General features: G+C 43.6%; 1 protein-coding gene across 2 annotated transcripts; it reads right to left on the reverse strand.

Moving 5' to 3' along the window:
• Positions 1-251: 251 nt before the first annotated feature.
• SLC23A2 (solute carrier family 23 member 2) lies at positions 252-105,191 on the reverse strand. 2 transcript variants are annotated; one of them, XM_081148712.1, is made up of 17 exons: positions 105,073-105,191; positions 84,601-84,728; positions 58,152-58,370; positions 49,964-50,062; positions 45,569-45,685; positions 43,304-43,461; positions 29,564-29,652; positions 28,513-28,583; positions 27,429-27,610; positions 21,528-21,648; positions 20,859-21,015; positions 17,046-17,193; positions 15,827-15,932; positions 9,459-9,588; positions 8,654-8,791; positions 6,471-6,566; positions 252-4,674 (listed from the first exon to the last, which is right to left on the reverse strand). In XM_081148712.1, exons 3-17 carry the CDS (start codon positions 58,257-58,259, stop codon positions 4,442-4,444), a joined length of 1,953 nt encoding a protein of 650 aa, XP_081004838.1. In that variant the 5' UTR covers positions 58,260-58,370; positions 84,601-84,728; positions 105,073-105,191; the 3' UTR covers positions 252-4,441. The 2 variants fall into 2 exon arrangements, 1 of the variants encoding a protein (XP_081004838.1); XR_013999622.1 differs by lacking the exons at positions 29,564-29,652; positions 105,073-105,191 and having other exon boundaries at positions 84,601-84,688.
• Between the last annotated feature and the right edge of the window lie 35,790 nt (positions 105,192-140,981).

Genomic DNA, 140,981 nt, shown 5'->3' on the forward strand with positions numbered 1-140,981 from the left:
CTACTATTATTCACAACATCTGGTCCAAATATTACATATTTTTAAAATACTTAAACGTTTAATGAGGCCATGTTAGAAAAACAATATGAAAATTCTTTTTAAAAACTCCGTAAAAGAATTACACATCTCAAAAACAACCCCACCCTAAATACCCTCGGTATGCAAAATAAAAAAACAAACAAAATCCCGAAAAGGTACATAGCCAAAGTCAGTCACAAAAACTCAAGGAAAATATAGGCATCCCCACCGTGTTAAGAACAGTCAGAAATTTATTAACGAGTCAACAAAGGTTGTTACAAACAAAGGAAAAAGGGTAAGATTGGACTGTCAGTAAGATGGCCACGCCGGTGAGGGTGTCCTAAATGCCAGAAAACACGCACGGCAATTCTAAGGACGCTGCGAGTTACTTATGCAGAGTGATGACGAGGCCCAGTCAGGAATAACCTGGGAGGACAGGAATGTGTGAGGCTGCTGAAAGGGATCCCCAGCCCGAATGTGCTTTCTGGGTCCATGGGCGGAACCTGAACGCTGGCAAAACTAGGCAGTCTTCTTGCACTGCTCGGGTTGTGACCGCAGGTGGGGTAGAGGGGGGAGATGTCCTGTTCTGTGTCCAGGTCATAGGGGGACAGAGCACAACACATGCAGTAGGTGAAAATCCAGGCTCTTCTCCAAAGCCAAGGGGTGGCTCCCTGGAGAAATGGGCCTGCCAATGCTCAGGCACATCTGCCCAGCCACAGTGTCCAGGAGGCGTGGCTGGGTGCACATACCGGGCAGCCAGTGACAGCCATGCCAGGCCTGGTGTCTGCAGCCCAGTGCACACCCCAAGCACAGCGGCCTGCAGGATGCTGCCTCTCCTCGTGCCAGACAGGTTCTGGAATGAGGTTTCCACCACAGCTCCTTTCTCACCTTCTATCTGTCCTGGCCGTTCTTGGTGGCATCAATATTAAGGAAGATTACAGTCGCCAACTTCAAGTCTAAATTGCTAGTACCAGTATTTCAGCAGGGACATGAATTAAAGTAATAACAACTTAGCTCGTGGTCATAAAATATACGCATGGGTAAATAAAGTATACACACATACTAGAGATTCATCAATGGAGAAATTCTATCATCACATGACATTGTCATGAAAAGTATATCATTCCCTCCCTGGAAAACTGAGACTATTATCCTGGGCAGAAATGTTATTTTACTATACGGAAATACTGCAATATTCATGCATAAACCAAGTTCTCATCATGAAAGTCAGTATTCTACAGTATAAAGCAAATCCTGTGTGTGAATTTGTTACCATGAAAATGGGAAACCATCAGGACCCATGATGCTTCATTCCAGCTGACCTGATTAAGCCACTTCTCTTGCTTTGATAAATCACAACAAACTCACTGAAAGTTAACATTTGACACCCTCCTAAGAAAGATTTGATACCAATGAGTTGGAGTTTAATTCCCAAATGAGAATGAAAATTGCTTACAAAGACTAAAGCTACTTCTCATTATTCTGTGTTAGATACTTTACCAGACCAGTGGTAGGGTCCCCGTTACCCACCCCCACTGGGATACGGCAACATCTACTGTCCTTATAAATACTTTCTACTTACTTTCCACATCAGAATGGCTCACGTACATGTGAAGATGGTGGGTAGGTGTTCACTATGGAAATTGGAGACTGAATGCCCTGCCCAAGGACACTTACATATAAAATATTTTAAAACATTCTATTGGCCAAAAGCCTGGTGGGTGTGCACCCCAGCAATGCAAGCCAACAGTGTAAGTGGGAAGTTCACAGGGACAGGTCATGCATGGCCACTGCACCCCCCCAAACTTTCCCTGCAGTTGATGCTCAAACCCAAGCAGCAGATGAATACATTTTTTTCAATTAGACTCATTCTGTCACACATCTGCTAGCAGAAGGATCACTTCCTAAAATGGTTGGTGTGCGCTGCATGTGCAAAATTAGTCATCCTAAGGTTCCAATCACTCAGGCAAAGGTGAATTTCACAGGCTGTGCAGACTCACTGGGGCCTCTGGTCAGGCTGACCTCTTTCCTCCCCACCTGCTGTCCCTACTCTCCACTCCCTCCCTTGGACAGAGACTCCAAGTTGGCCCCAGTGGAACAAGAAGGGTAAAACCCCTCTTTCCAACAGGTGGTGTGGGTATAGGGCTTCCCTCCACATATGAATGCTTACAGATTTGAAACCTCCCAGTAAAAGCTGACCCAAAGAGGGGTTTCATAAGGGAGTGAGTGGGTTTCTGGACATGCCTGGTCAAGATAAGTTAAAGGGAACTTTTTGTTTCTGAATTACTGATGGTTCAGATGCTTTTATTTGGGTATTTGGTCCTGCTTACCTACAGAGCTAGAATACTGCAAATCTTTGGGAGGTGTAATGGTTTTGCCCATTTTTCAAAGCTGAGAAATTTAGATGTTGAGCTAAAATACAACTAGAAGGAACTGAGAGTGACTCAGTGTCAGAGGGCTGCCAGCCTCGAGAGCTTACCAAGTCAAAGGGATGGAAATGGCTAACGGGGGTGCTTCAAAAGAAACTAAGCATCAAATACACGTCAAAAGAAAGGAACATACAAAATTAAATGTAATTTACAATCTAAGTTCTTTACTTAATCTGCAATAAGGTCTTGGCAAAACAATGAAGTGGCTCTGAAGAGTTCTTGCCAGAACAAGCCTTGAAACCCCCCACCTTCCCAGTAGTCAAGGAGGCTGTCATGACACAATAATGCCAAAGACAACCCAGTTTGGTTTTCTTGGGGGCAGGAAATGCACCCTGTGGACACAAGGCTGTTGGGGACCAGACCACGTCCTGCTGTTGCAGACAGCAGCACCCACTGCCATCTTGAGTCTCAACCAGGTCAATGAACACTTAGGAAGAGAAGCATCACCTCATGAAGTGAGCTCACTACTTTGTCTCAGACTTTTCTGGCTGTTCAACAGAAGTCTCCCCCTCCCTCTCCCCCTTCCCAAAAGAACTTAGTGTTATTTATTTAGAACTCAACAGGGGGGACCTGCCAGCTGCCTTTCTCACCATCACCTTCTGCAGTAACTTAAGAACGGCAGCATCTGGCCAGGGGATCTTATCTTTCTCTTTGCCAAACCAACACCCAGTGGACAGGCAACATGGCAACCCACAGAAAGTCCCCTCAAGCCTTAACTGCCAGAAAGACTTGCAACAGGACCCTGCAATACGGCAGCTGTTCATCACCTGCCCTGGCTTCCCTTCTTCACAAAACAAATTCACGTACAACATAACCATGGTTTCTGAGCTCTGATCCAGTAGTTTTGATAAATAGATTAGGTATTACAGTATTTACACTTTCATGGTATCAAGCAATACAAAACACAACCACAATAATGGTTACTGGCCTTGACAAGCCATGCCAACAGCTTTCCCTGATGGTGTCCACAGCTTTATAAATGCTGGTTCTTTCTTTAATGGGAGGGGGTGGGTGAGGCACAATAAGGATGCAAGGTAAGGGGGTCACGTGGAAAAACACTGATTTCAAAAATCTGCTATAGTCAATAACATTAAATAGAAATAAAATCTTGTATTTATAGACACGTGACAATAACTGACATCCACATGACAGCAGAGCCAAGACTCCCATAAACATCTGGTTGGTGCCCCTTTGTGGCACTCTCTAACTGTCATGCCACCAGGAGTGAGAAACGTCAGAGAGTGTGTCTCGGCTACTAGTGCAGAGAGGCCAGTGTGAAATGCACTGGCCCAGCCTGGGCCCGGGTGGCACCGAGAGAGCCACTAAAAATCAGATACTGACTTCATGGTACTTTCCTTTCCCCTCATTTCCATCCTAATACTATGTGTGCAGACCTTACCTGAGCACAGATCAGGGCGTAGGGTAACCATGTCACTGTTTTCAACCAGGTCACCAGCCTCCTCCTACAGGAGTATCAGGGAACACAGAATCACAATTGACCAGTTGTGACAATGCGAGGATACTGGTGCCCCTTGACCACAGGGGGTCTCCTGTGGTTCAGGCCGAGGTCAAAAAAACAAAACAAAACAAAACCCAAACCAAGCAGGTCCAGGGGCTCCCAGGACAGAAAGCCCCTGCACCCCGAGGCGGCCTGTAAGAAAGCTAGCATGGGGTGGAGGGAGGGGGACTGAACACCAGGAGTCGCCGTGGATTTCAAACATCTCCCACAGGAGGGCAGGAACTTCAAGTTCAGCGACCACAGCCAGCAGTGGACGTTCTCAAGGGTAAGGGGTCGGGACTTAAATAAGGAGAAAGGCAAGACACCATATTAGACACGATCACCACTCACAACAAGAAACACTACTTGCAATCTGTCTTAGCTCTGGGGTGCAGCATGTAAATGCAGATATACAAACATATATGTTACTGCTTGGTACTCAGCAAGAAACTACAGGTCATGCCTCACTGCGGCTGGGCCACAGGGCAAGCTACAGCTATACCGTGGCCTGCGAGTCCGCATCCGAGCTCCGGCTGTTCGAGCTCTTCCCGAGGCCTTTCCACGTGTAGCCCACGAAGGTCGGGCTGATGGGTAAGTAGCTGAAGCATCGGTACTTTTTAATAACGTTCATGCCAAATGGCAAGTCATAGGATTCCATGCCATCAAGCGACTTGCTCCCTTTGCCTACGCCCTTCTTCCACTTCCGGATTCCTCTTTCCTCTGGGGTACCTACGGGGCACACACATCGAGACAAAGCAACGGAGTGTTTAGTTTAACAGCTCTGCCAACAACTGAGAGTCCAACCTGCTGTCCCATGGCTCGAACCTGCTGGATGACAGCAAAGCACACTTGATGGCACTCAGCTACCCAGGTGCCCGAACCGGAAGTCTAAGAGTCGCTAATCCATCCATGTTCCTCTAGCTCTACCTTCAAATGACCTCCCAATGCCTTTGCCTCCCACACCCCATCCTTCCATGTGATGCATACGCTTACTGCAATTTTTACTGCTGAGGTCTGGCTTGGGCCATGTCATTGCTTTCCAGGGTCATTTTATCCAGTCTTCCATCTCACCACCCCCTCCCCCAAATCTGTTCTCAAACACTGTGCAAAAAACAACAAAACCTCTCTCTAAAATGCCAATCTGATCTTGCAAAATGGGACCCAGAATTATTTGCTGTACCACATACAACGTCTTCATCAACAGGTTGTGTCAACCCCCCAAACCATACATGCCGAGTTTTATACCGCTCTACTCTATTTTAGTGTGTATGTGTGTGCGTACGCACGCACACACGCGCACTGCACTCTTCTACTCCCCACTTGTTGTACTCCTGCGAGGATGAATTTGCACTGGTTAACACTCTGGGCCACTCTGTACCCTGACAGGTGAGCAAGGGAAGAAAGATCTCTCAGCAAGGCCTGCACTTTTTTCACAGATGTTTCCAGCGCCTGCCCACAGCTACAATAGGATATATAACAATATACCCTGTGCCCAAGCCTGGGTGATAAGCTCGCGTTTATGGTGCAGTATTTAGGACCCTCATTTTCTTACACTAAGCTACGGCTCCATCCCTTTGGTGTTTCAGTAACAAAGCTGACTTTAACTTCCATCTCTCTGACTCCTATGCCTCTCCCTCAATTAGTTCTGACTTAGGAGAGAAAGAGGGTGTTAGTTATTGAACCTCATAAATCTAACACCCTCCAACTATTCATATATGTGATTCCTCCTGCCAGAGTGTTCATCCCCATTTCCCCAGCAAGCTCTTTGTTGAGGCTTTTAAGAGGAGAAAAGCTCAGTCAGACCCTTAAGCTCAAGATTAAGCATCACCCTTCCTGGATGGCAGGTGAACCTACCGGTGTGTCTGTGGCATTCTGCGACAGTACACAGCAGCCCGCTGTAGGAAGGTGAGAAGGCCATAAGGCGAGGCCCACGTCACATTCTAGTCCATCACCCAACACTTGGCATCAACCAGCTGATATACACGGCTTATGGGTGTTGAAGGAATGCTGCCTCCCTACCTGTGCCATCGCTGATCCTGGCAGCAGCCTGTGCCCACTGTACTTGCTGACATTTGGTCTTAGTTGGCTGGCGCCTGCCTTAGGAAGGACTCATTTAAAGGACAGGCTCCCTAAGCAGGAGAAGTGCCAGAGGCTGTTACCAGCTGGCTCCAAGGGGGTGTGAACAAGTCAATGAAACCAAACTGCAGGGCGCTGGGCGAGGCTGCGCAGGGAGGGCAGGCAGGCTGGAGTGTGCACAAGGCAGCCCACTGCCATTTCACCACATGAACGGAATTTACCCACTTTCTCTGAAAAGTAGCTCAGCAAGTAGGAAAACAACACAATATTAAGTGTATTAGCAAAAAACTAATTCATAAAAGAAGGCTAGAAGTGTCATTTTAACCACTTTAGAAAAGAGTTTTGACCAGTGATGGCTTTGAACTGACTCACTCCTCCTGCTTCCTGTATTTATTTGGCAAAAAAGCAATTCACATAAGTAATAAGCACGTTTGATATATACCACATACCTGGGATGGTGTTATCCAAAATAAAAGCCACACAGCCGCCTACAAACATAGCAGTTGTGAGAAGAACGTTCAGCACTTGATCAACTCCTGCTATCCCTAGAAACAGAGCACAGCGATGGGGTCAGTGCGGCTGGGACACGCCCGCGCTTGCCTCGGAAAGGAGCACTGGTGGGCACTAGCGGCCAGTGAGCGCGGTGCACGGAAGTGGGCACGCCTGTTGTTCATGTGTGACAATGTTCCAAACTACTCTGAATACCTTCAACAATAATCAAAGGGAAATTCTTAGCATCTAATAGTGTAATGTCACCCTATAATGAAATACGAAGCCATTGGAGATGCTGCTTGCAGATTTAAAAAAAAAAAATCGATATAAAAGAGGCTGTGTAATGCTGGAAAATCACAGTGAATAAAAAAGGCAATGGAACTATTTGTGGTTTTCACAATTCTGAGTCACTAATTTGTGCTTAGCTTTTAAATAGAAACAACTGGATTTATAAAAATGTCCTCATGTAGCTGTGATATATAAAAATGTCAAAAGCAGCAACACTCTCCTTGAGATTAGAAGTTCACATACTTTCCCCATTTAAAACATATGAACTCATGTGTGTATACCCAAATAATTGAAAACAGTTACTCAAACCAACACAGTAAATCCTCATTACTGCCAAGTTCTGTATCTGTAAATTTGCCTACAGACTAAAATTTATACCTGTGATGCACTCAGTCATCACAGACACACACAGGGCAGTGAAAACCCCCCATTGCCCAACACGCATGTTCTGGGCTGAGGTCAAACAAGGTGGCACTCTGCCTTCTGCTTCAGCTCATGCTATAAGCACATGTCCTGTTAGCAGTCTATGCAGTACCACTTTTCTCACGTTTCTGTGTTTTTGTTGGTGATTTTGCTGGTTAAAATGGCCCCTGAGCGTTGTGCTGAAGTGCTACCTAGCGTTCCTAACTGCAAGGAGGCCGTGATGTGTCTCATGGAGAAAGTACATGTCAGATGCACTCTATTCAGACACCATTTATGGTGCTGTTGGTGTCCTCCCCCTAGGAACAATGGGTCAGGATTTGCTAAGTCCGTGCTCAGGGAACATAACCACCAAGAATGAGAACTGACTGTATGGAACATAAACTGTAATTGAAAAATAAAATAAAGACTATACTGCATACCAACTTTCATAATAGCACTAGTCACAACAGTCAAAAGGTGGAAACAGCCCATATGTCCTTCATTGAATAAATGGATAAACAAATTATGGTATAAACATACAATGGGGTTATTATTTAGCCATAAGAAGGAATGAAATACTTATACATGCTATAACATAATCAATCTCGAAAACATTATGCTGAGCGAGAACAGACAGACACAAGAAGTCACACATCACATGATTCCATTTATACAAAATATACAGAATAGGAAAATCACAGAAACAGAAAGCAGGTTGCTGGCTGCGGGGGCTGGAAGAAGAGAGGCAACAGGGATTAACTTCTTAATGGTCAAGGACTTTTATTTTTGGGTGATGAGATTGTTTTAAAAACTCGATGTGAAGTGGTGGCTATATAACATAGTGAACATACTAAAATGAAAGTAAACTGTTCACACTAAAATGGTCGATTTTATGTTACATGAATTTCACTTCAAAAAACACATATATATATACATACATATAAAATAGTCCCCAATTCTATAAAATGCTGGCAGCAATAGCTTTTTAAGATGGCTCCCCTTTACTCCTCTTCATGACATTGAGGAATTAAATTGAAAAGAAAGGGCCTAAAAGGGTAATCTTGAATTCAAAGTAGCTATAATCCCTGTAGAAAAACAAGTATTTCAAAGTCTGTAGAGTTCAAGAAATTATACACTTTAATAGAGCCTTAGTCTGAGAAATCAAAAGGTTTTACATAGAGGCATTCTCCCAAAGGAGCGGGTCCTGGTGGGAAAAGGGAGTGGGGAAGGGGGACATACATGTTAGTTACATGCACAGCCAGCTCCTGTGGGAAGTGCAAGGGCTTCCAGATAAACTGCAGCAAAGTGCGATTCAAATGAAACACACAGATGAGCATTCACCAAGACAATCCTGAAGTTCCAAAGTCCTCTCTGACTGGTGGTGAGCTGTTTGTAAACCGGAGGCTCTGGTTCCCACTCCCCCCCGAGATTCAAGGCCCATTTTCCCTACCTGTGACCAGAGGGTTCTGTCTGAGGTAACTTGGAAGAACGAGCCCAAAGAAGATTGAAAATCCAAGCACAAAGAGGTTCCGGGAAGAGTTTAAATCGATGAACTGCAGGTTAGAGAGTCCAACGGCTGTGATCATTCCTGGAGAGAGAAAACATCAGACAGCAAGCTCCAGTAACTCACATGGATGACAGATGACTCACAGCTGTCTGGGGGGGGGGGGGGGGGCGGAGCTCAGAATGTGACCACCTGGTTGCTGGGCTTATTCAGGGGTGTAAGTATCACAGTTGTAAGGCCGTAGGCTGTAAGGCTTTCTTTAGACCAAGAAGAAAACTAAGGACATTGGTTTCCCCTTGAAACCTTTATGCAAACATTCCTATTAAATTGAGAAGTCCACCCAAATATCTGGTTCTTGATTACAACAACTAATTGGCACAGACACCAAACAGAGATCCATTATAAAAATGGTCTGTTTTAAACAGCCCATTCAGAGGGTAAGAGAGGTTGAGTTAAATCACCAATTAAACAAAAATTAAAGAGATTATGTCATCTTATGTTTCCTGGACCAAATATGCTACCTCTGGTTGTACCTTCAACATAAATTCAACTCAAAGAGTGATGTAGGTTTTTATGTTTTAAGGGTCTCTCCTTTTGTATTATAAAATAGAAATTTATTGTTACCTCCAATCTTACTGAGGAGATTTAACATAATTCCTATGAAACCATAATTCCTATGAAAAGGTAGCAAATAGGAAGAAAGGAAAGGCGCATGAGAGGGGAAGCCCGCCTCGAGGAAATGGAATTTTACCGAAGAGAGTACAGAAGAGGGCGCCAAGCACAGGGTCTGGAAGGGAGGCGAAGAGGGCGCTGAACTTCCCGATCATGCCCAAGGCGAGCATGAGGGCGGCCCCGTATTGTATCACCCGGCGACTGCCGACCTGCAGGACACAGAGGCAGAGACAGGTGTTCAGTTCAACGTGAATTCCCTGGGCCCCTTGGAGTAAATATGACAAAGCTCTCATTCAAAATCTAGATTACTTTTTAAATATTTAGTTAAGAGAAATGAGTCTCATTTCATAATAACTGATCTCAGTGTACAATCACTATAAATTACTATAAACCACCTAGAGTAAAAAGATTCCCAACACCTTCCCTCATTCCCATTGGACCCCTTCTCCTTCCCTTGCCTGGGGGGGAAGAGGGGCAAGCACTTAGTTTTTGCTTCTCTGGCCCTGGATGCTGTCCCCTTAGCGTGGACCTGCTCCCGCACTCAGGTCCTGGGGGTCTAATGCCCGCCGTCACTGGCTGAGACGAGCTCTGTGTCTCAAACGCAAAATGTAAGAGCTACCTTTTGCTTCTGCTGCTCTTTTGGGTTCTTCACTCGCCAAGCTAACCCACCCCAAAGCACTTCAGCCTCAACAACCCTATCCTCCCTGTACCCTGAGTTAGACAAAACCCCCAAATGTTTCTGGAACCTCCTCCCCTCACGGTGTCTTTCCCATTAGAGGTGGCACAGCCTAAAGGGCAAAGTGCAGAATTCTCGAGCCCGCTGCCTGGCTGTCACGTGACTCCACCTGCAGCCATGCGACCCGGGCAAGCTACTTCACCTCTCTGGGTGGCAGAATCCTCATCTCTCTAAACCTGTGGTCTTGCTTTAAGGATTAAATGAGATAACATGTAAAATAGTTTGAATAGCACCTGGCATGCATCAGGCTATTTGACAGCCTCCCACCTGGGCCTGCTGCCTCTGGCCTTTCCTCCGTCCTCTGTCCGGAGGTAGAGGGATCTTTCTAACACACTGATTTGGGAGGTCAGTCCTCTGCGTAAGTCCTCTAGTGTTCATGAATTAAAACACACTTCTCAGGCTCTTCCCAAGGGAGTCAAGCCCACCAGCAAGCTCCCTGTCCTGTCCCTCCAGCCAGGTCCAGCCCCAGTCATGCTGGGGGCTTACTGCCTGCCCCTCAGGGTACCAGGCAGACCCAGGCCTGTTTCTCTGGAATACCCTTCCCCACATCCCCCTGCTGGCTAGTTCCCAGACACATCCTTTAAAACACTACCCAAGTGTGACCTCTTCTGTAAAGCCTTCCTTGATTCCAAGGCTTGGATCCCCCCTCCCCCTGCCACACTCTGGGCTTCTGCAGCACCACTTCTTATCATTTCAATGTGGTCTCACCTTTATCTGTTAAATCTGATCTCTGCCTTCTAAAAGCTTCCATCTAGCCCACTGCACCCAGGTAGCAGAGGTGGAGCTGGCACTGGGTCCAAGAATCCTGCGTTCTGGCTCCTATTCTGTGCTGCCTCTCCCAAGAAAACACCCTGACACATAAGAGGTTCCAGAATATCTGGGGGAATGTTCATTGGCTTTAAGTATGACTTACAGTGAGGAGAAGATGGCTATTTACACTTAAGTTAATTAAAGTGAAATGAAACTTAAGATCCAGTCCCTCAGTTGCACTCATCACATTTCAAGTGCTCCGCAGGCACCTGTGACTGGTGGCCCCACCTGGGACCGCACAGGTGCAGAACACTGGCCCCACTGCTGGACAGTACTGGGCTAGAGCGTTCAACAGCTTCTCCAGGGACCCAAGGATCAATTGATTAAGAGTCAGAGTCGAATCTCACTATGCAGATTGCTGTCCAGCTAGGATCAGTCACGGCTGAGACTAGAGCCCAGCCTCCACTGTTTCAATCTACGGCTCCTCCCACACAGCACCAAGGGCAGGGAAGCAGAGAACAGAGAAAAAGGCCAAGAAACTGGCGAATCCAGTAAAAATGACCTATGCTTAGCTGTACTACATGATAAAGAACCCTTTCATTTATAAATGGCTCATTTTTCAGCAAACATTTTAAGGGCCTACTATGTGACTAGCACTTGTTAGACCGGGGGGTGGGGGACAGATACAAAGATGAGTAAGTCACAGGCTTATGATGAAAGTCTTATACTGTTGCGACTGTTACTCTGTGTGGGAGCCCAGTGGAAAGAAAAACGGAAGAGTTGGAAAAGGGTCTCTGGAGATGGTCTTGAGGGATGAGTAAGAGTTCACTGGAGGAAGAGCATTCAGGCAGAAGAAACCACCTGTGCAAAGACCACCTCCCAGCAGGATCAGGCAGCCCTGCAGGTGTGCAGGGGAAGGGCCAGGCTGGCCCCAGGGATGCCTGAAACAATAAATCCTACATGAAAACCATGCATGGAAGGCTGATCTGCCTTAGATGCTGACAAAAAAAAAAATCAAACAAGAACAAAAAACAAAGAGGCAATGGAGCCATTCTTTTGTTCAATGCATATTAACTGAGTGCCTATTGTATACTAATGTTCCAAACACACCTCTAAAATCCCTGCCTGGCCCTGGCTGGTGTGACTCAGTTGGTTGGGTGTCATGCCCTACACGGAAAGGGTGCAGGTTGCTGGTTGATTCCTGGTCAGGGTTGTGGGCTCAATCCCCAGTAGGAGGCAGCCAATCGATGCTTCGCTTTCACATCAATGTTTCTCTCACTCTCTCCCTCTCTAAAATTCAATTAAAAAAATCTTAAAATAAAATAAAATCCCTGCTTCCCAATGCTGACACAGAGCCTTTTTTCCCTCCTGACCTCCTTCCTGAACTTCAGCTCTGCCTATGGGGCCACTATTTCTGACTTTCCAAAGGCTTTCCACAGTGTGGAATGCAGCAAAGGAGACATGACCTTCCTCTGGACACCACCAAGAATACTGTAGCTGGGGACATGGGGGGTTACTCTGTTTCCAGAAATAAACTTTAAGCTAAATACTGAGGAACAGAATGAAGAAATAATACACAGTCGCTACAGCTGAGCTACCAAATTATTAATATCAAGTTGGTTGAGGCATTGAGGAAATGAGTCTATTCTTGTTCTAATTAGCCTGGGAGCTTAAACTTTTGAACTTTCCAGTCTTGCATCAATGCCTGGATGTGCATCTGGACATATACCAGACCTCCAGATATCCCTCTGATGACCCCCTGAAGGACTCTTGTATCCAGACCACCTGACATCCATTATCCTGACCATCAGGTGTGACCACACCTCCTGGGATCATCCTGGACCAATCCTAGAGCTAAGAGTGCAGGACTGATAATTCTCAAGAATACAGTTTTTACTGTAAGAACTCTTAACTGTTCTTTCTTTTTCAGAACACTTCTGGGTTTCTGCTTAGCTGCGTCCCCTATCTACAAACTCTGAGACCCTTGAATAAATCCTTACCATTTATTTCTAGCCAAAGTCTCCAGCTCTTTTTGAGTTCACTTGACAATATCATATAAAGGCGAGATCTATAGCTTACTGTGTACCCACCACATGCGGGACTCTGCTAAGTGCTTCACATCAAGTTATTAATTCTGGTGCCTTGCATGCTATCTTGGTGACACGGGCATGGAGACTCAGAGAGATGATGTAACATTGGGAGAAAGTGATGGAGCCAGGGCTGGAACCCAAAGCAGCCACCTCCTGCCATGTCTGCCCCTCTCTGTGGGACAGACATTGGCACAGAGTCAGCAGAGGAGTGTGCATTCTGACCCCTCAGGACTTCAGAACACAACGGGGGAAGCAGCCTCAACTCCTGATCAAGCAGGTTAGTGTCCATGGACATGGAATTCCATAACTGGATAAATAGCTACTATAAGAGTTGCCAGGAAATGGAGGCAGACTCTTTGGAAGAGCCATGGATCACCCTCTTTCTGTATGGAATTCTGATACAGGGGCCCAGACCAGAGCCATTAGACAGAACTTTCTGCACTGATGGGAATATTCAGTATCTATGCTTTCCTATGGCAGCCACTATGCACAAATGACCACTGAGCCCCTGAAATGTGGCTAGTGTGGCCAAGGAACTAAATTTTAACTAATTTAAACTTAAAATAGCCACACGTGGCTACTGACTACTACACTGGAGAGTACAGATCTGGCTCTAGAATTGTTGGGTTTCAGACCTCAGTTCTACTCAAGAAAGTGACCGTCCCAAGTTCTTCAGCTGGACAAGAGTCAGAACACAGCCCAGAACCTGGGCCTCCTTTCTTCTGGACAGGATCTCCCATCAGCTGCATGGCTCAGGCCACAGAGAAATTTCTGCTGCAAGTCCCACTTCCCCACGAAAGCAGCTGTGCAGATGGCTGGACTGTACCATCTACACAAGGCAATGCAAACCGACTCCAGGGCTGACGATGCCCTTGGATGGGTGTAGCCTTTGCCTGAGGAAAGTGGTTCAAAGGGATTCAGGAGGATAATAAACAGGTCACTGAAAAGAGCCGGCAGGTCGCCTTTCAGAATAAGCTGGCTCCATTCAAACTGTAATAAAGATAATTACTCTACAGACCACCTCAGTCCTGTTTTAGGAGGGGACTTCAGTGAGCGGCACCACTTACTCCCTACAGTGACCCTGCTCCTGGGGTCTTTCAGAGGGGTTCAGAAAGGGAGCTCGCCTACTACGCTGTCTTCCCCTAAGAGTCCCTCCATCCACAACAATTTTGCATTGATGTTATTTCAGATTAGTTCTATGTCTACAGGTTCATGCAGCATACTAGCTAAAGGGCGAGTGGTTTATGCCCATTCTGTGTCCATGTGAGACATTCTGTGTGCGAAGTATCCAGTTCTCACCCCTGGCAGCAGCAGGACTCAGGGGTGGCACTGGAGGAAGTTCCCATCAGGCAGCCCTCACATGCCCTGCACCAGGAGCACCAGGCAGCAGGTGGAGCCATCTGCACACGTGAGACTGAGTTCTGTGATGGATCTGTCAACTTACAGGAAAACCAACTAATGTGTTGGGCATACACTGTGAATCCCCTGCTCCCTCTCACCTGAATTTACAGTCAAGATTAACCAAACTCAGTATCTGGCTTCCTTTTATTTGGCTATAGAATCTTGGAGAGCTGGGGGGGAAGATTTCTAATTTCACAGAGGTAAAAAAGTTCTACAAGGCCCCAGCCTTTTTTTTTTATGGTCAAATTGGCAAAAATATATATTTTTGGTGTGACACAGAATTTTAGTAACTAGTTATGTGTGCCATGAGATGAAAAGGTTGAAAATCGCTGCCCTAGACAATTGGGTATAAAGTTCATTTGCTAGTAATAAATTTGAAAGGCCTAGGAGCAAGCGCCTTCTTACAGAAGCTGGACTGTGAGTGGGGCAGCCCCAGGGACACATGCCTATGTTTGAAGTTGGGTGGGGAGGAGAGGCGAGTGGGGAGGGGTCAAGACCCTGTTCAACCTGAGTGACCTGTGTGGCTTGTCTCATCCACTCACTCCACAACCAATTTCATCTAAAAGAGGAGGGTTCTGCTGCTATGGTTTGAAACCATGTTAATTCTTTACTGGAAGATCAATTTTTTTCTGTAATGAGTGGTATCATCTCTCATCTAGAACTCATGCCATCTCCTAACTGGTCTCCCGTTTCCACCTCCCCCCCCCCCCCCCCCCCCCCCCGCCTTCTATGGTCTAGTCTCATCAGAGCAGCCAAAATGATCCTTAAAAACCAAAACCAAAACCAGATCGAATGAATAGTCTCTTCCTTGGGCGCCCCGTCCACTGGGTCTCTGGCAGCCGACAGAGCCGGTCACCTGGCCCTCAGTTACCTAGAGGACTTTATCTGCTCTCATCTACCTCTGTCCCCTCCTGCCCTCCTGCCTGAATGTCTACCCCCCAGGGACCTGCACAGCTCCCTCTCTCCCTTGCCTACCTTAGGCCTTGACTCTAGGCCATCTTCTCAGTGAGGCTTAGCCCCCTTTAACCACCCCCTTTAACACTCACCCTCACTGCTCATCCCCTCCCCCTGCCCCATGTTTCTGTCATACTTAGTATGCCTACTGCTTATTATTTGCTCTCCCCTGCTAGAATGTAAACTCCACAACGAGGGGATGCGTTTCTTTTTTATTCACTGATGTAGCCCAAGTGCCTGAAACAGCAGCCTGGCACAGGGTCTGGGTGCTTAATAAAAATTTGTAGAATGCATGAAGGAATGATAGCACCTGAGTGCCTGCCGACCGAGGCCAGCCAAGGGAGGAGAGACCTCCACAAGCATTCCAAAAACCCATCAACAACAACAACAAAAGGAAATGTGGGGAGAAGATCTCAGAATTGGAGGTCTTCCTTGTGTAACTCAGGTGGTCAGACCAATCAATGAAATGGATCAACGCTTAGTGGCCCAACCATTTAATTAGAAAAATGTTTGTACCTTAGTAATTCCCAAAACTCCAATGTTGGGACTGGATGAAGTAGAGCCATTCCCAGTACCAAACATGCCATCGAGAACACAGGAGAGACCCTCCACGAAAATCCCCCTAAAATGTAAAGGAATGGGGCAAAAAGAAACATTCATTCAATGGGGGAACACTCTAAATGGCTGTGACCCAAAGGCCCAGTCCACAGACATGCAGCCTCCATACACCCTGGGAGGCATGAACAAGACAGAGTCTCAGGCCCCACTCCAGATCTCCATGCTCATTCCACCTTGAGAAGCACCTCTGTGAACCATATATTAGACACAGGTGTTTAAACAGTATTCCAAATTAAAAGATTTTAGCCAGAAAACAGCCGTTTGTTGGGATCTAAGACAAACATAGGCCATCCCTTGATTTGACTGCTTTGCTATTAATATATAGTTTCATCAGGAAGGACACGCTTTATAATTCTGTAAACATTAACACTTTTTAAAAGAATCAACATACAAGTAATTTAACCATATGCAACAAACAGCTCAACGGGAGAAAGGCATAAAACCAGGACTTTAACCCCTAACAGAACCAACGCAAGAAATGCTAAGACACCAGCCCATTGGATCTCATCATATGCAATCCCTCTTGGAGGGCAGCAGGTGGGTGGGAATCGGGTGGTGGGGTGATCTGGGCAATTTTATCTTCTCTGCAGCCTCCATAGGGTCCAATTCACTCCTGGCATCCAGAAACTAAAGACCAGGTGTGCTGAGAACCTAAACCCCACAGTTCATAAACCTCTAGATTCTGCAGACTTCATTTATTCCTGCTCCTATCTATCTACACAAATTGTAAATATGAACAGATGACACAGCATCTACCCCTTAGAACAGCTGGGGAAACAAGAATAAGGGGCACATACACCCATGACCCCAAACCCAGCAAAACAATGGTGGTGGCTGGCCCATTTGGTGAATTTAAGGTCTTGAGTGGCCTTAGAGAATGTCTTATGCAATTGTCACTGTGAGGAAGAAAGGGTGACAATTCTGCTTGGTATCACAAATGAGGAAAATGAGGGGAAAATGAGGGCAGTGACTTATCCAAAGATAAACAGCCAACGGAGAGGCCTGATCTTGCTGCCTCCACACTGAAACTCCTGGGTTCTTCTCCAAGATTGTCCACACCAAAGTAAAGAGACGAGGTGGTGGGCCCAATGAACTACTCCTTTTCTCAGGAACGTACCTGTTTATTGCATGGATGGGAGGCGGTGGGGCACAGGACAGCCTTGCGCAGGCGTAGTAGTCCCCGATAGACTCGATAATACTGGCGACAACAGCACTGAGCATGCCAATGACACCAGCCGCAGAGATGGTGGGCAGTCCCCACTGAACTGTGGAGGGAAGACAAATGCAAAATCCTCACTTTCTTAGAGGGGTGGGCAAAAGTTATCACACCGAGTCATTCAGAATGTCCAAGGACAAGATCCGCTCAGATTCTCGAGGAAACTTTTTTAACTGACATTACCAGTGGCTAGATGTCTGGGAAGTTCCTGAGTCAGACAAAGATGACTGTAACAAAATTGGTCTGCTCTATGTCCGTATGAAAAGTCACTGTTTGGCAGAAAGAGGTAGATGCTTCTCTTCCTGATTGAAAGCCAGTTTCTAAATTACAATTTAAACAGCCTGCTGTGTTGGGATAAAAATTTCTGTGAGGGTTTTTTTAAAATATATTTTTATTGATTTCAGAGAGCGGAAAAGGGAGAAAAACATCAACGATGAGAGAGTCATTGATCGGCTGCCTCCTGCACACCCCTGACTGGGGATCGAGCCCGCAACCCGGGCATGTGCCCTGACCAGGAATCAAACCTCCATCTCCTGGATCCTAGGTCGATGCTCAACAGCTAAGCCAAGCCTCGCCAGGCTGTATGAGGATTTTTAACCCTGCTGTGCAAACTGTGGTACAAACTAATGGTACTCTTGCTCTGGGGATGGCATCAAATGAATGAAAATCAGCAAAAAGTCACCAGCTAAATTTAAATCCCAACAACAAAGGATGACACAGATACAGATAACCCTTCTCTAGTGTTATAGCAACATTTTTATATTTTTTATTTAGTAAACCATGTTATGGAAAATTAAATAGTTTCCTTTAGGAGAAGTCCCCAGGTAGCTTAAATTTGAGTATCTGGATTTAATTAATTCTTCATTAGATGTACCTTAAAAGGAAAATAAATCTCTTTCAAAGCCATAGATCTCATTTAATAAAAATAGCATGAGGACCTTTCACCGGTAGAGTGAACAGGTTTCTTTGAAAAAGTACCTAGGCCTTCTTCCCTTGAACTATTAGTTATAATACAATCAGCAAGAAAACAGCAATGAGAAGAGATGGACAGATAAAATGGTCTCCTGGGCAGGGACCACCAAGGTAGTTTGGGGAACAGACACTACATGATCTAGATACAATGGCTAGATATCAAAAGAAGGCAACCCAAACTGGGTCACAACGAGTGGAAGTTAGGAAGTCAGGAAGGGGACAGTCCCTGTCCAGGGAGGGTCTGGAGAGCAAGAGATGAGTGGAGAGGGGTTCTAGCGTCAGCAGGTGGGCAAAGCAGGCGCACAGGAATGGGCTGGTGCTCAGCAGAGGGCGCCTGTGGCGTGGGACAGGCAGGTTTAGGAAGGGCTCCACACGCCACCTAGAGGCGCTTGGCCTCTGTCTCATAGGTAATGGGGAGCAACCTGGGATTTGGGAAGAAAAAAATGACACATGAAGTAAGATGTGCAGGATATGCCTGGAGTGTGGACGAGGGCAGAACTGCTCCCACCTGGGCTACTTTAATCCATGGGAGCAGACAGAGGACGCAGAGGCCCATGGTCAGGGTGTCAAGATGCGCGCCCACCGGCAACCGCTCAGCATGTTCTATGTCCACCCGCAACGGGCTTGGTCAACATCTCCGGGAGGGTTTGGAATAAAATTTTATCATGCAGATAATTTATCAAGCAACATTCTGTATTTTTAAAATAATCTTTTATATGGTTACCTTGTTGCTGATGTCATGTTGTGGTTTCATTTTAGTGTCTTGATTTAGGGGAGAAATTTTTACTTCATTTTGCCATTTACTATTTTTTCAGAAATTGCCTTTTACTTTCTTAGACTCTACTCTTACTGTTTTCTAATTTTTCCCGCCATGTGCTTGAAGTCCTTCATTTTGATTTATAAAATCCTTATTCCATCTACTTCAACATTTTAAATTTGTTACCTTCTAAATTTTAGACCCCTTTTTTTTCAGATTATATATGTTTAAAACCTTGTTGGCTTCCAGCCTTCTATATTTACTGTTATTTTATCTCACCTTTTAACTAGAACCTTTAATTTATGTTGTTACTTTACAGCAGAGTTTCTCAGCCTCAGCACTTGATATTTTGGGCCCCAAATCTGTATTTTTTTAAAAAATATATATCTTTATTGATTTCAGAGAGAGGAAAGGAGAGGGAGAGAGAGAGATAGAAACATCAATGATGAGAGAGTCATTGATCGGCTGCCTCCTGCATGCCCCCGACTGAGGATCGAGCCCGCAACCTGGGCATGTGCCCTGACCGGGAATCGAACCCCAATCATCTGGATCCTAGGTCGATGCTCAACCGCTGGGCCATGCCCGGCCGGGCCCAAGTCTATATTTTAATAGCCAGTTCAGGTAATTCTTAGCATGCTAAGACAGAAAACATAAAGACAGACATATTTGAAAACCAGACTCCAAATTAAGCAAAATCATCAGAGAGTACTTAAGACTACATGCTTCTGGCTTTCTGGGGTAGCTTTTCCCAGAAGAACTTTGGCAGCAGAGCAGCTCCAGCAATCAGGGGATGGCGTGACCAGGAGCCAGACAGCTGTCTCTCAGCACATGCATAGCCGCTTCTCCGGAGGAGCCCACCTGCACCTGTTCGTGTTCATCTCAGGAGCCGCCTGCGCAGGCGGGGACCACCCAGCATGTGCTGTGGGGGCCTCCTCCCACCTGCCCTCCCAGGCCTCCTCCTGACTGCCTCAACAACTGGCTTTTAATCTCACTTTATCTCAGGTTATATGTTTATGAACTCTGTTTAAAAAAAAAGAGAGGTATACATACATACTTAGACCATATGAGCTGAGTGCTATTTTAGAAAGACTACACTTTTTCAAGTGTGTGTAAATGTGTCAAGAACAGAAAGGACAACTGCCAATGTCGCCGTCATTTAACATGCTTACAACAGTTGTCTCTGACCCAATCCTAATATTCTTGGCCTTTCCTGCTTTCTCTCCTTGTCATTATAAAATATGAAAATGTGACTGCTATGAACAGGGGAATAAATTAGCACAACCTGACTAAGCTCAGGCTTCTCTAATTAAACCCCAAATGTCAGAACGGAGTCTTCACGACAGAACAAACCAGCATTAATAACTACTGGGAGGGGTCTTTCTGGTACACCTGAATCCAAATGATACCTCATCTGGGGACTGCCCTCCCCCACACCTTGCCAAGAGTTACCCAACTTAAATCTTAACTTGAGATCCATCTTCCACCCATTTGTGATTATCAGTTTACCTCTGAACAGCTGTGCCCAAATTTAAAAAGATTACGGCTCCCCATTAAAAGATTATACAAATTCCATCATGCTTGAGCAGTTTGCTTGCTGATCTTCAGGCCCTCCCACTCAAGTCTGCTCCTTTCAGATGCTTGGGTCCTGTGTGCGTAGCTCTATACTTGTGTTTCTAAGAGCTGCTCTTAAATCCTAGCCACCAGACCTCAGACCTGGCAAGAGACCTCTGGTCTAGGATTTCACCCTCGTGGAACCAAAAGAACCAACTGTTTAACCTGAGAAGGGAGCTGGTTAGTCTCTGTGTATTAATATGGCCCTCAAGGGAAAGGACCTCCCTTCTTTCGGGATTGAATCCTCTAGTGACCAGAATGGTAAGACTTTCAGGACAAGAAGGCTTTCCCCACTGCAGAGCCTTCTGCCAACTTCCAATGCCTCTAAGTTGCCTTCATGAGCTCCTGACGCCCCTGACCAACAGAATACTTACATGGGTATGGGACTTTAAACCACGGGGCTACGAGAAGAACCCCCTGCCTGGCATCCGTTCGAGCATAGAAGCCATACTTAGTGCTGTCAGGAGGGAAGACATCTGTCACTGTGAAGATGAAGCAGAGCAGCCAGGACACAAGGATGGCCAGGATGATCTGAGAGGGTCAAAAAAAAAAGGCTCTGTCAGGCCATGGAGGTGGTGGCTGCTGGCAAAACACATGCCTTCCTACAGTCTAAGTGTCACACCCCAGAACCCACTATTGTTAGTATTCCCCTCAAAAACCCATAACAGACCTGCTGAAAGCCTATTCCTTGAATGGAATCACGTTTAGAGAGAACAGTTTTAAGCAGGACAAGTTACTTTAACCCAGAGTCTGGCTAATAAAATAAGGGTGACGGACAATGTCCCTGCAGAGGCAATGCAGAACCAGACCTCCCTCAGCCCCAGGAAGAGCCAATGTCCTCCTAAGGGATTTCAGAATCGGAAGCTTCTACCACTTTCAAACCTGAAATCCGTGACAATTTGGATGGTCATCAGTACCCAATGTCACCACACAAACACAGTGCCCCCAAGCAGACCTGCTTAAAACCCTCCTTTCACATACACATTTTACATAATGAACCAAGGGTGACACTGTCAAGAGGGGGAAGAAAGGTAATTACTTACAGGGAACATTTTGAAAAGCTGTAACTTGTACGCAGTCCATCCTTTCTTGGATTTGTAAATTGGGAGAGGAAATTTAACATTTCTGGCATATTGAGAAAACAGTAATACTAGGAAAATTGTCCTGAGGAGAGAAAAAAATAAACTAGTTTAAAAGCTGTATGTCTGTGTTTTAAAATATTATTCAAAGCTTCAACGGCAATGTGATCGCATGTTCAACTCATTTCTCTAGAAAACGGCTAGTCCTCTTACCTGTTACTTGGGAAATCATATCTTTTGTAAATGCCAGTTTTGAACAGATGTAAGAACTCTTTTTGTTAGCATTTCTTGATGCAGAATGAAAGTTATCATGTAAATGCTTTGGCTAAATTTCCCTTAACAGAATAAGAAAACCCAAAGAATGTACACACTAATGGAAATGCTTATGCTGTGTAAGAGAAAAAGACAGGTTGACAGATACGACATAGAGCAAAGTGTAAATACAACCACAAATTAACTAACAAATAAGCAACTACCGCATGAGCGTGCATGTACACACACGCGCGCACATACATGCAAACAGTGAAGATGGGGTCCAAAATGCTCATAGGAATTGGCTTCAGGTGGCAATATGATATGCAACTTTTTTCTACTTTTCTGTATTTTCTGACTTACTTATAAAGAGCATAATTTACTTTTAAAAAGCTAAAAGCTTCAATATTTAAGAAAGCTATATACAGTAGATTGCAACAGTAGTAATAATATTCCTGAGAGGTCTGTATCAGACATTAAGAGAAGGTCTTCCCACCTGTCATCTCAGCCTTCGGCAGTGGCTTCTGTGATGCTCCACTTTAGAGAGACAAAGCCAAAAGCCTGAGATCATGTCGCTAGAGTTTTCAGGGTGGGTGGGGGCCAGGGGTCTAGCTCTATAGCCTGGACTCTGAACCACTTCGCAACATGAATCATATGGGCTGCCTGGGCTGGCTCAGAAGTCCCTTTACCCTGAGCCCCAAGCTCCTGACCCAGCTGTACTGAGGCCTACAGGAGGCAACGGTGTCAGGTGACTTTTGCAACAGGGCCCGACACATCCTCATCAGTCCAGTGCCCGAGCGTGGCAGGTGTGGGATGGATTCCCATCACTGAAACAATAAAGGCTCACAATGATGTGTTTCATCACCCATCGGGACTCGCTCTTTCACTTATAATCTGAGGTAGAGTTGGCAGAACAGTGGGAACAAAGCTGCTTAATTGTTCCCGGGCACAGTTCCAATCGTTGGAATTATCAGCTCCATTGACAGCTAGTCAAGTGCAGTTTCACTGTAACAGTCCTAATGAAGTGTGGACTGCAGCCGACTGGAGCACAGGCCTGTGCTGCTCCACTGTCTCCCTGCCTACACTGGTGCCTCCCTGGCCCAGTGATGGGGGTCTCTGCCCTAACACAGGTCACCAGGCCAGTACAAGTTTAAGGCTAAAAACATGCATAGTGCTCAAGTTATTCCAGTTTCTCTGGGGTGGTGAAGTTTAACAACAACAAAAACAGTATAGCAATGACACTAAAACTGGTTTATTTTAAACTCAGATCAATATGAAATTTTCAAGTTTTAAAAAATGCTACTGATTTATTTCACAGTGAACACTCTGAGATCCAAAAAGGTCCCACATCTGCTATTATTATCACTACTGCAGGTGACAACCCACCCGACAATTACACCTGCACTGTGGTGTTCACTCTTCAAAGCACATTTTAAAAAGGGTGAGGAACATACAGAATTCAGGGAAGGACACCCAGATCTCAGCCCAAACCTGGCAGCGCAAAGTGAGTGGACTGGCAGGTGTGTGCTCGCTCCATTTTCTTCCCACCCTAAAACCCAGCTGCTTCTAACTTATGTTCATCCTCAAATACACCCATGGGGCAGGTGGGGCAGGCGGTCCCTCAGCAGAGGCAGGAGGTGCGGGATGTGCCCATGTTCACACACCTTGGCTGAGCAGAAAAGAGACAAGGATCTGAGCCCCAGGTCCTCAGGCCAGGGTTCTGTCCACAACAGCCAGCTCTTTGCACTTCACTTTTACACTCAGTTTGCTTGCTGACTTTTCTTTTACCTTATAAATATCATTCAAGAAATGCACACTAAAATGCAGGGAAATTATACAAGGCAGATAAGCAAAAAGGAAGACAAAATCTTTAAGATCATGCCACCACTGATGACAACCACGTAGCATTCTGTTCTATTAACTGTGAATGGCTTCCATTTCCAGGGTATTTATGGGTAATCCTGGGGTTAGAGAAGGAGATAGGGCTGCCTGTAGTCATCCTCACCCTCGAAGCACAAACAGGTCATCATCTGACCCAAAGTGGAATCACCCTTTACACGCCGCTTCCCAACCAGTTTGTAGCCCTATTAATGCCATGACCTCGACAGAGATCTGCACCAGCACCTTAGTGGCTGCTCAGCATCCCATCTCACAGATGCAGCACATCTCGTATAACAGTTGCCATACAATGTGACAATGGGAGCAATAGAAACTGTGACGGATTGCCTGTCCCTGGCACCTGCCTGAGTACCTCCTAATGACAAGTTCCTAGGGCTAGAATGGATCTTCCCAATAGTAAATAACTTATTTAAAAGCTTCTGATACAAACTGCTGAACATGTACAGAAAGGTTGGGAGGATATAGAGTGCCACCCAGGGACCAAGAACATGCATTTGCTACTCTTTGCAACACAGGGTCTTATCATACTTTAAAATCTCTACCAATTTCATCAATTTAAAAAAACTTATCAGCATTCATTTTAACATTCATTCTTTATATATGAATTATTTAGTTCAGCATTGTTTGCAACAGCAAATACGTTACATAACATTCATGAGTATCAACTGGGGAATGGGTTAATAAATTATAGGCTCTTTCATACTATTTAACACTGTGCAGTTCTACAAAGAATGAAATAGATCTAAACAGTCTTAGAAAGGTGGGTCCAACAAAAAATGTTGGGGTGAAAATCAAATTATAAAATAATATAATGGCAAACTGTGTAAGTCCATATGCTTGTGTTTATGCATAAACAACAAAAATATGAAAGGATAAATATTAACTTTTTACTAGTTAATCATGAGCAAATTTTTTGAGGATGGGAATTACCTTGCCTTAGGTTTCCTTGTTTAATTACTGTTAAATTTCAAATGGCTAGAATTTAAATGTTTGGGGGGACACAGATGAGACTTCTCTTGAGTATTTGGTGATGGTACAGGAGGGCTTGTTACACTATTCTCCACTTTTTAATAGGTTTAAAATTATCCCTAACAAAAGTAAACAAAAAGTTTTCTCAAGAAAAAAACAGTTGCCATCAAGGACCTACGCATGGAGTTAGAAATGTCACGATATTTATCCTCCCCTATGAAATGTGTGTCTAAATGCTACTTCTATTGCAGTGACTAAGGGATCCACATTGTACAACCTACTGCCCCCACTGCCTACGGAATCCCTGTGAATAGGCACTTTGATAAGAGCGTAGGGAGGGCAACCCTTTTAAAACACTAATGAGCTATTTGTATTTCCTCTTATTGTTAAATGGCTGCTCATACATCTTTCATCCATTGCTCCACTGGGGCTCTAATTAGTGAAATACTATGAATTGGAGACATTAGCCTTTCTTGTATAATTTGTTGTAAATCTTTTCCCAGATTCATTTATAATTCAATTTCAATGGTGGTTTGATATGAGTTTTAAATGAATCAGAAGTAAAACCCATCAATCGTTCTCTTTTCAATATCTGCTTAAAGATCTTCCCTATCTTTCCTGATTAAATGTTTATGTAGGTGTTCTCCTAGTACTTTTATAGTTTTATTTTCTCTACTTAAGTCTTAATTTAGCTGGAATATGATTTGATATAAACTAAGAATCTAATTTTCTTCCAAATAATTATCTAATTTTTCTATACAATTCTTCCATTTCCCACTGGTTTAAAATATGACTGTATCATATACTATATGTGAATTTTTTCTTGGTTCTATTTCTATGCCCCCCATTCTGCTCTACCAGCATTACAGGTGTTTGCTGACGCCATGGACCAGATGATCTAGGGGGAAAGCACTTGGAGAGGAGGCGGCCCAGGACCAAGTCTGAGGAGCCCCAACGGTTAGGAGGAGTCAATTTTGGTTATGGATGCTTCTCTGGAAAACCACCCATTTCACTTTAATAGGGGCAGGAAGCATAGACTGAACTCATCCCCCGGATCTGCGGTCTTACCCCTTTATCTGTGTGCACATGGCCTTCTCATTCGATTAGTCTTGCCAGGGGGTCGGTCTCTATACTCTCCAGAGAGCACCTTTTAGATTTATCACTTCTATTTCCCTCATATTCCTTGTATCCTATTAATTCTTTCCCCCTGCCTCCACTGGCTCGTTTTTTTATCCTATTTTTCTAGTTTCTAGAGATAGCTCTTCATGTACTTGCCCTTTAAGGTTATGCATTTTCTCAAGAACAACTCTGACTACTCTGCCAAGTGTGATCAGTGCTGTTCCCATTGGCATTTTCTAAATTATAAGCAATTCTGGAGTTTCAATAAATAAGTTATAAATAACTGACTAGAAGTTATTGAAAACTCTCGTTTTCTGTTTTTTGGATTCTGAGCCAGTTGGGGGTTTTGTTCACCCTTCTGTTACTGATTTCTAAATTAACTGTATGATGGTAAATACAATTTCTCCTTTTGGGAACTTACTGTACTTCACTGGATGAACACTCTTACATGCCTTCTACACACCACACCTGGTGTGTGTATTGCCCAACCTTCAGCCAAATTAGAAAATTAAGAACAATCCTGGATATTTTCACATAACTTAATTTTGTAATAATATATGGGTTATGATTATGCCAGGATCCACTTCATTGGTACATCATGTTCAACACAAAGAGGCAGGATTAAGTTCTCCTCAGGCTATTTGGGTTTTGAAAACCATCCCAGCCACTTATGAGCTGTGTGGTCCTGGGCAGCTAACTTTGCATCTTTGTGCCTCGGCTTCATTAGTGGGGACAACACTGATACCTACCTTGATTTATAATATGTGCAAGTGTTATGTATGGCACTGATGCATAGGCTCAATAAGTGCTGCCTGTTATAAAATAATTACAGAATATTTCACAAAGCAACACAAAAACAATTGGAAATCCTCTTGTGTTATTAATTTTGTTAGAAATTTTACTGGTTGGTAAAATTCCAGTCTAGGAATCATTTCCCTATTATATGATCAACTCTTATATATGCTCTACAGACACACAAGAGAAAGTGAGTTCTATTTGAGGTATAATTTGGTAGTTCTAATTAATAATCAATCTTACACTATTATCAAAGTCTTGGATGTCTTTACTGACATTATTTAAAGGGGTAAGTGACATCTTTAATGGGCTTGAAGCTCTGTGCAAAAGCACCGGCAATTAACTAGCAGGACTCTGGCCTCCCCACTGGTGTGCAGACCTCTGCTTGGCCTGGGAGCCATGTCTCCTTCAATGCCAACAGACCTTCCTGCTCCATCTGTCTCCTGCTACTCTGGACATATTTTTGAGTCTCATCTAAAGGATTCAGCTTCTGGGTATTTCAATTCATTCACAGGAGACTTGGCATGACTTCAAAAGTCAAGAGCTAATGGGACCATCCAAAGTTTGAAGTCTTACAACCCTTCCTCTACACATCACTGCCAACTCTGTCTTTGGTGTACCTTGACACAAGGCACTTCCCAACCCAACTCTAAACACCCATCAGTAATTCCCTGGCACAAAGTGAATGAAGTTTAAACTGTCAGAATATTCTGACTTAAAACAAAACAGAACCTATGTCCTAAAGTCAGAATGTTCCAAGAGGCTGACCCTTGGTGGTAGGAAGAGCGGAGATTTTTACCGGGGACCACTGAGTGATCTCAGAACACTTACAGCATGGCGATGCCCCAGTGCTTCCCCGCTCTCTCTCCTGCCGCCTGGAAACCAGAGAGGCCAATGAGGGCCACCGTGGGAGTAATGGTCAGGGGCCCGATGTATTTCAGCAGAGCACCGGGCAGGCCTAGGAAGCCAATGACCACTTCTATCAGTGAGGACATGATGATGGCCCCCTGGATCTGAAATAAGAGAGGGCACAGATAAAAGAGTAAGCTGCTTATACATCACATACTCCAATGTCACAACCACAAGCAATAATTCTGCGCGGCATCATTATTATATAACTGGCATAACATGGCTGGAAAATTCCTGGGTATGACTAAGGCCTAGCAAACGCAAGTATGACCTGATGTAAGAATAGTATTATAGGAACAGGCACCTGATGAAAAGAGGAACTGCCTTTTCCACTGACAAATGTGACAGATGTAATTTATAATTCCCAAGGAATATTGCAGTATAAAGCTTCTTGACTTTAAAGAGGTAAGTCCCTGCAGGACACTTAAAAGTCAGTGTTATTGACAAAAGTTCTAAAGGAATGTTTCTATTGTACAGAATGGTTGGGCTGATTCTGAACTAATGGTGAATGATCTTATGGGTTTTAAAAGATCTGGATAAACTGTCAGCCATTCTTCATGTCTAAGGATTCCCACGACCTGTTCTGTTCAAGTGCACTGTATAGACAATTATCTTTAATTATTTCCACAAATATAGGCAAACACTGAGGCTGGAACGAATAGTTCTGCTGCCTGCTGACAAGCTTCTGTAGCACCTTCCAAAGGAGCCACATCCCTCGGCTGGTTCTGCTGGGGGTGCAAGTGGGCAGGTTTGTGGGTGCACCAGAGGAGAGGAGGAGGGAAATGAAGGGTGATAAACAATATCATCTGGTTGCACAAAGCATTTCTGCATGCTTTATTTTACGGTGATGTCATCTAAATTTAATGGCATATTTAAGGACAGAAATAACCATGTCAGTAGCTGAAAAGGGGGTTGTAGTGCAAGCAACTGTAATTTCTTGGGCTCAACCAACACTGAAGCTGAGGAGAAACACAAAGCAGCCATAAGCAAACAACGCCCCTCTTACCTCGCGGATGCGGGGATACCAGATGTGCTCTGTGTGTAGCAGTTCTGTTGTTCCGTTGGCAATTGAAACATCTTAAAAACAAAAACAAAGACAAAATTTTTCTTGGAGCGACACTGATGTTTCACAGGACATTCATTTCACTCTTTTTAAGAATTTCTTCCCTGTTTTTAAGTACATGTGTATAAATACCCATCCCTAAAATTCAATAGTACGGCTTACCATACTGAAAAGTGGATTCCCCAGCACTAACTTAACCAAATTTAATCACTGACTGAGAGCTCCCAGCCTGTCAGAAGCTGACTGCACATGGCTAGTGCCAGCCTCACACGAAGACCAGCCCTTGCAGCAGCTAACTGAAATGCCCAATAGCAAGGTTGCCTAAGGTTTTAAAAACCTAGATAAAACAGAGGGCTTTCTCCAGTTCCCAAATCAAATCAGTGGTCACAAAGTAACTCCTAGGAGCAAGGAAGGAAATGAAAGCTGGAAAACTTTGCTCCTAGAACCTAAAAATGGAACAGTATTTTGAGAGTACCACAGGTCTGGTTTTCTCAAATCCCCTATCTTATCTTTTCCTGACTTTATCGGGTTACTTAAGGATCTTTGCAATCACTAAGGGGAGCAGGGGGATGAAAGTCATTTGCAGAAAACCAAAGCAGCCAGATCCTTAAAAGCAGAGATGTTTCAGAGAAGGGATACTGATGCAGCAAAGACAGTGATTACTGGTGGTTCATAAAATCCACTGAAAGAAAGAGGCAGAAAAATAGCACAAATACGTTTCTCTTCATTCCCAAACTTATCGATTTCATTAGCATAGAGAAGTGAGGTCCCTTCTGGTCCTCACTTGCTCTGGGGTTAGGGATGAATGAGTGGATAGAGAGAGAGACAGAAACACGATCCATAGATTGGAGCATTCTAAGCTGTTTGTTGGTTTGTGTGTTCTGTGCCTGATTCCAGAAAGGATTTAATGCTGCCAAGGGCAGCATGTCCAGGCCTCCCTTTATCACCTGCATTAAAGGACCCCAATGACATATGTGGAAATAACTGCAATTACCTGTGGTGTTACATTTCCATTTATCTAAAGACAGGATGGCTCGAGCAGGGGCCAGAAATGCAAAAGCACTGGCCTGAAACAGGGGTAACCTAAAAGAAACGAGACCAAAACCATGATCACGGCATCAGGAACTACCGAGGTAGTTCACTATTTGACAGCTTAACAGTCTTTTCCATACACAAACAGCACATGAGTAAATGCAGGCACACCTGGAAGAAAGAACCCCGGTCTGCAAAGATCGCCTCTGCCATGCAGCCAGGGCCACTGGCTTCTCCTTCGCTGCCCTTCCCCCAGACAGCCTCAAGATGGGCCCTGGGGAGCCCTGTACCCCAACATGGGCCTGCCATTGCCACCTATCCCCTTGGGGGTGGGGATGTTGCACATTTGGGTGTCTCCCTTTCCTGCTGAGCTTGTGAGGTCCTCATTAAACATGAGTACATGTCTTCTGTTTCACCACTCTCTTCCTCCCCTTCAAGTTCTTATCGGACATCATAGAAAAAAAAATTATCTTCCTCTGCTGTTCCACTTTATAAGTCAAATCTGCCCTAAATCATAAAGGATAAACATTAAAATCATGTTGGTGATTTAGATCTACTGAGGAAAAGCAAAGCTGTTACAAATCAACAGTAGGTATAATATTCTGCTCAATCATAAAGACTCAAATATTCTAAACCTTATTTTTAAAGGACCCAGAAAACTTGCAGACTCTCTGTAAAATCTCCTGCCCACATCCTAAATGCAGAGATACTCAGATGTCATCATTCAGTTATATTTTAGATTCTTCACATTAACTTTACGAACACTTGAGCTACTCAAATTCAAAAGATGTTGCCATGTTTTACTGGAAATCTATAGTATTTCAGCTACAGTTTGACTAAGGTGGCTTTACGGGCTAACATGAAGCCTTGATCACTACTTTTAACATACTTTCAGGATAAAATACACAACTGGCTCCTGTTCGCAGAGCAGGGAACTCCAACATGCCCAGATCCTTTTTAAATACCTCGAAGCAGCCTTGTATGAGTGTCCTGGCCAGCGGGACGGGAACCCAGCATGCCCTCCCTGAGCCGACAGCATGTCCTGCCCTGACTGAAACAGGAACTGGACTGAGAAACAGAGTGGCTCTGGCTGGAGGACAAGCAGTTGCTTTACAAGGGCAGAGTCGGCACACACCATTCTGAGCCAGATAAGGGTCAAGATTCTCTAGTTTTCCTGGCAGTTTCAATCATGCAATGAAGTCAACTGGGATCAGGCAGGCTGATGGCTTTAAGACACAGTGGCAGGCTGCACCGCACGGTATAGACCAGATGCGCTGCTGGCAGCCAGTCACATGGGCATGCCCTCCACCAACCATCTGTTTGTAATTACCTGTCCAGAGAGGCCCAGAGTATAGTACCATCAAAAGTGGAAGTGGCCCTGGTGGGTGTGGCTAGGTTGGGCATCGTACCATGCACTGAAAGGCTGCGGGTTCGATTCCCAGTCAGGGCACATGCCTGGGTTGTGGGCTCGATCCCCAGTGAGGGTCATGCAGGAGGCAGCTGGTGAATGTTTCTCTCTCAAGTCAATGTTTTTCTCTCTTCCTCTCTCCCTCTCTCTCCCTTCTCTCTAAATAAAAATCAATAAAACATCTTAAAAAAAAAGTGAAAGTGAAGGTCACCTGATGTGGGAACATAGTATATCAAAGGGGAAAACACTGTTTGATTTAGACAAATTCCTTAAGCACAATTTTTCAGAAATGTAAAGAAAGGATAAGGGAGGTCAGCATCTAGTTGGAAATGGATGCAATCTCAAATGGTCCTAACAGCATGTGTTTTGCTGTGGTTTCAGATTTCAAGCAATGAATCCTAGGACAATGTAATGTGGGTTGCACTTAGAAAGCTCATCCTTAGGAACACTGCAATCGACACTGCTTGGGTGACAATAGTAATGTGGGACAGTTAAGACTAGGTGTGGGTTCCACTCCTAGGGACATGAACTATACCTCAGTCTGCACTTGACCACTGATTGGGTACCTTTCAGGGGAAGCATCTTATGGTTTCACCCCAACCAGAGGCCCTGAGAACTCACCCACTTTCAAACAACCAGGATGCTGGATCCCTTTGAAAGTGGGTAATAGAAAATTTCCACCTGTGCCGCCCCAGACAAAGCCTCCTGAGGTGATGTGGAAAAGGCTGCACACGCCGGCTTATGTACAGAAAGGACGTGCTTCCTGTTCTGCCACACACACTGCCTGGCACCAACAGGACTGTCTCAAAGACAAGTGGCCGCTTTACAGGAAGCAGCATTCGGTACCCCAGCAGTGGCCTCCATAACTGGCAGCATAACTCAGTGGCTTGACTGAATTAGTCTTAGGGAAAGTTGCAATAGGGGCATGGGACTCCATTAAACAAGAGCTTCCCTAAATCACAAGCAATAAAGCCAATTTTCCAACAGAAAGACTGAACATGCTCAAGCACTTGCTGGTTTCATCTGCAGCGTAATGCCGGTCAACCCTAGGGGCTCTCCTCTCTGCACCTCACTCACACAAGCATCCAAAACTCCCCAGGTAGCCAAGACTGCCTGCTCTTTTATTTTGCACTGATGACTGGAAAGGAAACAAATTAAACCATGCCCTTCTTTACACCCAGGGCTGGCAAATGGGCCCAAGAGCCAAATCTGGCAAATTACCTGTTTTTATGAGTCAAGTTTTACTGGGACACAGCCACCCTCATCTATTTCCGAGGTGTTGACAGCTGCTTTAGAGCTTCAATGAGAGAGTCAGGCAGTCACAACAGAGATCATAAGGGCCTAAAATATTTACTGCTTGTCTCTTTACAGAAAAAACTGGCCTACTCTGTCTACAGGAAAGTATATCTTAAATATGTGAAGTGGTGGATTTTTGCAGACGAAAGTTTTAAAGTTAACAGTGTCACTAGATGTTAGGAGGAAAAATTCTGAGCAGACAGGCACCTTTGTCTGTCGTGATACATCCCCATAGCGGGCTCTAGCCCCAGGACAGCAAAGGAACCTAGCCAGCCACAGACAATCCTTACTTTGTTCAAAACCCTGCTGGAGGTCCCCCATTTCCTCCTCAGTACCCAGGTGACCCCAGCATGTCCCCTGGCCTCGCCTCTCACCAGCCCCTTCACACACCTGCACTCCAGGCAAACTGGCCCAGGTTCTTGCCTCTGAGCTTTTGCTCACCCCTTCTCTTTGTTATAACTCATTTGTAATGTTCCATTTCTACTCATCATTCAAGGCACAGGTTCCAGGATCTCCTTCTTGGGATTTGTGATGTCCTTGGGACTCTCAGGCCAGGATTTCTACAAGTCACCCCCCACCCCCAAGTCACCATGAAGCTGCTTCCTGATTCCCTGGGGATCACTGGTTAAAAATGGATATTTCTGATCTTACCATTTGCAACAACACAGATGCACCTAGAGGGTATTATGCTAAGTGAAAGAAGTCGGACAAAGACAAATACCATATGAGTTCACTTATATGTGGAATCTAAAATACAAAACAAACAAAACAGAAACAAGCTCATAGAGCTAACTGTTGGCTGACAGATGGAAGGGGGTTGGGGGAATGGGGGAAAAAGGTGAAGGGATTAACAAGTACACATTGGTAGTTACAAAATAGTGAAGGGGATGTAAAGTGCAGCACAGGGAACAGATTCAATAATATTTTAATAACTACGTGTGGTGCTAGGTGGATACTAGACTTATTGGGACATCATAAGTTATATAAATGTCGTCACTATGCTGTATACACAAAACTAATATAATACTGTCAACTGCAATTTTTAAATTTTTAAAATGGAGATTTCTGAATTCCACTTAGTCCCAGTTAACAGGAATCACAGGAGGGTCCTCACATCTGGATTTTCAACAATGACTTCTGGGTGAGGCTGAGGCACTGAAAGAGAGACAACCCCTATGTCAAATGAATGGATTTATTCTGGTCACTTGAGAACCATTTCTTGGGTGTCTGCTTAACACAGGCATAATTATAAGCAGGCACAATGATAGAAAACACTACCCTTGGCCCCTTAAGGAGAGGAGTTTCTGTAGTGTGGAGGAGATACTAATTGTGGCCACACGTGAAGGGCAGTGATGTGGTGAGGCATGGTGTGTGGGAGTCTGTGGAAGAATCACTGAGGCATAAGGACAAGAAGGAGGTCATCACACGTGCAGGGGGTTATGAGCAGTCCAGGCAGAGAGGGGCAGGTGCAAAACAAAAGGCACACACAGACCCTGAATCCTGGAGAACTGCAGAGGCCTTACTATGGGTGGGAGCGCAGGGATTGGTGTGGTGATGGTCAGAGGGGACCAGGTGGCAAAAGCCCTGCTTTCCTCTTGTGGGCCAGGGAGAAACTACTGAAGGCCCCTGCTCTGAAAGGTCCACTTTGGGAGAACTGGGAAAGCTAATCTTTCACCCCAAAGCTGCTCTCAGAAGGCATTCCAACAGGCTGTGGCTGGCACTATTTGTGATCTTTGTTTTGCAGACTCATCCTATGATGTCGTCTCAGATGACCTGCCAGCCCCCAGCCCAGGACAGGTCTCTACATGCACCTTGGCCTCTATCCGCTCCCTTCACAACACTAAAGCAATCTGCTTTGACAAGCTCCCTGTGTGCTACTGCCCAGCTCCCTGTGGGCTGGAATCACAGGAACTGGGACTGTTTCAGCCATCGCTATATCCCCAGCACCAACTATCGCTTAATAAATAATAAATTGAAGGTGTTATTTACAAATATTATTGTTTGAAAGGAATTTTATTAGACTAAAAACAAGAGGCTAAATCTTTCTGCATGTTGATTTTAACTGCAAATTTGGGAGAGAACTTTTAGATTAAAAGCACTAAGCAGAGAGAGTGTAAAATGAGCATAAATTTTCAAGAGAAGAGCAGGTAACTACCCCAGTCCTCTGAAGACTGCAATTGTAAAACAATCTCTAAGAAACATAAAGAGGTTTGGCTCTGAGGAGCTGTAGTTTCATTTGTTAATCTGCCATCAGGAGTGTGTCCTAAGTGCCTTTAAAGGAAAGCAAAACACAACTTGTCAAAGAACACTCTTCTCTTGATTGACAACATTTTCCTATCATTTACTGTAAGTATATACCAATCTGTCAGCAGAACTGTTGGAAAGTAGCTTGCAGACATGGTGCACTTCACCCAAATCCTTTAGCTGGCATCCCCTAAGAATAGGTGTGTTCTCCTACATCACTGCCTCCCTCCCATCACCCCACAAAAATGTGAAACTAATTTAATAATGAAATCTAATATCCAGACCATTAATTTTTCTGATTGTTTATAGAAATACTTATATCTGCCCCACTCCCTCAATCTAATCAGAGTCCCTATATTGTGTTTGGTGTCAAGTGTCATGTTTAGAGCCAGGCTAAGCAATTTTGGCAAGGAGGCTGCTGGAGTGCTGTGCACGCCTCATAGCCTCACGTCAGGAGGCCTGTCACATCAGGTTGTTCCCACTAAGTGGAATGCTTGGTTAGGGTAGTCACTGCTGGAACTCTCCATTTTAAAAGTACGTTTTCCATTTTGCAATTAATAATCTGCAGAGTCATTCTTAGTCTGTGAAATTATTATATCCCCACTAGTTTATTAACATTCTTACACAGTGGGCCTAAAAATTATGAGTTTCCAATTTTATCATTTCATACATATTTATTAGTGTCCTTTTGAAAAAACAGCTTTTCTTTTTGTCCAATTTTATCTCCTTTTTTTTTTTTTTTATCACTGTAGATAAATGGATTCCTTTTTTATATTCAGTTCTATAACTCACTTCCATGACTATTCTTTTCCATAATTAAATTGTCCTGAACCTGCCCAAAGCAGCCTATTCAAGCAAGTTCCCATTCTTTTTGACATAACACCCCCCCATACTCCTCACTTTTTGAGCAGTTCCTTGCTTTCGGGCAAGGATGTTCCAGGTTCAACTTGTACTTTTCTCAGCCCTGGCGTCAAGCACCTCTCCAAGGAGCCCAGGTTAATTTTAGTGGAAAATGCTATTTAGAAACCAAGATCTGAGCACTAGATGGCTCACTGTTATTAGGTATCATTTAGTGAACAGAGATACATATTTTTTAAATCATGGAGTAAAAATAATACCTCCACTTCAATACAATTGAAAGATTACCTTCTTTTCATATATATCTCTCCTTCTACAATGAGCATCCTAATTTCCAACACGATCAATGTACTTATTCATTTGTTCTATCCTATAACATCATATAGCACAGTTCCAGAACTATACCAACATCACTAGTAACAAGACTACTAAGTACAAAATTTCCCCTTTTTTGTCCTTAGAAAATATCCCATTCAGGGTGTGCAAAGTACTGTTCTAAAGTCTGTGAGTTAAGTCTTTTCTCCTGTGTGGTTAGCAATATGACATATAGTTAAGTTCACTTGTTTCTGTTCAATTCAATTTCAGAGTTTGCTTTTCTTCATCCTTCTAGATTTCTTGTTTTGAATATGTTGAACATTTATACAGTTTAAAAATCAAACCACATAAAGAGATATACCAGGAAACACTCTCTCCCATCCCTAGCCCCTCCAAACCATTCTTAGGATAATTAAGCATTTTTGTCTATTCCTCACTTATCATTGCTATTTCTTCTTTCTTACCAAATATATAAATACAAACACATTTTTGCAACTTGCTTTTTCAACATACCCTGAAACAGTTCGGAGATATTTTCTCATTTTTCTTAGGGCTGCACAGGACTCCACTGTGTGCTATACCATAGCAGCCGGTCTCTTACAGATGAATATTTAGGCTGTTAAATATTTTGCCATTACAAATTACACAGCAATAAATAACTTTTTGTATATTTTGCATATGTGGGCATGTATTTTCAGAGTAAATTTCTAGAAGTGGGGTTATTAGATCAAATGGTAAATGCATATGCAGTCTAGAGACTGTAAAATTCCTCTCCATTGGGGCTGAACCATTTTCGCTCCTGACAGCAATGTGTAAGAAAGTCTACTGCCCCACAGCCTTGGCAAAAGAGCAGCTTGTCATGGTTTTTATTTTTTGCCTATCTGACAAAGGTGAGAAATGGTGTCTTACGTTAGCTTTCACCTGTGTTTCTCTTATCAGTCAATTTGGTGAGGATCCTGTCATAGGGTGAAGAAGGGCCACTGTGTAATGGTTTTTGTGAACTGTCCATGTCTTTTTGCTCTTCTTTCTATATGACTTTTGGTATTTTTAAACACTGATTTTTAAAAGTTCTTTCTATAATAAAGATATTAGACCTTATCTGTGATATGATACAAATACTTTCTCCAGTTTATCATTTTTGTTTATGGTGTATTTTACAATGCAAAATTTTAAGAAATGTTTTTATATATAATGGCATAAAATTTACCATCCTTTTATTGTTCCTGGAGTTTGAATCCTAGTTTAAAAGTTTAAAACCATGTCCTGGCCGGTGTGTCTCAGTGGTTAGAGAGTCAGCCTGAGCACCAAAGGGTCTCGGGTTGCAGGTTCGTTCGCGCCCCAATTGGGGCCAATCAATATGTCTCTCTCACATCGATGTGTCTCTCTCTCTGTCTCTCTCTCTCCCCTCATCCCTCCCTTCCACGCTATCTAAAAGCAATGGGAAAATATCCTCAGGTGCGGATTAACAACAACAAAAAGTTTAAAACTTCACTTCTAGATTAAAAAGGGAATTCACTCTGATTTCATTCTAGTACTTACATAGTTTTCATGATTCTTGCATCTGATCTCTAATTCATTTTGAGCTGATTCAAAGAAAACAACTAAAAGCAAGTATAACCATTATCTTCAAGTTCATGTTATTCTGGTTTTACAGGTAAGTACTACATACACTATTCTGGTGAGCACTGTCAATTAGAAAGGCTCCTAAAGAGCCTCGGTGGGAAGGAAGCTGCTGACCAGCGCCTGTCCCCCTGGAGCCACAGCTCACAGCAGTGGGCTCTGTTCAGATGGTGCATGGGAACTCTGGAGGGCTAGCTGGGTATGATTCTGATAACCTCCTTTTCAAACATGATAGTATCACCTAGTTCAGGTCAAGGACTGGCAGGCTAAAATACTTTTATTACTTAAAGATCTAATCAGTCACAGAGAGGCATGAGAGAATTCCTTGGGGTGTGGCAATGTTCTGCTGGTTGTGGTTTATGACTGTACATGTGAGTAAAACCTCATATAACTGTACATGTAAAAAAAGGTTAAATGTTACTGTATGTCAATTACCCCTCAATAGATATGATTTAAATGATGTCTATAAAGTAAGTGTCTTTCTGGGGATGGGAATGGGAGGAAGATGACAACACAGTCCTTAAATGCTAGAGTTATGCTAAATAGTTAACAAAAAACCGCGGTATTTTAAGAAGACATGAGCTTCTCCCTGATACTTGCTGAGAAGCTCTGTCCTCTAGGCCTATGTAGTGCTGCTCTATCCCTGCACAGCTTTTGCCATGACAGTCACCTGGCTGAAAGGAAGGCTAAGGGGGGAGGGGGCAGTGGGCCATGAGGGGAAGGAGCCACTCAGAGCATGTGGGAATGTGCAGGGCGACAGTGGGATGTGACAGTCAAGGGGGGAAAAAAAGGCTGTGGGGAACTAAATATACTCACCCCACATACACTCAGGGGACCCAGTCAGTCTCCCAGTCCCCAGGACCATTAGAAATATTAACAGAGAAAGAGTGTGTTAGGAAAAGCGGGAAGACCACCCGAGAAAGCTTGAGTTGAAGGAGCAAAGCCGATGGCGTGTGGCCATGGAGCTCACCCAACTGCCCTGTACGCTCATCAAAGACATGCTGCTACCAAGGGTCCAGGTCCCAGCCCACAGCTACCCCTCTGCCCCGCCCGTGCCTCCCTGCTTCCTCCCCTTGCAGAAGGCCCACTAAAATAATGAGTGCCCACAGGCGATGTGGACAGGTGTCCAGGATCAACCAAAAGGAGGCTTTGAGACCAGGCTGCTTGCCCAGGGTCACATGAAAATGGTGGAACAAGAGCGATGCCACCTCTAATGTTAAGTCCCGCCCCCACCTCTGCCACAGCAGGTTAGGGGGGGTGAGGGAAAGCTCCCTCCTCCAAGGTCATTACCTCCAGGTTGACGGGCCTCCATTTCTTTAATATATAGGGTGAGGCAAAAGTAGATTTAAGTTGTTCATATGGAAAATATAGTAATTAATAAATAATATAAGAATAAACTGTTTCATGTACTCACAACTATAAACTTGCTTTTGCCCCACACTGTCCTAGCTAAAAACTTTAGTTAAATGGATATAACAGTAATTTTTTTAATTTGGTGGGGAAAACCCAATGTGAAGTCACCTATGGAGGAATTTTTGCAAAATTTTCACCCTTAATCAACCATGCCTCTAGCCCCATCTCCCATTTGGAACAAATAAGGGGTATTGTGGAACAAATCAAATACTACCACGAGGACACAATCAGACAAATTCAGACCAGAGAACACTTGACAGACAACAGGCCTGAACTCTTTAAAAGGGGGTGATACGGAGGGAAAAGGTGGGGACTGTTTATTATTGAGACCAGAGAGATACAACAAACAAATGCACCATATGAACTTGACTGCACCCTGGTTCAAGGAGGTGGAGGGACTAGCCATAAAAGATATTTTAGGGAAAACTTCGGGAATTAAATATGACTAAATATTAGGTGATATGGCAAAATGACTGTTACACAGGAGACCCTGTGAGTGGTTTACATAGGAGACCCTCATCCCTAGGAGATACTGAGGGTGAACTGGAATGCTGTCTGCAAGTTTACTTTCAAGTAGTTAAAAAAAATGCACATGCACCCCACACAAATTATATATACAGAGAGTGTGGGGGACCCCAGTCTCCCTACCTCAATCTAAGCACTGTACCCCTCGATTCTTCTAAGTTCTATCAACAGTTAAGGGTTCATAGCCCTGGACTTGAGACCTTGAAGTATCCTGGAGTCATCCTTATACTCGGTGAGCACACAACATACACCGGCCCCCAGACTCAAGGAGATGGAAGAGAGGGAGGCTGCCTCCTCAGAGCAGACAACAGCACTGGGTACAAGGACAAGGAGAGGCTCCTCTGGGAGGGGCCACCCCACCTACCGTCTTTATTTTTGCTGGAGAGCTCAGAGTGATGCCTCCAAGAGGTGCCTGAAGCAAAAGGCTGCAGGTGAGCCCCAAACACAGAGCCTGCCACACCTCAGGGAAGGCCAGGGAAGATCAGTGTGGCAGGCAACGGGGCAGGGTGATGAAAGAGCCCTCTTTCACCCCCAGCTCTGCACTGACACGTAGGATGGGGGAGGGGGGATGATGCAGCAAGACTGCTGCAAGCTGGCTCACAGCCCTGCCCTGATCTCTTGGGATTTTAAAGGCTTTGTACTAATTCCTGGAACAAGTGCAAGGGGTGGCTGGGATTGACATCACAAATTAAACAAAACCAGAATGTTGAAACCTCACTCAAGAAAACTCAATGAAGACCTAGTTGAAAGCAAAGTGCAGGAGATCAAGGTCAAAGGGGAGGGGAAGGAGGAAAAGGTGGGAACAGAAGGTAAAAGAAGCACGCATGGCACAGATAGTCCAGTCCCCACAGGCAGAAGCTCTGGGAAGCACTAAAGTCACAGAAGTCACACACCTGGGCTGGGACCCATGCCAGGGGAGATATGCAGTGAAGGAAGGAAGGTCTGCGGCCCACGCTGTACCACACACACTGTGTGACCTCAGCCCAGCCCATGGGAAACACGCATCCTAAGGAGTGATTGTGGCATGGTGACATCTTCCAGCTGCAGTCTGAGCTCAGGCTCAGGTTTGCAGAGGCATACATCTGTGTCCCTTCACCACTTCCCTGTCAATTTTGAGTATTTTTATGGAATGAAACAGATGTCTGGGAACAGGGTGCCCCCTCTTCACCAGGGTGCCCGTGTGAAATGAGGAGGGGATGGCCTGGCCACCGCCCACAGGTTGGGATGCTAACACTTTCTTCCTCTGAGCGAGACCTGCAGTAGTCTTAGCTTCCTCAAAATAAAGGGCCCCAACCTCACAAGCACAGACCATGGTCTTTAGGTCCTAGGCACTGGCTGCATCCAGGACAACAGAGTATCCAGTACTCAGCAGGTGGTCAGCAAATAGGCAAAGAAGTGTACAGAACTCACACACAATACTATAGACCACCCTGAGTCGGGATAGTCTGAAAATCCATCTTAGAAATCATGAGAGCTGAACATGAAAAACTTTTTCTTCTGCTCTAAGCCTAAGTGCTGAACTGCCCCTTCCCCCCACAAAATAACCCCATAAAACAAACAAATGTACAGGCCACCTGCAATCCTATGGCTGGATACTGGGAACAAACCCCACTCCTGGCTACGTCAGCACTTCCCTCCTGCACTGTCCCACCCTAACAATCCCTCCACCCCAACTGCTTTATCTGTTTATTTGATCGTGTTGTAACCAGGAAGTAAATACATAAGTCTGTTAAAATGATCGATCATTCATAGCCTATGATAAGTGTCTATGTTAGTTTAGCATTCAGCAAAACTAAAAGACTTTTTAAATTATTCATGCACCATAACTTCCCGAACATATTTTAGGAAGTTTATAATAATCCATGAAAGCACAATGGATCCATTAAAATAATGGCAAAATGTCATCCACAGGATACCTAAGGAAGAGCCTCCTCTCGTTTTCACACAAGGAAACAGAGCTGGAGAAGTCGCCTGTCCAGGTCTCTCTAACTTCTCAGGCTTGCGTGTTCCACTCCCCCGGTGTGAAGGAGAAGAAACCATCATTTGCCACATTTTGTAAGCTATCGCTTTACACTGGGAACTGTAGGCTCTGGCTGCCCATGGGATTACAGTTTAGCACTAAAATACCCAACAATGTGACCTAACCAGCACTGGCAATGTGGCTGGCTACGCTGACCTTGGCATGCGACCAGGGCACAGTTGTACACAGTGCATATTATACCGCAATAAAGATCCTCATTCCCTCTTCATATCAACCAATAATTCTCAACTACAGGCACTGCCCGAATGTACAGAGAGTTTGTGCTACAAGTTCCTTGGTGAGTCAGTGAGTTGTTTAGGAAAAACACTTCCCTGGAGAACCAGTGCCCTATGTGCAAGGTAAGGCTCCTGAGTCAGCCAACAAAAGCTTTTTAGTCCATTCTGGACTTGAAATATGGAAACATAAACGCTGTATCAAAAGAATGAAAGATGCTTCCAGCCAAACTTACCTACCTACCTGGAGCTAAGGAAACGGATCAAGTCCTCCCTGGAATGCCCAGAACACATCTCCTTCCCTGCAAGTCAATGGCACCCCTGGCCCTACCCTCAGGGGTCCTGTAAGGAGACCCTCCCTTCTGAGGTAAGGGATCTGCTCAGCTTGGTGGCCACAGGCAGTCCTGCAGGGGACTCCAAGAGTTGGCCAGCCCCACAGCCTTCAGTCCACATGGCTTCCTTCCATCAGCAGCTCTGCCAAGGGAGCCGCCATTTCCCTTCCCAGGGCACTGCCTGTGCCGCCAACCAGGATGCCCTAACACTGTTCCCGGATCTCCCCACACTCTCCTACAAGGGCAGTCCCCTCGAGGCCCCTGAGGCTTCTGCCTCATTGGTATACAGTCCATTCCTCCCCAGCTGCCTCTGTACGATCTCCCTCTCCTTCCCCCAGCAGGCAAGGCAGAGCCCTTCCACTGGGCATCTCATGGAGCAGGACAGAACTAGGACTCTTAAGCTTACTCCGTACCTTTCCCCTGAGGACAGCCCGGTCCCTTCAGGCTCCACCGCGTGAGCAGAGCCCCAGAGCAGAGGAAGAGGCTGCAGTGTGAAGAGCGCGGAAGAGGGGACAGGAGAAAACTAAGCAAGCCTGCAGGAGGGAGCAGGAAGAGGGGCGCCCCTCCCTCCTCTGCCAGCTCCTCACCAGTTGAAGCCGGGAGCAGGGATGCAAAGGCGAACAAGTCAGAGCCCTGGCGTCAAGGAGGGGAGCACAATCCAGTGGGAAAAGGCAAAAACAAAAAAGGACACCGTGGAATAAGCCACATTAGAAGAACATACACAAGATGCATGTGTGGGAATTCAGAGAGAACAAAGGAGGCTTCCAGGAGTCAGGGATGCTTCAGCGAGGAGGGACCAGCCAGACCAGAAGGATGAGCAGGGTGGACGGGGTTGCGGGGAGCACACGCACAGCAGGGAGAAACAGCAGGGCAGCTCGGGGAGGAGCTCACCCCAGGGTGAGCGCAGAGAAGGGGACAGCAGGCTTCGGAGGCATGGCTGGAAGGGCGGTGGGACAGAAAGCAAGGGAGAAGCCTAAAAAGTGGGCACATCCTGGTTTTACAGAGGGAGCGGGGCTGCAGCCCGGCAGCTCCAAGGAAGATGCCAATGTTGGAAAGACAGCACGGGGGCAGGTGCACAGAGTGGGGCAAGGAGAGTGGCTCTGGAGGCAAGGAAACCAAGCAGGAACCTAGTAGAACAGTCCAGGTCTGAACTAAAGGAATATGGGTAGGAGGGGTACCGGAGAGAGAGCCTGCCCTGCAACGGGTGGAATGGAAGGAGCTGAGTGAGTCAGACTTTCCAACTTGTACATCTGGGTGGGAGGTGTTGCCATCCACCAAGAGAAGACACATGGTGGGGGCTGGGGGAGGGGGGAAGGCTCACTAGAACAACCCATCCCCCCACCCCAGTCAGTTCTTTTAAGCCATCCTAGGTAGACAGTATTGTTCGATGCCTTCCTTAGAGGGGCTTCAGGATCCCAATTTAGTATCCCAATCTCACCTGCATCCAAACGTTGTCTGCAGCAGAGTTGTGATTCCCACACAGAAGAAAATGGTCCCGATGAGCTGGCTGGTGGCCCACTGGTCGTACCCCACACACATGGCATCGGCCAGCAGAAAGGGCACTGCGATAGTGCCGCTGAAGCAAGTCAGGTAGTGCTGTGGGTGATGGGAGACAGGGAAAAGAGTAAACCTTTCCTCGTTTTCATACTAACTCACCCCTCCAATGTTTTTTAAAAATAGCCCCCATGAAAAACTGGGGTGTTTTTTTTTTTTGAGTACACACATATATCATATACCAAATCATACTTCTTTTTCAGCATGTCTCCTTTCCATTACATTTCCTTGTCTTACTGCTCACTTGTATCATTACGGATTATTCACATGAATCCAGGCCAGCATAAAGGAAGTGCTTAAGATAATCACTGGTGATGCTTTACTTCTACAATTCCTACTGAGGTTGTCTGCTTTTTTCAAATGCTTTTCAGTGTCGCTTGCTAGATTTATAGGTCTTTCTCCTCTGATAGGTTCACATGAATTATTTTGTACTGAACCATCCTTGAAACAAACTCCAGTTAGTTTTGCTGTATCTTTCTTCTGCGAGTTAAGTGTTGGCCAATATTCTATGTAGAATTTTACGTCTATACTCTTGAAATAGTCAACTTTTAAAAAAATTCTCTTAGGTCTGGGGGTTAAAGTTACACAAGCTTCACTGCACAGGACTTTCTATCTTTTTCTATGGTGTGGCACTGTTTGACAACAGTCATACAGGAGCTGTGGGAATGCTCCACAAAGACCCCAGCCCACTGTTCCTTTGGGGGGCCTACCTCAACTCCTAGTAGGATAGGATATTCCCAGAAGCTACTGCTCACTTCCCTTCCTCCCAGAGGCCTGCTTGTTTTCAGTGCCTACTTATATAGTAAACCAATTTTCTTCCCAATAGTTCCCGATCTCTGCTCCTACTTACCAAAATATGTTGCCTGCAGCCCATAAAGCCTAACTTTTATAACTCTAATAGGTATGTTTCATGCAAGAAACAGAACATTACCATCCAGGACCTGTCAGCTGCTCACAAGCTTAAGAACATTGTGCACCATCAAGAAGGGCATGATGCATGCAGGGTTCCCCAATCCCATTTGACCAGGAAAGACTTCTTCTAGAAACATCTATAATATAAACATTTCAAAAGCAAGTCTCCTGAATCTGTTTTGGGATGTTCAACCCAAGGAAAATTATTAACATGAGTACTCAGCTCCTTTGGTCATGACTTCTTTATTAGACACCTTTCAGCCCCAGTTACTAAGTCCTGTGATACCTAAAGGAGGGGGCTGGTGAGGGGGGCCTGGAAACCTGAGCGAAAGCATCAGCTGTTGGAGCGGTTACAGACCCACCTCCAAGTGAATAAACCTGGCTGGGCAATGAGACTGATTTTCTCAGCATCTGAAATATCCCAGATTGAACTGATCATTCAGACTTAAGAAACAATAGAAAGTCAGACCTGAGAACAGAGTCTGGGCTAAAACAACCAAGGCAAAGACAGGCCAAGGGTGGGAGTCCTGGAAAAGAGCTTCCTGTCTCGTCTCCTTCCTCTGAAGCCCCATTACAATTTGAAAGTGGGAAAAGGGTGCTGAGAGATGGGAAAAAGTACCAAAGATATAGGAGCCCTGCAGAAGCTTGTCACCTTGTGTCACTTCCTGCCCTGTCCCCCAGCCCAGCCCCACCCTCCGCCCCTGGCAGCTTCCCTGCTCTGCTCCCACTGGAAGCTGCAGCAAACAAAGTAGCTGCTACTATGGCCACGTGTGCCTTCCTTTAAAAACAGGACTGAAACCTGCCATTTACGTCCTGGCCAACATGACATTTCTCAGTGTCACCCGTGTTTATGAGAGTTGACCATGGCTGTGGGTTGGTTAACTGAGCCAGGAATGAGAGATGAAAACTGGTCCTTCCTCTCGCCTCTTCTACTTTTCCCCTCCCTCTGTTCCTCCTCCTTCCTATAGCTCTATGATTTTCTGTCCTTCCTTCCACGGCACTTCTGTTGCTCATTCCCTGAACGCTTTCCTTCCTTCATTCCCTGTCTAACCTACTCCTCCTGTTCTTTTCCTTTCAGTACCATGAAACTGATGCTGACAATTTCCATTCTTCACTCTTAAAAGAGTAACTTGTAACAAAGTCATCAATAAATAAAAATTAAAATTGAATTTAAAAAACATCCAGATAGAGAACTCGAGCATTTGCTGGTGGTTACATCCTAAACGAGCCATCTTACCTGCAGCCCCAGAAATATGCACAGGTACCAGGGAGGAACGTCTTCTATGGTGTAAATCATGTCCGATCTCTGGGGGTCTAGACTGCCAGTGCTATCCAACGTCTCAGCCAGAGAGCTCTGTGAGCGACAGGAACAAAGGAGAAGTTTAATAAAAACAAGGACTCAAGTCAGCTCAGCTCAGTACAGGCCCATTACTGAAAAGCAGCTTTGTAAAGTGGCTGCCTCTCTCCAGTAAAATTAAGCCTTGGCTACTTTTGACGCAATACTCAAGCACACTGGCTCATTGGGACACCTAGTCTTCAGAGTTTGGGGGTTCAGTATCCGTTGCCACTGACTCATCCCCAAGAGCACCCACTTTGCTCAGAACTTCTCCCCAAGCCTGGGGACCACCTGTGTGGAGATGATGCTCCCAGGATGAGACCACAAAGTAATACCTTGAGACATGAGCAGTCCTTGGGTGGTGCCCAGAATGAAGAAACAATATAAAATGCTAACCACTTTCAGAGAGCACTAATCTGCCATTCCTATCCCACCCCATCCCTGCAAAGGAGAAAGATCTTTGTGCCTAAAAATAAAGTCCTACACCCTTGTACCTAAACACTGCTGCTCAGACACAACACTGAATGAAAAAAGCAAAACTGAAAAGTATGACTTGAATATGACCTTTCTGAGAACTTTTTCTTCCATTCAAACAACAGGTAATGGGAGAGTTCATTGTTGAGGGTTACAATGGATTATGTATGTCTTTTAAACATTCACTGGTAGAGTACATGTGTGAAGAATTTAATATGTAGTAATATGTAGTCAATAAGTAACTCAGCAGGTCTGGAATGTCCAAACCCTGCACATTTCAGGGAAAGGCTTGGCCCTTACCTGGTACCTGGAAGATAATATCTGAGCTCTTGGAACATCCTGCCTCTTAAAAGTATATTTGCTTATCTGAAATCTTGGACTGCCCTAAGCAGTTTATGCTAACAATGTGATCTATGGTGAGGGCCTTAGGCTTCATGGTATCATTTTGACCTCTGAAGGGGCTGGAAATTAAGGTCAGCCATGCAGTCATCTGCCATACCTACATGGCTGATCCCCAATAAAACCCTGGACACCAGGGTTCCAGTGAGCTTCCCTTGTTGGCAGCACTCCTTGAGCACCGTCACACATTGTTTCTGGGAAAATTAGGCAGTGGTCACACAACTCCACTGGAAGAGAACAACTGAAAGCTCATGCTGGTGTCCCCTGGACCATTCCCTATGCGCCTTTTTCCCTTAATTTTAATCGGTATCCTTTCTCTGAAATAAGCTGTAACCATGAGTGTAACAGCTTCTCTGAATTGAGTCCTAGCAAATCACTGAACCTGACTGGGGAACCCCCAACTTGGGAATCTCTAAACTCAGTTGGCTGTTTTGCTGACATGATGCAACTATGGATACTGGACTTGCTATACAAAGGACAATTCAACACCACCACATAATCTGCGGTCTCCAAGTGGGGAGTGTTATTTCTCACAGAATAACAAAGAGAAATTATCTGAAAGTACGATAATACTTAAAATGTCTCTCAGTACAACCTGTTACAATACTGTAAGCAATATTATTCTGATGATTCCAAAATAACTGGTTTTAACTACTATTGATGAACAGGCCTGGCAGGCTAAGATTAAGAAGTGTATGTACAATAATACATACCCACATACACACACACTAGATTTTTCTTAGTAATGAGGGTGGTTCTACAACACAGAAATGTAACTAATATAAATGTCCACAAATAGTATTGAGCCCAGGTCGGGGCGCATTCAGGAGGCAACCAATAGATGTGTCTCTCACACGTCCATGTTCCTCTGTCTCTCTCCCCCTCCCTCCTTTCCACTCTGAAAAGCAATGGAAAAGTATCCTCCGGTGAGGGTTAACAAAAAAAATAATGAAAAGGAGCATAACGAAACCTATTCTACTCAGTTCTATGTAAATTGCATTGAAAATCAGAAGGAAAGAATCAATTTTTTAGAAAAAAATACTTCACCAAAACTGAATTAACAGCAGATGCCCCCAGGCTGCTCTCTCTATGGAGCAAGCCCTAGCCTTTCCCCCACCCCTGCCCCAGGCCGTTTCCCTTGCCTGCCTCTTTCTTCTAAGTTCCAAGGGCCCTTCTTCTATAGCACACTTCTACCTGTGCGACTTTCTAAATAAACTTTCTCTTGAGTCTTGGCTCTGAATTCTTTCTTAAGCAGAACTCAAGAACTAAGGTTACTGAATCAAGGTCTGGCCTGACTCCGCGGTCTAACACCTGGTGCCGTTCTGCTGCCAGCACTTGCATTTCCTTTTCTTCTTACTGCCTCTTACCTTTCTCTCTTTTGCTTGGTATTTATTCCTAGTAGTTTCAATAGAAAATAATACTATGCCATAATTTGAACATGTACCTTGTTTTCGTGTGTACATATATTATCTGTGATCTTGACAATAACTATGCAAAGTAGGTGGCACCATTTCACAGAATTATGAAATATATACTGTTGTTTTGAATTTCAAAACACAATTACCCGTGTAACTAATGAACCCAGAAGTCCTTCAAAAGGAAAAAGTGGAAACTGACCCAGTGAATGCCAGACTCAAGGATGTATCCAACTGCAGTTCTTAGCGGGAAATGGGGCATAAATGGAGCTGTTTTCGCTCCTATGAAAATATGAAAGTTGCAAAGGCATGTCTGAGTATGTTTGCTGCAGTCTTTTTTTAAGAGCAAAAAAGTGTCCATATTGCTGATGTCCAGTAACTAGGGGGTTATTTAAATAAGTGGAACACTCGGCAACAGCTAAAAAGAATGGCTTAGATATTTACATACTGACCTAGGATAATGCTGACAATATATCTGTACCGGTTTTTTCAGTTTGTTTTGTTTTGTTTCTTTAAAACTGCCTCTTTATTTAGATGCTTCTTTCTCAGTATCTCTCTTTTTTAAAATATAGTCCTGTTTTTATTTTTATATGAACATCTTTTTTTTTAATGTTGACATTATTGCAGGTTATCTGTACATTTAAAAAGTTGCAAAATGATATTTAGAATATAATCTATGTTAAAAAAAAAAAGGCAAAAGCAAAGAAAATATCTGTATGATGGAAACACCTAGAAGGAAGAACATCAATCTATTATTAGTGGTTACTGTATCCACTGTCCATAGTACAAAACAGTGGTTCTAGAATATGCCTGATTTTTTAAGTTGTAACTGTCACCATAAAATTAAAAAATCTATGTTTAAAATTTACTTAGAGTGTCGTCCTGATACCCCAAGGTTGCGGGTTCGATCCCCAGCCAGGGCACATACAAGAATTAACCAATGAGTGCATAAATAAGCGGAACAACAAACTGATGTTTCTCTTTCTCTCTCCCCTTTCTTGTCTCTCTAAAATCAATCAATACATCTAAAAAGTCTATCAAATAAAACCCAAATGAAATTGAGAAGTCTTAGGGCTGCAATGCAATCTGAAAATGCCACATTATTAAACTTTTCCCATGTGTTAGGCACAGTGGTAGATACAAAGGAAAAAGAAATCCAGGTATCTGGACCTTCTTTGGGCAGCTCTCTCCTGGTTTCTAAGAAAATGGTCACACAGACTGACCTATCAAAAAGATAGGGTGAGGCAAAAGAAGATTCTCCCACTTTAGTGTGTGATTTCCACTGCTTTAGTCAGAGCTTCATTAAAGGCATTTTCATAGTCTACATAAACTATCTACCGGTTTCTCATTCTCTTAGTCACTGCACATGTAGTACATATGTACCAGACACAATGCTAATAACTTTACATATATTATTTCATTTAATCCACACAGCCACCCTAAGACAAATGCTGATGTGTTTACTTTTATTTTAGAGATGAAACAACTGATGCCCAGAGAGTTTAAGTAATTATCAGGGTCTGAGTCGCATTAGCACCTGTCTAGACCCAAACTCTCAACCACTTCCCTCTGGTACGCTGGCCGAGGCTTTTAAAAATAGAGAGAGAAGGGCCTCTATACGGGATTCAGCCTAACTGCCATTAAGACGATTAAAAATTAGTAACTTCTTTGGATCCCTGGTTGGTGGGGCACACACGAGAGGCAGCCGATCGATGTTTCTCTGTCTCTCTATCCCTCAATCTCTCTCTTAAAAAAAAAAATCAACAAACATATCCTCGGGTGAAGAAGAGAAAAAAAATTAGTAACTTCTCTTCATCACTTCTACTTCCACTATAAAGAAAACACCCGCTCAGGAGTGTAGAGACAAACCCTAAATGAAGGACATTCGTCCTGTATAGAAACTGAGACAGCAGCGGCAGACGGAGGGTGAGGGTGAGGGTGAGGGTGAGGGTGAGGGTGAGGGTAAGGGTGGGGGTGGGGGTGAGGGTGAGGGCGGCTGAAGTGGTACCTTTTCTGCGATGCCGTTCTCTGTTGTGTAGATCGCCATGAGCTCTGTGTCTTCATAGTCCTGCTCGCCGCTGGACGTGGCACCTCCATTTATCACCACCTGAAGAGAAACATTCCGCTCAGAGGCTGTTTCACAGTACCTCTCTCTGCAGTGTGGAAACATTTCCTCCCAAAGTCTTTTATAATTCTCTTAAGAGACAAAAACTGTGCATTTTTTACCTACCAAATTAGCCAAGTTTTGGGGGTTCTTACATGAAACTCCCAACAAGTGTGTGCTGCATCAGTGCCTGTGTGTGTTTTGATAGGAGAAACATACCACGTGTCCCACAGAGGGGGGCTGCGTGAACAGAAGGGTCAGCTGAAGGAGACTGGAAACAGAACATCCAAAGAAACTATAAGGAGTGGGACCCCCAGCAATTGGCTGAGGGGCGAAAGCTGCTGTTTCTGAGAGGCATCCTGAGGTGCCTTGGTTGGGACCCCTTCCCAAGTAAAGATGATGACTTTCAACGTTCCATCCCTACAGGAGGAAATGTGCTAGGCAGCACTCATGCACTGTGTTCTCCTAACTTAGTAACAACCCCCTTTCATGCTTGCCCTGGTAAGGCACAACACAGCCGCCTTAGGTCCTGGCTACCTGTCTTGAAAATTACTGAAAATAACTACGTATGAGTAACAGCACAACTACATTTTTAAAACACAGAGAAAAAAAAGACAAAGTATAAAAATGTTTACATTCTGGTATGGTAAACTACAACAAAGAGAAGTGCAACATTAGTGATGGCCTAAGAGAAAATACGGTGCAACACCAAACAAAGGAGCAACATCAAAATTTCATAAAAAACACCTGCAAATCCATAATACAAACAATCCAAAAGAAATGGGCTCAGGGTAGGAGCATGCAAATTCACAGAAAAAAATTAAATTACTCAACAAAGCACACAGAAAGCTATTCAACCTCATTTAAAATTATGGAAATGACAAAGTAAAATTTCATTTTTTTAACATAAATTAGGGGGAGATTTTTAAAGGGGAATCTGGTGTTGAGCAGGGTATAGAGAAAAGCTACTCTAAGTTGTTGGGAGATTATGTTCTTGGTGGAAGGGCCTTTGTCAAGGGTAACTCAGCACTGGGATTTAAAACAAGCATTTTCTAGGACCAGCAATTATACTCATAGAAACCTATCCCTCAAACATATCCATGCAAGTGGTATGTATGTTCAAGGTTGCTGGTTGCAGCATTACTTAAAATGCTGAATGCTTGAAAACAACCATGTACATCAAAAAGATAGGCATTGTTAAATTATGCTATATCCATTTCAAGAATAATATTCAGCCATTAAAAATAAAACTGATGTACTGACAAAAACTCCAAGAAATACTGTTTAAAAAAGTCACAAAACAGTAAGCCTAGAATTATCCCAATTGTGCTAAGAAAATAAAATAAAATAAAAATTTAATAACCTCCCTGTCTAAATGCTTTGTGAAGGACCCAGAAAAGTCACTAACCAATCTGAAGGCTGCCCCAGGGGCAAGGAACAAGGATGGGCACCTTTTCTTGTTCACTCCCAACTATTCTTTTTAGTATCTGGGTCTTTCATAATCAGTATGTATTCATGTTATTTGCACATTGATTTTTTAAAACAAATAATAAAAAAATATGTATATCAAAATACTAACAGTTGTTGTCTTTAATCAGTGGGGCCATTTTTCCCTTCTTGTCCCTTTACAGACATTGGTAATTTCTATAATGAGGACAATTAATTTTTATAACAGGAAGAAATGAAAAAGACTAAAGATCCTATATAGCTTAGATTGAAGCAGTCCAGAGAGCTTTAATCCACCTATTTTTGTAGTTGAAGAAATCGGACCAAAGAAAAATTTAATTTCTTATTCAAGGTCACAGAGATTACAACCCAAGCCTAAAACTAGTTTTAAACTGTGCCAAACATCTTGATTAACTGGTACGTAACTCTTACAGGGCAAATTTTCTTATATCATTTCAAATAAAGAGTTGCTGTTTTTTTTTTAATGATTGATTTGAGAGGGGGGGAGGGGAATGGGAGGGAGGGAGAGAGGGAAAGGGAAAGAGAAAGAGAGAGAAACATCGATTTGTTGTTCCACTCATTGGCTGATTCTTGTATGTGACCTGACCGGAGTTCGAACCCGAAACCTTGGCGTATCAGGACAATGTTCTGAGCAACTGAGCTACCTGGCCAAGGCCAAGAGTTGCTTTTAAAACTATCTCTAAGATATCCTATAGCTTTTTACACAAGCCAACTGGGTTTGTGGAGTTTGCTTGCCTGTAAAACTAGCTGCCAGCAGGATACATTTTCCCAGCCAAGTTTAAGTCCACAACATGAAACTAACTTACTATCCATGCTCCAAGTCCTAACACAGCAGCACTCAACCCACTGAGAAGCCAAGAGGTATATACACTCAGGATGAACTGTCTTAAAACAACAATGTTTAGTTACTAAATCATCAGAGAAGCCCAGATGTGATTTAACGGTCCCATCCTAGCTAAAACTAACATTCACCCACATTCATCCCCAGTGGCTGCAGGGAGCCTCATGAGAAAAGGGTCTCCTTTTGGAGTGATGAAAATGTTTTGTAACTAGAGAGGGGTGATGGCTACATAACATTCTGAGTGAGTTCAATGTCACTGAATTGCTCACTTTTAAATTTCAACTTTGTGTGAATTTCACCTCAAAAAAAATTTTTTTTAATCTGTTTATGTGGCATCAAAGAGGAGACTTCTCCCCTGACTTATTTCCATTCGCACACGCAATTGAATAAATAAGTGCTATAAAATGCAGATGCTCCCCAGGCTAGGAAAGGGCTCGTGTATTCATTCAGCAAACCCTGTCTGAGCACCTGCTGTGCCCAGGCAATGAGAATGCAGCCCTGCCATACAACCACCCGCCAGTGCCACCCGGGGTGGTGCCAGGTTAACGGCACCCGCTAAAACACTAGTTTGTTTTACTACTGTTTTTCCATTGGTTTGTTAAATTAGCTATTCTGATGGTCTATTTTTCAAAAGCATAAAATTTAATTTTAAAAATCTAGTGCTAAAATCAGTTCTTCAAGAAAGGTGCTGAGCTTTTTCTTTTTTTTTAAGACAAAAGGATAAAGAATGTTCCTGACACGATCAAAGCTTGACATTTTCGAACCTGTAAACATTATTCCAACTGGAAATAAAACATGTCCTGGAAAGCTTTCTAAACTTAATAAAAACAGATTTTTTTCTGTGTTATTAATAGCAGCACAGATAAGAGGGAAACCTTGGCATCTTTCATCTCATCAAGGAAATTCATCAAGTTTTTATGAAAAATGTCTGCAGATTATTTAAAAATCTTGTGGGGATAACATGTCCGTCCTTTCGTCCCCAAAATTATCTGAAACCAAACTTGTGGCTTTAAATTTCCCCTCCTAAACTAATATTGTACAATCACTCAATCAGCTTGAAAGCAGGTTTTCTCTGCCTAAGTGTTTCCGGTAAACTTTTTCTCCAATATGCAGGGTTTTATTGCCTTTGGATACAGGAGTGTGTCTATTGCTCAATAAATATAATGCCTTTATTGCTTTATTTCTAAGCTAAGACAATAATGTCAAAAGTATGTGTTTCCGAACAGCAATCTTAAGTTGGTCAAATGTACAGGAAATAGGAGTGAGAGCAATAGTGAAGGAGTGTCATGCTGAATGTCAGCATCACAGCAATGCCCATTGAAACTGACAGTAAAATAAACCTGTGTCACTCAACCAAAAATTAATCAGCAGCTGCAGATACCTGGAAGCGAAGGGTACAAGTAAGTACCTGGGAACCCCGAGCCTCTGATCAGAGGGTTCAGGACTCAATTATCATCTATTTGGGATCTGGTATAATTCACCCACCACTGTCATATGTCTGGTAGCTAAGTGAACCATTTTATACTAATCCTCTTCAGAATAGTTATAAAGTTCCTCAAACTGACTGCTTTCTATTCTTTAAAAAAGGTAACACACTCTTCTTACCCTCCCTACACAAACACACGATCTACAATTAAAATGTATTTTAAATAAAGATTAAAGATATCAAGATTAGTGTTTCCCAGCCTTTAACCCAATCTTTTAAATGAACATAAAAATCTCCCACCTGCCTTCAATATTACCGAAAATTTCAAAATTAACTACCATGAAAAATAAATCCAAGTGAGTGTAATACAGCATATGTTAAACCTACAGAGCTTGTCAACCATAGATGATACCCCAAAAAATGTAGCTGACAGATCTAACATTACACTAGTAATCCTAACGTTGGTGGGGGCACTGGCAAGGGAGGGTCCTCTCTCACAGAGCTGCTGGGAATATAAACCATTGCAATGAGGTTACATACACTAGGTTATCGTTTATTATATCAATGAATTAGAAATAACCCAAGGTCCCAATGAAACTTGTGGACAAAAAGGGGTTCTATAGAAAGTAATCTCACAGGGTGATGGGATCATAAATTCCTAACCAGGCAGGTCATGGTAGGCATATAACTTCTTTAGTAAAAGGTTTGTTTTTGCCTTAAGTAAGCCTGTCCACTGTTTCTGAGCCTCTAGGTTGATGCACCTCTGAAATGTCTCTTCTCAGAACCTTCCAAAGCTAGCCCAATCTTGTTGGCTGTCCTATAATCTAATCCCCACCTTACTTTTCCTCACTGTCACGTAATCCTCCTTAATTCCAAATGCATAAAGGAAGCTGCAAATTGTCTTGTCTTGGAACCATTTGATATCTTGGTCCATTTGGCTAATATAAATTCTGATAAAAATTCTCCGCAGATTTGGACCTTTATGTCAACAACGTAGAAAAATTAGATTCATGATTTGCTATTATGTCAATGACAAGGTATGTTTTTCAATGGCATTGACATGCCATGATATACTATGAAGTTAAAGGGCTTTATAAAGCAGGTTGTGTGCTTTATTTTTTAAAACATCAAATATTTGTTTCATCTCTGGAAAGAAATATACCAAAATATAAGAATGTTTTTCTGGCTGACAGGATTTTAAATGATTTGGCTTTTCCAAACATCATTATAGCATTCTATGTTTTCTAGATTTTCTGCAGTGAATGTATTTCTTTTGTAAATAAAGTTATACAATAAAACAATGACAGGAAAGAAATATATGCAAACTATTAAAAAGATAAAGAACACATAAATTTCCTTGCTATTTCCATTTCACTCTGACAACATGTGTACCATGAAGTCTGGGGAGAAATATGGGTGCTTTAAAACATGTAAAATTAAAGGAGGTGGGAGAAACCACCAGGTAATTACCACCATGCAACCTCCCATAGCCTATCTTCCCCCTAGACCACTTTATCAAATCCCAATAGGAAATTAGCTTTTTCTCCAACAGATTATGCTTTGATTAGCTGAAATATCTTTCTTCTAATCATTAAAGGTCAGGAGCCTGCCTACCTAGCTCAGGTGAACACAGGTTAGGCGTGAATGGAGAACCTAGAGGTAAGGGGTTCAGCAGGTAGCTGCTCACCTCCCACCTAACAGCACACCCATTGGGTTGCTGATCCTGGGGTCTCAGGTCTCTTCCAGGAGGGCAGTTCACCCCTTCTTTTTAAAGCTTTTGGCCACCCCCTCCTCTGTCTTGACTCCTCCTGAACCTCTCTCTCCTGGGTTAGCATTTTCTTCATATATTTTCTTATGCCTGGACCAGGCCTCTTTCTGTCATTATCAACTTTTTTTTCTTTATAAGACTTTCTCACAATTCATCACCACCTTCTATTAACTACTTAACATCTAAACTTTCCTTCCTTTACTTATAATCTGAAAGACAAGGGCAACGTCTTTACTAATGACAATAAAATCCCCCAAATGTTAATGATGAACAGGAAAAGCCCTCCATTTCTCTGGCTTGCTGGATTATAGAATTAGTCTGATCTGGCATTAAGTTTAATGTGTAAATTTACACGAAGAGAAAACTTCACTTATAGTAACTACACAAGGTGGGAGGGTGGGGACCCAACTGTAGTCTTCTCATCAATTCCATAACCACCTAATTCAAGTATAATGTTTATCTTTTAAATGCTTTATTGTATTTGCCAAATTTCCTAATAGGAGCATGTATTGCTTTTATAATCAGAGAAGGGGTTTTTTTGTGTGTTTAAGTCTAATCATGTAAGATTTTTCAAAAAGTTCCTCTAAAAAATGTTTTCAGCTGTTTCATATGCTTAAGTTTGATTATAATTACAGTAACCATATAACTTGTCATCCAAACCAGGATCCTTGTGAGCATAAAGAGGAGCTGTATGAACAAATACGCAGGACTGCCCCAGGAAACTCAAATGTTATCATGTCTGCATATACCCGTTCTACAAACCTCTTCCTAACTAGTGAATTAGAAAACTATTTTCTGTGCTAGGAGGTGCCAATGTAGAGTGTTCCGTGCTGACTTCAGCTGGTCACTCTCAGCAATAAAGCAGGAAACCTGCTCCCTGGCTGAGAGGAGACAACAGGGAAAAGGCTCACTCCTCAGGGGCAAGGGAATCAGGGCTTTCCTGACTAGAAATGGACATAAAGTATCGCCACAGAGCAGAATCTTTAATCCTATATTCTATCAATTCATTACTTCCCCACACCAACTTAAAACAAACAAGAAAAGCACCCTGTGTTTTGTTTGTGCATTTATTTCATCATCGGGTACCACCATGCACCCAGGTACCCAATTCCAAGCCCTCCTTGACTTCTGTTGTACCTCGCCACCCACATCCAACCCAACACCAAATTGGGTCGATCTACCCCTTTACCACCTCTCGAAGCTTCCTGTTCTTCATCATCTGTCTTTCCTCCTGGATAACCCCAAAGACCCCAGCAGGCCTGCCAAACCCTTGACCCAAATGCCATTTCCATCAGCTTCAATTCCCTCCTTACCCCACCCAGGGTCCATGCAGCATCACTACAATCACTCTCACACAAATCTCAACTGCTGTCCTCCGGTAGTCACCTGGCAAAGACCCAGTCCTGGCTAAATGCAACAGTTCATCCTTATGCCTCACCCAGCTCACTTTCACAATGCCTTAGTCACTGGCTGCCTGGAGGGAGCGTCCTTGCTTCCCCTCCTACCTCAGCAACCACTCCCTACCCACCCCCCTTTGCTGGCCCATCCTTGCCTCCACACCTCACGGAATGTTAGAAACAAGTCAATACCCAGGCATGAAATGCTCCTGTTCACTTTTCAAAGGTGATCTAATATAAACTTGAACAACTTACTTGCCTCTCCCTCTAGAAAATCTGTGTTGACCTTAAGCCTTCAATATGACAGAAAATCCAGTTTCAAAACTGACTTTACATGAAGGAAGAAAACAGTAATGTCAGTTGTAAAAACAGTAGAACATCTCTCTGGGAATTAATAGGGTAAAAATCAAAATGTAAATGCAAGTCAGGTCGGCCAGTGTACTTAAAGATGCCAGGTTCATATCTTCCTTCCTTCCTTCCTTCCTAACGTCGCAGTGACACGGATCCCAGGGCCACGTGTAAAGGAATCCTAGAATGGTGCTTGTGCCATTAACCTCATTCCAACATTAACAAAAAAACATCTGGAGGCAAGTTCTCTGAAGAGCGGTGTTCTTTTTTAAACCAACACTTTAGGTAACTTTCTACACATCGAGTCATAATTCTACATCTGGAAAATACTAGAACTGAATATAATGACTGTGTGTCATCAGCCTAGGCTGACTGATATCACTTGTACAGTAAAACTGCCTCTATCTTGGATGCTGCTGCCATAATGCAAAAATCACGGACATCTGGCTTCCAAACAGTAAGTCATTCATTCAATCTCCCTCCTTACAATAATACAAGTCTGATGTCAGGTTACAGGTTATTCCAAAAGAACACATCTTTGGAGATAAACTTAAGCCTTCAACATCCTCTACTGTAGAGTAAGCACTGGGCAGCCAACTTTTCAGCACTGGCGGCAATACATGCTTCCTTCCTGGAGTTAATCTCACTGCTTGACTCCAGGCCAAGAGCAGGGCCAAAACCATAGTTGGCCAAAGGGGTGCCTGAAGACTAACTCACATGAAAAGCATTTGGCTTTCAGGTGCCTTAACCTTCATGGAAAACGTGAGTACTAAAGCTAATCCTATGTTGATTTAATACAGAAATGACTTTAGAGTGATGGAGAAGGGAGGGGGGAGCGCTGTTACCGGAAGGGTGAAGAAAGCGGGGTGCTTGGCTTCATCTTCATATTTGCCTTCAGTTGAACTCCCGGCCTCCATGGATTTGGATGTAGTGTTCTTACCAATACCCATCATTAAGAAAAAGTGGGTGGTTTGGTCGTTGGGCTGGAAGAGTTGGCTTTTCCGGAACCTGGAGCACCTGATTCTCAGGCAGAGATGAGTCCCACAAGCACCATCTCTTAGCACCTAGAAGAGAGAAAGCAGCCAAATCACCGCAAGCACACGAACAACAAAGGACACATGGTCCTGGCGCATTTTCTGCATGGAAAAGTCAGAATACAAGTTACACCAAAACATCCAAAAACATATTACTTAGTTACACTTTTCAAGTCCCTACCCCTCTGCATTTACAGTCATTCACTGATTCTAAATATCCCCTAAAAGGAGGACCATACCTCATCAAAAATATCAGAATACTAGGGATTAAAAAATTTCTTATGGGATGAAGGAAAATGGGACCTTGGAAACTCAGGGATTTAATTCCATGCAAATAAAAATCACTCGTTTTCCTGGGGGGGGGGATGTCTTACAGCCCCCAGCACTATCCAACAGAACTTTACGCCATGATGGAAATGTACATCTGCCTTGTCCAACCTGTCACTAGCCACAAGGCTTGAGCACCTGAGATGTGGCTAGGGCAAGAGAGAAACTGAATTTTTAATTGCATCTAATTTTAATTTCAATTCAAAGAGCCACTTGTGGCTAATGGCAACCATACTTCAAGTTATAGCCAATTTATTATGACTGGCAGGATATTAAAGTTCCAAATTCCCTACAGGTGCGCAATTAAAGGCATGAGAAGGCACCCAAAGCATAAAAAAAGAGGAGATAAAACTAATCTAGGATTCAGTGGCTACACAGAATTCCAGGTAGGTGGCAAGATGAGCTTTAAATGGGCTAGCAAAAGTCAAAAATAGGAAATTACTGAAAGAATCCTATGCAGCCAAGTTTTGATGAAGAAATAAATTAAAACCTCAATGCTGTACAAAAAAAGAGAACCGAAACATTCAATAGCAATCAAATAACAACATAAACATAAAGAAAAAAATCCAACTGTCTCCCCCAAATGGAGGGGAGGTAAAATAATGAGAGATTAGGGAATAGTGAAGGAGATCAACAGTAGACCAAGATGGACCTGATATGCTCAGAGCATCTGATATTATTTAACAAGGAAAAGTGCAATGCTCCAGGCTAAGAGGAAACCTAAGCAAAAGTCAAAAATAGGAAATTACTGAAAGAATCCAGTGCAGCCAAATTTTGAAGAAGAAAAAAAATTAAAACCTCAATTTCAAACAACAAAAGTATGGCTTGGACAATAAGAGAGATCCACCCAATGATTAACAAGCATTTGGAGAATTTGGGTTCAAAAAATAAAAGGCACAAAAGATCCCTGCGATGGTAGGCACATGTACAAGAAAACGTGCCTAGGTATGCCTCAATTTTAATGGGAGGAAAAAAACAGTACAAGCAGGTAGGGGTGAGAAAGAACAGAGAACATTCACTGGCAGTCTGAGAATGATGTCAGATCTTAGCATCAATTAATTTCCCACTGAGAATGAATGAACCTGGCCCAGCTATCCAGCAAATGTGAAGACGCACCTATAAGAAGTTTAGAAATACAAGTAGGAGACCTCCTATTGAAGGAATTCTGGTAAGGGCACTTTTCATTCAACAGAAACTTTGGGTGAGGCAGGATATTTTGAATATAAACAAAAAAGAGAAAGAATTACTCAAAGTTCAAGAGTTCAATAATTAGAGGGCAAAAATAAAAAATAAAACAGATGCCAGAACTTTTAAGTTCTGCCTCAGTGCAGCAGAGGAGTGGGATGCACACATTTATTTTTTCAGAGGTGGTTCTTTTGGTTTAAATGTTCATATACATTTATATTCTTGTTCATATCATATCCATGTTCTGTCTAAAGCAGTGGCTCTCAATCAGAAGTGATTTCCCCCTCCATGGGACATTTGGTGACGTCTGGAGACATTTTTGGTCATCACGCCTGGGGGAGAAAGACTTGTATCTAACAGGTAGTAGCCAGGGGTGTTGCTAAACATCCTGTAGTGCACAGGACACAGTGAAGAATTATCTGCCCACAATAAAGAATTATCTGGCTCAAAATACGACCAGTGCCAAAACTGAGAATCCCTGGCTTAAAGGTATTTCCCTCCTGGCCAGTCCTGTAGTGGCTGCTTCCTGGAAGGCGCGTCATATGGAACCTCTTAGCCTCAGCATTCAGAGCTCCAGGAAGGAAGGATTTCAAGCCAGGCAGAATTATACATATATTGTTTCTTTGAAACCTTCAGTGCTCAAGATCCAGCCACCTCAAGGTCCCAACATCATGACCTCAGTTTCTATAAACTGTTCTTAGTCCTCGATTCACTGCTTTTTGTGCTGCCTCTGTTGAAGCAGCAGAAGCCAGAGAGACAACAGCTCACTTGTTAGGTCTGGTTGTCAGCATCACAGGCATGTGTGCTTGTTTGGAGGTGAGGTACAAGCAGAAAAGAGAAATGGAGAGGTGTGACCCTGAAGGGCCCTGAACCTTGCCCTGAAAACATTTGTGCTATTGAGGTTAAAAACTGAGTTTTGGAGCCCGGCCAGGCGTGGCTCAGCGGTTGAGCGTCGACCTAGGATCCAGGCGATTGGGGTTCAATTCCCAGTCAGGGCACATGCCCGGGTTGCGGGCTCGATCCCCAGGCGGGGGCATGTAGGGGGCAGCCGATCAATGACTCTCATCATTGATGTTTCTATCTCTCTCTCTCCCTCTCCTTTCCTCTCTCTAAAATCAATAAAGATATATTTTAAAAAACAACAACTGAGCTTTGGTGTCTGAAAGCTCCCAAGAAACAGTAAACTGGGTAATTTTACATTCTTAGTTGTATCACTACAAATGGGAATAAATTGATGTGTGTTAAATGGAAAAAATTTTTTTCACAACAGATAATGCACTGAATATGCAGAATATAATTTGCATTTGCTAGTTAGAAAGAAGGTCAAAGAAGTAAGTTGGCTAGAATTTGCATAAATAATATTTCATAGTATCAAAACCTGCAAAGCACATAAAATTGGAAGGAGACTCTCACCCAGAACCCTAGGAGGTCACCACTGTTCAGCTGGAATCACTGCCTTCTGCATCACTGAGGAGTCTTTTTTCCATATTTTTATTAGATTTTTGTTTTGTTATCCCCCAAGTTAATATTGTACTTAGATATCAAATACAGCCAGTCAAAACTTAAAATTTTTATTTCTTCAGGGGGAAAAGGGTTTTAAAAAATGTATTTGATGTACCTAATATTGAAATGGAGAAGAGAGTTAACGTAAAAAAATACTTTGTGTTGACACTGAAATGGAGAAGAGGTTTAATGTTTTTAAAAGCCATATTAACTGAGTAACACTCCCATGGAGAGAAATACTATACTAAATATAAACCCATTATGTTGTATATATTAAAAAAAGATATTTCCCTCCTCCCCCAAATGGCATCCCAAATGTGCCATATGGGTACTTCGCACAAGATCACATCCCCCAAAGGAACCATGTGCCAGTTTGAGAAGCAGGGGCATGCATATCACCAAATAGAGCAAAGCCCATAAAGGCAGACCTTTACCTTGACAGCCAGGAGCTTGTTTTCCAAAAGGTGTGACAGGCAAAGATGGTGAAATACTGCTAGATTTTCACAAGACCACATGCCATACAGTCATATTCAGAGACACCAGCAAGCTCTTTGCTCCACATCCAGCCCCATCGCCTTCAGCATGCCAGCAGAGCTTTCCAACCCACACTGACCCATGTTAACTTCAGGGGAAATGATGAGCTTTTTTAAAAATTGATTTGAGAGAGAGAGGAAGGGAAAGAGAGAGAAACACCAACCTGTTGTTCCACTTATTTATGCACTCATTGGTTGATTCTTGTATGTGCCCTGGCTGGGGATCGAAACCCCAACTGTGGTGTATCGGAACAACATTCTAACCAACTGAGCTACTCGGCCAGTGCAAAATGATAGACTTTTTAATGTAGAATACACTTAACTCTCCCAGGATGATTTTATCTTCCTGTTTGTTTCAGACATGGCCATCCACTGCAGCAGGAGCCAGCCCTCTGCACTGTCCCCATCACCAGGCACAAAGGGGGACAAGTTTCATCCTGACAAGACCACTTTCCATCAGGTAGTCAGTACACTTTCCTCTGCCAGGTATTTAACTGACCCGCACAAGCTCTACTGCGGGGACCCACCCACTCCCTTTGCCAGTCTCTGACACCTCAGCACCCTTTAGAGTGTCCTGAAAACCCAAATGAGCACAAGAGGGGGGGGGCCCAAGAAAATACAGGGCAGGATGTTCTGAGAAGGGCTCGGGCAGAGGGCTGCAAAGCCTGGGAAAGGTGGGCACCCTTGTCGGGTACGACAAATGGAGGGAAGAAGGGGAGAAGACAGTGAACACTGAACAAAGAAACACATCCCTGGAAGTTCCAAAATGACAGAGCACTCCACAACCAAGTACTCGGGAGTGATGAAGACAGCCTTAGGGGAAAACCGCCCACAAACCAGAGATCACAGTGAGTTTCTGTGTGGAGAAATGCCAAGGCTCAGAGGCAAGCACAGCAAAAGATAAGAAAGGGGGAGAGTGGAGTTTAGGGTATGTGTTAGAATTTTTGTCAAAACAAAAGGTGAAATCCCCCAGGGAATCTGACACAGGGAGCAAGTCACTCACAGTCCTCCCTTCTTCTTACTCCTTGCGAAAGAAAAACAAGCAAGGCCACTGCTATCTTGGCCCTTAACCTCAAGGCAAAGGGGCAAGGATGGGCTAAGGGATGAAAGGTCAGGTTCACCAACAATGAAAATGATGAGGACAACACAATGAGAGTAATGACAGTTCTCCAGTTAAGCACCTGTGTGTGCCAGGCACATCTCTTCCCTGTCATTATGCAAATAGTATTATTTCTCCCTAGTAAGCATACTATTACTTGATTTGCACAATAACTACAAAAGTAGAAACTGAGCTTCAGAGAAGTTAAGCAACTTGCCAAAGGATGCACAGCTAAAAGCAGTGGAAGAGTAAAACTTTAACCAGTAGTCCTTTCCTACCAATGTTTATACAAACAATACATAAAACTATGCTCACTTTATAGCCAACCTTCCTAGAGGAAGACAGCCCGGGCCAGCTGACCTGTAGGCACTCTCTGGCTGACCTGCTGTGTGGTTCCTGCCCTCCCTGTGATTTGAGGGAGCTCTGAGGGACAGGGAATGCTGAAGCCCACCCTCCTCAGACCAAGAGTCCCAAACCTGCGTAGTCTGGTCACTCCACAGCACAAGACATCCTTTCATCAGCAGTACACACACAACAGCCTCTTGTCATTTTCTTATCCCATCTTGATGGATCTACCACTCGTCCATACTACAGGCAACACGACCATGCTACAGAAACTACCATGCCCTCTGATGGTGTCCTAGTAGACACCCAAATTCCTTAGCAAGGCTAAAGGTCACTGTGTGAAGCTTGGCCCCCAATATGCTGTCATTTCTGTCTTTCAAGTCCTGAAGGTAATGGGTCCTCTTCTAGCCCTCAGGCTCTTGCACACACAGTCCCTCCAAAATAAGCACCCTTCCCCGTGGGGTAGCTCCCATCAGTGCTTCCTCTGATCACACCTCACTGCACGTCTGGGAACCATGAAGATGGTTCTAATACAGCGAGACAATGTCTGTGGGCCCAGCCAGACAGCTGCAGAACAAGAGGCAGTATCCACAGCCTACAGCCCCAGCTCCTAATGCTGAACTTGGCACTTATATTAAAGGCTTCCCGTATTTTTGTGGAATGAATAAATGATGCTTAAAAAATAAAAGTACCTGTTATCTGTGATAAATAGACACATTAATGCCAAGAACAAGGCAGGTTGCAAACATTGCGTCTATCATTCAACTTACAGATGAAGGAAGTATTTGAAGGGAAAAGACCAAATTATAACCATATCAAGAGATAAGAAAATCTGAAAGAATCTATACATAAATGGTGAGGTAAAAAACATGAGCAAACCTCCTTCAATGCTGACTGAAACATTACCCAGATGCCAACAATACGCATCTAGATCAGAAGATGGCAAACTCCGTAGCCGGTTTGGCTCAGTGGTTAGAGCGTCGGCCTGCGGACTGAAGGGCCCCGGGTTCAATTACAGCCAAGAGCATGTACTTTGGTTACAGGCTTGGTCCCCATGATGGGGACCGTGTGTGGTAGGCAACCAATCGATGTCTCTCTCTCTCTCCCTTCCACTCTCTTTCTAAAAAGCAATGGAAAAAATATCCTCAGGTGAGGATTTAAAAAAACCCCACAAAAACATCCCCCACTGTCTGATTCCAAGGGTCTTCGCTGGAGCCCAGGAACCTACCTTGTTAAAAAATGCACAGATGTTCTGATGCTAATGGTCCTCAGATCACCCACACCTTTGGATGGGTACCCTGGGGTGGGATACAGCTATTTCCTCTGCTCGAATAAAACTATCGAGACAGGTGACAGTATGACTAAGAAAGAAGACTTTGGGGTAAAAAAACCTCAAAATCTCTGCTTGCCTAGTGGTAGTTTGGTCTTTACCAAGACACAAACAAGAGCTTTCAGAGTTGGCCAGGTTGAATGATAAAGCACATTTGAAAAGCCAACTAATGGCTCTCTGCTCAAATCCCATCATTAGAGGATTATAGTTGAACTGTGGCTGCTCCATTGAATTCTGTTTAATGCTGTCATCTGACCTGACTTAACTGCTTTCAACCCAAGCCAAAAAGAGATTATTGGAACAAATAGCCTCAATCTGTATATGACCAACTCCCTTTAAATGTACTTACTTAAATGGTTGCCTAATACCTAGGGTCCTGTTTTAGGGAGGTGACACTTGTGACACTGATCCTAGCTATCATTATTCTACTTAAGTGGCAATGAATGAACTTGTAAGCCGTGGTTATTGTTTGCTCCTGTGATGGTGGTTACGCAAACAGGGTGTAACTGGAAAAAAAAAGTCATTCTACAGCCTTTTCCAAAACACTCCAAGAACTCTTGCTCTTGTTTTTCAAACTGCAAGTCATTATCCACTAGTGGGCCATGAAATCAACTTACTGGGTCTCAACCAACGTTTTTAAATGATTAAATTTAACAGAAAAAACTTCAGAGCACATCTCACAAGGGTAAGTAACCCAGTTTCAAGGTAAAATGCTTTGTATTGTGTGGGGTCAGTCAAATACAGCATAAAAGTCACCAATGTAACTGAAGTTCTGCCCAGTGACATAAAAGGCATATTCCAAGTACCCAATTTAAATAGGTTATTTGCTGGCTTCAACTAATATTTCCATAAAGATAATCTGCCAGCCTGGCAGGGCATGGCTCAGCGGTTGAGCGTCGACCTAGGATCCAGGCGATCGGGATTCGATTTCCGGTCAGGGCACATGCCCGGATTGCGGGCTCGATGTTTCTATCTCTCTCTCTCCCTCTCTCTTCCTCTCTCGGAAATCAATAAAGATATATTAAAAAAAAAAAAAAAAAAGATAATCTGCCAAAGTGATAAAAGGTGCTTGACTCTAATAACAAAATATTATACTATACCCTCTCCATGTCAATGGAGTGCCCAAAATCATGGCCTCAGAGTGGCTTTCTTTAAAATCTATCAAGCCCCAAACTAAACCACTTCAATGACTGTAATCAAGAAAACATCCATGTACCCCTGAAACTTTTACAATTTTATTAACCAGTCACCCCACTAAAGTCAATAATAAATAAGTAAAAGGAAGGAGGAAGGGAGGGAGGGAAAGAGGGAAGGAAATAAGGAGAGGAGGAAGGAAGGAAATCTCTTGTTGTACCCTATGAGCTGTGCAGCCTTCTGTCACTGTCTTGGTTTATGGACTTATTCTCTTAAGAGGGAGAAAATTAAAAATAAACCAGATAGCCCTGGCCAGGTAGTTCAGCTGATTAGAGCATCAACCAGATACGCCAAGGTTGCAGGTTCAATCCCTGGTCAGGGCACATATAAGAATCAACCAAGGAATGTATAAATCAGTGGAACAACAAATCAATGTCTGTCTGTCTCTCTCTCTGAAAACAAAGCAAAAAAAAAAAAGCCACATAAAACCTAGACTTCTGAAGGGGAACCCAGGGTTGAGGGTCAGATTCCATCTCAGAAACCACCCACTGAGAACCCAGAACAGACCTTTAGATGCCACATCCCCAGGGCCCACTTGACTTGGAAGTGTAATGGGCTTATTTAAAGAGGAATTAAGGGCTGAGCTGCTCCCAAAATTAAGATAACTTGCCCTCCCATCATCAGCACCTAGTAGTTGCTAGTCCAAAGCTCTCAACAGTTGAGTGAATTATTCACGAAGAGTCCTCCCCAAGGGTAGAGTCCCCCTCTGTACAATTTATCTTTATATTCCTAGCTCTTAGCACAGAATACTCAGTAAATGTTAATGAGATACACATTTACCCCAAATAGATGGCACTGAATGACTGCTACATCGGAAACATTAATGCAAATGACACAATAAAAATCTGTGGTAAGACTCACTTGCCCCACAGCAACAACCCTGCTCTAAGGTGGAAGAAAGGGGCCCCCTGGGCAAATAGCACTAGGTTACTTAACAATCACCTAAAAATGGAGTCTGGGACCTCAACCAAGGGCAGGAGAGGACACAAAGTTGCTGGATAGACATGGAAATATTCCTGGACCATCCATGGGGTGAAGTGGGGAGGATGATTCCTAATTGAAAGCGACTACTTTATGGTGCATAAGTAAAATGCACAACTGATAGAACAAATGTTAAAGGATACACCCTCCCTTCAGAAAAACCCTTGTCTCTTCTAGAGACTTGGTCCTAAAAGCCCTTGGTACAGAATAAGCTCTAGTCCCAAAATAAACTCTAAGTCCTAAAAAAGCACTTCAACCCAGTTTGATATGGCTGTTTGCTGATGTTGCTTTACACAGGCTAAGTTATGAAAAGCAATGCCAACCTATACAGAAGAGAAGATATCACTGACTATATCTTCAGTGATATAGGAGCAAGAGAGTACAGTAAAAGGTCAGGAGCAAGAGAGTACAGTAAAAGGTCAAAGTTGCGGACACCTTATTGGTTTGGGGCTTTGAAATACAAAGTCACTAGTGATCTTTGTTTTTCTGACCTAATGTTGTAGGTATGAGATGCTGTGGCTGGTATCGTCCACCAGAAATCTCTTCCCCAAACTTTATTTAAATAAAATTATGACAAGTCCTTAAGACTCATCATCCTCATCATGCCTCTCTTGGCCCAGGTGCCAGCCACTAGGACCACACTGACCTGTGTCAGGTCTTAGCTTAGCTCAAATTCCCAGGTCTAAGCTCATAAAGCCTCCTTCTCCAAGAAGCATTCCTGCTTTAGCTGCCCTTCTTCCCTGTTCCCATGGCACGTGGCTTCTTTGTCCAGCTCCCTGACCAGGCAGGGATAGGGGGAGAAACGCAGTGTCCATCACAGAAAAGGCACTCAAATATCTGGAGAAGACCTAAACATTTTCCACGGGCCAGTTAGTTATATAGCAGAAACAAAACCTAATCCCTGCCCTCCAGATTTATTCAAGGAAATCATGTGGCTGGGACAAGAGAAGGGAGAGGGAGAAGTAGGGAAGCAGAAGGTATAGCCTGTGGGCCAGAATTAAAATATAAATGTATATTTGAGAGAAGTCAAGCAGAATCAAGATGAGTTCTACTGCATTTGTTACTACTATGTGTGACTTAATGCATCACTTTTTGTGCAAATGATGGATTTTTTTAATATAAACACTATTTTTAATGTATTACAGGGGCCACTGAAAAGCTAATTTTATACAGAATTTTAATTACAACATAACAAGTGCAAAACTGACTGCCTATCATATCCAAAATACAAACATGATTTCACATAATACCTATTTTTCAAAATTCTGGAAGGGTGGTTATTGTTTCCACAGTTTAGAAAACAGGCACAGAAAGGCTAATTTTCCCTTGGACAAAAGCCAAAGACAAGTGGCAAACGCAGCAATCATTTTGGGAGCACGAAAGCTGTTCCTGTTCCCTTACAGACCAGAACAAGGCTCTGAAAATGAGCAGCCAGAGGTCACGTCTGAAGGTCATTCTGGAGGAAGCTAAGGAAAGCCCAGTTACAGTCAGGGAATGGAAAGAAAGAAGCTCTCTCCTCTTCCACATCTCCAAATGTCATTTGATGCTCCCTCTCCCCCACATTCCAGTACAAAGACAACCTTGGGTGCCACGGTAACTACCAGGGGTGGCTCTGCCCTGCTAACCCTGAACCCACTCTATTGCTCCAGCTCCCGGCTCCACCCTCCCTTTCCAGCGCAGCTGATGGCTCCTCTGTCACCTCCAGCTACTGTTGCCTGTGTGCTGGGAGAAACATTTCAAATAAGTGTTCATTCCACACTTCAGGTTCAATGCACTTACCAGCCCTTTCCCTGAATTACTCCTCAGACCATACCATTCCTCTTTGACATGATCTCATGCTTTCCTCTGTCCCAAGTGCCAAAGCTGAATTTCCTTCTATCACCTGCAGAGAGAGGGCGAGCTCCACCTTCCCCTTACTCCCTGACTACCCATTACACCTGCTCAGTTTTGCTGAACTCTGGTGCATTTACTTAGCTCTTCAACCACCTGCTGTCTTCCTATCGTCTGGAAGAAATTCCATTTCCAAATCTCTTCTACAATACCCTTTTCTCCCCACCCCAACCTCACTGCCCCCTAATCCAGTCTACCAAGAGTCCCATCTCCTCCTTGCAGACTGTCCCAAGAGAAGGAAAGGGGCATGCTGAAATTTCACCTGCCCTGCTGGGTCACCTCACAGCTGAAGAGTGGGTTTGCTAAACTGCACTGCAATTACCTGAGGCTGGGATACTGTAATATTTACCAGGTTAACAGCAAATACACAGCCATCAAAATAACCTTTTCCCTAACTTCAATAAACATCCCACACCTGTATGCTATACGTATTCTTTTCTGCAAAGTGTGTTCCTCTTAATAAAAAAATACCCATTCTATATAGAGACTGCGATAACCTAGTCCTGTGCACAGATGTTTTGCTTTTTTTGGTGTCTGTACCTGACATTTTTATAACCCCAAGACCTAAAGGGATTAAAAATAAATGTATTCAGCTATAAGAGACTCCAGGCTCTTCATCCAGTTTGTTTAATCTATGTGCCTTTAGCTTGTGTACTTTTCCTCCAACCCTTAAAATTCTGCATAAAACAAAACATAATAGAGTACACCGAGTCTTGGAAGTCCCAGGACTGGACCTCACTCAGAGAATAAGGTAAATGAGCACCTGAAAAACACTGAATCTGACAGTCTTAATTGTTGTAGATCAGCTGTTTATCATCACTTTCTCCCATATTTAATGAAAGGCACTGCCTTCTAAGAGTTGCATAAATGTTAATGTTCAGTTATTAATATTTAAATAATGCCTGACAGCACTGAGAAAGACTTTGGAGATTTTCTGGTAACCTAGCTGGGCAAAGTTGAGTCACAGGCTTCTTACCCACCTCGCATACATACACATAGTCATATATTTGCAGAAAACCAGACACAGTGTCACAGATGCACACACACAAACAGATACCCCCGGACCCAGATGCACACACAGGCACAGACATATACAGACACCACAAGACACTAATTCACCAAAGCAAAGCTAATGTACCAAGAAATGGTCTTACCTGCAGAGAGAAATCATACCCGCCAATTCTGTGCTGGCGTCTTCGAGGCTGGGATTATTCTAATGCTCAGCATGAGACACTTCAGGTGCCCAAGGAATTTCGGCTTTTATAACCCACAGACTTGACAAAATTGTATAACCACACCACCTAGCCAGAAATGCTATCTATTTCTGTTACACAACAGCCACCGCCTGGTTACAAACGGTTACTGCATGCCTCTAGCATGGCCTGCTTACAGTATCCACGTCTCTCTCTATATACAGGGCCCACTGGATATTCTATTGTGGAAACCAAGCAGCTGCTGGGATTACATTTCTCAAACCCACACAAATAAGGGAAATTAAAACCTATCTTTCCAAATCCTTCCATTCACACAAACAAATCCACCCACACTGCTTTCAGTTTCAGTGAAAAGGGGGATTAATTTTACTCACTGGTAATTTTTCATTTCCTCATTTGGGGGCCCAAAGACAAGTGTTTTCAAAGCTCAAGGACTTCCAGAGATTCAAAATAGATCTCAAGGTAGGATCTCTTCATTAAATGATAGGCAAAACCAACAAAGCACTGTAATCTTGAGCACTAACTGATGGAGCCCACTTGGAAATGGCATCTGGTGTGCAGGTGCCAGTGCCAGAGGCCCCAATGAACAGTGAAAAGTGCCCATGAAGACACAAAAAAGGCAAACACACACTGACAATCTAGTACCAGTAAGAGGGAAGAAACCTCACCTATAGTCAGCCTTTCTCCTTTCTAGTCCTGACTCCAGGCCAGAGCCTGCCAGAAACCTAGGAGTGGGCACCTATGCCCCTTGGGATAGGCTGTGAGGACAAATCCCTGCCTCCATCTCCCCAACACCTGACTGCACTTCTCAAATCCAGACAGGGACCACAAGGCTCAAATGAGAAACAGCCAGCAGAGGGGGAATCTACCAGCAGCAAAGCACATCTTGGAAGACGGGGTCTCTGGGATAAAGGCAGAAGAGGAACCAGGACAATTCCTGGAGGAAAGGAGCTCTAAGTGTTACTTATTTGTGAATAAACATAAGGAAATCAGCAATGAGCATAAAAGGAAGATACCACTTGACTGGAGGAGAAGCCACAGTAGAAACTAGAGAGAAGGCTGAGAGCTTTAACTGTGCAGGGGCAGGAGATGCCCCACACGTGCTCAGAACACAGGTCACACGTGACACACCCAACCCATTGGGTGAACACGCCCAGGTAGACCAGAACACCCCTTGCTCCTACGTGAGCCAAGAGAAAAAACCAGCATGTAGCCTACTAAAAAATACTCTTGAGTTTCTGTATCCTGAACACAAGCACTGTCCTCAAGCTACTGTGTGAAGTCGCTAACCTCGGAGAGATCCTCCTGCAGAAAGTAAAAGTTCAATTTGAACAAAGGAGAAAAGAATAAAAACAAACAAAACAGTTGCTGCTTTTTTAAAAAGGGAAACAAGATCAGACAATTAGGTAAAGAAATGGACTGAAACCAAGAGACAACAAGCTGAGGTGGGGAAGGATTGCAAGGAAACTAAAAGCACAAAATTAATTTAGAAGCAATAAAGTGAAACTGGAGAAGACTGAAAGGTGGAGGACAAGCTGGTATTGCCAGAGTTATGGCCAGAAAGGCAACACCAGTTCAGAGGTGAGGTCCACGAGGGGGAAGAGCAAAGAGCACAGCCAAGGCACGAACGATCAGCGTCTCTTAACTGGACTGAAAGACAAAAAGAACAAAGAAGCCAGTCATGTTGTATGAGTCCATTTCTATAACATGTCCAGAAGAGGCAAATCTACAGGGACAGAAAGCAGCTTAGTGGTTGCCTGGGGCTGGGTGGAAATGGGGGACAGGAATGGGGAGAGACTTAATGGGTTTGGGATTTCTTTATGGGATGAAGAAACTACTCTAAAATTTGATTGTGGTGATGTCTGCACAAGTCTGATTTACTAGAAGCCACTGAGCTGTACGCTTTAAATGCAAGAACTTTATGGTATGTGAATTATATCTCAATAAAACTTTGTTATAAAGAACAAATGGAACACACTTAAATATAAAAGTATAGAATAAAAAAAACACACTATTCTGACGTAAAGAAAAATCTGAGTATAGAGATACAGGAACACACCAGATTCACACGAAATCAGAGAGAAGAAACCTATACTTGGACATGCCCTGGCAAAATAATTTAACTACAAGATGGAAAAGTCACAGACATATTCAGGAGGAAGGAGATGTTTGGTTTACTTAAATAGCAGCAATAATTAAGATGACCCAGGATTTTCCAAGGCAGCATTAAATGCCAGAGGTTAATAGAAAATGCAGATCTATAGAGAACTGAGGAAAAGGTTTTCACAAAGAATTTTATACCCAGAGAAGCTGGCCTTCATGTGGGAAAACCAAACACTGCAATGTCAGGAAGGCATGGGCTGAGAAAGGAAAAGAAAAAATAGAAAAAGCTTGAGGCCTTACCTCAACCACATAAGAGGCAAGATTCAGAGAGGTTACTAATATACAAGGCTGCTAACAATGCCAACCAAAACCACCAAGATCAGGACAAAATTAAATAAGGAACATAAAGCCAGTTATAAAACTAATGCATGTGTCAAGTTATTCTGTAGGTATATGTTATGCAATGTAAAATACGTAATTATGACGATAAAGCAGATCAAACAAGAGTACACTAATAAAGACAGGAAATAAGATGCTATCCTTTCTCCCAGACAGACAGGAATGGAAATTACCATTAGATCTTAGCTCTGACAACTGGACAAACAGGTTTTGAAAAAATGTTTTTTACTCAAAATAAAGGAGGTAAAAAAAAATAAAAGAAACAAAAAAAGTTCTTTACTTAAAGAAAACTACTATTAGAATTTGAAACAAACTACAGAATAAAACTAAACTTATAAATTAAATTCATTTTATTAAAAATATTCTCAGATGTGTCAAAATATAAATGCCCAAAACAGATCTTTCGCAAAGTAAAATAAAGAAAACCAACATTCATGCTGCCTTACTATTATTTTTTGTGTCCAAGTGAATTCCTGCCAGAAAGTATTAGATGGGGAAAAGATGATCATTTTATATTACCAAAGTATAAAATTCACAATTAAAATATTATGTCACTTTTTATGTTCTGAATACTTCATTGAAAGGCGGCCCATAATGGTCAGCAATATAGAAGAAATGAACGACGTTTCATAAACATACCTGTCTCCAAGGAGATGAGGCGCAAGAGGGGTATGAGCACAGCCTCCACCTCCTTGTCAGTTTCATTTTGTATCGATTAGAGACTCTGACCAATATAACGGATAATGCTAACATAATAGGTATCAAACTTGGCACCCCACAGAAAATAGAGCTCGATTTTCAATAGCTAAAGAGCATTTGTGAAAACTGGTATGAAAATTTCAGCCCCAACCAAAAAAGGGGACATTTATGCTTCTCATTGCCTGACCGTGATGCCAAAGAGAGAGAAAAAATAATTATCAACCAAGAAAGCCTAACAACTTCACAAGTTTCACCCTTTCTCCCAAATAGCTGCTGGGCCAGAGTCTGAATTGAAACTGTAAAAACACCCTTACAATTGAAAAACAAAGAATAAGCAACAAGATACCCTAAAGGAAGTAAAAAGACATTAAAGGGACAGAGAAATTAGCTAGGAAATAAGGAACGGATGTGGTAAATTTGGTAAGTACACCCAAGGGGGCTCTTACACAAACTTCCCAAGGCCACAGGGGAATAGAGACCTTCCATTCAAGCCACACAGGGCCCTGCCTGCTTCCCAGGCAAACATCTCTGAGCCTTAAGGAAGTTGGTTCCTATCCTGTTGGACAGCTCCGCTGCTGGGAAAGGATGCAGAGCCGTTCGTCCCTGCAGGATTCTAGAATACTGCTCCCAAACTGGACGACACACAAGAGGGAAGAGCTACTGTGCACTACAGCTCACATCAACAGGCAGAGGAAAGAAAAAAATGTAGAATCAGTGAAAACCAAAAAGGCATACGATAAAGCTCAATATCGATTTTTTAATAGAACCCTTAGGAAATTCTGCCATAGGAGAAAAATGTCCTCAAAAAGAATCCCTATCTTGCCCTGGCCAGTGTGGCTTAGTTGGTTGAGCATGGTCCTGTGCACCAAAGGGTCACTGGTTCAATTCCCTGTCAGGACACATACCCAGGTTGTGGGTCTCATCCCTAGTCAGGGTGTGTGCAGGAGGCAGCCCAATTGATGTTTATCTCTCTTCTCCCCATCTCCTTTCCCCTCTTCTCTGGAATCAATAAAAATAATATAAAAAGGGGGGGGGGGAGTTACTTAAACATTGAAAAATCCAGAGGGGACCCATTTTAAGCCAGAAACAGAAGGGAGTCTGAGAACCTCCATTATAGAACACTGTTCTGTAAGTTCTAATTAATACAATAAGAAAAATATTTTAAAGTTTAAATAATGGAAAAGGGTAGACAAAAGAATTATTTACAGGTAATGAGTCCGTCTACCCAGAAATGAGGGTGGTGTGTTTTTTAACTGATTTTGAGTAAGAGAGAGAGAGAAAGAGAAAGAGAAACATCAATTTGATGTTCCACTTATTTATGCATTCCTTGGTTGATTCTTGTATGTGCCCTGACCGGGGATCGAACCTACAACCTTGGCATATGGGGATGACACTTTAAACAACTGAGCAACCCAGCCAGGGCAAAAATGAGGGGTTTTGTTGTTGTTTTTTTAAAAAGCACTGGAATAAGATACTTCAGAAAAGTAGCCAGTTACAAAATGAACGTAGAAAAAACATCCTGTACAGTAGCATTAACTCGGATGGTGTCTGTCTTTTTAAAGCATAGTAGTATACATATATGTGCAATGTGCTCAGAAAGCAGACGGTGTTGCACCAAGCAGTTTACAGTGGAATTCTCTGTAAAATGGAATTATAATTGTTTTCTCTTTCTGTTCTTCTGGTTTTCCAAGTTTTAGTTATGCCCCTCTTATTGTATGAGAAAGCAAAATTAGCAGTAACAATTTTTAGCATCTATATAAGGTAGTAAAAATTTAAGACAAAAAAAATAAGACAAAACAACTAAAAGATTAAATTTGGCTAAATATGGAGGAAAAGTTTGTTTCTTCAGAAATAATTATGCACTTGAAAATATCAGATTTGGCCCGGCCAGGCGTGACTCAGCCGTTGAACATCGACCTAAGATCCAGAAGATAGCAGTTTGATTCCTGGTCAGGGCACATACCCGGGTTGAGGGCTCGATCCCCAGTCGGGGGCGTGCAGGAGGCAGCCGATCAACGACGACTCTCTCATCACTGATGTTTCTAGCTCTATCTCCTTCTCCCTTCCTCTCTCTGAAATCAATAAAGATATATTTAAAAAGAAAAAAAGAAAATACCAAATTTGGCCCTAGCTGCATAGCTCAGTTGATTAGAGCATTGTCCCACTATGCCAAGGTTGTGGGTTCAATCCCTGGTCAGGGCACATAAAGAATCAACCGATGAATGCATAAATAAGTGGAACAACAAATCAATGTTCTCTCTCTCCCTTCCTCTCTAAAAAAAACCCCAAATATTGAATGTGATTAATGTAATCTCTGATCTATGTTTTCGCTTTAAGGACAAAATCTAAACTGTATTTAAACCAAACAAACCCATAAACATTTGGTGATTATCTATTTTTGCCTTTCCAAATAAATGTTACATAGTGACATTTTAGTTTCCTAACAGTAGGGGCACTGAGCAAATCAACAAGGATATTTAGGATTATCATATGAACAAAACTACTTTGTAATAAACCAACCTGGGGGGAATAAAATTCTACAAACACTAAAAGTAAATGTATTGACTAACAGCACCCTCTAGTGTTACAATATTAAAAGGGTAATTTATAAAACAAAATTGTTTTTAAAAAATTATTTTGGAAATTTTCAAACTTATAGAAAAGTAGATTTAGAATACATTTTCATTTCATATCCAACTTATTTCTGGCTATGCATTGTTTTGATTCACATGGCAACTTCTCTATTTCATTAGCAAAAGTGTAGGAGACTACCAGGTGTCTCTAAGAGTCCTCTCTCATTCAATTAAGAACTAACATAATAGCCCTGGCCGAATGGCTCAGGTTGGAATGTGGTTCTGTACACCAAAAGGTTGCAGGTTCGATTCCTGGTCAGGGCACATACCTGGGTTTCAGGTTCAATCCCTGGATGGGGCACATGCTAGAGGCAACCAGTCGATATTTCTCTCTCTCTGTCTAAGATCAGTGGAAGCATTATCCTCAGGTAAGGATTAAAATATAAATAAATAAAATAGAGTCCTGTATTTTAAAAAAAGAATTAACATAATAAAAACCCTTGATTTTAATCTGGCACACACCAACTAAATTCAGGCAACGTTTCCCAGCCCTCCCTTGCAGCTAGACGTGGCTGTGTGACTAAGTTTTGGCCAATGGGATGTTGGGTAGAAATAAGCACACCTTCTCCTTTCCCTCTTCTCACTGGAATGGTGAAACAATAGGAAAAAAGGAGAGAAAATCTGGTAAGACAACCTATTTAGAAAAACCCCCATTACTAAATTCTCAAAAGGAAATGGATCAGTACGAATTTTAAACCAGCTGGGTGTTATTTTCCTTCAAATGAAAGAATCATAACAAAGGGTAAACATCTGGGTAAGATGAATAAATTCACTGTGCACCTTGACTATCGAAGACTCATTAAATTGGCTTCCCTGGCAGATACTTAAAGGAAGCCCACTCATTCATAATCTCAAAGCACAATGAGGAATGTATGCTGACAGCACCTGCCAGAATTCAGCAATGAAAGTACAAAAAGCGTATCCAACTCTGAAAGTAAATCCTCTGGAAAGATAGCATCCTTCAAACTTAAGATACACATCACAGGGTGTCCTGGTCAGCACCGCGCAGAAAAATACAAGGGACAGCAGAAAAACAGCACCGCACTGGGAATCCGGAAGCCCATGCTGTAAACCGTGCCTGGTGGCGTCAGTGCAGGAAAGTCATTACCCAATGGGCCTCAAATATCTCGCACTGTCAGTTAACAGTGTTGGCCTATGTCTGTGGTTTTGTACTTCTGTTTTTAGTAATGGAACAAGCATCCTCAAATTAAATCTTATTGAAAGACTGGAGAGGGGGTAATAATTACACAAATAGGTGGATGATGTCATTAAAATGTGGACTCAATGTTCTTTTGCTATAAAGTTTAAATACATATTTTCCAGAAATAAAACCAAAAAAAATCCAACCAGTAAATCAAAGATTCCATAGCTTAATGAACTTTGATGATAGTAAGAAAAATACATTTACCTAATTTTCTAGCAGCAGCCTGCATATGCTATGCTGCAGAATACCGCCTCTTTATCATTATTTGGTTACCCTAACACAACACTCTGATTTTGAATTAAAGGGGGTAAAAAGATCATTTAACCAAAGAAGGTAAAAATCAATTACTTCAGATCATTTTAATATAGAATTTTTAATTTTAATTCTTTGGGTTAAAAGAATATGTGACATACCTATTAGAATGACTGTATAAGAAAAACTGCTAAGACAATATACCAAGTGTGATAAGGACAGGGCACCATACACTCCTGATAGTTATATAAAATGGTATGACGACTTTGGAAAAACAGTTGATCATTTCATATAAAGACCCAGCAATAGCCCGGCCGGGCGTGGCTCAGCGGTTGAGCATCAACCTGGTTTCCAGGCGACTGGGGTTCGATTCCCGGTCAGGGCACATGCCCAGGTTGCGGGCTCGATCCCCAGTCGGGGGCGTGCAGGAGGCAGCTGATCAATGACTCATCATTGATGTTTCTCTCTCTCTCCCTCTCCTTTCCTCTCTCTGAAATCAATAAAGATATATTTATAAAAAAAAAGACCCAGCAATATTACTCCAGCGTACCTACCCAGAGAAATGAAAACTATGTTCAAACAAAAGTCTGTACATAAATATTTACCATGGCTTTATTTACAATAGCTAAAACCTGGAAACAACATTCACCTTTAACTAGTGAATGGGTAAAAAACTGTGGCATATCCCTACCCCCTTTTTTTAAAAAGATATCATCTCACACCCATTAGAAATGGCCAGAATAAAACAGTTGAATAATACCAAGTGTTAGCAAGGCTGTGGATAAACAGGAATTTTCCCACTGTTGTTAGAAATGTAAATAGGCTCAAATACTTGGGAAAACTATTTGTTAACATCTAGTAGGTTCAAGATGTGTGTGCACTATGGTCCAGCATTACCATTTCTCAGCCTATTCCACCCTACTTTTATAGTCCACAACTAATACATGAACAGAATGTACAAATAAGGTTTGGTATGTTTAAACAGTGAAATAAAACAGCACTTAAACAAAGGAACTCTAGCCACTTGGGTCAACGTGGCTTGAAAATATATTCCTGAATGAGCAAGTATGCCGCAGAACACTTACCACATGAGACCTTTTATTTAAGGTTTTAAATCATGCAGTCAATACTATATATGAGTTTATGGATACATAAACATGTCATAATACAAAAGTAAAAATATGGACTAAAAAATTACCTCTAGGAGAGGGAGGGAAATGAGATTAGCAAAGAGGGTACCTAAAATGTTTTTTCTTTCTTTCTACTTCTTTTTTAATCCTAAAGCAAAGACAACATGGTAGGATTTATTAGGCCTGCTCATCTGGCATATGAGTATTTATTCTTTTATTTCCTTACATTTGAATTTTCACAATTAAAAACTTAAAGACGATCTCTAGAAGGATATACAAAAGAAACACAAAAACTGGTAGAAGTGGCTGCCTCCAGAGAGGGGAGTAGCATAAGCTAGAGGGAGACTTAAACTCTCCATTTCTGTCCTCATGTACCTTTCAGGTTGTGTTCTAGGTACATCCATTATCAACTTTCTTCTAACTACCAAAAAAATCTACCTAAAGTATTTTTACTACTATTTAATACTTAAAGCAAGGCTACTAATGGAGATTCCAGTCCTGACTATGCCATGAGGAGCAATGTCTTCTTGGGAGGTACTTTAACCTACCCTTCTCCAAAGGTTATACCAATTCTAATACACAAAGCATCATCACAAACCAGAGATGAGAAGTTCTATCTATGCCACAGGGAGCGATCAGCAGTGCTCCTGTAACTCTGGTAGGAAAATGTTTATAATCTATCACAGCAGTTCCACATGACCATCTGTAGTGATTGCCTCATATCCTCTGTGGAATCAAGTGGGTAGATATGTACAGATAGTTACTATTTCTCAATGCTTGATGAGGTAAGAGGGCAGGAAGTTGAGGGAGCAGTTATCTGATGACTTATTTTCTTAATGAGCTAATAAATGGGAGTCATGGTGGGGAGGAAGGAGGCTGAGGATGAGACCGGGGAAAGACTGAGTAAAAAGAATGACATAAAGAGGAAAAAAAAGCCAAGGGTCTAGCTGAGCCCAGCACTTGTAAATATATAATAGAGAAAGTCACCTTGGTGTCTGGTTTCTCTCCAGCAGAGTGCAAGTGGGGGGGGGGGGGAGAAATGTAGAAAAATTAAATAGTAGGACTGTGCCACTGAGGACGGTCAGCAAGTTACAGGGCCAGCTGAGAGTGAGGAAGTCAAGATGCTGGTAAGATGACAGTCACATGACTCCCTAAGGCGTCCACAGCTATGGAAAAGGCCAAGGGGGGCAAAAGGAAGCCAGAGAGTAGCAGTGTCCAAGGAACAAGGACCACTGGAGGAGAAGAAATGAGAACCAGGCAGGACAGGATGTGTGCAGGCAGGAGACTCTCCAAGCTCAAGATCCCAAGTGTCACCTGGGAGATGACAAGGCTCAGGAGAGCTGACATGAACTGGAAGTAAAACTCCCTAGAAAAGATCAAGTGAAGGGTTGGCAAGGTTTGGAGGCTGAAAGAGCCAACAACTTAGAGATGATGTTTAGCACTTTAATATTTAAACCTATGTCACTGCCTAAGGACAATACTGAAATAAATATGCAGGCAAGACAAACAAGGAGACTACGTGGTATTCAAAACCAGTGCTGAATAAGAACACCATGTTGATGCAGTCAGAGTTAGTGTGCTCCCCCAACAGCAGCAGGGTGGTCAGAGTTTCCCTGTAACTAAACACTTAAGTCCCTTACTTCTGAGGACTTGCTGCTGACAAGTAATAGGAAAACCAACCAAAAGTGTGGTCAGAACTAGCACTCTTAATGTTCTGCAAATTAACTGCTCAGGAATTTCTGATTTTCCTGTGTATCCTCATATCCTTTTATTCTCTTCAACTATTCCAAAAGCTGTTTTTATCTAACAATACTACTGTACTTCATGTTTTCCTAGGTCATCCATTCTTTATTTTAAAAGAAATGAGAAATATTTGTTGGACCCTAAATATTAACATAGACAGTTATAAGCTATAAAATATATTTGATTTTTGGGTAAAAGAGAAAATTACTTTAAAGAAAGAATTATAGCCTGGTTGATTGTCAACCCATGAACCAGGAGATCGTGGTTCGATTCCCAGTCAGGGCACATGCCCGGGCTGTGGGTTCGACCCCCAGTAGGGGGCTTGCAGGAGGGAGCCGATCAATGACTCATCCTTGATATTTCTATCTCTCTCCCTCTCCCTTCCTCTGTCTGAAATCAATAATATATATATATATATATATATATATATATATATATATACACACATATATATATAAAGAATTACATATATATGTATATGTTTTAAATGTTAAGAAGAATTTTTTTTCTTCTCAAGCCAGGGGATAAATGAATTAACAGCTAGAAATACTGCCTATCAATCAATTTATTTGGTGAAGTGGTTCAGAAGCATTTCCAGACAATGGGAGACCTTTGACAGTAAAGGTCTTCCATTTTACAGGAAAGAAATGAGACAGGGGAAGCTGATAGACGTATCATTCAATTATGAGTATATATTATTAACAGTCCGTGAATGGAAGTGGCTTACATTATTAAATACCCAAACTCCAAAAGCTTACAAGCTGGGAACATATTACTCAGCAGTAGATAAAGCAATGTGGGCCTTGAGCTGTGCCACCAGCCCCATGTGACTGCTGAGTACCTGAAATGAGGTCAGTCCAATTGACATGTGCTGTAAGTATAAAATACACACCAGACTTCAGAGTTTCTATAGGGGGGAAAGTTAAATATTTCATTAATAATTTTATATTGATTACTCGAAGTGATGTTTTACTAGGTTATTACATTTATTACTAAAAATTCATTTTATCTGCTTTTTACCATATTTAATATAGCTAGCTGCTAGAAAATTACATATGTGGAATAAACCATCGCAGCACAGGATGTCTGATCCAATACAGAGCAGCCCGAACAAGCAGTCTCTAGACAAACCGCCCCGTCCAGCACACCCCGCGCCTCTTGCCCTATTGCTAGAGCAGGCACAGGGACCAACGTATCATCCCTAGGTGTCCCAGGACAAGAAGTGGCTATGGAGGAAGTTGCTACAGAAGAATTTGTTCTATGAGTGGCAAGGACAAAAAGGAAGAGAAGTGGTGAAATTAATGACAGTGGATCAAACGATGAAGCAAGCGACCTTGACACTGATTCAAAGACGTCCAGGAAGCAACTGGCGGAGATCGACGTTTTACAAGTAACGCTGGGTAACTTGGCCAAGCTTACTGATGTCAAATTGCAGCTACTGGAAGCAAAGGTAGACAAGCTACAGGCAAATGTTTCAGTCATGCATTCAAGAGGTATGCAAGGAACTCCTCCTGTTGGAATCTTCTATCCAAGTGTTGTTCCAGATAGAAGCAATCCTCCTGCATCCTCTGCTCCAACATCTGACACCGAGAGCAACTTCTATGCTATGTGGAAAGGCTGGTGATTACAGAAAGATCACAACAGCTTGGACATAAGAGAGGAGAAATACTACTGCACATTGTCCTTCTGTGAACCATATTGTAACATTAGTGAATGGAGCTGCCAGATGCTGCATCCTGTACCACATGCAGATTTCATATCCAACCTGAACAAACCACTGCTTCTTGCCCAGGACTGTCACATGGGTCTGCTGTCTAGCCTATGGTGGAGGATTTTAGTAATGACCAACAACAAGAACAAAAGAAAAAGAAAATTACATATGTGATTCCCATTACAATTGTATTGGACGGTGCTGGTCCAAAAATAGTGGCTATTGGGAAAAGAGAAAAGTAAATGCTACTTCAGTGTATACAACCATGGTAATCATGATCAGACTCCATCCAAAGAACATGTTCTGATACTGTGGCTTCACAAACACACATAAAACACAGACATGGCCATATATCTTAATCCAAACATCAAAACAAACCCTACATTACTATCCCACACAAGCGGCTGTGCAGCCTGCACTCTGATGGAGGGGAGCAGGTGCCATAACCTGATTTCTCACATCACAGAACTGAGAGGAGGAGGGAGGGAGCCAGATCTGAGGAAGGCCAAAGTAAAACTCCACGTGCTAACAAACACACACTGAAAGGTCATAAAGGGAGTTGGAGCTCTTCTCTGGAAGCTCAAATCCAGCACAGAGAAAACTAAATAAAACAGAGTCCATCCAAGGGTAAACACTACTCAGATCCAGAGGGCCTTTATAACTACCAAATTGCAGGCTCTGGTTCTGTAGGCAAACCTAAAACAAAGTAGCACCTGTACATAAAAAGAATTATCATAGAAGCAATAGGATAAATTTATTGATGAGATTTTCCCATACCAAACAGAAAGTCAGCAAACAACTCAGACAATTTATAAACATCTGATCTTAATCTAACACTAACACACTGATTTTAAAACATATCAAAAAATAAAAATAAATAAAACATATCAAAAAATAAAAGAAATTTAAAAAACTTATCCAACTGAAAAGGCTGGAGTTGTTCTAATATGCTTGGAATACTTTCACAGTAACCGTTACACAACGCTTCCTTTCCTACCTTCTTATATAAGCTCTGTAATCATCAGTGTTTACATAGGGTTTTGAAACCCAAGTTTTCCTGTAAATATTTAATTCTCTTGTTGCTACTGATCCAACTATAAACAGAGCATTTTATAACATGTTTAGTAATAAGAAAGTGGGGCACTGACATCACCAGCACACAGTCTACAAACCAAAAGCACCAGAATCACCGGACAGCCTCCCAGAAATCAGCTGCTATTTAATAAAACAGAAATTTCTCCTCACTCCTCCAAGTTTTTTATCCAGTTTATATCTGAATTCCTCTGCATCTGTGGACCAACTTCTAAAATGAGCCTGAATCAGAACCAGGCACCCTGGTCTGCAGGCTCCAGGCACTGGGCAGAGCTGGTATTCTCAGGTATGAACATGCAGGCAGTGAACTATCATCTGTATGCCCTTGATAACAAAGATGAAAGGTACTAACTAGCAAGCCTTCTCTCTTCTGTTTAGTAAGAGCTTAATATGTTGGAACCTGTACCGATAGTGTCAAAGAAAATGGAATAAAGCAATCATTCGGCCAGTTTCCTGCACTACCGCAATAGTTGGAACAATGAGGTGGAAATGGCATACACGTGAAGCAATTTACCATCTAACTGGACAGACTGGGACAACTAGTGCATTACATGATCATTATCGAGCTGTGCACGAGAGCGCAGAGAAAATGCAACCCAACAGGGCTTGAAATGACTTTGGGGAAGTAAAGCCAAGGTCACGCTCAAAGGATGGAGAGTCCCAAGAGGGAGGCCACCATGGAGTCCAAAGGGAGGCGGGAGCATGGCCTGTCTTTAGGACATGAAAGCAACCTACTCACAGCAGACTGTGGGAGGTGGAGGAAGGAAAACCCCTTGCAGGGTCAAAAGACTCTCAAAATTCCAATGTAAATACAACACAACTTTAGGAAACCTGAGTTTCTGGGCAGATGAAGAGAACAGAAAGAGTCTACTGCTGGAAAACCTTAAAATGGAAGATCAAGAAGCTAGTATGTTAACCCAAGTACAAGAATCTTGGCAACTGGGATGATGGAGGCGACAAAGAAAAAGGGATGGACAGAGGGAGCGATGTGAAAGAAAAAAACAAATCAAAAACTTGGTGTCAGCTCCGGCTGGTGTTGCTCAGTGGTTAGAGCATTGGCCTGCAGGCTAAAGGGCCCAGGTTGGATTCCGGCCAACGGCACGGACCCCCATTGCAGTCTCGATTCCCGGCTCTGGTTGGGGCGTGTGCAGGAGGCAACCAATTGCTGTGTCTCTCTCACACCAATGTTTCTCTCTCTCTCCCTCTCTCCCTTCTACTCTCTCTGAAAAGCAATGGAAAAAATATCCTCAGGTGAGGATTGGGGGAAAAAAATTGTAGAATGGTTGAGAAAGAGTCAGGGAACTGGTCTTAAATGTCTTTACACCCAGGGTTTGTACCTGTTACCCTGTCCAGGAGCACCAACAGCATAGGTACTCAAATGTTTGCTGACCAAAAAAAAAACTCGAAAGCATGTAAAATGAAAATATTTACCTCCTACCTTGTAATTAGTGTAAGTGGCAAGACTGTGCCTGTTAATTTTCTAGTTTAATCTATGTGGAATGTGACCTAAAGAATCCATGACTTTATCATTAGCATTAACCTAACAATTATTCCCAGAACTGCGTTTAAGACCATTGCTGACATGCAAAGGGCAAGGTTAAGCACAAATGAGCTCTAACACTTCAAGGCTACAAGCTGTCGGCACAACTCTATCGTGAAACACAGAACAAGAAGGATTGTATTTCAGACGCACCTAAATGCCAGGACGTGGACCTGTCCATATGCTTTCCATTACACACCGCTGAGCTCCATTTCCTTGTGCTGTTGAGGTCCAAGCTCGAAACCAGACAGGGAGTCCCGATTAGCGGAGTCAAGACCTAGCTGGAAAAAAACAAGTGGTAAATAAAAAGCAATAATAAACCTAGCAGGAGGCACATTGCATGAATGGCATCTACTTCTCACTCCTAGAACTCGTTCTGTTGCTTCCTCACTTCTAAGGAACATCTCCAAGTCCCAGCCCATCCCTGGGCAGGATCACAGACTACACCTTTGGTCCCTTAAAAAATCAACTCTCCATTTGCACAAAATATTTTGGAAAATGGTATTTCAGAATACCTGGTAAAAGCAATTTTGCACTCAGTTGAGCTTTCTTCCTTGACAATTTTTTTTCCCCTTAATCCTCACCTGCAGATATTTTCATTGATTTTTAGAGAGATAGGAAGGGAAAAAGGGAGAAAGAGAGAGAAACATCGATCAGTTGCCTCCTGCACATGCCTGGGCTGGGGGCAGAACTTGAAACCTAGGTATGTGCCCTGACCGGGAATCAAACGCAAAACCTTTTAGTGTACGGGATGGGATGATGCTCCTACCAACTGAGCCACATGGCCCAGGGCATCTTCCTTGACAATTTTTTAATTCCATATTCTCTAGCACAGGACCTTGATTTTAAAACAACAAACACTTTTTAAGGATTTCTTTCCACAACCCTTGGGAACCACTGGATTCACACTTTATAGGTAAGAAACCCAAGCAGGATAGGGCCTTCTGGTCAAGGTACTGGAGCTTATAAGAGATGTAACAGTGCAGAGGTCAGAGCCCATCAGGACTATGACAGCAGAGCCCTTGCCTCTAATTTTAACTCTACATTGCTTCCAACGCCGCCACTAGAATGAACTAAAGGTACTGCATTTGAGGGAAAAGCAAAGATTTAATTATTCAAAAATCACCTTCTTTCTAAGCCTCTTAAAAATGTATTAATACAATGGGGCGTGCTTTCCATAAAAGCTGGGTCACATTCTACTTAAGCTGGCTTATCACTAGGTACACATGCTCATTTTATTGTTTATTAAATGAATGTATTTTATATACACTTTCACTTATGCATATATTTTACAATTAAAACAAAACAAAACCCAGAGCCCTGGCCAGGTGGCTCTGTTGCTTGGAGCATGGTCCTGTACACAAAAAGGTGGCAGGTTCAATTCCCGGCCAGGGCATATACCCAGGTTTCAGGTTTGATTCCTGGTAGGGGTCTGTGCAGAGGCAACAGATCCATGTTTCTCTCTCTCACTCTCAAATAAATAAAAAAATAAGAAAACTGCACGAGGTAATGACAGTTTAGCCAGATATCAATACATTTCTCATTAGAAAATACTTATGCTGTGAATCTTTCACCTCCACTGTTTGTTTTGGGCGAGTGAGCATCACCATTCAACGATGGCGCCGAGGTCAGTAAGCACATAAATGCCATCAGACTTGTAGCAGTTCAGCCTTCAATGAACCAGCAGTGATCCTGTATATTTTTTAATTTCAGACACTAAACATCGTTCTTTTGCTGTTCGGGACAAAAAATATTACTACTCATTTTGAGTGATTAGAATATGAATGGAGAAATTTTGTTTTTCTAAAACATACTTTTGCATTTGAGGCAAAAAAAAAAAAAAGGTACTTTATCTCCCAAAATAAAATCTTCATAACCATCAATTTATTTTAAGCGATGTTTATTAAAACTTTAGAATCAGAAGGGAGGCACAAAGGCAACATCCGTTAGTGAGGACTAGGAATAATGGAAAGAACACGAAAAAAAGAATGCAAAGCTTTGAAAGAACAGCTTATTTTCCGTTAAACTCTAATCATACACATTGTTCTTTCAGAAATATAAGTTGCACAACATGCATAATATAATCCAACTTTTATTAAAAGTATAATTACATACTACATATTTGTGGACATAGAAAAGGGTTAGAAAGGATAAACATCCAACCGCCTTAAAATCTAGGGGGTATAAGAGGTGGTGTGACTTCTGAAATTTGCTTTATAGGATTCTGACAAGTCAGAATTATTTTCCAACATGTGTATGCTTCCTTTGTAAATCCTTTAAAGAGCTAATGAAATGTTAATTTTTTTAAAGGTTCCATGAGGGCAAAGCTGCAAATTAACCAAATTTCATTTTAGCTACAAATCACAGAAAAATTCTGAAAGGATAAAAGAAAGTCATGGACCCCCATGAAGATGTATTTTTGGAAAATATTTTTTAAAGCTGATCAGTAAGATGAGTATTTGGAAGAACTGGCTTTCTAACTCCACTGAACAACTATCATACACCAAAATACAGAATTGGGTCAGAAGTTCTAATATTGGAAAAACACAAATGTATTTTTGGGAAAAGAATTAAGCAGGAAGGGTCACTCAATAAAAACAAGCCTGAGTTATCAGTGAGCATCCTTGAACTTTGGTCACAGCGCCACTGGAACACCCCTCCCCTTCATACATTCCAACACACTGAGGAAATGTGAAAACCTGCCCTTCGCACACAAGGCTACTGGGCTGAGATCAAAGCCCAGGCCCCGAGAGCAAGTAAGGGGAAACTTCACGTGGAGCACAATGATGCACCACCTGACTTTCTCCCAAGGTCACTCCAGAACTTATAAAAAACTGTTCACCGTGCTTCTGTTGTTTGTTAATTGGGGTTTTCAAAAGTACTATATGCGGTGGTTCCAAAATTTTGATTTTATAAAGAAAAGAAAAAACATTAACTAAAAAATTTGGGTGAATTTTAGAATTAAAAAAAATTTTTAAATATATAGAATTGTTGTCTTTGTATTTTACCATTTCCTTAAAAAGGGACATTAACACTTCAGAAGGAGGAAGGATTTACTCCCAGGGCCAATACCATCCACAGGCCAGAAACTCTGAGCAGCCAAGTCATTATATCAACTCAGTAGATTCCAAAAAAGCTAACAACACCTACTCCTGATTTTTAAAACAAAAACCTTCCAATAAAAATTAAAATGATTCTTGCTGAGTATCACAAAGAACATCTGAAAACAAGGGCAAATACAACTGCTACATACTCAGCATGCTTTTACATTTAGTTTGCATTTTTGTCTTTTTTTCTTATTTTAGTTTGTACATTTTTAAAATGTATTTTTATTGACTTCAGAGAGAGGAAGGGAGAGGGAGAGAGACAGACAGAAACATCAATGATGAGAGAGTCATAGATCGGCTGCCTCCTGCACACCCCCTACTGGGGATCAAGCCCGCAACCCGGGCATATGCCCTGCCCAGGAATCGAACCATGACCTCCTGGTTCACAGGTCAACCCTCAACCACTGAGCCACGCCGGCTGGGCTAGTTTGTAGTTTTAAAAGGACTTGCAAAAGAAGCACATGAATGTACCTGAAAATGTTGGTAAAATGGGCAATTTTTAAGGAAAACTATTCTTTGAAAACCTGAACAAACAACAACATACAAATAGACAAAATTATAAAAGCAAAGAACTATGCTCAAAAAAGGTACAGGATCAGACAAACTCACAGTCCAAGTTATTCCCTAACCATTCCGGTAGAAATGGGAAACAGGAAACCTTCCCTATTCCTCCTGGTAAAACTGACAAATTAACAAAGAAAGCCCAAGAGAAGAAAACTGTATGTTAACCTCACTTGCCATTTCTAGATTATTTTTTTTAACTTTTGTGAATTTGACATGTAAAGAATGATATCTGGTTTCAATCTTGATTTCTTTGATCCATATAACTATAGTTCTCATGAACTGTATGCACCTTTTCTCCATTTTTCAGTAGGTATGGTTTTTTCTTGTATGGTTTGTAAGAGCTCCTTGTAAATTAAAGACATTAACCTTGTGCGGTGCTACAAACATTTTCACCAGAAAAAGCAAATGCTTTTGCCATTCTGTTTATAAAGGATACTTTTTAAGAATCTCTCTGATGTTAAATCTAAAGTATCTTTTTGTAATTTCTTCTATCACTTTTGTGCTTTCAAAGCCCCTCCCTATTCCAAGATCAGAGAAATATTCACCATCATTTTCAGCTCGATGTTTTTTGGTCAAAATCATTTAAAAATTATTAGTGGCCATCCTTTTTAATATGCATATCCAATAAAATCATTGCTTTAATAAAACAGATGAGTATAATTATATTCACCTTAGTTGTAGAACAAGTAAGTGTCCAATATTTGAGGACTAGCTAAATTATAACAGTAAAATACTTTATCATAAGATACTACAGCCCAGCCGGACGTGGCTCAGCAGCTGAGCATCGATCTAGGATCCAGGAGATCGCGGTTCAATTCCCGGTCAGGGTACATGCCAGGGCTGTGGGCTCGATCCCCTGTCGGGGGTGTGCAGGAGGCAGCCGATCAATGACGACTCTTTCATTGTTGATGTTTCAACTCTCTCCCTCTCCCTTCCTCTCTCTGCGATCAATAAAGATATATTGGAAACAAAAAATACTACAAAGCCATTCTATAGTACACTATCTGGTCACATGCAGAAAGTCATAATCTGTTACTAAGTGGGGAAAAAAAGCTAGAACATCTCCATTTATATAAAAACTACACTTATTTGGCCCAGACAAGCTAGACACCCAAAGGTTAAGAGTAATACTGCCCTGGCCAGGTTGCTTGGTTGGTGGAGCGTCCCATGCACCAAAAATACTGTGTGTTCAAATCCCAATCAGGGCACATAGCTAGGATACAGGTTTGATCCCCAGTTGGGGCAAGTAAGGGAAGCAACCAACCAATGTTTCTCTCTCACATCAATGTTTCTCTTTCTCTAAAATCAATGAACATATCTTCGGGTGAGGGTTTAAAAAAACCAACAAAGTAATTCTCCCTAGGTGTCAGATTATAGGTGTCTTATTTCTTTCTGTTGTTCTGTTTTATATATTACTAATGAACATGTATTATATTTGTGATTAGAAAAAAAGTTTAGCCCTGGCTGAGTAGCTCAGTCGGTTAGAGCGTTGTCCCAATAGGACAAGGTTGCAGATTCAGTCCCCAATCAGGGCACATATAAGAATCAACCAATGGGGTGGGAAGAGATTAACCAAAGAACTTATATGCATGACCCATGGGCACAGACAAGTGTGGTGAAGGCCTGAGGGGGGATGGGGGTGCAGTAGAAGAGGTCAATGGGGAAAAAAAGATGACATCTGTAATACTTTAAACAATCAAGATAAATTTAATTTTTAAAAAAAGAATCAACCAATGAATGCATAAATAAGTAGAACAACAAATCGATGTTTTTCGCTGTTTCTCAAATCAAGTAAATAAAAAAAGAAAAAGTCTGAAATTCATAAATACATACATAATACAAGTCACTAAAAAGAATTTTGCCCATATGCTTAACTTGCAACTGTCTTTCAAAAAAAAATTAAATGCCTTTCCTTCACGTAACATATTTAATCCCATATTACAAATAGGATAATAAACATTTAATTCAAGAAAAGTGGGGGCTTCACCAATCTTCCTAATTACCTGAGGATCTAGGAGTAATATCTGATTATATTCCTGGCAAAATGACCAAGTTAAACATGCAACCCAATGACAATTATCCGTGGTAGTAAGTCAAACCCTGCTAACATAAACGGTTCCATTTCTCCCTTAATAAACTGTACCTTAGCATGTGAACAAACACTGTTGAGTACAACAAAGGTGAGAAGTCTATTTTAAATGTGCTCATCCCAAAACTTCCTAAAACCTTTCTAAAATGTCTAGGAATGATCACGACCGTACGATAATCAGATTAAAGTGACTGGATATCAGAACTTTGAACTCAAAACCAGGGAAGACCTGGAGATGGACATGCCAGAGCTCCAGGGAAGCTACTTCTCCCAGACTGTCCCCACTGTCTGACCCAGCACCCTGCCTGAGGACAGGGCTCTATAAAGATGGGTGGGAGAAAGAACACAAAGGGTTTAGAAATCTGGAAGCCCCACCCTCCAAGGGCAGTAGGGGACAAAGAGAGGAAGCAAAGATTCCACCCAGTTGAAGGTAGCTGGAGAACCAGAATCCAGACCCATCTAATTTTTCTTTTTAATCCTCAAACAAGGACATGTCTTTATTAATTTTAGAGAGAGGGAGAGGGGGAGAGAGAGAGAGAAACATCATGTGAGAGAGAACCATAGATTGGCTGCTTCCCGCACACAATCCAAACGGGGATCAAACACACAGCCCAGTTATGTGCCCTGATCAGGAATCAAACCTGTTACCCTTCGGTGCACTGGATGACAGCTCCAACCAACTCAGCCACACCGGACAGGGCCCATCTCATTTATTAGAAACTGTAGAGAGAAAAATGGTGCCAGGAAATGCACAGAAAGTATTAGTGCCTACTCCCTGTGGAGTGCTACACGAATTATTAAGTTTCCCACCCATAACCTAAAAAACTAATGAGCCCTAAAGTCTACTTAGGACAGGTATTTCCAGAAACTGGAAACACAAAGGAAAACCCCCTCCTTTTTTTTTTGCAAAAACCTAAAGGATATAATTAGAATGAGTCACTAAAAGCTATTCTCTGAGTTTGATGCAAATTTTATTTTTTAGTTCTACTGGAGGAAAAATAAGAAATTAAGGCACAAGAGTTCTCTATCAACCCAGAAGAGTCATCATATGTGCCCAAAGGGAAACGCAGTAAACACCAAAAGTATCCAAGCCTAAAACCTGAGTGGAAAGCTTGTAAATGACACCTACCGTCCCTTTCTGACTGTTTAGAATAGCACCCAGCTTCCATGCCATCCCACTTAAAGTTCCAGTTTATAGGGTTTATGATGTGAAAAATCTTCAAGTTCAAATGTTACTTTAAAATTCAAGTTCAAAGGTGGCAGCTGATTATTCCAAGCATATTTTAGTAGACAAACAGATCTGCAATCTAAAAAAAATTTAGCCCTTGCCTGGCCAACATGGCTCAGCGGTTGAGCATCGACCTAGGATCCCGGAGATCGCAGTTCGATTCCGGGTCAGGGCACATGCCCGGGGTTGCAGGCTCGATCCCCACCAGGGGGCGTGCAGGAGGCAGCTAATCAATGATTCTCATCATTGATGTTTCTATCTCTCTCTTCCTCTCCCTTTCTCTCTGAAATCAATAAAAACGTATTTTTTAAAAATTTTTACACAAACAAGTTGTAATAGATTTTTATTTGTCTCTTAGAAATATGTTTCCTTTGAAACTTTAAAGTTTGAAAAATGAGATATTTATTTTGAAAACTAAACTAAAAGAAAATGACCTACAAATAAATCTTAGTTCTCGAATATATCATAAACTACAAGACAAAATGGGGAAAATATTTGTAATGTTTATTAAAGTACCAATATCCTTGATATACAAAATTGCCAGGAAAGAAATGAACACAAAAATAGAAAAACTGCTAAAGAAAATAAATATACCAAAGTATAAATGGCCAAAATCTCATTTAAAATGTTCAACTCACTAGTTATCAAAGAAAAGCAAAATAAACACAATGATTCTATTCTTCCCCCAAGTGGGTAAAAAAAAAATTTTTTTTAATATAGCATAATTGCCAGTGTGTTAACAAAGTAAACAAAACATAGAATAATCAATGAGTAAAATAAGTATATAAGTGCTTTCACCACAATTCTAATATTCCTTAATAGTCTAATACAGGATACCAGTCCCACTTCTAGATATTTTTCCATCCGGTAAGTTTAATCTTAATTGTAACCAATAGCTTCTGTGGTCTATTTTTTTGTAATTGATTGATTTCAAAGAAAGAGGAAGGGAGAGAAAGAGAAAAAACACAGATTTATTGTTCCACTTATTTATGCACTCATTGGTTGATTCTTGTACATGCCCTGACTGGGGGTTGAGCCCACAAGGTTGGGGTATCGGGACCATGCTCTAACCAACCTGGGCAGGGCCGCTTCAGCGTTCTTTATATGACAACCCCTAAAATAGCTGTGAATTTCCTGCATGTTCTTCTCAAATAACTCCATTTCCTAATAAGCGAAATAGCAGAAGATATAAAAATTCCTAAGAAATGGCAGACACTCTCTAGGGACTTCGCTTTATCCTTGCTCTCTCTGGAGACCAGGGACAGCTACACTCGCCCAGGATAAAGTCAACAGCAAAATACTTTCTTTCCCTTGAGAATAATGTCAGTGATTGTATTACATGAAGAGGAAGTGCACTGAACTCTCTAATACAGTCTTCACCAAAGGTTTCACACGTGAGGATCAACAGCTAGCAGTATGCATGTTTCCATCCCACAGTATGTTCAGTCAACTATGCACAGGCTTTAAAAGCAGTATCTGCATTTTAGTTCATTTAATGCAATGGTTCTCAACCCTATCTGCAAACTGGAATCACCTGGGAGATTTTTAAAAACCCCAGTGCTTAGGCTGAATTCTGATCAACTATACCCAAGTCTCTAGGATGAGAGCACAGGACCACTGGCTTGAAGCATGATTTTCAAACAATAAATAATGACCCAGGAGAGTGAATAGAGAAATCAATTCAGTGGGCTGGGACTAGCAATATTTTAATTAATAAACAAATAAATGGGATGGAGCAGACTTGAGTAGGCTAGAAGAAAATATCAGAACACATTGCTCCTAGTGTGAATACTGTCTCATGTAAATTCAGTTAAAAACATGTAATTCTTGGCAATACTACCCAGACTGAACTACAGATTCAATGCAATTGCTATCAAAATCCCATTTGCCTTTCTGGCAAAAATTGACAAACTGATCCTAAAATTCAAAAGGAAATGCAAAAATCCCAGAATAGCCAAAACCTTGAAAAAGAAGAAAATTGGGGGACTCACACTTTCCAATTTCAAAACTTAACACAAAGCTATAGTAATTAAGACAGTGTAGCCCTGGCCGGGTAGCTCAGTTGGTTAGAGTGTCATCCCAATATGACAAGGTTGTGGGTTCAATTTCTGGTAAAGGCACATACAGGAATCAACCAATGAATGCATAAATAAGTGGAACAAATCTCTCTCTCGCTCTCTCTCCCCCACCCTTCCTTCCCCTCCCTCCCTCATTCCTCTCTCTCTAAAATCAATAAATAAAAAAAGAAAAGAAAAAAGACAGTGTACTTACTGGTATAAGAATAAACAAATAGATCAATGGAAAAGAACTGAGAATCCAAAAATAAACCTTAACATTTATGTCACATGATTATTATCAAGTGGTTTTTGACAGGGGTGAAGAACAGTCCTTTTCAACAAATGACACTGAGACCACTGGAAACCCACAGTACAGGAATTAAGTTGGGCCCCTACCTCACACTACACACAAAAATTAACTCAAAGTGCATCAAAGACCTAAATCTAAGAGATAAGACTATAAAACTCTTAGAAAAAAACATAGGAGTAAATCGTTGTGACCTTGGCTCAGGCAATGGTGTCTTAGCTAGGACATCAAAAGCACAAACAACAACAAAAGATATAGATAAATGGAACTGCGTCTAAATTTAAAATTTTTGTGTTTCAAAGGACATCAGAAAGTGAAAGACAACCCATAAAAGGGGAAAAATTACTTGCAAATTATATATCAGAGACTGGTATGTAAAATATATTAAGAAATCCTACAACTCAACAATAAAAAAATAATAACCCAATTTAAAAATGGGCAAAAGCTTTGTACAGACATTTCTCCAAAAACATACAAATGGCCAGTAAGATGAAAAGATGCTCCACCTCATTAGTCATTAGGGAAATGCAAATAAAACCACAAGGAGATCCCACTTCATATTTACTAAGATGGCTATACTAAAAAAGACAGACAATGGCACCACTTGGTAAGGATGCAGAGAAACTGGAACAATCATACTTTACTGATGCACCGCTTTGGAAAAATTTAGTAGCTCCTCGGAATGGTAAACACAGAATTTCCATATAACCTATGTAATTCCACTCCTTGATATTCACCCAAGAGAACTGAAAACATGATCACACAAAAACATATACACGAACATTTACAGCAGCATTATTCATAATAGCTAAAATGCAAAACCACCCAAGTGTCCACCAACCCAAGTGTGGCTAAACAGAATGTGGTACATACTACACGGGTAAATAGTAAACACATTATGCTCAGTAAAAAGCTAATCAAAGAAAGATCACATATACTGATCCTATTATATGAAATGTCCGGATAATGCAAATCCACAGAAATAGTATAGAGTCATGACTGCCAGAGGCTGAGGGGAGGGAAAATGAGGAACGACTGCTATTAGGCACGGGGTTTCTTCTGGGGGCGATAAAAGCATTCTGAAATTAGATAATGTGATGATTACAGAACTCGGTGAATATACTAAAAACAACTGAAGTGTATCCTTTTAAAGGGTGGATTTTATGTTACGTGAATTATATCTCAATAAAGCTTTTTTCCTTTTAAGGTTATTTGTGTCAAGAGCCCCCTCCCCTGTCGTTCCCACAGAATGTCATGTGGCTGGTTCCTTTATCATAGGATAGATGAATAAATAATCTTTCCATCTCAAATGCTTTACCTCAGAGCCATGTAGTTCATGACCAGATTGCAAAATCAATTTAAGGTATCACACCTAATTTTTTTTTTCATAAAATAGGAATAGAAAATACCCGAATACAGAGCTTATAAGGTTATGTGTGAATTTTGTAGAACTGTTTTTAAGACACACACACACTGATGTGTGTGTGTGTGTGTGTGTGTGTGTGTATACCAATGAAAAGTAAGTGAATTAAAACAAACCCTGGGAAGTACATTTTAGGAGTTGACCAACAACTATTCAAGAAACAAAACAATAAGTACAAGATTTCAGAGTTGAAAACAAATTGTAAGAGTTGAAGCCACTTTGGAGCATCACCCTAAGCACTGAAATAAACACTAGAAAAAGCAATTGGACCCATGTCTGTTTTTATTGGTCAACTGAAACAATAAGATTCCAAACACCATGTACCTACCTCCCAGGGCATCTGAAACGTAAAGAGGAACCTCCTGCTCCCACCACATTCGACGCCCCTGCTGGGAGCATCTACAGCAGATCCAACTGGGAACCCAAAGAGACAGGGTACAAACACCACACTCTGCAGCCACCATTTAAAACAGGGGAAATGCAGGGCCTGAGCTCCCGCTGGGTGTCAGGAAGCAGGTGTGAAAAAGGAGAACTTGAACAGAAAGGGCGAAGTCCGCACCACTGGCCTGTTCAGTTTATCTTCACAGGGATGAGAGAATAAAGGAAGAGAAAGAACCCACACAACTCCTGGGGGCAAGAACACTGCCAGAGATTGTGGGTCAGAATCCCTGACACAAACGAAGACAGCGGCTGCACAACACAACAGTGTGGCTAGAAAACAGAAGCCCTTGGGATGAACCCGAAGGAAAGATATAACTCATGTAATTCCTCCTGGCAAGAAACTTGAGGTCATCCTAAAATCAACAGAGAAACTGGACTTACTTGGGAAAATTACCACAATAACAGGGACAGATGCTATCAAGAATTTCTGCAGTATACAAAATGCCAGGGTCAATGTCAAGGTGACAAAGTTTGTTCATTCAAAAACACCATATATAATACTGTAATTTAGTGAAAAAGATATTGAAAATAGGGCACTTCTTAAATATCATTAAAGATTATATACAATAAAAATTGGAACATTTAAAACTGTTCTGTATAATTATTTTAAAAATGATCATTTGCAGCTACTATGGTTACTAAGAAACTCAAGAGCATCAACTGAAAAGCAAGACTAATAGAGTTTAGTTAGGTAGCATAGCAGACAGTGTTATTTCACTTTCCTCATGGGCATACAAAATGACTCCGTTTCCCATCCCCCTTGCACCTAGGATGGGGCCAACAGACTGGGGAAAATACCACTACTTCTAAGCTTGGCCCATAAAAACATCTTCCCTGCACAAAATTCCATGGCAAACTTAGAGGCCACAGTCAGTTGTGTTTTAAGATGGAAGGAGCCTGGTTCCCCAACTCAACACTTAGTGGGGAGGAATCACCTAGAAAAATGTGAGCAAGAAATAAATTTTTATTTTGTTAGGACACAGATTTTGCTAGCTTAACTACTCTGAATAATACAGTTAGGAAATAGCGTATGTAGCAGGAAGGGAGGAGCAAAGGGAAATAATCTCATTCTAAATAGCAAATATTTTTAAATGAAGAGCAATAAACAAGTAACCTGTAGACTATATACTAGAAAAAAATCTAGAAAAATGAGAGAGATAAAAAGACCTGCATAGCCCTGGCTGGTATGGCTCAGTTGACTGGAGCGCTGTCCCATGCACTGAAGGGTAATTGGTTCGATTCCTGATCAGGGCACATACCCAGGTTGCAGGTTCGATCCCCAGTCAGGGCAAAGTCAGGTTGCACACGGGAGGCAACCTATTAATGTTTCTCTCTCATATCTATATTTCTCTCTCTCTCTCCCCCTCTCCCTTCCTCTCTCTCTCTAAAATCAATAAAAACATATCCTCAGGTGAGGATTAAAAAAAAACAAAAAACCCTGCATAAATCAAAAGATTTGTTTGTGACCCAACAATTCACAATTTACTTAATTTATTTAATTCAGATAGAGGAAGGGAGAGGGAAAGAATCATCGATTGGCTGCCTCCTGCCTCCTCCTACTGGGGATCAAGCCCACAACTGGGGCATGTGCCCTGACCAGGAATTGAACCAGGGACCTCTTGGTGCACATGTTGAGCAACACCACTGAGCAACACCAGCCAGGCCAAACAATTCAGTATTATAAAGATGATAAGTCTCCCCAAAATAACTTAAACATTTAATGAAATTACCCATTAAAAGTTATTTTGAAACCTTAAACTGAAAAATACTGGGTAGGGGAAATTGAGCATAGGCACTATCAGATAGATAGTAAAGCCTACTATAAAGTGATTATAATGATGAAAATAGCAAGGTTATGGCAAAGAAATAGATAAATGGAATAAAAGAGTAAGTCCCATGACAGATCCAAAGATTCAGCACATGATTAAGGCGCTATTTTCAGTTAATAAATGGATGACTTTAATGAATATATGGTGACGGGGTAAATGTAGAGGATAAGATCATCTTTACTTCACATACGAACAGATTGATTACATAGCTAATTTCTCTTTTTTTAACCAAGAAAAAGCCCAGCCAGAGTGGCTCAGTTGGTTGAGCATCATCCTGTGCACTGAAGAGTTGCCGGTTCGATTCCTGGTCAGGCCACATGCCCAGGTTGACGGTTTGATCCCCCGTCAGAGATCTCTCTCTCTCTCTCTCTCTCTAAGCATGTCCTCAGGTGAGGATTAAAAAAAAAAAAAGAAAATACAGGCGAATATTTATAAAATCTTGGAGTAGAAAGGCATGGGGGAAAAGACTGACAGATCTGAATTCAAAGCACAGAACAAATATTTGCAACTTACGACCACAAATACAAAATCTTAAAAGCCTGCTTCTCAAACTCAGTGAAAGCCGGATCAAATACAACATACCAATCACATCGACTTTACTCAAAGATTAAGGAGGAAAAATGTTTCGTATGAAACCAAGCACTGATGTTTTTGGAACAGAATTTTAAAATTCACATTATTTTTAGGTGAAACAGAAGTGGCATGTTTATAACCCTCCCTAACACTTCAAACTATGCATATATCCCCCCATACCATACATTTGTGAAATAATTTGTGAAGCTATGTCTTAATATATAAAGGGTTCTTAATAATGAAATAGCACTGATCACATCTATTACCGTGAGGCAGGGGTAAGCAAACTTTTTCTATAAAAGGCTGGATAGCAAATATTTTAGGCTGCCAGGTCAAATGGTCTCTTGAATGGGCACGGCTGTGTTCCAATAAAACCTGATTTACAAAAACAGGTGCTGGGAGTTCTCTCACCAGCAGCACCCTCATCACCTGGGACAGGTTAGAAATGCAAATTACCAGGGCCCCCAAACCTTCTGAATAAGAAGCTCTCCGTTGAGATCTATCATGTTAGACAAGGAAGAGGCTGTACCCCCTGCCAGGTGATTTGTCTTTGGAGAGAGCAAAGGATTTGAGCCAGCACTGCAGAGCGGAAAAGAAAACCAAACCACATATGAGGACGAAACCCCAACTACAGTGGAATGTATGAAAATCAAGTTTCCAGCAGTGCTTTCCATCAGAAATGGGGAGACCAGTCAAAGACTCAGAATGCCAAGACCTCTCCCTGTGAAGTGCTGGTCCAGAATGAAAAAGTTAAGGCAGGTAGAATTAAACAAAGCCGGTGGTGTGTGTGCTTGCTTGAACAAGGAAAAGCCACATCAAAGACAGAAAAAGGTGAATGTGTTGGGGAGGAAGGCTGTGGAAGGTTCTTACAGGAACAAATGGAGGAACAAAGGACTCAAGGTGCAGAGAGGCAAACACAGTAGCCAGCAATGCACAACAGAAGGGATAATAGGAAGGCAAGAGAAAGAGAGACTAGTCCTGCTCTCCTTCAGCCCTCAGCCTCCTCCCAATCTACCCTCCAAGCTGCTCCGGAGAGTTTTCTACAACCCACATCCTAACAGGTTACACTTCCCTCAAGAAATCTTTCCGTGGCCTTCCAGACAAAATTCAAGCCCCACAATATAGTGTCAACAGAACTTTATGCTCTGTATACCCTTTCCATGCACCATACCCTCAACCTCCCTCCAAGCATCCTGACAGTCAACCCCTCTTACATGCCTCTCCACTTCTGGTCACGCTGTTCCTTCCACCTGGAATGCCACCTTCCCCAGCCCACCCCTACCTCCAGTCCCAAGTTCTTGAAAAGCATCCTGGAACATAAAGGCACAGACAGCATGATTAAAGTCTAATTTGGAGCTTGACAATCAGGCCAGCCTGGGGTCAAACTCTGACTCTGCCACTTGGCAGCACTATAACCTTGGGCAAGGTGTTGTCCTTCCACCAAACCTCACCACCCTCAGCTGTAAAATGGGAATAGTAATAACTGCTCCACAGAACTGCTGTGATTAAATGACTTCAGAGACACAGCAAGTGCCGGCAGAGCACCTAGCACGCACCTAATGCTGGCTTCTCTGCCCTCTTCTATACCAACAGGAACTTAAAAACCCAGACAAGACCTGGCAATAGTGTTCTATCATTGAGGGCCCCATGGATTACTGGAGCATAAAGAGCAGAATTCAAGACCCAGGCGTTAACTTAGAAGTTAACCAAGCTCTGTTCCCTTGCTGATAAAATGCAGACCAGAACCACCTTGCCTGCCAATTATTAGGACAAAAACAATGATGACCTCAAGTGCCCAGTATATAACTGATGCCCACTGGCACCATCATTATTGCATTGGCACTATCATATAGGGTTGTCTAGTCTTTCTTGGTCTAGTCCCTCTATTGCTTGAAGAGGCTCCTAGGGAGAAAAAGTGCATCTTTTAAACTGTTCTCATATTCACCTTAGAAGATGTAAGGATTCAACTCTGTAAGGCTCACATACATATGAAAGAGAGAGGTGACCTTCTGGTTGGATGAGCCTCTACTGCACTCATTGAGATGCCCCAGGATAACTGAAACAAGAAAGCCTGAGGATAAGCTGCTTTGGGAGACACTACAGAAAGAGCCCGTGAGTGAAGAAGGCTTTCCTGACCACTCATCAAAGAAAGCCATGGTTTGGGGTGGCCAGGCAAGCAGAGGTCCCTCCCCACTGAAGGAGAAAACTGAAGAACTCAAGACTGCAGAGAGAAACAATGAATAAGGAAAAATCTCAGTGAAAATGATGGCAAATAGGGAGAGGCTGTGAGCTACAATCTAAAGTTGCTGAAAAGTTCACAGCAGTGAGAACACTTGATATAAGTTATACACTGTTCACGACCACACCCATTACACTCAAATGCTTAGGTATTTCTTTACAGAGTACATATGTGAATCATGTCTACCACACTCCCTGGGATTCAGGAACTTGTAAAGGGTCATTTTTGATAAGTCCAGATTTTTGCTTTTTGTGCTATCTTTAGATTCTAGGCTGCATAACATTTAACACCACTAAATAGTACAAAAAATAGTTAATGAATAAATGAGTAGGTAGAACTCTCCGTGGAGTAAATTTTTACAGGGGAACTTAGAGGCCACACTTAGCCCTAAGTCTGGGGGGCTTGCCTTAGGTCAGGGGCAAAAATTAAGACAAAGGACAATAAGACATTCCCAAGAAGACTTACATTTCCATGGAAAAGGACCTCCCCAACACATCTGTCCATCTTTTACTACTGTATTTGGGTATGTCAGGTTGGCATGACAACTTAACATGCCCTAAAATGGCTCCATGGCCCTGGCCAGGTAGTTGTTAGAGTGTCATCCTGATACGCCAAGGCTATGGGTTCGATCCACAGTCAGGGCACATATAAGAATCAACCAACGAATGCATCGGTGGTAGAACAGCAAACTGGTGGTGTTTCTCTCTCTCTCCCCCTCCCTCGAAAATAAATAAATAAATAAATAAATAAATAAAGCTGCTCCATGAGCATCTCAGTTAATGGCTCTTTTGCTCTAGGTGCTCAGGTAAGAAACCTTGGCATTGCCCTCAACTCTTTCTCAACCCCTACATCTGGTCCATCAGCAATCTCCTCAGACCCATGTCAAAAGGGGATTACTTCTCCCCACCTCCCCATTTCCAAACCCCAATCTCCCTGGTCTGACTCACCACCCTCAACTCTGTACTAGCAGGTAGTTCTGCTGCCCTACTCAGCCTTTCTGCCTTCAGTCTGTTCTCACACAGCAAGAACTGCTAAAAGCTAAGTCAGTCCACATGACTCCTCTACTCAAAACCCTCCAACGGCTCCCACCACCCTCTCAAAGTAAAATCTACAGGCCTTTACCATGTTCCACATGGCCTTACATGATCCAACTCCCACTGCTGTCTTCCTCCTGCCTCAGGGCCTTTGCATCTGCTGTCTCCCCCTTGAGTATGCTCTTCCCCCAACTATGACTCACTTCTCCCACATCTTCACTCAAGGATGACTCAGGCCTTCCCCAGCTACCCTTCCTAAAAGTTCAGCTCCCACCCCAACACTTAATACCTCCAATCCTGCCAGATTCTACTTCAGAGCACAAAGTCTGTCTGCCTCCCCACCAGTGTGTGAGCTCCATGTGGGCAGGGAATCTCCATGCAGCATCCAAAGTACCAAAAACACTGCCTGTCACACAGCAGTCTCTCAATAAATGCATTAAATGTGTGAAAGGCATATAAAAAGTATAAGCTGCAAGCAGGCCTCAATTACTGGAGAGCCAACAATCTAGAACCTGTGACAAAATAACAGGCTAGAAATAGCAAAGCCAGGGAGAAAATGAAGAGAGTGTCATAAAGCACACAAAGGGCCTGTATAAAACCCATGACAGTAATGCACAGCTTAACCTGGAGCAGGATCGTTCCCTAGCAAAGGAATAAAAGAAAGTGGAGAGATGCAGCCCTCGGAGGAGAGAGAATACCTGGAAGAACAGCAGGGAGTGAAAATGAATTAATGAGGTTATCCAGCTTTGGGATTAGTGTGCTGGGAGTTTTACAGGCAAGCCTGGAAAAAGGTCATAGAAGAACTATAAAATGTTTAAAATTTAAAAGCCTAAGAGGATTAAATAAAAACACGTTTTTAAAAAGCTTTCATTTACAAGTACAAAGCACTATATAACTGCAAATTATAACTGCTGACTTTTAACTCCCTTAACCAAAATGAGAAAATTCCCTAAGGTACCAGTGGTGCCAGAAATTAGTCCCTCAGTGGATCTCAGGCTTGTCTGTAGAGACACTGAAGAAGGTGACAATAGCCAACTCAGGATTTCCAAAATCCAACAAACCAGACCTTAAGCTCCTTGAGGGCAAAAGATTAAGTTTTATCAACAATGATTTGATCAACAGCATCTGGCACCAAATTAGTGTATGGACTGATGGGAGGCTACACATGAGCTAACTCCTGGGCATCTAATTCATTTCTGCAATGCTGAGACAAGCAGAATAGGGAAACTGAGACAGAAAGTAAATGGGCCAAGCAGTTTACAGCCATCTAATAAATCACAAAATCCTATCTTCTGTAACCAAGGACACTTAAGAGTAAATGGTTTACAATTCTCCCCAACCAGAGCATAAATAGCTTAAATCACCCTAATCAGGAGATAGTAGAAATTGGTGCCATTTGCCAACCACACCCAAGGACAGAAGAAGTTAAGGGAAAAAATCTCGTTTTGCGTATCAGCATAAAACTGATAAATATTATATTTAGAGCCGTCCCTAAGACCAACCCTAAAGTCCTAGCCTTTATAAACCCTCAAAATGAAGGTCCCAAAGCTTGATCTGCCTCCCAAGAGCATGCCCAAGCCCTCCCCTCCCCCTCTTCTTGGCCCCCCCAGGCATGCATCTCCTAAACTCTAAGGGACCCCACCAACGCTGGCAACCAGGGAGCAATAGGCAGTGGCAGCTAGTCCTGCAGCTAGTCCAGGTCTAACCCCTGACCCTGACCCAAGGTTCCCTTTTTTTGACATCTTAGCAAAAGCAGCCCAGCCTAGGCTCAATTCCCTGCCTACTTTCTCTCCTGTTGCTTCTATCATAGACCCTTCCTTGTTTCACTGTCCCAACTTTAAAAAACATCCTCTAAAAAATCACCTGGACTTGTGTTGTGAAATCTTTCCTGCAGGAAGTCAAGAACCCACAGGCTACCGGCGTTGGCACACCCACTCAGGGCCAGGTCCCCCTTCTGGTAGCAATGCTAAGTCCACTAACCTTTGCTACACAAACAGGATAGGGAGTGTAGCATGAATCCTGGAAAAATCCTCTCCAGTATCCCAGGCAAGGACTTTCATGAGCATTTTTGAAACTTAAAAGACATTAAACCTCAGCTTAATTACCTGTGTCACAGTCAGAAAATACAACTGCCACTGGACCATATGAAATAAAAAGAAACTGTCAATACAAAAAGTTATTGAAATATCTAGTTTCTTTAAAAAAAAAAAAAAAAAATCACTCCCCACTCCAAGCAGAAGAAACCAAAAGAAAGATGCCCTGGTATTCAAAGAAAGAAGCCATTTTGGAGAAGGAAATAGTCTAGAAAGCAGATAACTCATGCTAGAGCTGTCAGGTGAAACAGGTAGCAGGCTGGACAGACCCGCTTGCCTCCTTTTATCTAGCAGGTGTGCCATGAGGGTTTACACTGTGCATGCCCACTGCTGGCCTTTTACAAGGTCGGTGCCCAAAAGCTATTAAATTTTGGATGAGTGAAGAGACACCACTAGTAATAGGTTCACAAGTAATCCTGACTGAGTCTACCAACCATAACCCAGTACATAATTTTTTTAGCTGAAAGGCCCTTTATAAATCCCACCAGAATCAGGGGCCAGGCAGGCAAAGTCCAGGGAGGTGAAGGGCAGGGGTCAACTTCTGGAAAAGGTGAGGCCCCTGTCTAACAGCATTCAAATGCAAAAACATAATTTAAAATGCTCCAGAAGCCCAGGTTCTAGCCTGCGGCTTTAAAGAGGAAGAAACTGGCTGAGGGAGGTCACATGGCCAACTAATGACAGCTCAAAACAGACTGTCTCGGGACTCCCGGTCCCACGTCCTCGCACATCCCCGGCCTTCTCTGCACATGGATGACCCCAATGTCAGCGGGGACAGCATCTTCCCCCTCCCCTCTCCCAGCACTGCCGGAATAAAAGTAGCAGCTACTGCTAACGCCCCAGAACCCAGAAATCCCTTATGAGTGACTTTCTTCCACCTGCAGTTGCCCTCATTTACCCTTTGCCCAGCTAATCAAGAATTCCCCATCAGTCATGCTTAAGCCCCCGGCCCGCAGGCCCAGTTCCTGTCAGCTACCCCTCCAAGGGGACAGATAAAGTCAAAGCAAGGAGAAAATGCTGCGCCCTTAAAGTAGTCACACTTAAATGTCAGTTTCTCTTTACAGCACCGTAGCAACAAGGGGAGCCCGCGACCCCCGGGGGCCAGGCCCAGGGAAAGGACCTGGGGTCGGAGCAGCTGCTTCCAAAATTACTGGCGCAGCCTTTGTAGGGGACAAGAAAGCAAAAATGGAAAAGGCGGCACCCCCCAGGCCCCGCTGCCCGCCGCCCCTCTGGCCGGCCCTGAACGCCGGGGGCGCCGAGGTGCCCGCACGCACCTCCTGCGGAGGAGCCAAGCAGAGCGACCCCAGGGCGCGCGGGCCGAGGGGCGGCGAGGCGGCGGCAGCGGCGGCCAGCCGCGTCCCGGAGGGACCCCCACTGGACTCCCCGCGGCGCGGCCTGAGGGCCCGTGCGCGCCGCAGCTCCGGGGCGAGCAGCGGCGAGCGTCCGGGGAGGTCGCCGGGCATCCACCAGCCCCAAGGCGACCGGCCGGGGTGGGGGCGCGCAGGCCGCGCCGCGGGGCCGGTGACAGCGCGCGGGGGCCGTGCCAGGCCGGCCTCGTGGACGCAGCGGGCACCTCGCGGCCCGGCCCGACCGGGCCGCTCAGCCCCGCGGGCTGGGCGGGGGGCGCGGCGGCCCGGCTCTCACCTGCCTACGGCTCCCCGGGCTCCGGTCCCGCCGCCGCGCCTCCGCGCCGCAGTGCCCGCCGCCGCCGCTCCTGCCTCTGGTCCCCGCGACAGCCGCCTGCAAAATGGCGCCGCGGAGGGGCGGGCCGGGGGCGGGGAGCCGGGAAGCCGCCCGCCCCCGCGCCGGCCTGGGGCCCACCTCCGCCCCGCCCACGACCCCCGCCCTGCGGCCGCCCCCCAAGAGAGAGGCTGCCCCTCACCCGGGAACGCGCCGCCAGACACCCCGGCGCCTCGTCCTCCCTCGACCCCCGCCGGCTCCTGCGCGCGCCCCCCACGTCCCTTTTCTCTCCCCCCCTGCGTGGAGCCTGCCCCCCCGCCCCTCCCCGGCACACCTGCTCCTGGGGACCCACCTGAACGCCGAGCGCTCGCCCCGAGTCTCCCCCTCCTGGTGTCCCCTCGGTGCCCTGCCCGACACTGAGCCCCGTCAGCGCTCGGCGAGGACGCTCCGGCAGCTCGCGGGGCATTTGGACTTGGCGGCGGATGTTTTAAAGCAATTTCGCCTTCCCTCCAGCTAGGCCGTCAGGTTTGCAGCCTGCTGGCGAAGGGGTCTCGGTCGGTCACACGGCGATGGCGCTGTGCACCGAGGGGGCTCGGGCTCGGGTGCCCTGGGCATGGAGCGTCACTTCAGCGCGGCTCTGATTCCGCAGGTCGGGGCGCAGCCCGAGGCGCTGCGTTTCCCAACCGCGCAGGTGATGTCCCCGGGCGCCGGCTGCCGCGGGGAAGGCGGCGGCCCCGGACCCTGAACGCGTCGCGGCCGCACCTGGAGCGGCTCCCGGGATGCAGACGGCCCCCCCCCCCAAGGCTGCTGAGGCCGGAAGTCTGGAGCGAGGCTCCAAAATGTGCGTTTCTGACAAGTTCCCGGGGGACGCGGATGCTGCGGCTCTCAGGGGATCAAACTTGGGAGCCGCGGTTGAGCAGCAGCCGAGTGCAGAGCGCCCGCCCCCGCGAACCATTAGCGCGCTGCGCGCCTTCCATCTTGAAGCGGCCGCGGTGACTGACTGGTTCCCCAGCAGCTCGTGAGAGCTGAAGACCTGTGGACGGGGCTGACCTCACGGGGGGACATCTTACCCCTGGTCTTCTGCCGTGTTACAGTCTGGGGGCTCCCTGCTATAGGTCACCCATGTCAGTGGGGGGTGGGGGATGGGGACTGCGGGAATTTTATGAAATAGGTGCGGTCTGTGTCTTTGAGAACCAATAACGTGTCATCTCCCTGTCGGCGCCAGAGCGCTGGGCGTCAGTCCGGTGGGGTCCCACAGGACCTGGTTCAGCCACTTCGTACTTGGGTTCTGGCTAGGAAAGAATTCAGAGCCAAGACTCCCAGCTATAAGAGAACATTTATTTGGTCAAATTACAGAGGTGGAAGAAGTAATTTCTAGAAGAAATGGGCTTAGGAAACACCTTCTAGAGGCAAAGGAAGGGCCTTTGGGGCTTGAGAGTCAGGAAGCTAATGCTACCGTGCCTGGGGGGGAGGGGGGAGGATGGAGAGAAGGGAAAAGGAGAGGGAAAGGCACGGGCTGCTCCCAGGAGGGAGAACACGGGTCCTCCGTCCTACTGATTTTAAGGGAGATTTTAGGGGAGGTCCCAGGAGATCTCCTTGTAATATTCTGCAGCTTTCCAGGTGCGTCCTTTCAGGGTCTAGGTCTCCACTGATGGATTGGTGGGCACCAGGGTGGGGGTCATTATCCAATGCAGCTGGTCCTGAGGTCAGCTGTGGCTGGTTTTGTGGCTTCCCTGGGCCTGGAGCTGAAATACAACTGAGGCCCAGATATTATCTCTAGGGAGGAAAGCTCAGTGGGTCCAAAGTACATGACCAGTGAGTGATGTGCTAGTGGAGGAAAGACAACCCTGGGGGTGAGGTCCCATCCTTCGCTAGGCACCTGGGGCTTTCCACCATGGTGACCTCCTGTACCTGGCCCATCGTCCTTACTCTGCTCAAGTCTAACTGCCTGTCACAATCTTATTTACCTCACTAATAGCATGTATTACTAAAATATGACAGTTGGCTTGAAAAATTCAATATACACTGGAAGGCCAGGTGTTTTGATCCCCACTGAAAATGGAAAGTATAAGAGATGAAGATTCTATGACTGGCAGCTAGAGAAAAATTCACACTGCCCTGTACAACAGCTAACGTCCCCACCATCCTGCTAGGGCAGTGAGAGCGTTTTCCAGCCAACCTCTCCCCTCCCCCCCCCCTTTATGGTAGGCAGTCAGATAGACAGGAGAGAGCAAGGACAATGGGCCGGTTTGCAGAAGGTCACCAGGGAGGAACCTCCCAGACACCTAGCAATGAAAAAAGAACTGATAGAGCAGATATTGGAAATATGCGAGACCTCACCCCTGAGACCCCCTCTCTACCCTAGAATGGCACGTATTGGAGATAAGTATTGTTATTCAGGACCTCGCCCCTAACACCCATTCTCCACCCTGGAATGCCTCCGGACTTACAGGTCAGATTCTCCTTTTTCCCCCCTGGCATGTGGTTAGTCATGTGATAGCCCCCCACCCTTACAGGAGAGCAAGGGGGCTGGAGGAAGCCCCATCTAACCTCAATACAAGGACGGAAAATGACCGGACAGGCCCTCATAGGTCAGTTTAAAGAAGAAAGCAGTTAACCCTCCTCCAAGGGGTTAAAGGGGGCCCTAGCCCACTCCCCAAAGCAGCTCTTTGAGCCATCCGCTTGAAGTTTCTCTTTGAGTGTACTTTCTCTTGGCTTTGCCAGTAAATCTCTAGCCAGTTGGAATCTTGGCTCTGGATTCTTTCTTAGAGCTCAAGTACAGAGATTGCTGCTGAACCTAGGTCTGGTCTGACTCCAGGTCAGACACCTGGTGCCACTCTTGCCGCCTACAACACCTTCAGTCCTTGGGCAGATGCTCTAACCACTGAGCCAAACAGGCTAGGGCAGCCAACCTCTTTTTTTTTTTTTTTTTTTTGGAGTATTGTGTGTTGTTCTCTTCATAGACAGAGACTTTCTCTATCCTAAAAAAAAAAATTCCATTGCCCCAGCTCCCAGCCTTTGGCCTTCGTGCCTCTTTTCCTCCCCCCTCCTCTCCATTTCTCCCGGCTTTCTCAGACGTCAACAGTGACCTCTAACAGTCACCTTCTAATTGCCTGTTTAAGGTCCTTTTCTTCTTTGATGGCTCTGTAACATTCCATTGGCTTCTCCCTCCTTCTTGAAACTCTTTCCTGGTGATATCACTGGGTCTTGCTTAGTGTCCGGCACTTCCCCCCACTTTCCGCTCAGTGATGCATGAGTGGCCTACGCTCACCTCTAGAAATGTCCATATCCCTTCTCTCTTCTTGCCATCTTTCCCCCTGCTCTCTCCTCAGACTCCCTCTGAAGGTCAGCATCTCCGCAGGGTTCCCGTATCTGTCTCTGAACTTCTAGACACACATTTCCAATTGTTCCCTAGACAAACTCCTCTGGATAGTCTCCAAGAAGTTTCAGTATGATCTCTCCACTACTCAACTCATTATTGTACTCCCACAAACTTGTTTCTTATCTTGGTTCTCTCATTTTGCCACCAGAAACTTTGAAGTCGACATTGACTGCTTGTCCCTCAGCCCTCATGTCCAGTCTGTCACCTATGACCAACTGGAGCCGGGAAGTATGTCTGAAATTCTCTCCTCTGCATTCATGATCCCAGACGCTTACTCTGCTCTTCCTTGGATTGTTGAAAAAGCTCTCTGGCCTCTTGGCCCCAAGAATTATCTCCCAAAGCCACTCTTGCTGTCTTCCCAAAACAGAACGGACCACCTCACACCCCTTCTCTAAAGCCTTCAGGGCCGTCTGGTCTATACAGTAACCTGGTAAAAAAGACAGAACACTGGGCTATTTTGCAGGACAGCATTTCCCTTCACCATCTAGCCTCCAGCTACTTCTTTTTTCTGGACAAAATATTACTTTTTACTGCTGGTGGACTGGAGTGGTGTCAGGTGATGACCCTGGCTGCAACCTTGCCTGCAAGGTCGTAAAGCTCAAATGAGATCCTTCATACAAAGTGCTTACTCAGGGCTCCAATGTGTAAGCGTTCAATCAACGTCCTTATTTTTATATAATGATTTTATCATCATCAATTCAAAAAATACATGATGATGTTCCTATTCATTTCCTCTTCCTTTTATACACAATTCATTCTCCTTTCCTATTACTGCTGATACAAATAGGGCTTTTTCTTCCTCCGTTAACTTCTCTAAACTAAGTCAGCAGAACACAGCGAGAGGGTTTCATGACCTGGATAATTTGATTGAATCATTTCCAGGCTGTGTCATTTTTAAGAAGTGATTGTAGCTTGGAACTAGTCCATCTTCATATAGTGCTTTTCTTTATAATATTTATTTCCAGTATCTCTCTGGAGTCTAGAGCCTGCGGAAACTTTTTATGTAAAGGGCCAGATAGTGAATATTTTAGGCTTTGTAGGCCAAGAAGCAAAATCGAGGACATTATATAGGTACTTATATAATTAGAGAAAACAAATCTCCACAACTTTTTATTGATGAATTTCAAAATATAATAATAATTGAGTATAATTTTTTTGTAATACAGCGTCACTAAAAAATTGGGAGGGGGGTACGTTTTTTGTTTTTTTTTAATTCTCCCTGAGGATATTTTTTTCATCACTTTTCAGAGAGAGTGGAAGGAAGGGAGAGGGAGAGAAACGTTGAAGTGAGAGAGATGCATGGATTGGTTGCCTCCCGCATATGCCCCAACCAGGGCTGGGGATTGAGCCTGCAACCCAGGTACATGCCCTTGACTGGAATCAAACCTGCAGCCCTTCAGTCCATAGGCCAACGCTCTACCCACTGAGCAACACTGGCCAGGGTGATACGAGTTTTTTATTGGAGTTCAAAGTTAGTGTCTCCCATCACCAAATTGGTTACAAATGTTCACCTGTAAAAAAACATCCTTAGCTGGTACCAAAACAGGCTGTGGGCCAGAGTTTGCTAACCTCAGATCTAAACCATAACTCCCTCACTTTGGGTTGTCTCTTCAGGGTAATATAGGACCAATATAATTTTTAAAAGATCTTTAATGATAGAAGAAAGCAAAATGATGTTCATCTTAAGGTCATTCTTCTGAGAAAGTGCTTAGAGCAGAGGGAAAGTGCTTCATCCATATGCCATCTTTTATGTTGGGGGAAATGCCACTTTCTAAGTAGAATGATACAACATCTGGTCATTTGTAATGGCTTCTTAGCATTACCTTTTCAAGATTCAACCATGTTGCAGCATGTATCTGTATTACATTCCTTTTTTTATATTGTGGTAAAATATACATAACATGAAATTTACCATTTTAACCATTTTTAAGTGTTCAATTCAGTGACATCTACTACCCCCCAACCTCAAATTCCCTATATATCCATTTCCCCCTCCTTGCTTTCTCCTCCTGGAGAGGTCATTCGTGAGGGGTGCATGCGTGAGAGGTGCATGCATGAGTGGTGTATGCGTGAGTGGTGCATTCGCGAGAGGTACATGCATGAACAGTGCATTTGCGAGGGGTGCATTCATGAGGGGTGCATTCGTGAGGGGTGCACTTGTGAGGGGTGCATTCCCTCCACACCACCAGCCTTTTCCACAGCTCCTCTGGTCTGAAGATCTCTCTGAGACTCCCTCCCTTTGCCTCCCTCCCTCCACTCTCCTCCTTCTCTGTCTGTCAGTGCTGTCTGTCACCTTTTTGAAAACTGTACCCCCCTCCCCCAGTTCTTGCACCTCCCTTCCCTTCTCAGCTCTGCTTCAGTCTGTCTCTTCCTGTCCCTCCTCTTTTTACCCCTTGGCCATCTGGTTTTTGTACCTGTTTTCCTCTGAAACCACCAGGTAAATTAGCCTTTTACATAATCCAAGGGGTCTTTTCTGTAGAATCTTACTGGTACTTTCTGAAGGCATTTGGCACAGTTGACACTGCATTTTCTCAGAAAAGGCTCTCCCTTGGCTCTGTGGCTGGCTGCATTTCCTATTGGTTCTTCTACTTCTCTGACCCTGTTGTTTCTGTTTCCTTCCCACACTCCTCTTTCTCCTGTTGGGGGCAGGAGGAGTGTGGCTCTATCCGTTCCCCTCAAAAGCCCTTCACCTTAACCTTTCCTCTAGGTCATTCTCACTGATCCTTTAAGTCCCCCCTTGGCCTCTCCTGGAAACCTCCCCTGAGCCCCTAGGCTGGTAGGAGTGCATGCGGGTACTTCCTAGCATTTAGGATGCAAGTATCTTGAAACTATTTGTTTCTCTGTCTCACTCCCCTGCCTCACTACTTGTCAGTTCCTCCAGGGCAGAGATCTTGATTGATGTGCTCTTCACATAGTGCCTGCCACTTAGTAGGTGCTCAGTAAGAATTCAGTGATTTCTGCTGTTGGACTGAACCGACATGGCCTGACCACGGGTGGAAGGTGAGATGAGAAGGAAAAGAAAGACTCAGAATGAACCCCCAAGTTCCTGGAAAATTGGAAGCCAAAGGGGAAGCATAGGTTAAAGGCAAAACACAAAATGCCTCAAATGTCACAGTAAAGAAATGGGGCTTTATTTAATAAAGGAGTCATTTGAATCTAGAACCTCAGGGACACACTTAGTCTTTGGGGAGGAAATGAAAAAAAAAACAAAAAAACAACAACCCTGCATTAGTAACTATATAAAGTAGAAAAGAAGCAAAACGAATCCCAGCTGTTGGAATCCGAGATGCTATTACCCTGGGGAGGGGGGGAGATGACTAAGGAGAGGCCCATGGGGTCTTCTGAGGAGCTGGTCATGTTCTATGGTGCCAGGCACGTGGGCATATTCACTTTGTGAGATTTCATTAATCTGCACACTTATCATATGTGCATGTTTCTGTATGTATACTACAAAAAAATCTTTACCAGGTAAATGCAATCACTAGACTTAGAAAAAACTCCAGTGAACAAATTTATATTCCATAAATTGGGTGCTTCCTGTTTTAAATGACAAGCTCCATCTCCAAAAGTGGGATATAGCCCCTGTCTACAATGGACTCTGGGACGGGAGATCAAGCCCAGGGAGGTGAACCAATCCAAATTTTTGTCTCCAGGAATGTGCACTTTGGGAGACAGAGATGCATGTATATACTGCAGGATGTGAAGTTTTAATTTTTTGTTTTGTTAATACTCACAGGAGAACATATTTTTTTCTGTTGACTTTAGAGGGAGGGAGGAAGGGAGGGACATTGATTCGATCACATTGATTGGTTGCCTCCTGAACATGCCCCAGTAGGGGCAGGAGATTGAACTTGCAACCTAGGTACCTGCCCTTGATGGGTAATTGAACCCCAGACCCTTCAGTGGACGGCCGACACTCTAACCACTGAGCAACACAGGCCAGGGCAAAGGTTTAATTTTGAATATTCCTTTGGTCCTAGAACAAATGTATTATACAATTCATGCAGCCTTGGAGGAAAGGCGTAGAGTACCCTGACCCGTCTCTGCCTTGCTGGGTGACCTTGGAGAAATCATTTTACAGTCTGCAGGTAGGTTCCCTAATATGCAAACTCAAGATAATTCTGTCTGCCCCATCTACCACCTAGGTGAGTGTGAAGATTAAATGATATAATTACTGTGAACGTGCTTTCTGCAAATGTTTTTATAGGCTTTACAAATACAAAGTATTAATTAGTATAAGAGGCCCAATCTAGTTGTAGGACTGGGCCCACAATTTGTTTTAAGTTGTACTATCACATACTCAGTCTTGCCCTAGACTATGTTTGTACTCTATCTATATTAGATTTCATTCTGTTTGTTTTTGATAAGATCTCCAGTTATATAAGGTCATTTGGAATTCAGATCTCTTGAGCCCAGATTGTTGGCTGCACCACTCCACAGCCACTCTTCGCTGGTCACATGCTACCTGGCAGGCACAGGACTAAACACCAATGGCAAAATGATGGATAAAAAACTCACCTCACCTGCCCCTGTTGGGCTAGCATACGGATAAGTAGGGGACAACAGAAGAGATATCATTGTATCCCCAGTATCTGACTGGGCTCAGCGGACCTGTGTTATAAGACATGAAATGACATCTAGTAAATAAGCAAGTAAAAAATAATTATGTTTGTGGTGTGGGGGAGAACAAACTTTCCTCTCTCCTCAAGGTTTATCTGGCTGGTCTAATAATCAAATAGACATGAGACATATTAGAAAGTAACCATGTTTAATACATACATACAAATGGGAAGCCCGCACGCAGGAGTGGTTCGGAGACAGAAAGGGAATATGGGTATGTAGACATCCTGAGCTAGCGTAAGGTGAGGTACCTTCGAAGAATCATTGCAGAACGATAGGAAGAGCAGATGCTTAGTAAGCAAAAGTTTATTCTGTCCTATAGACAGGTCAAAAGACATTATCTCTGGTAATCTCTTATTACGGGCAAGGTCTCTAATTCAAGTTCTAGGTAGTTAAGGGAGGGACAGGGGAGTCTCTTGGGCCCTCAGCTAAAGTTGCCTTTAGCTCAAAACAATCTGCATACTATAGAGGCTTATCTTGAGGTGACATGTGTGGAATTCCCACAGTTGTAAGTGCTAAAAAGGAGTTGACAGATCTAGGTTAGGAGCCCATCGTAGGTAAAGTGGTAAAGATGGACTAAAGAGGGGGCATTATTGCTGGGACTTGAAGAATCCAGTTATACGAAGAGCTGGGAAAAGATCATTCCAGAGAGAGGAGACAGCAGATACAAAGGTCCTGAGGCAGGAAAAAATAGGTCACATTTGAGAAGTTGAAAAACAGTTGGATGTCATTGGAAAGTGGAAAAATAATATGAGATGAGATTGAAGAAAAGGTCATGAGAGGACCAGATAGAGCAGTCTTTCTAATTGTGACAGGAAGTCATTAGAGAATCACTCCACTGCCCTGTGAAGAATGGACTGGAGGGGCCAAGGGTAAAGCAAACAGCACAGGGAAGAGTTTCATAATTCCACCTGAATTGGTAAGAGTTTCATAATTCCACCTGAATTGGGAAGAGTTTCATAATTCCACCTGAATTATGAAACTCTTCATAGAGTTGGCCCAGGGTGAGAGCAGTGGAAACTGAAACAAGGGGCAGAGTCAAATTATCCTGTGAGGATAAACCTGAAGGGCTTGCTAATGGGCTATAGAGGGGATAAAGGAAGGGGAGGAACCCAGGCTGGAGCTTGGGCAGCCAGGTATGTGAGGGGCTGCTCCACAGACAGGGAGTGGGTGGAGGAGGGCTTCAGGGCAGCGACAGTCTAGGAGGCTTCAACCTGTGATGTCCCCAGGGGAAACAATTGGACTGCTGAGGCCAGATTCATTTATATGGGCTCAGGGAAGAGGCCTGGGCTGGAGCTATGTTCACTGTGTGATGCTAAAAGCCAGTGGATTCAACAGGATTACCTGGGAGAAAGTATAGATAGAGAAGAGCAAAGGCTCAGGGATGAGCCCCAGGGGCCTCCTCCAGCACAGGAGACTCATTTAAGCCGGACAACAGTGGGCGAAGGGGACATAGGACATCATCTCTGTAGTTGATGGGGACACTCCAGCACTAACACACCCCTTAAAAATTTGTGCTCAGCAGGCCCTGGCCGGGTAACTCAGTTGGTTAGAGTGTTGTCCTGATACACCAAGGTTGTGGGTTCGATCTCTGGTCCAGACACATACAAGAAGCAACCAATGAATACATAAATAAGTGGAACAACAAATCCATCTCTCTCTGTCTTTCTCTCTCTCCCCCCCCCCTCCCTTACTCTCTCTCGAAAATTAAAAAAAGATTTGTATTGAGCCCAGATGGAGGCACTAAAGAGGAAAATCATGGTAATTCTATTTTTAATTTTATTTTATTGATTTTTAGAGAGAGATTAAGATTTGTTGTTCCAGTTATTGACTTATTTTTAAAATATGTTTTTATTGATTTTAGAGAGAGGGGAAGGAAGAAGGAGAGAGAAATATCCATGTGAGAACATCAATTGGCTGCCTCCCACATGCCCCCTACCGGGGATAGAGCTAGCAACTTGGGCATGTGCCCTGACTGGGAATCGAACTGGTAACCTTTTGGTGCATGGGACAACACTCAACTATCTGAGCCATACCTGAGCATATCAGGAAGAAGCTCTAACCAAATGAAATACCTGGCCAGAGCCGGTAACCCTGTTTTTAATTTTCTGATGAATACTACTTTCCATATTGGCTGCACATTCTGACTTTTTCTTAAAGGGCCAGGTAGTAAACATTTTAAGCTTTGTGGGATGTATGGTTTCTGTCACAACTATTTATATCTGCATTATAGTGTGAAAGCAGCCACAGGCCACATGTAAACAAATGGGTGTGCCTGTGTTCCAATAAAACTTTATTTATATAAAAATTGGTAGCAACCCTGCTGGCCATAGTTCAAGCACCCCTAGCATAGATTGTGTTTCTTCAGCCCTACCAATGATTCTATGATTACTGTAGGTAACTTTCTGCTGGATTAGATTATGTTGTCTGCTGAGAATCCTGAAAATAAAACCTGAGTGAATTGGTGCTCTGTTAACAAGAAAGAAAGAGGAAATGACAGTTGGATGAGCAACCAGTGTTATTTCCTACAAAGGACAGTGTGTACAATAAAAGAGAGAAATAGTAGATGAGAGAGAAGATTGGAAGGGGACTGTCATAGCCAACCTCCAAAATGGCCCCCAATGATCCTTACTGCCTATTATTCACACTCTTGTGAATGGTTTACAGGTAGGTCAATTGTTTGTAGGGTGGTTCCCTTCCACAATGAGTAGGGCTGACCTGTGTAATCAAAGAATATTGCAGAAATGAAAGAGTGTGACTTCCAAGGCTAAGTTATAAAATACATTGTGTCTTGCATCTTGTTCTCTCTTGGATCACTGGCTTTGGGGGAAGCTAGCAGCCATGTTTTGAGGATGCTCAAGCAGCCCTATGGAGAGGCTAGTGTGGGAAGAAACTGAGGCCTCCTGCCAACAGATGATGTGAGCATGTCATCTTGGAAAAGGATCTTTCAGTCCCAGTCAGACCTTCAGCTGACTGCAGGCTCCTGAGACCCTGAGCCTGAACCACCCAGCTGAGATGCTCTGGAATTCCTGACCCACCAGAACTAAGTGAGTTAATAAATGTTTGTTGTTGTTTTGGGCCTCTACTTTTTGAGATCATTTGTTGTACAGCAATATGTAACTAACAGGAATGTAATAAAATATCAGTATCTATAGTAATTACCTATGGATGGTAAGATTACAAGTGACTTATTACCTTTGTTGGATTTGAAATTCTGATGTTTCTGCAAAGAACTTGTGCTTAAATCTCTACATTACCCTTCTCTCTTTGGTTGATTCTTCCCACTTGCTTTTCCACAGCACTCAGGTTAGTCCCCTCTACCATTCCTATGGGTTTCTTGGCTGCTCTATATTGTGATGTCTCATTTGGCAGTCAAATTTTCTCTTCTCCAGGCAATCCACAAGACTAATATATGCATAGTTCATTCACAGATATCAAGCACCATGAAACCAAAGGAAAGGTCAGACCAAACTCCTGAGAGCCTTGTGTATCATTCTTAAGACCCAATGTCTTTGATCAGATTTCCCAGACCTCAGGTAAGCTTGTTTGCAAGTGATTTATGAAGGAAAGGCTCCCAGGAGAAATTGGTAAGGCAGTGGGGGAAAACAGAGTAAGAAAGGAGCAGGATCTAAGACGGGTGATTTTAGGCCTCAGCCCGATCCCATATGGGGGTTCTGGAGCATAAATTACATCTCCAAGTTGGTTCCTACTCAAGACAAGGGAGCTGGGTGCTCCTACTCCAGCACCTGTCAGCCAAGACATAAACTCCTGATGTAGGACAGTCCTCCAAAGAAAGTATAGATGTAGGCCACTGTGCAAAAGCACAGAGAAGCCAGGTGAGTGATGTGCAGAAATGATCAATGGTAGTGGGAGAAGCTTCAAGTCCTTCAGGTAAAATAGTCACATGAAAACAAAACAAAACTATATATATTTTCAGTTATTTTGCCATATTGCTTTTTTCCAAGAAAACTACTAAATTAAATTTTTTAAAATGGTCAATGAGACCCTGGGGCATCTGGGGGTGGGGAGCACTGAGAGTGTCCATAACTGCCATGTGGGCATTAAGATGTTTCTCATGAAGCTCACTGTCACTAAGTGTGGAGGGTAGAGAGGTGGGCAAAGAGATGCATGGAAAGAAGACTACTTAGAAGGTGATGAACAAGTCTGGATGAGAGTGATAAATTTATGCTGTGGCACTGGGGGCAGACATGAATAAAACAGCATTCTACCATCACTCCAGACTGGAAAAACACAGCTGTCTGAGCTTAGAAGAGTTCCTTCTACTATTTAACAGCAGTTCCTTCTCCTATATTTAATTTTTCAACCACAAAATCCTCCCTGTGGGCATCAGATACCTACCTGTGAAATGGGTCAATTATAATAATAGTGAAAAAATAATAGTAGTAGTAACATTTATTGAGCACTTTACTCTGATGAAGGTACTGACTGTTCCAAAGATTTTACAATTGTTACTCTTAGTTTACTATCACAATAAACCTACTATCTAGGCACAATTAGTATCCCTATATGACAGGTAAGACACTGAAGCTCAGGAAGGGTAAGTAACTTGCCTGAGGTCCATAACTAGTACCTTTCTCAAGAATGTCCAAAAGATTAAATGTCTGCATCCCTTGGACCTTATCTTTTCAGTGTATTACTACACTCACCTGCCAGCCAGGTGTGGTTCTGTGCCTGAGGGCTTTGGAAGCACTAGCAGCAGGCCCTGCAGGTGTAATTATTGCCACCCAGGAGCAGGCCCCATCCAAAGCTCTCAGGAGTTGGTATCTTAACATCTCAACTCCTCTCCCATCCTTCTGGTGGGATAACTCAGGGGTGCGAGTTCTGTGCTGGTTCCCAGAGCTTCTCAGCAGCCCACAGTAGTAATTGTTTGGATGATCCACCCATTCCTGGCTGTCTTCCTTTCCCTCTCTCACTTCCTAGCATTTCCCAAGCTCACTTCCCAAACAAACCACTTGCACCTAAATCCTTCTTTCAGAATTTAGCACAATTTAAAAAACTGGTTGTCAATTTCCAGACCTGGTGAAGCAGGAGGCGCCGTCATGGGGAATCCACATCCACCACAACAAAGACCAAAAGGTCCAGTGTAAGGAGCCCAAGAGCCAGGACATCTACCTAAGGCTGTTGATCAAATTGTACAGGTTTCTAGCCAAACCAACACCACCTTCAACTAAGTGGTGCTGAAGAGGTTGTTCATGAGTTGCACCAACCAGCTACCTCTGTCCCTTTCCCAGATGATCTGGAAGGTGAAGCTTCCTGGCCGGAGGCAAAACTGCTGTGGTTGTAAGGACTATAACCAACAACAAGGCATGCAGGTGCCCAAACTGAAGGTGTGTGCACGTCCTTTGAGGAGCCCCATTCTCAAGGCAGGTGTGTAGGGGGCTGGGGGTTGGGGGGCAAGATCCTCATCTGGCACCAGCTGGCCCTGGACTCCACCAAGGACTGTGGCATGGTCCTGCCTTCTGGTCCTCACAAAGGCTGAGAGGTATACAGAGGTGTCCCCCTAGGGGACACGCAAGAGGCAGCCAATCAATGATTCACTCTCATCATTGATGTTTCTCTCTCCCTCTATCTTCCTCTCTCTGAAATCAATAAAAGATACATTTTTTTAAAAAAAGCCATTGGTTGCTGACTATCCATGGCAGTTCCTTTTTACTATTTAATTTTTTCACCTACAGAATCTTTTGGCTTCCCCAAAACAATGCCATTGCTGGGATCCCCAGTGCACAGCATATAAGTAAGATAGATTAGGGTTGCTACTGAGGTTGAAGAGGGGGCCTTGGGAAATATGACCCTAAATCTTCCCCCATCCAACTGATCCCCAGAGCCCTTGACCAAGCCATAGGAATTTAAAACTACATAGAAATTGAAAATCGGAGGCCACATTCTGGTATTCCAAGACTTTGGGAGTTAAGTAACTTGCCTGAGGTCACACAGTTGCAAAGGCCTGGATTTCCCAAACCCCCTGGGTAGCCTTGTTCAAGGGCACATTCACACCACTCACACCCTTTCCTTCCAACACCCAAGCCAAAGTCTCCCTTCACTTAACTGCAGGCTTTCTGTGCCCTGGTCATACCTGAGACAGCTCCTCTGGGGACACTGCCCCTACTGCCTCTCCCTGTCCTCGTCTCACCTCTGCCCCCAAGCAATCTTTTAAACTGAGGGCTTAGGCCCTGGCCAGTTTCCTCAGTGGTTAGAGCATTGGCCCGAGGACTGAAGGATCCCGGGTTCGATTCCGGCCAAGGGCACATACCTCAGTTGCAGGCTCCATACCTGGGCTCATGCAGGAGACAACCAATGGATGTGTCTCTCTCAAATAGATGTTTCTCTTTCTCTCTCTCTCTCTCTCTCTCTCTCTCTCTCTCACTTCCACTCTCTCTGAAAAGCAATAGAACAAACAAACAAACAAACAAACTGGGGCTTAAAAGTAGTGAGAAGAGGGAAAGAACAGACTAGGCTCTGCCTGTCAGGCCTGTCCCAACTAAACTCCGCCTGTAGTAAAGGAATCTCCTCCTGGGGGAAAAAAGTAGCAAGAAAATGTCTGTGTCTCATCTTCCTCTCCTGCTCTGTATGTAGTTCTCTCCAAAATGATGCATTTGGCCAAAGGTGGAAGACCAGCTAACTCCAGTATAAAATTCTACCTCCTCAACCTGGCCTCCAGGTCTCTATCACATGGCCACAGCCTCTGTGCCAGGTAGTGCCAGGTGAGCACCCTGCCTCATCTCTGAGCCCAGCCAGGAAAACCTCCTCTCCGCCCACTTGGTATTACCTTTACCTGCAATCACCCTTGGTGCTCCTACCTGGACTGAGGTCCTTTATTCACCTGTTCACAGATTATTTAATGAGATTTTTAAAAGTTACAATGATGCATCTTTAATGAGTGTAACTAGGAGTATTTGAGAAATGAATGGCTCTTTTCCCATGTCTTTTTGAGGTTGGGGCTCATCAGAGACAAATAAAAGTGCGGTGGACATACATGAGCAGAGCAAGGTTGATGGGCCAGGTACTGAAGGTCACCATGGTGGAAAGCCCCAGGTGCCTTGTAGGGTGGGATTTCTCCCCCAGGGTGGCCTTTCCTCCCCTAGCATATCGTTAGTCATGTGTTTTGGACCCCCTGACCTTTCCTCCTTAGAGATAACATCTAGGCCTCAGCTGTATTGCAGCTCCAGGCCCAGAAAAGCAATAAAACCACCCACAGCTGACCTCAGGATCAGCTGCATTGATAATGACACCCTGCCCTGGTGTGGACCAATCAATCAGTGGAGACCTAGATTCTGAAAGGACACACCCTGGTCTGATCCCACCGTGCCATTCCCTATATCAAAAGCATCTTTTTGCCTGGCTAGGCGTAGCTTAGCTGTTGAGCATCCACCTAGGATCCAAGAGATCAAGGTTCGATTCCCAGTCAGGGCACATACCCGGGTTGCGGGCTCCATCCCCAGTCAGGGGCATGCAGGAGGCAGCTGATCAATGATGATTCTCATCACTGATGTTTCTCTCTCTCCCTTCCTCTCTCTGAAATCTATAAAGATACATATATATATATATATATACACATTTAAAAAGCACATCTTTTTTCTTTGCACCTATCCAGGTCTGCCCAAGCCTGACATAGGAGGACAGTCAAGCAGCTCTCCTAAAGCTTTGAACTCTGTATGTTAAACTGTATGTTTGAAAAATAAAGTAGACAGTTACCTGGAAAAACATCAATTACCAAAACTTTTTCATGAAATAGAAAACCCAAATAGACTTATTATACATTAAAGAAACTGAATTCAAATTAGAAATTTTAGCCACAGATTACTTCACCAAATCCAGATGTCCTCATGTGCACTTTTATCACCTTCAAGGAATAGAAAACCTCTATCTTACCCAAACTAAGAAACAACATGCAACAATTTGTAAGAGGCTAGACACTAGCTACTGCTGGTATAACCCTGACCCCAAACCAGAAAGGGCAGTAAAAGAAGAAAACTGATAGCTCAGTTTCACTTATATAGATGTAATGATTATTAATAAACCATTAGCTAATCAATTGCAGCAATGTTATTGAAATAACATTGAAAACAAATATAACTAAGGAGTGTTTATCCTAGGAAGACAAAGATGTCATTCATTTGACCATTAGAAAACAGCAATATAATTTACTTAGCTGCAGATTAAAGAAGCAAACACCATATGGTCATCTTATTGGGGGCAGAGATATTGATCATGCTGTTGATGGTGATTATTAGCTATAGTTATAAGAAATATTAATCATGTTCTGTTAACTGTGATTGTTCTGTTCTAATAAGAAAAGCATTTTCTAACCTGGTTGGGAGTTGTACACCCAGGGACATGTGACTTGACCTTGGAGTGCAATCCATTCTCCTTTAAAGGGGTCCTGGAGGTGCCCCACCCTTTTGCAAACCCCCAGCCTGAATTTCCTGTAACCTGTAAACCATTATAACCATTCTTATTCCTTTTGGCCACTTCCCTCTGTAATCTTTGTCCTTCTACCCAATATAAGCAGCTGGCTTCTGGGGGGATGGGGGGGTCAGATAGAGCAGATTTTATGTGGACAGATCCTGCTGCTCTCCCATGTTGCCGGCATTATTGGAATAAATGCTCATATATGATTCAATCTTGTTTCTGCTTAATTGGCAAAGTACTGACAGGCAGCCAGGACCATTGTGTCTATTTTCAATCTCAGTAGATTCAGAAAAAAAAACAAAACACAAGTGATAAATTCAAATTCAGCAACCATTTTATAAACCACTTAGACTTCTTGTTTAGGTTCCCTTAGAAACAGATTCACAATTATCTGACAAGAAGGGTGAGGGAGCTGGGGGATTTATACTCCAGTTGCCTAGAGAAAACCATAACTTAAAAACTGATCCTGGAGCTATGATTCTAGTACATCCAGCCCTCCCTTCACTGGGGCAAAGCAGCCTTCCTAGGTTTTGAAAGGATCTGGGGAGGCCTCAGGCCCAGAGAGACAGAGCAGACATTTGAATGTGGGCCCAGTCACCCTGAATGGTCTAAGATATGGGTAGGGTATATGCTACATACTGGAAACAGGAGAGAATTACTTTAAACTATCTTATATTGTTAAGAGTTTTACCAAAAACAAAACAAACCCTCATCCTTAGTAGTAATATTTAGAAGCATTCCCTTTAGAGATGAACAAGGATGGCCTCTATCAGCACTTTTGTTCACAACAAAGAACGATTTAAAGAAAAAGAAGGAAAGTGAGACTTGGAGACTAAACGAAAACCTGTTATTATCTGCAGATATTGTGCTTGTCTTCTGGGAAAACCCTGGAGAATTTTATAATAGGAATGGGGATGTGTACCAGTCAGGTAATACTGTATAACAAGTTATTCCAAACTTTAGCAGCTTAAAAACAACAAACATTTATTATCTCACACACTCTCTGAGGATTAGGAGTTGAGTAGCAGAGTGGCTCTGGCTCAGGGTCATGAGGTTGTAGGCGTTGTTGGCCAGGATTGCAGTAACATAAAAGGAGGAAGATCCACTTTTAAACTCACGTCCCTGGTCATTGGCAAGAGTCTTCAGTTTTTCACCATATGGGACTCTCCATAGATGGGGCTGCTCACACAATAGGGCAGCTGGTTTCCCCTAACTGAGTGATATGGAAAGTGAGAGAGAGAAAACCCAAGATGGAAGCCACAATCTTTTCTACTAATCTTATCTCAAAAGTGACATAACCCCTACTACTACCAGTTTCTATTCATTCAAAGTGAGTCACTATGTCTAGCTCATATTCAAGGGGAAAGGGCTATACAATAACCTGAACACCAGGAGGCAAGATTATTGGGGGTCCTTTTTATTTAAAATATGTTTTTATAGATTTTTAGAGAGAGGGGGAGAGAGAGAGATAGAAACATTGACATCAACTTTGATCAGCTGCCCCCTGTACACCCCTCCTAAGTTCCAAATGCATTAAAAAAACTGCACCGCCAGGCTGGGCATGGCTCAGTGGTTGAGCATTGACCTAGGATCTAGGAGACTGCACATGCCAGGTTGCAGGCCGATCCCCAGTAGGGGGCGTGCAGGAGGCAGCCTCTCAATGATGACTTTCTCATCGTTGATGTTTCCATTTCTCCCTTCCTCTCTGAAATCAATAAAGATATATTTAAAAAGCAAAAAACAAAACAAAAACAAAAACAAACTGCACCTTGTCACCTCTTGAAAGCATTTGAGATCCTGCTTCCTGGCAATTGTAGTCAGTTTGGCTCAAATAAACTCAAAAATTCTCTACCAATTTGGATGTTCTATATCTGTACTAGAAGTAAGCCAGACGGAAAGGGTTAAATGGGTATTTGGCTAGCCAGCCCACAGTGTCTAAAACACCTATACAATCTTGGCCGGTGTGGCTCTGTTTGGTGCATTGTCCTGTGCACCAAAAGGTTGCCGGTTCAATTCCTGATCAGGTAGAGGCAACCAATCAATGTTTCTCTCTCTTCCTCCCTCTCCCTTCTCTCTCTAAAAAAATCAATAAAAACATATTTTAAAAAATAAAACACTGATACAATCAAGTGTGGATAAGGATTTGAAATAGAAGAAAGCTAGCACGTGGTTGGCAGGAGTAAATTGGCTCAACCACTGTGGAAAGCAACTGAAAATATCCAGTAAGGATCTAAATATGGGGCAACCCAGTATCTGCAGTTCTGGAACTCTCACACATGTGCACAGAGACCTGAAATGTCCATTTCAGCTTTATTTTTTTGTTGTAATAGCAAAAAAATTGGGAACGGCCTAAATGTTACTCAATTGGAGAACTGATACATTCCACAAAATGCAACCAAAGGAATTCTGCACAGCTATGAAAATGAGGGAACTCAGCCCATGTACATCAACATGAATAAACCTTTAAGACTCAATGCTGAGTTAGAGTCGAGTTGTGGAGAGATCCATAGGGTATGATACTATTTATGTAAAATGAAATGACACAAAACAACTCTGTGTTTATGGATTCTATCATTTGTAATAAAGTTGCAAAAAAAGTACAGGGGATGAGACATACCAACTTCACAGCAGCAGCTATCGCCAGGGAAGGGGAGAGAACAGGGGGCAGGAGGGTGGGACATGGGAAGAAACTACACCTCTAATGTTTATTAAGGGAAAAAAGAAGATCCGAAGCAAATCTGTCCAAATGCTAACACTTGCAATGCCCACGCTGCAGGTTCCAAAGCACTTGCTGCATTGTTCTTATGTATCTTTGGATACTTAATGTATGTCATAAATGAAAAATCAAAGAAAGAGATGTGCTATTTCTTGTAAAGCAGCACTTCTCCAACATTCATGTGTACCCATATCCCCTGGGATCTTGTTAGAACGCAGATGCTGAACCAGCCAGTGGGCCCGAGGTGAGGCCTGACACTCTGCATTCTAACAGGCTTCAGAGGTAGATGTTGCTGGTTCAAGGCCCCCCTGTGAGAAGCAGTGTTCTAGAAAACTCTGTCCCAGGCCTCCTGAGGTGGAATAGAGGCAGATGAAGAGGGTTCCCGAAGCTTCCCTGCCTGTTTTAGGACAGGCTAGGAGCTTGAAGTGTCCTAAAGACCCTCTTTCAGGCCCTCAGCGGCCTCGAGCACGCCTTTCCTGCCCTGTGTCTGTCCCTGTTGACCCCCTCACTGAGCATCCTTCGCGCAGGGGTTTGGGTTCTGTTCTTGCCTCTCTCGGTAACTAACCGCTTTTCCCGCTGTGCTAGCGCCCTGCGCGGCCCCCTGGATCTTTTTAAAACTCTTGACTTGACTTTGCAGAATTTAAAGCTATAATCTTATCCTGCTTTTTTGTCTTTCCTTCTATGGCTTCCCTTTTACCTACTTCTTTTGTTTTCTTATGGCTTCCGTTTGAAACCCTCGGCATCTCGTTGGTCTACTCTAGTCCTTTATCTTCACTTGCTCTCTCTCTTCCGCGCCCTGCTTTATTTTGTTATTTCCTGCTCGGAAAGCCTTTCCCTTATCTTCTTCCTAACTCCCAATTTAATCTTTGTTTCAATGCCCCATGGAGGCGGGGGGTATATCCTGGTTGACAGCTGGGCTTGGGCACCAGGCCACCCGAGTTCAATCTCTGCCTCCATCCCTACTAGCTGTAGGCCAGCAGCTGAACTTCTCTGTGCCTCAGTTTCCTCATGTGTGAAATAAGAAAAAGAGCAACAAATACCTGCTAGGGCTATAGGGAGAGTGAAATGTACGTATTAATATGTCAGGACAGTGCCCTGCTCAAAATAAGCGCCACAGACATGTTAGGTCATATTTTTGTTTCCGTAGTATTGTTATTGGTGGAAGTGGGGTATCCCTTTCCCCACTGGGTGCTGGGGTGGCGTCCTTACGATATTAGGAGAAAAATACTTTTCTGAGACTTGCACGGGAGGATGAGTGATTTTTATTTGCGTGGAATTACATCCCTGGGTTTCTAAAGTCCCACTTTCCTTAACGCGGTCCTGGAAGCCGTGCAGCAGGGGATGCAGTAGAGCTAAAGCAAAGCCAGAGTCCAGAGTCTGTGTTCCATGTTGGCATTGGGTCCAGCACAGCATCGGGCTAGTTGTCATCTGTTAGTCCATTGTGTGTGGGGTCCACGTGGGCGTAGGCCAGGTGGGCAAACGCAGGGGAGCCCAGAGAATGCCAAGAGGAACCCAGGGCAAACCAAGAGCGCCAGGAGCCGAGAGGGAATTCCTTCATTTAGGGGATTAAACATCTCATATCTCCCCGCGCTTACAGGGGCCACACCTACTCAGGCCAAAGACCTGTTTCCTAGTGTGACTGACAGGCAAGTACCTTTTCTATGTCACCCAGACCTCACAAGGCAAGGGTCTATCCGCCCTGTTCAGTCCCCTCCCCCAAGGATCTTCGGGGAACAGACCAGAAGCTCCCTGGGGAGTGTTAAACTGCAGCTTCCCGGGAAAGCTGCACAAATGCCATGCCTATAATACTTGCCCTTCTCTTTGCTCCTCTCCTGTTATTAATAACTAGGTTAATTACAATGGGATCAGTGCGGTACTCAGTCTCCAAAACAGTCCCCAGTGAACCCTGCCTCCCGGTATTCCAGCTCCAGTGCCTGCCCCTCCCACATTGACGGGGTTTGGGGAGTGACCTGTGTAATGAATGAAATAATGATGGCCCTGGCCCGGTGGCTCAGTTGATTAGAGCATCATCCTCTGCACCAAAAGGTTGTGGGTTTAATTCCCAGTCAGGGCACACACTGAGGTTGCGGTCAGGGGTGTATAGCAGGCAACTGATCTGTTTCTCTCTCACATCAATGTTTCTCTCTCTCTCCCCTCCCCCTTCCTCTCGCTCTAAAAAATCAATAAAAACATATCCTCAGGTGAAAATTTTTTTAAAAAGGCTGTTTCTGGTCATATGTTCAAAAAGAAATGATGAGGGATGGCCTCTGCGGCTTGCTTGTGTCATCTGATTACTCACTCTGGAGGATGCCAGCTGTCACACCCTGAGGAACCAAGGCCTCCTTGTGATTCTAGAAAGTGGATCCAGCCCTGTCAAGACTTCAGATGACTGCAGCCCCACCCCCAACTTCATCTTTTTAAAAATTTTTTCTTTATTATATCTTTATTGATTTCAGAGAGAGGAAAGGAGAGGGAGAGATAGAAACATCAATGATGAGAGGATCATTGATCGGCTGCCTGCTGCACACCCCTGACTGGGGATAGAGCCCACAACCCGGGCATGTGCCTTGACCGGGAATCGAACCGATATCTCCTGTATCCTAGGTCGATGCTCAACCGCTGAGCCAAGCCTGGCTGAGCTGATTTTTCTTCTTTACTGCTTTTTGAATACTAGGCTCAAAGTAGATTCCAGGAATTTGTAGTTTTAATACTTATCTGGGTAATTCTTGCCATCTGATAAGTTTGAAAAATACGGAGGTGGGAGATCTTTAGGTCTGTGAGCCACACAGAGAGACAGCCTTTTGGATACGAGAAAGGCAATGCAGAGGAACTAGGCAAGAAAAAAACCCCTTCATGACTAAGTAGGTCTATTTGTATCCTTTGCCCCTCTCCTAATCTTCACTCTCTTCCTCCCCACAAGCAGACATGCTACTCACCTAAAAGTCCACCTATGGGAAAATGTGTCAGTCCTTTCTTCAGATGACCATCAATTTGGATTTTCTTTAAATTCCAGAGGAATCTGACTTTCATTTTTTGCATACCTAAAAACCCACCATGGTCACTTATGGTCATTTATCTTTCCCTAGAGGAAATAGGTTAAAAAGTCATGAAAGGGAAAATAAACCTGGAGCTCAAGCCCTCACAAAACTGTGGGCTTGGAAAAACAAGGGCTCTGTTTTAGTCAGTATAGATTAGGTAATGTTGCAATAACAAATAATGCCAAAACTGAAGTGGCTCAAAACTATATGTTTATTTTTCACTCACATTACATGTATATTGAAATTCAGGACCCCACGTTAACAGGGGCTTCCCCATCTGTCACACCATCGGTCACCACCACAGAGGGAAAGGAAGACAGAGAGTACACACTGACTGTTAACTGCTTCTCCCCGGAGGTGACACATATCACCTCTATTCATAGCCCATTAGCAAGATCAAGTCACATGGTTATGCCTAACTTCAATGAAAAGTGGAATCCTCCCCTACACCAAGATATGAGGGGAACTGGATGAAATAATGTCTGTTACTTATTCTATGTATAAGTAGAATGATACTATTTTTTAATTTGTGGAGCTGGGAGACAAGTAGGCAATGGGAGGTACTAGTTTTCAATGAACTCTTTTTGAATAGAAAGAGCTAGTAAAGCCATTCAACTGAACTAAAGAAATAAAATGAAAAGTAAACCTGTCATCTGGATACTTCAACCCTCAGTTCTCCTTTATAAGATATTCATAATTACCAGTTTCCTGTGTCTCCTTCCAAAAAAAAAATTCTCTACAACAATCACACATAGTTATACACGAGTTTGTTGTATATAGGTTGTATTGTATACAGCATATAGAAAAATTTTAAAAACTCTTGCATGTGGAGTTTAATAAAAAACTAACCAACACCTAGATAAAGAATAGAAGTGAGAATTTCCCTTCCCGAAGTTCCCTGTGTGCCCCTCCCTGGTCTCCCTGTGTGGCCTTCCCTGGTCATAACTGTCTCATTCTTTTAGGCGCCCATAATTCTTACTCTTCTGATAGTTATTTCCTTGCCTTAAAGAGAGAGAGAGAGGAAAAAAAAGCTTTAGCACCTGCATTTCTATCCCTAAGTGATATAACTTAGCTTTCCCTGTTTTGAATACATAGAGTAGAATCTTACATGTACTCTCTTTTGTCTCTTGCTTCTTTTGGTCAACACTTAGTTTGTGATACTCAACCGCCTAGAGCTGGAGCTTTGTAATGTCCTTTATCGTGCAGTATTTCATTAGGAACTTACTACAATTCATCCATTTTCCTCTTGAGGGACATCAGAGTCATTTTCCATTTGGGGCTATTACATAAAAATGCTGCTGTGAATATTCTTGTCCATGGGTATTAGTGGAGAGATGCATGAGTTTCTCACATGTGTATACCCAGAGAGAATCACTGGGTTATAGAGTGTAATGTCTTCAATTTTAATAATAATGTCAGTTTTCCAAAGTGATTATACCTGTTTACACTGTCACCAGCAGTGTAAGAATGTTCCCATTTTCTACAGCTTTATCAACTCTTGGTATTGTCAGAGCGCATATGACTTGATTATTTCACACAAATGGGAGAGTGTGTATAGTTTATTCTCCAGCCTTGCCTTTTAAGTAATATAACATTCTATCTTGGAATTTATGCCATCTAGAACATATAGACCCATTTTCATGCTTGCATAAGATTCTACAGTGTAACATATTTTCTCTACTGTCTTGAATAACTTTCAGCACAGAGACTTGTAGGGCGAAGATGGCATGTATTCGCAGCTCGCTCCGCTCCCGTGGCGGACATTACTAATGAGTCGTGGCCCACTTTCCCCCGAGCAGAAATTTGCCTCAGATTCCTTCTCAACACAGCGCTCTAACTCCTTGTGCTCAAAACACAGTCCTAAGACTGGCAGCATCAGCATCACCTGGGGGCTTGTTGTAAATGTGGAATCTAAGGCCACACTCCAAACTCTGAATCAGACTATGCATTTTAGCAATATTCCCAGATGATTCACTTGTACAAGGAGGTCTGACAAGTGCTGGTTCAAGCAGCTTCTACTAATCAAAGTCATTCCTTGGATGAAATGTGTTTTCCTGTTCCAGAGGCACACTGCAAGGCTCTGTCCTTGGTCCTGTCCTTTCCAAGTGCTTATCCCTGCATCGCAAGGCAGTACAGTAGCAGGCTGATCCCATCTGCGATAGTAACAATACCAGAGCAGCGTGGCATGCAGTGTCTGTTTTGGGGACATTAACCTTGTGTCCCACAGAAGGGCTGTATCCCATATTAGTTTGAGAAACACAACCAGCTGTCAGGAGCAATGAGGCTGGCACTTTTGGGGGACTAGAACAAAGAATTCTCTATTTTTTTGATGTCCATGACCCACCTCCCTTAGGCGTTTGTTGTTTTTACCAATGGCCCTTGTTGTTATGGGCAGCAAAGTTGCTCTGATGATCTCTTAGAGACGAGGGGGCAGAGGAGGGTCAGTGGGTATGGCCTGTTTGCCTGGGCCTGGAGGAGGCCAAGAGGTCAGGGGTCAGAGCAGAGGTCCCTTAACCCCAGCAGCATCCAGGGTCCTTGAACACACATGGAGTTGCTTCTGGAATAACTGAGTTCAAGTAAGGGCCATTTAATGACTGGGCTCTGGGGCAGGGCTCCAGCATGGAGAGAATGTGACCAGCCCGCAGACTGGACCACATAGAATGTGACTCACCAGTTGTGTGGAGTTCAGGCCACATCCCTTCCATGCCAGATACCACAACTGTAGGTCAGCTCTAAGCTGCAGTGGAAATGGGCAGTGCCACAATGGCGAGTGGGCTGCATTGGAAACCTGTCCCTGTGAGGACCAGAGAAGTAGGGGCTGACCTGAGCAAGAGTGGAGAGGGACTACCATGTAGTGAAAGAGCCCACAGTCTCCCAGCATTGGCATTCTGTTCAGGCTCTGCCCTCACCCCTAGTTCCATTCTGCCTACACACCCACATTGGCCCAGACTCTGAAACCTTACAGCCTTGCCCAGGAATGGTCAGGCCAGTCATGGGCAGTAAACCAAGTAGGCGACGCATCATTGCCACATTGGCAGGCCTCCTTCTGACTGGGCTGGGACTGGCCTTAGGCCATCCCAGCAGCCAGTCAGGGTGGAGTCGCTCTTCTTGGAAGTTACTGCCTTCCCTAATGAAGGATGTGAAATGCTTCTTTGTCCCCTTAGAGTCCTGGAGCATCCCAGAAAAGGCAAGACCGGGAAGCACATAAAAGATCATTTCTTTAAAAACAAAAACATCACCCCTGGCTGAGGCTGGTTAGAGCGTCATCCTGATATGCCAAGGTTGCAGGTTCGGCCCCCAGTCAGGGCACATACAAGAATCAACCAATGAGTGCATAAATAAGCAGAACAATAAATTGATGTTTCTCTCTCTCTAAAAATCAATAAATAAATTTTTAAAACACATACGTCAAAAACCCAAACATACCCAAAGAACTTCCTTCCTGTGTTACTCACACCTCTGATTCATTTGGTTTATAAACTGAATGTTTCTGGGAGGATAGAACAAACTGACCTAGGTCAGCACTCATCACCCCTTGTGTTCCCAGCTGCAAACAAGACAATTGGAGCCCGTTTAAAGTTTCTAGGGGCGCCGATTGACTTGTAGCTGGTCTTAATCTGAGTTCCTACAAAAGTAGATTCTGGGTGTGGATAGTTTGTTTGGAAGTGATTCCAGGAGAAAGTAGGGAAGTGATACAGGGAAGGAAGAGAACCTAAAGAAGTTATCTTGACGTGAGAGCACAGCCCCGCTCACCTACCCTGACATATTCCTGTTCCAGGTGAGCTAAGGGCTGTGGCAGGTGACAGGTGGCACTTTTCCACCACAGTGGTTCCACTCATCCAGGTGGAAAGTAGTATTTAATTAGCGAGTGGGAGAAGACTCAACAAATATCTGCATGAAGTATTTGTCCATCCTGGGCAAAAAAACCTGGCGGGTTTTGTTGACTGTTACTCTTGTTGGTTGCTCTGCAACAAGTGTGGCAGAGGAAGAGAAGATGCCTTCTCAGAAGATGCACGGGACTTTCGGCTTGTTTCTCCTTTTTGGCTAGGATCTGACAATGCTCCATTTTCAGGAGATTGGGACGAAGTGACTGTCAGGAGGTACTCAAAGTCAGATGATCACATCCTTAGATGCCTCAGAAGTGATGGTAAAACTTGGAAGTGGGAATGTATTTGACTCCAGTCATTAGTGACGGTCTCGGCCCAGGAAGTATGTGTCAATAGGCTATATGTGCTCACTGTAGAGCAGAGGCAAGTTAAGAGCACACAAATACAAAGACAGATGCAGACACAGGAGCAGGTAAGTGGAGACAGGGAGATGGAGAAACACAGGGGCCTGAACACATGCATAAGGATATATAGGCTTATTCAGTGATATATATTGCAAGATGGATATAGACACCAAGATGCTCATTTAGAGAAAGAGATATGCAGAAAAATTTAAAGAGGTGTTTAATATGTATATGAAAGTTTATTTACTTATGCATGGCGAGGTTGCAGGTAGATGTTTTTCCTTTTTGCTTATCTAATATATTCTACTTTTCCTGAAATGAAGTTACATCATTTGTCCAAGAAGAAAGTTATTTTCTTAAGAAAAAACTAAAGTTATAGAAAAAGTATAAAATAGTTTGTAGGCAAGCCTTTAGGCTGGCAAATAGATTCAGTTATCGCCCACCTAGTTAAGGCGTTGAGGCAAATGGAGGGCTTCTAGCATTGGGAAAAAGGGGGCAAAGCTATGTCCATGGTCCCAAACAGCTAATAATGTACCTAGTTATGTTTTAGTTCTATGAGTTCTAAGAGACCTTTAGCAGTTGTCTATTGCTGTGTAAAAACTACCATAAACTCAGCAGCTAAGAAGAGTGCCTCTTTGTCATCTGCAGAGCAGGCTCTGGGTGGGCTGGGCCGGGCCTTCTGCTTAGGGTCTCCCAAGGTTGAAATCCAGGTGTGGGCAGGGCTACAATCCTCTCTAGGGGTTCTACTGGCCTCTTCCAAGTGTCGGCAGAATTCAGCTCCTAGCTGTTGTAGGACTGAGGGCTCGTTCCTTACTGGCTGTCGACCAGGGGCCACTCTCTCAGTTCCTTAATGCTGCCCACATTCCTTCTCACGTGGCCCAGTCTTCACACCAGGAATGGCCTGTCAAGTCCTTCTCATGCTATGAGTCTCTCTTTTTCTTCTGCCTTCTGCTGCTGCTTTGTAACGCGTGCATGTGAGCAGATCATGTCTACTCAGATAACCACCATATTTTAAATGTTTTTATTTATTTTTTTGAGAGAGGAAGGGAGAGGTATGCACCCAACCAGGGACTGAACCCACAGCATGGGCATGTGCCCTGACTAGGAGTCAAACTTCGACCTTTTGGTGCCTAGGACCATGATCAACCAACTGAGCCACACCGGCCAGGGCAAATCTCCGTTCATGCCTATGGACTGGGAACTTTAATTATAATTCCAAGATCCTTTCACAGCAGTACCTAGGTTAGCGTCCGATTGACTAACTGGGGGTGAGAATCCGGGGTGGAGGGAATCTGTCCCTAGAATTCTGGCTACCACAGGCATGGAATATGCAGCTCAAGGTGAATCAAATGCCCCACTGGAAAAATAACTCAAAGTGCCTCGCCAGCATGGCTCAGTGCTTGAGCATTGACCTAGGATCCAGGAGATCGAGGTTCGATTCCCAGTCAGGGCACATGCTCGGGTTGCGGGCTTAATCCCCAGTAGGAGGCGTGCAGGAGGCAGCCGATCAATGACTCTCTCTCATTGATGTTTCTATCTCTAAAATCAATAAAAATATATTTTTAAAAAACCTCAGTGTTTTGTTCAGCACACAGAGAAATTGTTAAAATAATGTTAACTAATTTTAAAATTTTAATTACACTAATTTTAAACAATATATTTGTCTGCTGTTAGTTTCAATTATACCCTAGGGTTACCCTGCTTCCAAGCAAGAGAACCAGACTTTCCTAAGGGCTGCCTGGGGAATGTAAAATCCAGTGTTTACAGAACAGCTCTAGGAACTCCAGGGCAGTCCTCCCAGGAAAGTCACAGGCACGGGAAAGAATGGGAAGCACCCAGAGTTGGGCGCACGTACTCAGTAAGAGGTTCTGGATACAGTGCTGACAGCAATTACTGTGCAGAGGCAGAGCCCTGGATGGAGCCAGCCTGGAGGCCTTCTGCTTCCTTCCTTGGGCCTTGGCTTTGGTGGCTCAGACCACAGGCCCCAGGGTGTTGTCAGGGTGCTGCTGTAGGGACAGAGCTGGAGCCAGTTTTGGCTGAGGCCTAGCACCAGTGACTGCCCCTGGGGCCCAGTGAAGAGCAGCTCACAGAGCCTGGGTGAGCAGGCTGCTAGCTCACAGACAGGCTAGCCCAAGGCCAGTCTGAGGCTTGGATTATTGGGGGCTGATATACCAAGATGGGGGAAACTGGAAAAGGGCTTCCTTGTCCCCCTCAACCTCACATTTTGCTGTTCTCATTTCCACAGCTACATTCTCCCAGGCCTGTGGTGGGCTTTTCCTTTTGCCATACCTGCAACCTACTCCTTTGTGTGGCTCTTTTGGCAGCAGCTCCCCTCAAGGTACTACACTTGCCCCCTGCCCCACTCTTGAGCTCCCTGGGCCTGCCCATCTGGAACCAGCTTTCACAGCAGACCCTGGTCATTTCTGCCCTGCAGTAGACTCTCTTGAAGGCCCACCTTTGGCCAGCACTGTGCACCCATCGCTCCCCAGATTTGCTATGGATGGCGCCACCAGCAACCTTCAGAAGCGTGCCCCTGGACATAGGAGTCCCCATGACTACCCAAAGGGCTGGAAATATCTGGGAGTTTTGAAGTTCCACTTCCCCATGGCCAGTAGCCAAAGACTGGAATAGAGAAGAGCCCAGTTCCTTTGCCTGGCTCCTAAAGTTTCTTCTCAGAAGTGACACATCACTCAATTGGCCAATGAAAGTCACATGGCGACACCCAGATGGAAGAGATGAGGAAGTATAATACAAACAGACGCCCAGGAGAGATGAGCACATTTGTTAATCAGTTGTTCTAACACCATTTATTAAATAAGCCTGCCTTTCTCTAGTGATTTTAATTGCCCATTTATCATATACTAAATTTTAATTGATATTTAGGGCTCTTTTTGGGTAGACATTCTGTTCCACTGACTTCTCTTTTGATACCTGTATAGAATTGCCCTGTTTTAATTTCTGTAGCTTAATAATGCCATTTAAAAAAAATGTCTTTATTGATTTTAGAGAGAGAGGAAGGAAGAGGGAGAGAGACAGAAACATCAATGATGAGTCATTGATCGGCTGCCTCCTGCACCCTACTCCTTTGTGTGGCCCCCACTGAGGATCGAGCCTGCAACCTGGGCATGTGCCCTGACTGGGAACCGAACCACAGTCTCCTGGATCACAGGTCGATGCTCAACCACTGAGCCACAACAGCCGAGCAACATGACATTTAATATCAGAGGGTATGTACTCCTTCAAGATTCTCCCTTTACAGTTTTCCGGCTTTTACCATCCCTTTACTTTCTAGATAGATTGGAGAATCACTTTGTCAAGTCCGCTTTACCCATCCTATGTGATTTTCGTGAGAACAGGATTACATTTGTAGACAAATTTACATCTTTTTACAATATAAGACTTACTACTTTAATAAAACCTTTTAAGTCAAATGTCTCAGTAAGGTTTTGTGATTTTCTTCAAATTTATTTAGTATCGTCCTATTAATTTGATCTCCAAGTCTTTTGTTTCATAGTTATTATGAATGAGACCCTTATTATGTTTTCTAATAATTATTGTTAGACAGACATGAGCAGATATAGAAAACTCAGGTACAGAAACTCACCAGGGCGGGAAGCCCCAGATGCCTAGCAAGGGACAAAACTGGGAAAACAAGAACCTTGTCCCCAGGGGAACCTACTCTCCCCTATCATATCTCTGGTCTTGTGGTTTAGACCCTCTGAGCATTTCCGCCCTAAAGATAAAATCTAGGCCTCAGCTGTATTCCAGCTCCAGGTCCAGATAAGCAGCAAACCAGACAAGTGACTCCGTGGCTGCCTCAGGAACAGATACAGTGACGAAGGACCCCCTGCCCTGGCACCAACCAATCAATGGAGACCATGACCCTGAAAAAGCACACCTGGAAAGATGGTGAATATTCTGTTGAGACCCTCCCCTGAGACCTCCCCTAAGATTCCTGCCTGCAAGAAAGAGTTAAATACACTCAGGCAGGACAAAGGACCCAGTATGTGCTCCCACTATGGAAGCATGCCAGCACCATCTCCATCTCCCTTCTTCCCTCCGAGGGAACCCTGCGAGACTTGCAACCAGGGGAGCAATGGGTAGTGGCAGCTCGTCCCGGGCTTACCCCCTGAACCTGTCTCCAAGGCCCCCTTTTCTCTGACTTCTCAGTGAGCCAAAGCAGCCTAGCCAAGGCTTTCTGGCTGCTTTTTCTATGCTCCTTCCCTGTTTCACTGTCCTAAGTATATTTTTGCTGCCATCATGGACCCAATACCCTTTGACTCAGTGCTGTGTAGCCCTTCCCCTTTGGATATCCCCATTCCCCATCCCCTTTTCCTTACATTAATTCAGTTTTTCTTTATTCATCGTCTGAGATGGATATTTAGCCTCCCCACACACCACCGACCCTTAACCTTTCAATTATTCTAATAGTTTGTTACTGTTCACCCAACTGAACTCTCTTATTAGCAATCTCCTGGTTTTTGTAGGTCGCATTCTATTTATTTACAAATTATAATCTCTTGCTCTCTTCCTTTTACTAACAACCAATTCTATACTTCTCATTTCTGCAGCAAGAGTGAAACTTCTTGTGCTAACCGATACAATTTTCATTTCCACTATTTTCTGTGACCTCCACACCACTTCTCTCCAGTCTGGCAGCACCTACAGGATTCTGTGCCTACTGGCTTAAAGAAGGGATGACACAGAAGAATGCACAGGAAGAGAAAGTCAAGTTCTTGGAATTTTTAGTTTCGAATGTTTTTATCAGATTTGGCAGAGCAGATGAAGAGGCGAGTGAGCTTTTATATCAGGTTACTCACTGCTGGTCAGCTCTTTGCCACTGGCCCATGAGTTAAATACAGATATTGAGAGCAAGAATTTAGAAACTTTTATAGCAATTTGATCTTGCCACAATATCCAAATGCATGATTGGCAGGCTCATCTTACTGAAGTGTATAGACCCAAAACATTAGTCCATGACAATTAGAAGTAAAACAAAAGACTCTTCCCCACAGATTGCTTGATCTTTAGTTAATGTGCTTTGGTTTGGTGCTTCTTTAGATTAACTGAAAGGCTCTGGGTTCAGAGAAAAGAGGAGAGTTAGAAGGAAGCAAGTCGCTGAAAACCTAAGTGTTCTCCCGCATCCTGTGCCCCTCCCCCAGAAGCCCAAGCACTGCCATAAATGGAGGGTGTGGGGGCGGAAGGGGAAAGCTGCCAGCAAGAGAACAAGCCATATCCTTGACAGACTGGGAAATTGGAATCGGAAGGGACCTATGCCCTTTTTCTAAGTAGAGCCTGGGAAGCAGCACGTTCCTATCATTTCTTTGAGAAATGTAAAGGCTATGATAGGCAGAGTCGGACAGCTGGATTGGTGACAGCCCAGTTCCCACGCACCCCATCACGGAGCCGGGAACAGCAGAATTAATTTCTTAAGTGTCCAGAAGGAGCCCAAAGGCAGTAAAGAACCTTGGACACTCCCACTTGGTAGGCACAAGAGCCACCTCATGGTCTCATGTGCCCAAAAGGAGGGCAGAAGGAGCTGAGAAATAGAGACCTTAAGAAAATATGCCGCTGAGAATAAGGGACAACACCGCAGCTACCTGTATGGACCAACACCTGAGGTTGAGAAAAACCAAGTACAACCCAGAAAATGCCAGTGTGGACACACACAATAGCCAGATGCTTCCCCTCCCTGGAGGCCTTGAGACTACTGGACCCCCCTTCTCCAACAGAGATGGCAAACCTGAAAGGAAAGGGTACACTCATAATGACAGAGTACACTTCAATCACCTGATAGAATGACAACTCATGATTGAAATTCAATGAAATTATTTTATTTTTTAAAAATTTTATTGATTGATTTTAGAGAGAGAGAGGAAGGGAGGAGAGCAGGGGGCGGAGAAGAGAAACATTGATTTGTTGTCCACTTATTTATGCCTTCCTTAGTTGCTTCTCGTATGTGCCTGACCGGGGACAACGCTCTAACCAACTGAGTTACCCGGCCAGGGCTATTTTACTTACTTACTTACTTAATTTTTAAATATATCTTCATTGATTTCAGAGAGGAAGGGAGAGAGATGAGATAGAAACATCAATGATGAGAGAATCACTGATCCACTGCCTCCTGCATGCCTCCTACTGGGGACTGAGCCTGCAACCTGGGCATGTGCCCTGACCAGGAATCCAACTGGTGACCTCTTGGTTCATGGGTAGATGCTCAACCACTGAGTCATACCAGCCAGGCAGCAACATGATTTTATAAAACAGAACCTTTCCCCCCACCCAAACTCAGGGAACTGGTGACGCCAAGTACCTCTACAAGTGGGGGTAGAGGTGAAATATACATGAGTGGATTGGCTAAAAGTCAATTTAAGAATTAGATTTTATGTGTTAACTTTATGAAGACATCAAGTTTTTAAAAAAAAAAAATGTTTTAATTTATTTTAGAGAGAGGAAGGGAGAGGGAGAGAGAAACACCACTGAGAGAGAAACATCGATCGGCCACCTCCTGCACGCACCCCGACCTGGGACCAAACCCACAACCTGGGTATGTGCCCTGAGAATCGAACCAGTGACCTTTCAGCATATGGGATGATGCTCGACCAACTGAGCCACACTGGCCAGGGCGACATCAACTTTTGATTTCTGTATTTTTCTGTATGCATACTATACTTGAATAACAAGTAAAATGAGTTAAACCTTAGCTCTCCTCCCCAACTCTGAGCAACAGGTCAAAGATCATTCCCATACTCTGGCAGAAATCTCCGAGTTTGTTCTTTGCACAGGGTTTTGAAATCAGGTTTTAACTGAGAGGTTGGGAGATACCACTTACACTCGAGGTGGGAAGAACACCATACTGAGAATGGGGATTAAGTAAGAGTCTACATACTGAGGGTTGAGAATGCCAGCCTTCACCATCGTGGTTCCTAGATGTTGGGAAAGACCTAAAGTTACTGACCATGGGTGTTCCCCAGTGAATGGCCCAGGCAGTGTCCCACAGACAATCCCATAGTAAACAAGGCCCTTCCACAAGCACAGAGCTCCACTGTTTTGTATTTTCAATCTTTAACATGAGCTGACAGTTAAGAATCACCTGAAAGATAGAGACTGAAGTAAAGAAATAGAAAAAGCAACATAAAGAAAGGCATAAAGGGCCCTGGCCGGGTTGTTCAGTGGTTAGAACATCGCCTGCGGCCTGAAGGGTCAATTCCGGCCAAGGGCACATGCCTTGGTTGCAGGCTCAATCCCTGGAGAAGTCAAGGAGCATAGTGAATGGAGGCAAGGGGGAGGAGAAATCACGTTGAGCCCTGTGGACCACTGAAGGAATGCAGGCTTTCACTGAGTCAGATGTGAAGCCAATGTGGAATTTTGAGAGGAAATGACATATTTTAAAAGGGTCACTATGACTGCTATGCTGATACGCGAATATTCTATGTTGATAAGGGAATAGATTAAGATAATATGTTATGACCACAAAATAAAATTGTATTGCTATTAAAAAACACAAAAAAACACACCAAGGCGGCCCTGGCCAGGTAGCTCAATTGGTTAGAGCATCATCCCAATACACCAAGGTTTCGGGTTCAATCTCGTGTCAGGGAATATACAAGAATCAACCAAAGAATGCATAAATAAAACGAGTGGTGACGGCACATGCCCGGGTTGCAGGCTCGATCCCCAGTCAGGGGCATGCAGGAGGCAGCTGATCAATGACTCTCTCATCATTGATGTTTCTATGTCTCCCTCCCTCTTCCTTCCCCTCTCCGAAACCAATAAAGATATATTAAAAAAAACAAAAAACAAAACTTGATCCTTAAGACTGGAGCATTTTCTAGCTGGCTCAAGTTAATGAGAGGAATGAACAAAGGGAGGCATTAGTCAGAGGCAGGGAGTGAAGCCAGCACCTCCAGTGTTCAGGCTAACTCCTGAGCTACTAGGCCTACCTTCCACAAAAACCAAGAGAAAAGATATCCTGCCTTTCACTGGGTTCATAAATTACACCTTGTTCCCTTTCCTTGGCCTTCAGAGCACCAAAATGTGCTTCCAGTTCTACCACAGACCTTCTGCACCTGTGGGGCTTTGTTTTGATTTCTCACTTTCACAAAGCTCCCTGCATTATTTTGGTGCCATTTCTGTGAAACTGCAAGATCCTGGGAGTTGTTACTGCTTTAGCTAAAAAATAATGGATGGAGGAGGTGCTATACCTCCTGGGTGCCTCCCACACCTAGCCATTGGCTGCCAGGAGGTCCAGTCTCAAAGTAAGGAAATGCAGGAGGTGCAGGGTGCCCCAGACCAGCGCTTCTCAGAGACACTGACACACAAAGCACCCCCTGAAGGTCTTGTTCAAATGCAGGTTCTGATGTAGCAGGGCTGGGGCAAGCCCAAGATTCTGCGTTTCTGAGTTCCCAGGTGATGTTGATGCTGCTGGTCCACACACCACACTTTGAAAAGCAAAGGGGCAAGACTGAAGACAGAAAGTGCAGAAAGAGGTAAAAATGGAACCCTGGGGAGGAGAGGGAACAAGGTCCAGGGAGAGCTGCTCTGAGGGGGCTCCAGCTGCATCACCTCGTCTTCATGGCCTTCCCTGAAGGGCTTCCTGGGGCAGGGGCCTCTGTGGCCCATGTGTTGGCTACAACGGGGTGCTTTGGTTCCAGAGGACTGGAGCACACAGCCTCCCAGGCCCAGCTGCACACTGGAAGAGGGCCAGGGACTGGAGACCTCCTCACACCTGCCAGTAGGCAGTTCTGTCAAGGGAGAGAGCTCTGCCGGGCTGGGGCTGACTGCCATGCTGGCTCAGGCCCTTAGCTCTGGGGTAGTTTAGCCATGGAGCAGCAGGTTGGCCTCGGGAATAAGTGATGGGCTCTCCCCTCCTCAGCTTCACCGCATGCACTACTTCTTGAAGCCAAAGTGCGACTTTCACTTTCTCAAAGAGCAGCTTCCATTTACTGGGTGCTTACTATATGCTAGGCTCTGTGGAAGCACCCTCCCACATTGTTTCTTTTAAAAAATTTTTTATTGATTGCTTTTAGAGAAGGGAGAGAGAGAAACATCAATTTGTTGTTCCATTTATTTATGCATTCATTGGTTAATTCTTATATGTGCCCTGACCGAGGACTGAACCTGCAACCTTGGCATATTGGAATGATGCTCTAACCAACTGAGCTCCCCAGCCAGGATCCACATTGTTTTATTTAATCCTCGCAATTACCCTATGATGTAGGAACTGTTTTTTCCCACTTTACAATATAAGGAAACTGAAGCCTCAGAGGTAATTTGCCCAATACCTTGTATCTAATATGAAGTAGTCTGTGTCTTCCCACTCTGGCACTAACTCATGACTGAACCACACACCTGTGAGGCCAGGAGTCTGTGGGACTAAATCTAGGACAGAAGTCTCAGGATAGGAATTTAGATGACAGAGCAAGGTAACTAAGGTGGTTTGATTTGGTTTATAAC

This window comes from Miniopterus schreibersii (assembly GCF_964146895.1).
Source record: "Miniopterus schreibersii genome assembly, chromosome: 10".
NCBI classification, from domain to species: domain Eukaryota; kingdom Metazoa; phylum Chordata; class Mammalia; order Chiroptera; family Miniopteridae; genus Miniopterus; species Miniopterus schreibersii.

What these genes read in the sequence shown, in the direction of transcription:
- SLC23A2 (XM_081148712.1), bottom strand. Translation starts at nt 58,259, where the DNA reads ATGATGGGTATTGGTAAGAACACTACATCCAAATCCATGGAGGCCGGG. An exon ending in GCATATTTCTGGGGCTGCAG is followed by an intron (nt 43,462 to 45,568) that starts GTAAGATGGCTC and finishes CATCACCCACAG; the next exon opens with CACTACCTGACTTGCTTCAG. An exon ending in AGCTTTTCAAAATGTTCCCT is followed by an intron (nt 21,016 to 21,527) that starts GTAAGTAATTAC and finishes TGACCCTCTCAG; the next exon opens with ATCATCCTGGCCATCCTTGT.